At 45.9% G+C, this 113,140-nt stretch overlaps 2 protein-coding genes across 2 annotated transcripts; one reads left to right on the top strand and one right to left on the bottom strand.

Annotated features, from left to right (window-relative positions):
- The first annotated feature begins 9,792 nt into the window (after positions 1–9,792).
- Positions 9,793–87,245, top strand: LOC136009073 (collagen alpha-1(XXII) chain-like). The gene is made up of 7 exons (XM_065669162.1): positions 9,793–10,286; positions 37,430–37,594; positions 42,256–42,822; positions 82,331–82,405; positions 86,782–86,910; positions 86,992–87,135; positions 87,235–87,245. The coding sequence occupies exons 2-7, from the start codon at positions 37,498–37,500 to the stop codon at positions 87,243–87,245; spliced, it is 1,023 nt and encodes a 340-aa protein (XP_065525234.1). The 5' UTR covers positions 9,793–10,286; positions 37,430–37,497.
- A 138-nt stretch (positions 87,246–87,383) lies between these two features.
- Positions 87,384–89,697, bottom strand: LOC136009072 (PHD finger protein 7-like). The gene is made up of 8 exons (XM_065669161.1): positions 89,688–89,697; positions 89,267–89,358; positions 89,076–89,177; positions 88,671–88,795; positions 88,430–88,442; positions 88,239–88,345; positions 87,930–88,043; positions 87,384–87,474 (listed from the first exon to the last, which is right to left on the bottom strand). Exons 1-8 carry the CDS (start codon positions 89,695–89,697, stop codon positions 87,384–87,386), a joined length of 654 nt encoding a protein of 217 aa, XP_065525233.1.
- Positions 89,698–113,140: the final 23,443 nt, after the last annotated feature.

The raw sequence follows: 113,140 nt of genomic DNA, 5'->3' as shown, positions 1-113,140 counted from the left end.
AGTCAAGAGCACAAGCCTCACGAAAAACACTTAGGGAACAGGGGTGGCTTAGCCTGGAGAAAAGGAAGCTCAGGGGAGACCATATTGCTTTCTACAACTACCTGAAAGAAGGTTGCAGTGAGGTGAAGGTTGGTCTCTTCTACCAAGTAACAAATGACAGAACAGGAAAAAATGGCCTCAAGTTGCCCCAGGAGAGGTTTAGATTAGGTATTAGGAAAAATGTATTCCCCAAATGGGTTGTCCAGCATTGGAACAGGCTGCCCAGGGCATTTAAAAGATGTGTAGACGTGGTGCTTAGGTACATGGTTTAGTTGTGGAGTTGACAGTGCTATGCTCATGATTGGACTCAGTGGTCTTAAAGGTGTTTTCCAACCTAAATGATTCTATGATTCTATGATGCTTCCCCATTGCTGATGAAGTACATTTCACATAGTACAGCTTATCAGACCACCAAAGGAGCAAGACTTCATAGTTCACTTACTAAACCAGCATTTTGCTTTGGACAACAGCTTTACTTTTTCCATCCCTATTTCAGGGAAAAGATCTCTAGTGATCTGGGGAGATTCAAACCTTTCTCTAAACAGCAAATGACATCAGGAATTTGACAAGCAGATTCAGTTTTACATGGATGCCACTTTCCCAGAAAGCAATTACACTTGATCAGTAAAAGCTGGAAACTGCTGCCAGTCTTTCACTCTCTCTTCACATTACAAGTGGCAAACTTCTACCTTACTTACAGCTTCCTACAGTGTGTAGCACAGTGCCCAGCTTCACAGTGGTCAGAGGTTACACATGGAATCTCACTGGCATTGGTGAGAGATCTTGTCCTAGAAAGAGAGCTGAATAACAAAGATACAAAACTCTCTAATAGTATGATATCATTAATGTTAGAAGAGAGATAAACCAACTGCAGAGAGTTACAGAAAGGCTTCACGACACTGAAGGACTGGGAAGTAAAACGTATGGAATTCCTTATAGATAAATATGAAAGTGTGCACATAGGAAACCAACCCCAAATGTATACACGGAGTGATACACTCCGACCCAGTTGCTAGAAAAAGGTTTTGGGATTATATTAGCTATGTCTATGAAACGCTCAATAGCAGTCAATGAAAAGAGCGTGTTGTAATTATGAGGAAAAGAATAGAGAGGAAAGCAATAAACCTTAAGTCACCAAATAAACCTTAGCATGCGAAAATCATGATCAGTGACCCTTGTTGCTGCCCAAACTATTTCCTATCTTAATATAGATAAACTGTAATTTGAAAAGGTACAGAGAAGACTGGCAGTGATAGATATTTGAGAAGGCATTTATATGATGAACAAGCAAATCAGCTACAGTTTTTTATCCTGCAAGAAAAGAAGACTGAAGAGGACTATGAAAAAGCTTATTAAATCATGTATAATATGGAGGTGTCAAACAAGAAAGGATTGCACTCTAGTCTAAGTAAGGTACTAAGGATCATCAAATAAAATTAGCAGATGTCAAATATGTAGAAGGGGTTTTTCTTTGCACAATGTGGTAAAGTTTTGAAGATAACTTTATATGGGTTCAAAAAGGAGTTGTTTATTTCATGAGGGAGAAACCCACTGAAAGTTGTTAGATACCACCCTCTCATCTAAAACTACAAATTACTGGAGAAAGGGGGATTATTCTGGGAAAGCTTCACTGTAGGTTTGCCCTCTTTTATTTCTAGGCATGTCTCATTGGCTATTAGTGGATCCAAGATTAGGGGCTAAGTGCAACTTTGGTCAGACTTGGTACAGCTCTTCTTATGTTCTTGTAATTTCTAAAACACATTCATTATCCTACAGGCTACAAAACACAACCAGTCAAATCATTCTTCTGTCTTGCCACTCTCCTAAGTCCCCCTGTCATCCTGCCCTAAGTTGCCTGATTGGCACCCTGAGAAATTCAAGCTTCTCTGGTGTTCCTTCAGAAACCTCACAGCTTTTTCTCCTCCGAAATCTTCCATCTGTTCATATTGCACAGTATGTCTGAAGACTAAACGTGCAGCCCTCTGCATGCAGCAATACAGCCTATATCATCAAGCTGTGTACTGTATTATATGCACAGAATAATCTTCAAAGTCACTCTCCTCCTCACTTTTACCTCAACTCATCTCCCTGTCTGATAGGACAAACCTTGTGTTCAGTACTCTCCTCTCTCAAAATATCTCTTCTTCTAATGCCTTTTCTCAAATGTTATGTCAGGAAGTTAATAATTATTAATATTGATGGGACCCAAAAGAAACCCAATCAACTCTTCAATTTGAAAATGTATTTTATATTCATAGGGGTTTTTTCACCACCTTGCTCAGCCCTAAGTGTATAGTAACTGGGTGCATCTGCTGTCAACGTTGCTGACACTGATTTTTCTCTGTATTTGGAAGTCTAATGGAAAGGGAAAGAAAAGGCTCTTTCTAGTAAATACGCTGTACATGAGTTATGGATATCCATGTAATAAATTCATATAGTATTTCTCTTTGACCAGTTCACCAGCTCAATACCCTCTAACCTTTCTCCCCAGACTAATTGCAATATTTCAAACCTAGAAAAAAACATTAGGCAGTTGCCATTTACAATAAGCTACCCTATATGAGAATATAATCTTCATATCTCAAACTTACTCCTTAGAAATGCATTTCTATGTTTGTCTTGGCTTGAGGCCATGAATAAGCCATATTCAATCTGGGTCATTATTTTTGTCTTCTGTATATAAAAATCTATGGGACTTTGTTTTCTGGAAGTCATGGGAGAAGAAATTTTACTTTATCTTCAGTTAAAATGACATTTTTGCCTCCCAGTGGGATACAAAATATGATTTATAGGCCCAGAAGGTACCAAGATAAGAAATTATTCACATTGGAAAGTTATTTCTGCATTGAGAATGTTATTTTGCATTGAAAATATATGGAGAAAAACGTTATAGAAATATTTATGAGCTTTTAAAATGGCTTTACCGAGAAGGACACTTGGGCGGTGTAAGCATGGGGATCTATGGTAGATAGGATAAAAAACATCAACCTCCAACCATTTTACATGTGAGAACAGAGGCTGGTATAGTGCAAAGGAAATGTAAGATTAGCACTTGCTTAGGATGCTCATCTGCTTTGTATAAATATAATAGCCTCATCTCAAATGTGCATTGTGAAAGGTTTTACATCCACATTACTGTTCAGCCGTGTGTATTTCCTTTGTTTATGACATACGCAGTCTCTTACATCTAATTTACTGCTTCCACACTGCTGGTAAGCTCAGTTATAAATTCTCCAGTGTAGTTCTAGAATTAAGCAGGGGTGTTCAGCACATGAATGAGTTTTACTGACATGAAGCTGTTGCAGGATATACCAACCACAACAAAAAAGCTATTCAGATCAACTGTTTATAAAGGATATTTCAGTACATATTAGGGTCATTATGCTGATTATGATATCAGAATAAATTTCTTTTCTGATAGGTATTGTTACAAGGCCAAGAGTGGTCACAAGGATGTGAAGCTGGTTAGCTGTCTTGTTCAAAACATATGTTACAGTATTTTATATCTACATTGGTGCCCTTAACTTTAGAGTCATAATTGTGTCTTTTCTTCTTCTGGATATCTTTTCCCAAGTAGCAAGCAGCAGGAGAAGGAGAAATGGCCTCAAGTTGCCCCAGGGGAGGTTTAGATTGGGTATTAGGAAAAATATCTTCCCCAAAAGGGTTGTCAAGCATTGGAACAGGCTGCCCTGTGAAGTGGTTGAGTTGCTATCCCTGAAGGAATTTAAAAGAAGTGTGGATGTGGTGCTTAAGGACATAGTTTAGTGGTGGACTTGGCAGTGTTAGATTTATGGTTGGACTTGATCTTAAATGTCTTTTCTAACCTAAATGATTCTTTGATTCTTTAATTGCTTCTCTTGTTATACTTGTCTCTATTCAAAGAATAACTGATTTCAACACATTATTAGTTTTAAAGAAAGAGAGAATATATGCAAGTTTACATAGAAAGACAGTATATAGCACGTACTTTTTCTCTCAGTCTGCATTACATTCTTAAGGAGAGACTGAAAAAAACCCCTCTGCTTGCGTTTAAAGATGAACTGCACACAGTAATGGACAGGTGCTCTTCAACGGAGGGGTCTAATATGGCAGATATAATCATAGAATCATAGAATCACAGAATAGTTAGGGTTGGAAAGGACCTTAAGGTCATCTAGTTCTAACCCCCTGCCATGGGCAGGGGTGCCTCACACTAAACCATGTCACCCAAGGCTCTGTCCAGCTGGGCCTTGAACACCATCAGGAGCATTCACAACTTCCTTGGGCAGCCCATTCCAGTGCCTCACCACCCTCACAGTAAAGAACTTCTTCCTTATATCCAATCTAAACTTTCCCTGTTTAAGTTTTAACCGGTTACCCCTTGTCCTATCACTACAGTCCCTAATGCCTTTGAGCTCAGCGTTTGTAAAGTAACTAGGAATGGGGAATTCCAGATTCTTTGCCGATTGTAATGATGCAGAGACATAAAGAGAGAAAGAGAGATGTCTCACTGTCCTAACAGACATGGAGATCTTGAATTTAGGGTTTACTTTCAGCGGCAAAGCTGCGTCCACTTTGCCCGGCTCCACTGAAATGCCAATAAGGAGGTATTGGTGTGATTTACCGCATTACAAGGAAACATGAAGTTGAAGTGTGCTCCAGGCGAATCACAGAATCACAGAATCACAGAATCCCAAGGGTTGGAAGGGACCTAAAAAGATCATCTAGTCCAACCCCCCTGCAAGAGCAGGGTAACCTACAGTACATCACACAGGAACTTGTCCAGGCGGGCCTTGAATATCTCCAGTGTAGGAGACTCCACAACCCCCCTGGGCAGCCTGTTCCAGTGCTCTGTCACTCTTACAGTAAAGAAGTTCTTCCTGATGTTAACGTGGAACTTCCTATGTTCCAGTTTACACCCATTGCCCCTTGTCCTATCACTGGATATCACTGAAAAAAGCCTAGCTCCATCATCCATAGTTCAATAAAGAGGAAGAAAACTGTTCAGTGCTAGGCCACCAGGCAAGTTCAATTTTGCAGTTCATTGATGAGTCATAGACATATTCAGAAGAATTTCTTTCACTGTATCAATATCATTAGAAGTGTCCTGATTTCAAATGTGATGTGATTATCTTGCTCCAGAACATAACATAGAAGTTTATCACCTGTAGGTGGATAGAAGAAACAGCATTTAATTGTAGAACTTTACTGTCACCTATGATGAGCTATCTGATTCGCAGAAGCAAGTAAATCTACCAGTAGTCTTAATCTGCAGTATTAAATCAGACTTATTTAAATTCGATACTTATATAGCTATGACATTTATATAACTAACTAGAACTAAATTATATGGTTTGTTCTTGCATTGCTTTTGCAGAGTATTGTGGAGGGAGCCAGGTGATCAATCACTGTAGGATTACTAGGAAGTCTATTTCTTCTATGAAGTTCATAAACCTTTTCACTAAACTGCGAGGATTTCATAATTCATGACTTTGTAACTTTCAGTACTGGACAAAGTGCTGCACGTAACGTTCATCAGAAAGGAATTATTTATGAGTCAGGATTTGGGAATTACAAATCCTGTAATTCACCAACGACAACGAAGTAAGATAATAACAAGAGTGACACAGCATAGTGTCATGACACATACAGCATATAAACCCTATAAACTATAACAAGCTAAACCGCTACATAGAGCACAATAACATGATAGAGCATGTGATGCATAATACAACATGAGAGAGCTCATATTGTACTGCTGAATTTAGTATTTTTCCTTCATTGCTTTTAATAGGCTTTGGAATAGAAAATTATATACTGCAAGAAAACAATATATTTCTATGCTAGATAGAAATATCTCTCTCTTTTTTTAAGAGAGACCATTTGAATCTGCTTCATGCCTTGAAATGTAAGCCATTTGGGACTATAATGTGTAAATTTCACAAAATGATATATATAAAGTATAAAAGGCGCAGGAGTATTCTCCAGTGATGTAATTTCTTAAGAATTTATGAGTTGCCAACACACAGCTACTGATCTTTCCAGCACCAGAATTTTTAGGAAACTTGGAAAAGAAACCTGTCAGAGCCCTGAGACACCTTTAACCAGTCAGATTAAACAGCACTGCACTACTGCAGCGAAGTTACTGAAGAAAGAACTGGCTGATGGTTATGTGATATGGTTATGTCTTGTCTATAAACAAGCTGTTTCAGGCAGCAAAGGCACTGTGATTTGCAGACTGGGATTGAACTATTGAGGAACGTGTTGCCACAAAACGATTGCAAGTAATATTGATTTGGATTCCAATGTGGCTGAAATTTACTGACGAAGAAAGGGCTGTGAGATGTTCAAGCCACACACTATGTCTTTGTGAGGAAATCCGACAACTGCAGACTGAGGAGCTACTCTTGGGGAGCATTGTGGAGTGATTATTGTTTTCTTACACACCTGCTGAGGCATCCATTCCTGAGGATAAGTTATCAGGCTACACAGAAGTTCTTCCTGTCGTATCTTGCACTCCTAACCCAGGCTGAAACTGGAAATCAAAGGCTCACAATCAGAACACAAAAAAACCTGCAAAATGTGGGTAAACATTTATATATGTTAAATATACATATACATTTATATGTTATATACATGGAGTTATATATCCATGCATCAATGGTTGTCATAGCTCCCTGAGCTGCTGGTTCAGTGCTGTTTCCAGTAGAAATCCTAATAAGACAGCATCATCACTTACCATCTACACATTGATAAATAAATCTACATCTACATACAACTTAAAACAGTTTTTCTCCACAGATCACTGAAGACAAAATATCTATGAATAGGATTTATTTCCTTTCTGCTCATCACTTCTGTACAATGTAAAGAGAAGCAACAGCTTTAACAACTGAGCCTGCCTGAAGTATGTTGACAGATACTTATTAAACCCAGTGGCTGAAATAGTAACTGCTGCAGAATATAGATACGTACTACTAGGCTACTGGTAAAGACAGAGTAAGTGTATTAGGGTTTTTTCACTGTATGCAACACTCATCCTCAATACACCACTTGGTTTAATCTCTTACAGCTGATCAAGCTGATGTGCTGGTATAAAGATCCCTTTCCTGTTAGTGTCACCAAATTCTTGGCAAGGTGAAGCTTTAGGGAGAAAAATGCCACATCCCATAGGCTTAACATTTTGACACAAGGTGAAGATGACTATTAATCAAATATTGGGTTGAAAATGAAAGCAGACTGAAGAAAAATGTGTGCAGAAATTCAGCATGGATACTGCAGCACCCTATGATGGGAAAAATCTAGGTTCAATGCTTTGCTTTAGAGATGAGCAATCCCCTATCCTCCTGTTTCTTTTGATGCAGTCTGTGAATGCTGGAATGGGAGCAGTCTGAGATAGATGATCCCGTTTCAGGTTTATAGCTGCATATGCAGAATTAGGTACTGCATCTGGTTTTTGTGCACTGATTCTGGTATTAGAGCTGTGAATAAACCATGCCACCACTGCAAAAGCTGGGCAGAGGTCAAACAGGCTGTAGAAATCTTTCACCTTCCTGCACTCACAGCCTTTTTTTTCATTCCTTTGAACAGATTTTCTACTAACCTGTGCCTAAAATGCAAACACGCAAAGAAATTTTAAACAGCCACACTATGAACACTAACGTCAAGTCCCAGTTCAGTAAATTCACCAAAGTGCTTTGCTGAAGGGCTCTCATTTGTATTGAGGTAATGTTTCCTGCAGGAAACCTGAAAGTGAACAGCAATGGTGATGATCCTTCTTCATTATCAAAGTCTTTCTATACACACAGAGAAGATAAGGAATGGTTCTGCCCAAGGAAGAAGGGAACTGATAAATGAAACAGGTCTCTTACAAATGGGCAGGATGGCCATGAATTGGTCTTAATAACATGCGAAGGAGAACCTCATTACACCTTGTCTTGTTGGCAGCAGTAGGGAGGAGACTGGGGTGAGTGGAAATAATATGTCACTGGCAAGAGAGTTTACAGAAAGCACTAGAGAGCTGTCACCGCTGTCTCGTGGGACAGAAATCCTCATTTAAACACGCTTCAGCTGCATGCACCATAGGCTTTGGTACCTGAAATAAACTCAAGTGACTCCACTTAATCTCTGTGTCTGTCAAAAGATTTTTAGTTGTATGAATAAACTGGAGAAGGGGCAGCATGCAAAGGATAAGGTTTATTTTGCTGTAGGTATTATGCAGGGAGAAACCCCTTAAAGGTGGACTGTGACCCACTGAAGTTCACTGAGCACTGCAGGTGCAGTTTGGGAGCATCATGTAATCTGCCCTGTGTAACTCCACTTCGTTCCCACAGCAACCAGAGGCAAAGCTCCAGAGCTCATAGAATGATTTGGGTTGGAAGGGACCTTAAGATCACCCAGTTTTAACCACCTGCCATGGGCAGGGACACCTCACACTAGACCAAGTTGCTCCAAGCCCTGTTCAGCCTTGGTCTGAACACTGCCAGGTATGGGGCAGCCACAGCTTCTCTGGGCACCCTGTGCCAGCGCCTCAGGACCCTCACATGGAAGAGCTTCTTTCTTAGCTCTAACCTAAACTTATCCTGTTTTAAGTTTAAACCCATCACCCCTTGTCCTGTTGCTACAGTTGCTGATGGTCCTGATCACAGAAGCAGTGGGACCTTCCTCCTGTGAGTTAGTTTAGAGCCAGCACTTGCCAGACATATATGGACATGTGGTGGGAGAGGCCAAATTGAAAAAGAGCATGTAGTTCAGGTACAAGAACATAAGTAACTGCTATGGGATGCTAAAGTAATTTATCTTAAAAAATAATTTATTTATGTAAAAAATCTTGTAAAAATCATGTTCAATATTTTCTCTATCCCCAATCCTTTGGAATTATGTGTACATGCCTTAAAAATTGAACTTATACACATACATATATATGCATAAAGTGAAAGTATGTTCCCAAAAAAATTATGGAATACAGCAGATTGATTTTTGTCAATGATTTTCCTTTGGAAAGCTGAAAGCTGTGTGGGGAGGTATCCACAGTGCTCCTTCAGCTGAGGGTGAGCTATAACCCAACAGAAACCAGTTTCCGCATCTGCTGATACCATATAGCAGACAGACCAGATACAATAAAACCATAACCTGCCACCAAAGCTGTGCTTGATCTCCATAGAGCTGACATTTAAGGCCCCAACACTGCACTTGAAAAATCTTAGCAGGAACATCTCCATAACATGGTCTAGATCCTGGCTCCCATACATCAAACCATGCCGATGGACATCCATCCTGGATGAAACAGCAGGGACAGCTATGGGAATGCTTCCTAAGGCGGAGAAGGGACGGTATGTGCACAGCAGAGACGGAGGGCTGTGTCTGGAGGAGGGTGAGGACTAGTGGCTCCAGCACACAAGTCAGGGCTGAAATACAAGCAAAAATATCCCAGCGGAGGGCTTTTTATTTAGACACTGAGGTCAGGGTGGAGGTAAAAGCAGAGGCCACCTGTTTGCTGCACCAGAAAGGGCATTTCCTCCCCGTACCGCTTTGGGGACTCTCTATGCCGTTCTCCATCCGCTCGGGGGGCCATGCCTCTGCCCCTCCCTATGGAGGGCAGGGGCTCAGGATGTCCCATATACCCCTCGTGTCCGCACCCCCACATGTCTCACCCCGGGGTCCAGCCCCCTCCGCACCCGGGCCCCGCAGCGCTCCCGCCCAGCCCCTTCCCCTCCCCTCGCTCCTTAAACCCAGCGGCCGCCGCAATCCGGCCCCTCTCCCGGCCCGGCTCCCGCTGCCGCCGGGTCCCGCTGCTGCCCCGCGTCCTGCTCGGGCCCCGTCCTTCCCTCTCCTCTTCCCCCTTTCCTCCCGGCTTTTCTCTCTTTTCCTTTCTTTCTTTCCTCCTTTCTTTCTTTTCTCCTTTGTTTCCTTCTTTCTTTTCTCCTTTCTTTCCTCTTTTCTTTCTTCTCTCTCTCCCCCCTTCTCCCCCTCTCCTCCTCGTCTCCCCTCTTTTCCTCTTTCTCCCCCCTTTCTCCCCCACCAGGACGGGAATGAGTGAACAGAAGATGCCGCGTTTTGCCCATTCCCTCCCTGTCCCTATCAAGTCGCCTTGAGAACCTGTGCGAGCAGGGGGTGTCTGCGTGTGTCTGTGCTCTTGTCCCTGCACGCCCAGCGTCGCAGCTCGTCCCGCCTGGCCTGACAACTCCGCGTTGACACCTCGGCTGCGCGCTGAGCGCGGCTCAGGACCCGGGCGCCACGTACCATTTGGGTAGTGCTGTGTTCGTAAGGTAAGGGGACGTTCTGGGGGCACTGTGACCCTGGACACCACCTTTGTTTTGTCCTTTCCATGTCTCACTTGTGCAGGGAGGCAGCTCAAGTTCAGAAGAAGAGTGTTTTCTTTTTAAGTATGCAGACATGCAGGAACAGGATCTGCCCTACAAAGACAGCCCAGCAGGAACTGTATTACATTATTCTTAATACGCGTTTGCATGTTTTTTCCCTTAGCCAACAAGTTTTCAGACCACATAGTTGGCTAGGTGTCATCTGAATCAGGTCTGGTTCAGCCCTTGAGTTGTGATTAGCAGATGCAAAGTGCCTTCACTACAGATGATGAAGCAGCGACTTAGGAATGCATAATGCCTTCACTGAGGAAAGCTCTTGTAAAAGTTCAGAGGTGACAGGAGGTTTACAGATATCTACATTATAATTACTGTTTTCAGGGCTGGTTCTGATTGGGATTTTGATGACCTAACACCTTCTTGTATTCTGTGTGACACTCTATCAGGATGCAGGACCACCATGGGTGTTAGCAGGATGTTTCCTTCGTTTCATATGTATCATGAATGTACTGTGCACTGCTTTGTAGCTATAGCCTGTAGCTTCCTCTAAGCTGCCCAATTCAGCAGTTCCTTCACTTCTGTGTTTTTTACATAGCTGGTGTTCTTAAAGCAAGTGTACTGACTGCTTCCCAGCTGACGTTCCATGGGCATTAGCATGCATGCAGTGCTCTGCCTGTTTGCACTGATTTTGATTAAGACCTTAAAATAACAACAGCCCATCTGTGCAGTGTGGACACTGATGGAGCCATTCTCAGGAAGATGCACCTGCAAAATCTATCGGTATAGCTGTGTGCTTAATTTGCACCTAGGATCACTCTAGATGCGTGCCTGAATCTCTCCCCTTTTTCTTTGATGGATGCCTGTTCAGACATCTGATTCGGGGGAGTTTGTGTAAATACTGAAGAATAAATACCCACTGATAAAATAGTAGGAGCAGTTTCTCAAATAGGTTGGGCAGGTGATTGTAAGGTCTATTTTGCTTCAAAAGCTCCTTTTTTTTTTTTTTTTTTAATAGTAAGCATGTAGTAGTTTTTACTGAAGTTTCAATCCTACCATCATGCATATTTTCCAGTGTGATACTTCTGGCGATGTTCAAGGCCAGGTTGGACAAAGCCTTGGGTGTCATTGTTTAGTGGGAGGTGTCCCTGCCCATGGTGAGAGGGTTGGAACTGGATGATCTTAAGGTCCTTTCCAACCCTAACTATTCTATGATTCTGTTCTATGATTCTATACAAAGACTATGCTCTTTGCCCACAGATGGGACAGTGCTCTGAAGTAACTTCTAGTAAGACATATCAAGTACATATATTAGAATTTGCATCAGAGAAGTGTTTGTGGAATATTACTACAAAGAAAGTTCTGAGTGTGTTTTGCAGATTTGCTGTTATTTTCAGTACGTGTGTTGTGTTGCTGTTGCTTCTAATAAGAGGCAAAGAGCTGTTTGGGGGTCCTTTCTGGTGAAACTGAGGCTTGGAGAAGTTAAAAGTCCCATTCTGAACTTAGAAACAGGCAGTCTACCTAGTGATGAATGTCTGGTTTTGTGTAAAATCATTCCAGGGCAGTCCTCAACACATTGGAAAGCAAAGGGAAGAAACCAGGTCTTCTGACTTCAGAAAGAGCAGATAATGGTACCACTCTCTTCTGGAATCAGCCTAGGGCCAAATCTTGCTTGTTTTACTGATGTAAATACTATTATTTCAAATATGAGTAAGACCAATGCCATGAATGAGAAGAGGGTATAGGCTGGAATAGTATATCTGATGAAGGACTTGCTGTGTGGGAAGCATCAGTGTGACTCATGAATATGACTCATGTTAGTATGGTGGAAGAACAAGGTCCCCAGTGGGGACCCAACGGAGGAGGAATTAGGTGGAAGAATTAGTTTGTTCCTGTGGTCTGTGGGAATCTTTTCCTGAGCTCAGAGACCCCGACAACGTGTGGGTGAAGCACCTATACATACATGTAAGTCTTTTTTTAATTCTGCTGACATTTCATGCAGTTTTAGGGCAAACATCATTGCTACATGCCAGAGCTAGCTTTTGATTCTGGAGATTATGATACTGAAAATAGCAGGAATAAAAGAACGCTTTTGTTTCCAGCACGTGATAATTTTCTTGCGAAAATACATTTCTGAGATTCACTCAGTAATTATGTTGGATTGAAAGGATATTTCAATTTGTCATTCCCAGCCCTTCCTTCTAAAACCTGTTTTGATTAATCACTGCTGGGTGATGGCAATACCTCCCTTTTAAAAACTGTTCTTAAACTCTCTCCCTTTCTCATAGTGAGAAGTGAAACCTTTAACAAAACCCTTGCATTGTATCAATGATTTGGATGTACCACCATGTGTGAATAATATACAGGTGATATTGGGCTATTTCAGTAGTTCAGACAACACCAAATTCCCCAGTCTTTCTTAGCTAAACTTTATGTCTTGTCTCCCATGACACTGAAATATCCCCTCCCAGCCTTTCCAGCTGTTCTACCTAGTGAGGAAGATGTGGCAGTGCATTTCTGCCTTTACAGCCAGCTCTTTAGAGAGGAGCCATTCCTGCAGGTCTTTCTGTAGCCAAATGAGTATAAAGTCAGTAATGCTGGGTCCTTATTGAATACTGCTCACTTTGGATTGAGCACTACCAACTGTTACAAAGAAGTTTTGGATCATGAGAGCTCAAGTTTTGGCAATGAGGAAAGGGGGAGAAAGCATCTACAGAAATCACTGAACTGTAACAGGAATTCGGGACGTAATTTGAAATCCTTGTAGCACATGTAGGTAGAACAGGAAAATGAACATATTGGAAACTATCAGGTCATACTTGGACACAAACTCACTCTGTTATTTTACTCCATCATACTCTTTATTTTTTATTTTTTACTGGTGTTTTCCTAATAGCTTGTTCGAGTTGCTGCTGAAGGTTTTGTCATCCCCTTCAGTGGAAGTCCCATTACCAAGGGTCAGTAAATTACACGTGAAGTTAAGGATACTTTCTTAACATTACAGCTAAAAAGCTCACTGGGCTGTTGTCAGAGGCCATGGACAGAGGATGTTCTCTGTCAGATGTGCTGCACGGCCTTTAGCAAGTCACTGAACCTGTGCACAGTCAGTTCTTCCACTTGTGAATGAGAGATAATATTAGAAGGAGAATTTACATCAGTTGTGACCTTGAGATCTTAAAAGAAAAAAAGAAATTTTTTATTAGTTGAAAACATTCTGATTTCTTCTTAATTGAGTAATATATGCTATAATGATAGGTAACATTTCCAGAGTTTTGAGTTGCAAGGAGAGACTGGGTGGATCCAATTATTGGAAAGTATAGAATCAGAGAACCATTTAGGTTTAAAAAGAGTTTTAAGATCATAGAGTCCAACTGTTTGTCTAACACTGCCGACCACTAAACCGTGTCCTTAAGCACCACATCCACATGTTTTTCAAATACCTGCAGGGATGGTGACTCCACCACTGCCCTGGGCAGCCTGTTCCAGTGCCTGACCACCCTCTGGGGAAGAAATTTACCTAATACCCAATCTAAACCTTCCCCAGGTACAACTTGAGGCCGTTTCCTCTTGTCCTATCACTTGCTACTTGGGAGAAAAGACCGACCCCATCTCACTACAACCTCCTTTCAGGCAGCTGCAGAGAGCAGTAAGGTGCCCCTGAGCATTCTCCTCTCCAGGCTAAACACCCTTAGTTGCTCATTCATTCCTAGTCTGAGCATGAGGGTGGGAGGGACGTGATAGCTGATAATTTTTATTTTTGAGCCTTACCAAAGGGTCTATGAAGATTAAATATCTGATACTCCATCCAGCAAGGAAGGAGTATAGACACAATATTATTGCCTTGAGGAAAATGGGTTCAAGATTGGCAGTAGCAGGAAAGATGGTGGGTACATCATCTGCCAGGAACTGTGGTATAGATTAGAGATTTAATTTGGAGTGGGGAAAAAAGAACCCCCCCCCAATCAAACATTATTGATATGCAACAGATATGTTACTTCCTCCTGATAGTGGAAAATTCATTTCATGTCACAGGTGATGCAAGTAGTGAGGTAGCTTTTGTTTCCTTTTGCTGCTAGAAACAAGATAAACCCAAAGATTTTCTGTGCTTTGGAAGAATGAAAGCAGTCTGAGTTGCTATTCTTCATTACGCTGGGGTTCTCATAGCAAATACCAGGTATCTTTGTGTAGTGACAAACAGGAGCCTGAGATTTCTAGGAGTATTTTGACTTTAAAAGGCTTCTTCCTATAAAACCATATAAAAATTCTTCAAAGGCTTCAACAGTGTTTCTTCCCCAGCATGGAGACAATTTAGCACTAAAGAGAGGACACTGTGAGCCCTGGCACTTGCTCACAAGCTCTTGCGCTATAGAAATAAGCAGCAGCCCATCCTGAGAGCCTATTGAGGAGTCACAAATCCCACACCAGGGTATACATGGCTGTGGAGCTGGCCAAAATGTTGAAAAGCTGGGTCCGATCTGGTTGCACATCAGAAACCTTCTCCAAGCTGTGTTAGCCTTGCAATTCATTAGGCATGAATGAAATTGAGTTATGGGTCATATTTTGCAAGTAATGTCAGTCCTGATTATGCAGTTGTCTGGATTTCTTTTGCTCAGGGAATACTGCTATCACAGAGCTTATCTGCTATGCAGTAGATGTAAGCTATCCTTCCTCAGCTTATCAGAATCTATTTACTTTGCACTGATTCAGTTCCTCAGAAATTAATCTTTGATTCTTTGTAAAATAGGAGGATCCCTCGAGTTCAATTTAAACAGTCAATTTGATTATTGTTACTTCCTAAATGTTGATTCTTCAGTGTTTTTAATAAAAGATGGCAAAAATGACATATTTCACGTGGCATTTGAGGAGATGTTTAAACCATTGGTAGCTTTCAACTGGTTTGGACTCATGCTCTTTGCTCCAAGCTTAGCCAGCACTCACTTGTGGCTTGATTGCTTATTATCTAAGTGCTATTTCTGCAGTGCTGTTTGCTGAGCCATGTTGAATTATGTGCCTATTGGCAGCATCCAGGTATTTCTTTCCAGAGAAACCAGGTTTATATTGATTGTCGTAAGAAGAATTGTTCTGCATATCAATTGCAAAGATTTTCTTGAGCTGGAAAGTTTATTGCTGAGGGCACCAGGAGGGGTTTCTGTTGGGTCCACATTTAGTTTAAAACTAACTCAACTTGTACAACAGAACTTCAGTAATTCCAATTCCATCAGCAGATAAAGGTTACAGATAATCTGCATGGGCTGTCTTGATTACCACTGCAGTTCTTAGAAATAAAGCAACAGCTGGTACCCGTGTGAAAGCACTTGCACTCAGCATCCCTGCAACCGGTTATCCAATACAGTGGTAGAACCATTTTTCTCCACAGTAAAGTGAGATACCCTGATGAACCACTTTGTATTCAGCACTACTACAAAGAAGTTTTGGAACATGAGAGCTCAAGTTTTGGGAATGAGGAAAGAGGGAGAAAACATCTATAAACATCTATAAAAATCACTGAAACTGAGGAACTGGGGACATATTTTGAAATCCCTGTAGCAAATGTAGGTAGAATAGGAAAAGAGCAGGAAAATGAACATATTAAGAAACTATCAAGCTATATTTGGACAGAAACTCACCCTGTTATTTTCTTCCATCATGCACTTCATTTTACTGGTGTTTTCCTTATGGCTTATTCCAACTGCTGCAGAAGGTTTTGTGATTCCCTTTCAGTGGAAGCCCCATCAGGCTTCATTGGGGTCAGTAAATTACAGGTGAAGTCAAGGATTTTGCCTTAACATTGCAGTTAAGAAGCCCACTGGACTGTAGTCAGGGGCTATGGACAGAGGATGTTCTCTGGCAGATGTGCTGCACAGCCATCAGCAAGTCACTGAACCTGTGCACAGTCAGTTCTTCCACCTATGAATGAGAGTTTGGAATGCAAAGGAATAGGTGGTTTTCACTCCATTATAGTACTTGTTAAGAGAAGAGTGCAAAATATACCTGAACATATTCAGCAAATCCCATTCACTTGATCTAAGCAGGGTGGTCAGGCCCAGTGGTTTTAACTCCTCGCTGGTAAATTAATTCATTACCTGCTAGGAGGCAGCAAGGCACAGCCCTTCTGTAGCACCTGAAATTCATCTGCTCCTGTGTGAGCACTGGTGAAGCTCAAATCTGCTTCATTTCAATGATCTGTTGCATCACAGCTCAGGATGCTCTCAGTCTGAACATGGGACCTCATGATGTAGTTCTGCATGACCAGAGACTTCATATTCCTGCAGCAGGAACTAAGCAAACAATCATTTGTGTTGTAAAGGACAATACTTTAGCATAGGTAATAAAACTGCCTGACTACTCTGGGGGGCCTAAGGCAGGAGAGAATTACTCACTCCTAACAGATGGGTTGACAACCTTTGTTCAAGTCTGACATTTCATAAGCCGTCTTGTGCTTGAGTTGTTTCAAGGCAATTTCCCCCATCCTGTTTTGCTGTTTAATTATGGTACCACCTCTAGAGTATTTCTAAGAGTGGTTTTTATGTTTTTGTGGAGGCTTTTCTCAGTTATATACAGGTAACTGCTTTAATGATTGATTTCTGGAATTAAAACAGTTTACACCTGGGTTTATTTTTGCTTCTTTCTTTGCCGTCCCCTGGGTTTATTGCTGAGTGCATTTTCTGTTCTGGGTTTTTTCAGTCAAGTTATTCGTGTATTTCTGAGTAGTTTCTTTTTCTCCTTTTTAATTCACTGTTCAGCCTTTTTTATTGCTGCCTTCGACTTTTTGTTTCCTTTTCAGCAGGTATCTCTATTGTCATGTTTTCTTCCCTTAACATCCTTTTCACTTCCTTTAGTACCTGTTCCCAGATTATGGGCCATGACCCCAGGAGGGCTGTAGCACCTATGAGTGGGCTATAACATTAAGTACTAATTTTAGATGTTTTGACACTGGGAAGAAGTTGAAGAAATGTTGCTTTCCAGGGCATTATCTGATCACGCTGTATATAAAGAGAAATTGTCTTCCCTTCAGCAGTTTCTGAGCTAAGACTGATAAGACACAGTGAAACAGATAAAGCATAAAGTACCCTTATGCCAGATTCCACTGCTATGATATACAGCTTAAAACTATTTACCCTTACTTCCATTTCTTGTCAGTTCCACACCTATGATTTTGCTCCTTGTCTCTCTCAAAAAGAGATGAGTTTTGAAGGTAATAACCCATAAGGCAGGTCCTAGCCAGACAAGGAAGCCACAGAGGGAGCTTGTAGGTACAATGAGTTTTGGGAAGTCTGTATCCCAAGTTGGAGGAGTTCCTGGCAGCTTTGTAGGTCTTCAGGATTCATAAGAAATAAAACCCCAACCAAACCACCAGAAATAAGGAGGAACAATTCTATGTTAACCACTGTTGTTTATCCCCTTAGCTGTATGCCTTTGTCCTTCTCTTCGTTAATGACTTGAAGATTCGTCATATCATAGAATCAACTAGGTTGGAAAAGACCGTTAAGATCATCATGTCCAATTGTTAACCCATCACTGCCAAGTCCCCCACCTGAATTCTGTCAAATAATGCTGTGGCATTGTAGTGGCATGGATGGGCATAGCCCTGTGGCAACGACTGTGCCACTGGTTTGTGTGGTGTTTAACCTCTCTTGGCTCTGTCTGCCTCGAGCAGTGAGGATGATTATGTCTAGAGACGGGCCTTTTCCACTCAAGATGTCATGATGGGTCACCTCACCTAGTTCTAGATACCTGCTGGAGACTCTCCTGCTCAGCCAGACACCCGTATCACTGCACTTAGAGGCAGTGAAGACAAACAGGAGGCCTTGCAGGGTGATCTGTCTGACCGGTTTGAAATGTATTACTCCCAAGAAATGTCTGTTCATCTCTATGGATTATAAAGGGCTGGCAGGTGGTTTATTCAGATACAAACACACTGTAAATCTCTGCATTTGGTCAGATGAATCACCATAATATCAATAAGTCCTCAGAGCATCGCTCAGTAGAGTTAACTGTGAGGACTGCATTCCCCACAGGCTTGCTGGGGAGGATCATGGCTGTTGACCAAGAGTCAGTGGCATATCTCTCTCAACAAATTAGCACTGCAGAAAAGTTCTGTATTGATTAAAACTAGTGATTAAAGTGAATGGGAGGGTTTGGAATAGTTGCAGCAGGCCAATGTGCCAATTTTATCCCAGGTATCAGATCTAGGATCTTTCAGGACATATGCAGTGAGACAGTGATGTCATGTAGCTAAGTGCTCCATCATGTATGGATGATATAGGAAGTATCAGGCTGTTGGACTGTACAGTATCTTAAGAAAGCTCTCCTCCAGGGCTCATGCAGGAGGACGGATTACACTGGCTTTGGGGAATACTATCCTTTGGGTTGATTTAGTTGCCCCTTGTAGCCAATTTAAGACAATACTGACATGAAGACAGTGTTTCTCTTGCATTGAAACAGTTCAGCAAAAATAATTCCTAGAAGATGATTACAACTTCCTGTGAAACAGACACTTAAACGATAATTTCACTTATGTCTGTTATAAATGGGATAATGTTTATTAATTCTGGTTTGTCTTTATGAGGCTCTGCAGAGCATGGATAATCTATGTAGTCTCTCAATTAAATTATATTATTACGCATACTCCTGATCCACGCCTGGGTGGGAGGATCCATGCCATTGTGCATACAACTTTTCTGCCTCATTACCAGCTCTTCTTGTTTAGCTGACATGTTTGCCTGATCAGATGATAAGTGTTAATCCCTTTTCTATTCTGTGACATGATGCTGTATTGGATGGCTGTGAAGCTGATAGGAGAGTTTTTCTCCTTCACTACTCTCCATAAGAATGGGAAGTGTGAGGAGGCTATTAACCCCTTTAGAATCTTCTATGTCTGTGTACTCGGGGGATTTGTGAAATCCTTTCTGTTAGATTGTAAACCCTTTCAGCACAAGGATCATGCCTGGTAAACAGGACACCCTTTGCTCCTGTCACAGCACAGATAATGTGGGAGAGGAAAGTTTTCCTTCTGGTACACCACCACTTGGACTGCTGGACTGACAGTAATCGCCACTCTATTGCAGTAAACTTACGCAAAACCTTCCGTGTCCAAGCCCCTGACTTAAAAACTGGCATCTAAAACACCAGGTGACGGGTGAAGAGCCTGGTTATAACCCTTTTCTAATCCTTCCAGGACCAGTTTCTAACTTAGCTCATAAACAGAGTATTGCTGGGAGACGTATCTCGATGAAAGACTTGAGGGGATGGTGGCACCCTAAAGATCAGATGAGGGGTCATTTTATTTTAGGGCTTTCAAAGGCTCACTCAGGATGGAGAACCTTGGAGGCACTACTGCAGGTAAACCATGGGTAACTCTATAGGGCAGAGCCTGACTTTAAACTGCTCCTTGCAAATAATCCCCCAGGTGCTGTAACAGGGACCATGACTGAAATAAGATGAGAGGCGAGGGTATACACAGTTACAATTCAGGAGACTAAAGCAAGCTAATAGAACATTTGGGAAATGGATTTGTCCAACCTACCCCTATTTGTCTCGCCATCTGCCTGGGTTTATTCACTGACTAATTCACCTTTCTTCCCGAAAACCGAAAACCTCTGCTCCATAGGTTTTTACATTGCTTGGGAATGTGACAATGCCAAGAGCAGCACCCAGACTCCTGAGCAGTAAAGGAGTGACCAGGAGGGTCTCACAGGTTTTACACTAGATCCATATTGTCTTACTGGTTTTTAAAGAGTCATTTCTCAGGAGTTAATGCTTCTCTCAAAGTTTCAAGTGTGTTGCCTGCTGCCAAGAGCAGAGCTTTCTTTCTACATGTATAGGTCATTATTGGGCTCTTTGTCCTTTTAAAAACCACTTGATTCACTGGAATGGGTTGCCCAGGGAGGTTGTGAGTGCTCCATCCCTGGCGGTGTTCAAGGCCAGGTTGGATGAAGCCTTGTGTTGGATGGTTTAGTGAGAGGTGTCCCTGCCCATGGCAGGGGGGTTGGAACTGGATGATCTTGAGGTCCTTTCCAACCCTAACTATTCTATGATTCTATGAAACAGCACAGTCCTTAAGCCATAGGAGTTGTGCAATCTTGTATTTTACTGGAGATGGTCCTTCTTAGCTCATGGTTTATCACAAAAAGACAAGCTTGTGGCCTTGTGGACATCAAACTGAATTACAAAAGAGTGGATTTCATCTCCTGGGGTACAAAATCACTCTGTTATGTACCACAAAAAAAGTGGTAAGAATGGGAATTAAAAGCTATTATTTGCAAAAGGAGGTTGTCAAGTATTAGATACTGGGGGCAGATTTTGAATAGGTTGTGCTATCATTTTCTAGGAGAAAGAAGAAATAGGGTACCCATATGTTATTACATAAAAAAAGTAGTCTGACATTTGAAGCATGGTAAACACTTAAATCTTCCATCAATGGTGCCACTGAAGTGAATATTTTAAGTTGCATTTGAAAATGCATCTTAATGAATCCTGCTTCCTTTGATGCCATGTATAAAACCAGCAGCTTGCTTCTCTCAGTGCCCATTTCTATGTCACAGACTGTGAGATCCCAGATCCCAAACTTTTAACGAGGAAAGTTAGTAGAATGAAAATAAGTAGATTTTCTGAATGAATGAGAACTCAGGGATTACTTTATATCCAACTCTATACTTCAGGTATAGATGCCTTTTCCAGGATCCGTCATTGTCTGTCTTTGGGAAAAGCCTCTGACCTTTTCCACACTGATGCCTTCTTGAACTAAAAATCAATTCTTTAGGATATGGTTTAGACAATGTCTGAACAGAGTGCGAAATAGACATAGGAAAATTCATGCAATCCTTCCTACAAGTTTAGTGTTTTCTGGGAACAAATCCATGAGGTCTAAGAAGGACTTTGTCACTAGCAATGTTTATCAGGGAAGCTGTGAATGCTCCATCCCTGGCAGTGTTCAAGGCCAGGTTGGACAGAGCCTTGGGTGACGTGATTTAATGATCTTAAGGTCCTTTACAACCCTAACTATTCTATGATTCTGTGATTTAAGGCTTCAGCACCATGTTTGTTGTTATACAGACTTAAGTGGGAAATGACCCCCAATTTATTGAGGTTCCTACCATGATGTCTTTATTTAGGGGCAGATTCTGTCATCCCAATAAAAAAATACAGAGTGCTTTAATCCACAAAGAGGTATGCTGAGATACCAGTGGGATTGTCTGAACATTGATCTTTCTGCAGGTTGTGTTACTAAATCAGCAGAGATAGCAAAGGCTGTGGTCACTTCTGGTTCACATCATTCAGGGTGTGATATTTTAAACCCAAAATCTCTGCGTTGGCTTCCAATGATGTGATGAGTTCAGTAGGAACACTTGAAGTACTAAAAATGCAGAACTTGTAAACTGCTTTCAATAATTGTCAAAATACTTATGTTTAAAATGGTGAAAAATCTGTTTTTAAAACATGTACATGACAAGTTACGGAAAACTAATGCACTCAGGCTGCTCTCTATAGTAAAAGCAGGTGGCAATATCCTTTCTAGCAATGGCACCAGGAAATAATTCAAATCACAGCATAAAAGCCACTGACCTGATTGCCAGACAGCAAATTGCATTAAATGGGTATCTGTAAATACTGGTGTATTCCCAATACTGGGACCAGCACAGAGAGTAGTGTATCTGTCTGCAGATAAAAGGGATGTTAAGAAGTGCCTGTGTGCTATCCCAGGCCAGGAGGGAGGTGAAGGCAGATGCTGCCCAAGCAGTAATCATGGGAGGCACCGCAGCAGGGATAACCCTTCGTTACCATCCTTCTCTTCTGCATTTGTGGTGGCTGTGAGGCTACTTTGGTCCCTAGGAGGGGTAGAGTAGATCCCAAGTTCTGCCCACATCCTGCCCGTCCCTGCCTGTTTACTTGCAGGGCTGTAGCCTGCAGAAATGCATTCCTCTGCATGGGACAGAGCTCAGAAATAAGGTAGGTCTTAATGTGTCCGAGAGCCATGTGATGGGAAAAACACTTTTGCCTCCTCTCATTCTTTTCCTAAGACGAGAAATGGGATAACAAAATCCAATCCTAGAATAAATCTTTGCATTTCCACTAGGAATGCTCCCTTCACTGTGAGATTCACACTATGCAAAGGCAATGCTCCTATTTATAACCTGTGGTTGAAGGGAAGTCTCTCATTAAGAGTCGTCTTATACTAACTGTTGAATAGATTTAAATGCTTTGGTAACATTTATTTCAAGAGCTTGTCCTCTGCAGAATGGTGGGTGAGCATCAGCATCAGGGTCTGTGCAGCTTTATTCATGCTTTGCACTTGTGTATTTCCACTGGGGCTTGGGTTTGTTTTGGTGTTGGTTTTGATTTGTCTTTTTGAGTAACATAAGTACATAGAGCTGCAGCTGCACATAAGGATGGAGTCAGGCTCTGAGATACCAGACATTTTCTGCTACAGAAAAATAATTGATTCCTGCTATTTGGAATGTGATGAAACTGAAATGTGTTAAGGTTGAACACTTAGCCTGCACTTGCATGATCTTTCCAATAACTCATGTTCCTTTGAAGCCGTTTCACCGTCCTGACTTTCCTGTTCTTGAATTGTTGCCAATGAAACTGAGTCCTCCTGATGTAATTCATAAGCAGGATTCATAAAGCTGACACTCTTTACATTGGTATGTGGGGAAGAGAAATCTTTTTGCCTCTAGGATGTTATTAGGAACAAGATGACAACTTGTGAATGTTTTCCAGGTATCATAATTCTTTAATATATTGGAATGTTGAATAATATTAGTGATAACATCACAGCAATGTGTGACGGAAGAATTAGCATTTCTGTTACATTGAATTGCAGATACCTTTGTTCTAGCTTCAGGGAGACATCAAAAGTCCCAATGCTGAAACCTTTGTTATAGGTTTTTACATTTTTTTTTGTCTTCTAATGCATTCAACCTTACAGGGACTTCACCTGTGAGGTATGCAAAACCAGGTAAAACAGTGGTCTCATGGTCCAGTGTCATTTCTGTGAATGTAACTGAATGGTTTATAAAAGTAATGGACCACCTTTTATAAGAACTCTTCCAAAGCAGAGCTTTTAGAAGAAGGATTTTTGTGGGGGTTTTGGTGAACTCTTGATAGTTAGTGAAGTCATTGTCAAGTTAGACAAGCTGCTACATGTGAATAAATGAATCACTACATCACACTAATGCAGTGGTGTGGAAAAGCAAGAAGTGGTCTATTGTCAGTGAGAAGGGGTGCAAGAGCAGATATGCTTTGCCATTTGCTCTGACAAACGCTCTTCCACAGACTTCGGAAGTGGAAGGTCTGTATCGAGACTAAAGACCTATATTATGCTTCCAATCTTTTATCTGTTCCATGCAGCTCGTAAGAGCTAGAACACTTATCTCTTGGACTTGAGAGTCAAAGCTGGTGTTCAGTGCAGATGGGAACACCAGAGAGGAGTTAAACCCACAGCAGTCATCTGCTCAGGTGATTGATGTGAATACAGGAAAGCAGCAGCTCCTATCATCTGGACTCACATAGCTATTTCCACAGGGGATTGGAACATCCCTTTCAACAGGTAAATGTCAAACATGACTATTGTACTGTATGATGCTAAATCTATACAGAAAGCTGTGCCATGGAAAGGTGTAATTTACGAGCTAAGTACAGTGGCTCCCTAAGCTTTCATATCCCAAGCACTGTTGAAATGTTGTTGTTTTACAGCTCTTGCTAGTAAGTAAATGCAGCAAGACCAGATTTCTCACACAGCAAATATTTCTCCAGATCTAACAGTTTAGGGTTCTTAAAGATTATTTCTTTTCCCATAAATCTGAGTGGTTTGGGATTTACACCAGTTATTGCTTTTAAGTGTACTTCTCCTCAGATGCCCGATTTGCCTGAGAGATGTAAGTGTTTGTGCCGGCATGGTGAAATGAAAGCCACAGTTCAGCAGCGTAGATTGAAGTCGGCTGGATTTTGGAGTGAAAATTCCTTCCCTGAATTTGGGAGTCACCCCAGCAACTCGCATGCCATGCATGCCAAGTGGCAGCAGAAGGGTGGAAGCTGAATGGAGAGCAGGATTGCATCAAAAGGCCTGGAAGTTAGATAGGGAAATAATGGTTGAAAAATGTACTTTCTTCAGTAGCTTTAAAAAATGCTTTCTGGTAAAAATACAGTGAACTCGGTTGCTATAGCTACCAGCAGGGTTTTGTAGAGAACTTCTTGAGGTACTTACTGTTTAGTGGTACACAAAAGCATAGTTTTTCTTAGTCTGAGGCTTCAGCATCACCTTGTGTTTGGATTCTCTCCTAAAGCATTTCAGCTGCCGCAGTGTTTAGAGTTTGTGGAAAAAGCAGAAAAAGGTGAGGTTCTATGTTGATCTTGAGAATTCTTTCTTTCCCCCTCTATTACACAAGTGTAACATTGCTGATGTAGCTGAGCTAGCATGTTATTTCATTTCTTATTTGGTTGTCTGTTTGGGTTCTTTTTAGGCTAAGGAATAGCTAATAGCATTGTGGGGCTTCATTTTTACCTTAGTAGGGAAAAAAACATTCAAATCATTTATTATCCACCAGCTTTGCCACTTGTTCTGGGCTCTAGAAGCCAGGGAAAGGTTTCATATTAAAACATGACACTGCAAACAGAAGATAAATGCATTCATTCTAGAGATCAAGTACATTGGGTGATGGTAACTGAGCACTTGAGCAACTTCCTGGTTCTGGTGTGGGAATATTGTGTCTCATAAATCAAGACTGATGGCTCTCTAGAGCAGGAAAAATGCTGCAACTTTTGTACAAGATATAGATGAGATACTGGTATTATCAAGAACAATTTTGTACTTACGTTGGCCAGGAGGTCAGACTGCACATGATTGTCCCTTTCATCTGTAATAATCTATAAATTAGAGATGTTCCCTGAATATATAAAGATGAATATGAAACACTTTTGCAAGTTAAATGAGGTCTTTTATGTATCCGTGGAATACAAGAGTTATATCACCTGGTTTTATCTAACAAAAAATGGACTGTCAGTCTTGCTAACAGAGGCAAAACAAGCACAATCCCATCTCTTAACTGGAAACATTAACATTGCATACATTAATATGTAGATTAAAGCATGCAGATTAAACATACAAACATGGACATGCAGAGTGAACATAAAACATGTAGATTAAAGCATACATTAACATGTAGATGAAAATAGTTACTCTTCAGAGAACAACTGTGTCTGAAATATTTGCTTATCTGTATATGGGGTAAATTCATGTGCAGCTCTGCTTATCATGGTGATCAGTATTATGGCATTTTACTTGGCACTGAAAGTAAAGCAAAGAAAGCTACCTGCTTAGGGCTCAATGGGGCAGGAAATCAAAAAAGATACAGAAAGGGCTAAGGCACTCACTGTCTTTTTGTAAGCTTTATTTTACTGATGAGGATGTCTTCAGGCTTCCAGGTTCCTGACTTTACCTGCAGAGTCAGTGAGAGCAAAGCATTACCCACTAGTATTTAGGATAGATAAACATCAGGGTTGACTTTATCCAATACAGCTTATGGATTCTGAAGAATCAGACTGAAGTTTAACCCTTTAGGCAATCCAGGACTCCATGAAGGCCCTATAGTATTAGTCCCATATCCATCATAATTCACAGAGAAACTGGACTAAATCCTGCACAAGGTGTTCTTTGTGTAAGCTAGTGTAACAGTTCAAAAAGACATTGCTTTTCCTAGCTCCTCTTTGGTCCTTCTAACCAAACCGGCTTTCCTAGGACAATTTTGTCATTCAGGAGTGTGTATCTGTTTAGAAACCTAAATGTGCTGCTTCTGTTCCTCATTAGACTTTATACTCAAGTACTTACACCCTTTTGCCTCTGAACTTGCCAAAGTTTCCTATTATTATCTTTACTATCTGTTAGCTGTTGCTGCTTTTGGCTGACTTTCTTGATCACCTTGATCAGATAGACATCTGTTGAAGTATTAGTGTCTCTTAAATTCCAACATCTAAATCTTAGCTGTTTGTTTAGGCTCCTTTTGTTGCATCTAGGGAAAAGAAGTACTTCTTGTGAGTAGTTCACTTATTTTACTCATCTGCTTTAGAAAGAGGTAAAATCAATCTGGCTATGGATTTATTTAGAGTATAATGAGGTAAATCCCAGCCAAAAACTCTTATCTTCAGAAATAGCCCAGTGTGAGACAGTATCTTAAATTCACCTTTAAAGTCCAGAAAGGCACAGATGTGATTTCATTGAAGTTCTAGCACTGCTGTCTACATGGATATCTCTTTCTGCTATTCTTCATGTCCCTTCCTCTCCACCAAACTGCCCAGTGTTGTGTTTGCTCTTATTTTCCTTGTAGCTACAGTATGTCCTGCCATCTGATCCTGTCTCTCTCATTTCTAGTTGTTTCTGTTACGAAGAAAATACTGCTTTCTTGGTGTTGTCACACAGCCCTTGGCCATCTACCTGAACAGAGCACATAGATATATTGTATCATAAAAGACCTATACCTAAAAATCAATACCCTGTTCCTGAGATAGCGATTCAGTACGCAAGCGTGTCACCAGTTTTGGAAATAATATGAACTTCGGAAATTTTTGAGTCCTTATCCATTTGAAAATATCCTTCCCCCCTCCATCAAATAATAAATGCTTTGCTACCTATTATTGTTTAACCAATAGCTATCTCTTCTTTTAAGGAACAAATTCAGAATATTGCATACAAATAGGTAAGGAAAGGGAATCAAGCTAGTTTTTGTTTCAAGTCTATATGGGGCAGCTTGGTATCACACTTCTTCCTACCACTTATTCGTGAAAATTAAAAGTAGGGAAGCAGAACAGAGGAGATGTGTCAGGGTGTGAGTTGAGATGGTTCAAAACCCTTCCAGCCATTCAAGATTATTCACTTAACACTGTCCCACCTGTTGCTTTGAGCACAGGCTGTTGTGCTGGGGTAGCTGGCAGTGACATTTCTTATCAGCTATTAAGCGATGGGCCTTCTGTGTCTGTCAGTTCCTGGTGTGAAAGCAGTGTATGGGCTGTAGAGCACAACTTGCGGTTTTGTATCCTTTCTGTGTGAGTGACAGTGGTGATGAGACCCCTTTCTAGTAGAAAATATGGGTAGTTTGCATGCTTTCTTCTGGCTACAGGCTTTTTCCTGTTTAATTTGAAGCTTTCAGACCCTTATTTGCTGTACTTCTTTTAAGTGTTGTCTTCATCATCACTATTGCTCACAGCCATGTAAGCAGCAATGCCAAGAAAAGTGACAAGGCAGAACTTTCCTGTAGGTCTCCCACTGCCAGGATTGTGGCAAGATCACAGAAGGATTCACAGGATTCCCTGTGTGTTGCATTTGGAAACTGGGAGGAGTAAAGTTTGTTTTATCTCAGGCTCAGATTTAGGATCTCTGACACTGGATAATCTCTGCTTCTGCTTGACTCCTGTGTGTTCCCCTTGCCTGCTAGTACCATGTAGATGATGCCCATGGTGCTGGGCAGAGACGGCTGAGACATCAAGGATATTCTATCCAACTTGTTTTCACTCAAAGCTGGTGCTGCATTGAGGCGTGCTTCTTAATTCTCTTATTTTAAAGGAGTTTGTGTTGATGCTGAAGACATCCGCCGTGCAGACATGTATGGTCAGAGGAGATTCATCTCCCTCTCTCCTCCTAGCCCCAGCTCCTTTTGTGGGAGAGAGAAGCATTTGAGATTAGAGCCAAAACAGGCTTGAGGCACTCACTTCCAGGATTTTCAGTCTCAAATCCTCCATACAACCTCCCCACTCTGCAGACACCTAAATAGGTTAAGGTGTCTAACCTTAGAGTTCTGTTAGGTCTTCTCAGAATTGTCTCTGCCTTAAATGATTAGAGTTATACAATTATAAGAAATAAAATCTGCAATCCTATGTGTGTTCCAGCCTCACTTTGTTGTTTCAGGTCAGTTCTCAAAGTGCTTTCCTGCCACAGTGTGATGTCAGCTAACCATGAATTGCTTTCTACCCTGGGGCTCTGCTGCAGCAAGGAAGCACAGAATGGCCTTTTCCTAGAATACCCAGTGGGAAAAGGTTGCTTGCAAGCTACTTATATCCATTCATATGTCTTTTTCTTTCTTGTGTGTTAGAAGCAGCATTGCTTGTTCTCAGTAGACATGAGCATGGAGAGACTTCACTTGGGTGGATTTCAGGCAGTGGATACCGCACAGGGGACGATACCTCCTGCAACTGGGTAAAGAGGGGAAGATTCAGAAAGGTGCAAGGCTGAGGCTGTAGCCCTGCTATCTGCATTTCCCCAGGTAACAACAGGTCTCTCTTGTTTCCATGGCTTTTCGTCACAGATCCTTCACTTTTGCTTGTGTGTTGGTGTCCACAGTAGAGCTCTGGGTTTCATTACAAAGGCCAACACCATGGAAACTGGACCACGGAAATCCTTCGGTATACTAAATCTCTTCATCAAATGTCATTGGTTTTGAACAAACTTTTATGACATTAGATGGCCATCAACTTGTTGGAACATACAGAGCAGCAATTCAGCCCCATAGTGCAAGTAGAAGGCATTAACGTGCCTGTATTAGGGAAGCTCAGAAGTGTTGGAAGTGGTGGGTGGGTGTGTGGTACCTTTCACATTAGCATAGCCCTGTTAATAATCCAGAGAGTGACAGGCAATTGGTATGAGCTCACTTCTGGAGCTTGCAGGGATTCTGGTAATCCTTATCCAGGCTATTATCATAATGCATAAGGCAAGGAATCTGAAGCAATTCTTCCTTGCATTGGCATCAGTAGGAGTTCTGGGAAATGCATTTACTGGGCTTCTCTTTGTTAGAAAGGACGTTGCCTATTTTCCAAACAGATTTAGGCTGTTACCCCATTCCAGTTCCTGCTCCAGCTCTGCTAGCTGACTATATAAAGCCATGACATATGGATCTTTTTACTGACATAATCCTCTACTGTACTAAAAAAGAAAATATTAGGTTTCATTCCAAGAGCTAGAAGAACTTCCATAAGGATATAAAAAGCAGGAAATGGACGCTGTAAGAGTAGAGCACTCTCATATTGAATAGCCTCAAGGGACTCAATGTAAAAGGCTCCTTCCTAATAGTTAATATGAACTGGAAAAGCTCTGCCTCTGTTGAGAGGAAATGGGATTTGTGGGACTATCCCTACAGGTTACAGGGCTTAAGCCAAAAGACGGCGCTTTTGTGACTGTAATAAATCAATATACTTTGCACGTACAGCAGTAAAGACAGTATGAGCATGTAGATCTGGGGACGAATCTCAGATTTTCCATTCCATAGAGAAGTATTTCAATAGCTTGACCTGTTTGCTTCCTCTGTGGACATCATTTTGATCCTTGTCTTGCTTACATCTCTCCTCATTAATCTGGACTTCCTGCAGCCAGCAGTGGCTGTTAATTTATATGTTCGAATTGGACTCTCTTCTCATGAAGGCTAGTGAATGATGTTATCCATTACCCTAAATAGACAGTGTGCCTTGTATTACATGCAGGTGGTCGACTTTTCCATTCTAGCACATGTATATGCTACAAACCTTGCTTCAGTGACATCATGAGAGATGTTTCAGAGTTTTGTTAAGTTTAAAAGAAGTGGGGACAAAAGACAATGGACAAAGTTTTCTATCTTAGCCTGGGTGTGATAGCGGCATTATTGGGGTGCAGCTGCAATTGAGTGGTATATCTTGGAGTGTGTTTTCTGTCCTAGGAAGTACATCACCATTCATAAATTATTATGTATCTAAGTCATTGTATTAATATCTGCAGGAGTCAAACATATTTACACCTCAATGGATGAGCCGCTGCAGGGGCACAATGTGTACTAACAGCTGTGTAAATGGCTTGCAATCTACGAGACTCAAAGTACATATTTGGGGCTATTTCAGGGGTAGGAGAGGATGGCTCCCATATAAATAATGACAAGTTAACTGACTTTGAATTTCCTGTTCTGTTCCTGGTTCCCTGGTTCCCTGGTCCATGCTGAAAAGGTTTAGACTAGTGCTTTCCAAAGGAAAGTAAGTAAAAATGAAGCAGAAAAAGTTGATTTAAACAAAATGCAGCACTGTAAAGCTACTTTGCCATAAGGAAAAATGCATCTAAAAGTATCAAATTGATGCTGAGTCTCAAGTTCAATATTTTCTTCTTGGTTTTGCCAGCTAGTAAATAAACGAGAAAGAAACTGCCAGTGTGAGCACTACAAGTGCTGGTGCCAGGTTCTTGGGCAAGCCCTGTTTTCCAGACATTGTTTTCCCAAATCAGATGGGCAAAGCTTCCCCTTGTCAGCTCTCCTAATTCCTTGGACCCCACTCTGTGACACTTCCTGAGAGTCTTTTCCATGAAAAAGGTTAACTAAGATGCTTATGGAATAGTGTTTTATACAGACCAGCATCTGAGATGCAGAAATTCATTTGAAATTCAAGCTCTTTAGTAGCTGAAGTGAGATGGGGTTACCACTTGACTGGTCAATAAATACATGTGTTCATATGGTGCAGTATGGGTTTTCTTTTACAAACTGGTTGATGATGCCAAAGAACTGCTGGGTGTTTCTCAAACATTGCATGGTGTAGCTTGTTTCTAGCTCCTGGTAAGTTATGTTGGGAGACCAAGAGACAGCTGCACTCTGTGGCATTCCCTTAAGACTTGATTGAGCCATTTGGCCAAGTCTAAAAGGCTTGGAGAAGCTGTTAAGAGGGGATACTTAGATTAGACATTAGGGAGAAATTTCTTCACTATGAGGGTGACAAGGTGCTGGCACAGGGTGCCCAGAGAAGCTGTGGCTTCACCATCCCTGGCAGTGTTCAAGGCCAGGTTGGAGGGGGCTTGGAGCAATCTGCTCTAGTGGAAGGTGTCCCTGCCTGTGGCAGGGGGTTGGAACTGGGTGAGCTTTAGGGTCCCTTCCAGCACAAAGCGTTCCATGAAATCTATGATCACTTTGTGGAATCCGTTCTCCTGGGCACAGCAGCCAGAGCACAGCAGAACAGAGATCCATGTCTTGTCCCAGCAGGGAGCTGGCAGGTACACATAGCACACAACTGGTCCCACCATGTGAGTGCAGCCTACATGTAGAAGCAGCGAACTTAATTTGGGAATGGTGGTATGGATTTGGTAGTGCCTTAACCACAAGATTTGGGAGGTTCTATCATAAAGACTTGTTATCTCAGGTTAACTTTGGGCTTCTCTTACTTAGCCAGTCAGTAGAAAGATTTCTAAGCCTGAAACATAAGAGTACAATTTAAATCTGGAGTTACCTCCTCTGGACAAATCACTGAAAAGTTATACTTGGGGGTATTGCATCAAGGTTTCAGCCTGCAGACACTGCATGGCTGCAGCAGGCAAAAATACATTGCAAAGTCCTCGTCTAGCACTTCGGGTATTTTAGAACTGCAGTGATTTGGCAGGCAATCAGTAAGAGCTTGTTTTAAAGCATCTCTGGTAGATGTATTTGTAAAAGGGTCATTTTGAGGAATGCATGATCCAAGCATAGGTTAGTGAGTTAGGAGTGACTGAATTCTAATTCTGACCTTCTTCTCAGGTTTCCTTGCGTGTGCATGTGTAGCATCACAGAGGTTAAAAAAACACTTCTAAGCTGTAAAATGGAGCACAGCGAAATTAGGAAATGCCTGCACTGTGTTAATCCAATCCCTCTGTGAGGATTTATTCTGCTTTATTGTTTCGCTTCTCTGTACGATATCTTTTTCCACATTCAGTTCTTGTCTTCGTCTGTCTCCTGGACAGGTACCTGTCGCTTAGGAAACAACTACTTATTATATTTCCCCTCCTAATTGTTCAGTAAGAACTTTATTTCTTACACAATCAAACTTATTTCCAATTGCAGCAATAGTAATCATTCCTGGGCCCTGGTAGTTCCAGCACCAAGTACTTCGGGGGGGGGGGGGGGGGGATAGAGTTCAGCTAAGGCAAGCAAATTAATGGGTTTGAATGGTCTGCTGAGCTTTCCCACCACCCTATTTCATCTCCCATAAAAATGACAGATCGCTTTGTCTGGCATTCATGATAACCATCTCTCTGCTCTGATTGGTTTTTTTATGGATTGGGGTAGAAGTTGGGATGCAATATTGCAAAAGAGAAGAAATTCCCAGCTACTGCAGCCTCACCAGCACTTTGGAGCAGATGTTGGTGAGCTGCTCTCTAACAAGGTGCATGAATATCTCCATCCAATGTCCTGTGGAGCTGCTGATAGTCTCCTCCTTGATTTAAGCACACTTTGGATCAGTTCTAGTTGAACGAAATGCCTCAGGAACAACTCTGGTGTTAACAGCGAATTTTCTGCTTCGTCATTCACATAGGTTTTGAAATAAGGCCCATTAAAATCAATGACCCTCTTTTCATTAACTACAGTTGGCTTTGGATCAGGCCTGAGAAGATTCATGTCTTCCAGATATGCCATTGGATGATTTCTTTAAAAAGCACTGAATAAAGATATACAACCTCATGAGCTGATCAGGGTGGGGAGAAAGTCCCATCTCTCTTTTATATGTTTGGCTTCCTGCTCGTATCAGCATTAATTTAGATAATTAAATTGCTTAGTTCAGTAGTTGGAAGAGGCACGATCAAGCTACTCTATGTATACTCTATGTCAGATGTATTAGTGTCCAGGGTTTTGGTTTTCTTCTCTTTATGTGTGTGAAAAGCTGTATTATTGGACACTGTCTTTCCCCCCCCAGGCTAAGCTGTTCTTCAGAGGAGCATACCAAAACCATTTAATATCACATTACGAATGCCACCATAGTTTCAGCTTTTATATGGCATACGGTGATGTTCAGTGGCAGCAGACGAATGGATGAAATTAAGCACAATAATAGCATCAGTCCCTCTTGAATTTAACAGCAAGATGAACAATTCAGTGTATTATTTAACAATACGTAAGTAAAAGCTCAGATATGTTAAAGAGCAAACTGAAGTCCATAACTGGACATGCTTTTTGCATTCAGTCTTGAATCACTTTGTACTGTCCCTGTAGGGTCTTTGAACTTCTGCTTGCATGAGGTACAAGCAGTTTTATTAAATCACGCTCCAGAAATGCCCATCTTACCCTTGACTTCAGTTGTGTTTTGTTTGGTTTTATTAATATTTGTGGCTGAATCCCTACTCTGAAGGATGAGAGATCACAGAAAGCATTCTGTATTTTTCCACCTCTGACTCACGTGGCTTTTGCCGTTGGTGACATTTCTCAAACCAGGACAGAAGAGCAATCTCTGGAGAGGATGAAATAGGGACTATTCAGTGCTTGTGCTTAAATGCCTTGTCCTGTAAATGCCATGAAGTTTTCTTCTCTGCCACATTCTTTGTACCTGCCCCTTCTTTTTCGTTTATATTTCAAGATGCCATTTCAGGTTTGCTTCTGTTCTTTCACAGAAGTTTTTCTTCCTTGTCCCCTGAATTATGGTGATGTGACAGCTAATAGAGAGTCTGAATTTCACCTTATCTGAGAAGCAAGGTTAGAACAAAGTCACTGTATGTCCCTTCAGGATCAGGCTCTGGCAGGACAAAGAGGATAGAAAACACCAGCATCTTATTCGCAAAATACAGGGGTTTAGTTTCCTAAATAGATTGATGTCAGGATATTCTTTGACTTTGTTTCTAACAGGAATAAACCCCATGATGAAATACAGCCCAGCTTTATGGTTCCTTTCTGGATATGTATGTGATACCTTGGAAGGCCTATTGTAAGCTCTATTCCCAGCCTCAAGAGATAAAGCTCAAGAAGACAAAGCATCATCCCTTAAAAGTGCAAGGGAAGCCCAACAGTGAGCAAAATATTGAAGTACTTTTGAGATGAGAAGACCCAGTTCTCCTTCAACTCTTTTTAATGCTGCTTTTTATAAGCATTCATTTCCCAAAGCTTTTACTTACCATTCTAAAGAGGCTTTACCACGGATGCTCACTGATCTAAAACTCTATACCAGCCCCCCTGAAAAAGCTATCCTGAAGCTGAAGGTTATGTAGAGCTTGTGTCTATCTTCTGCATATTGTTTGCTCAGCTGTGAGTCGGTATGAATAGCTTAGTACTATGCCTGTATTTTAAATGTAGAGAGCTCACTTCAACATTTACCAGCATGCTTCTCAGTCTGCATGCCATTCCCACATCATGTTTGCATGTAGCCAGAATTATGCACCTCTTTTTTTCCCATTAAGCTATTAAAAACAGGGCCTCAGACACAGAGTCCACTGTTTGGTAATAAACTCAGACGTGATAGAATTTGTCAGTTCTTTTTGCAGTATCACTTAACAGGTCTGAATGTGCCACAAGGGAAACCCAAAGTGATGTTTGTGAGATAAAAGGGAAAAAGGAGGTATTTTTGAAGGATGTACATTCACTTAGGCCACTTCGAAGAAAATTATTCCTACATGAGTGGCTGAACTAAAAATAATGGTAATAAAAAATTCACGTTGGCCATTTGGAAATAGGGTCATCTAAACTGAAGTTCTTATTCTTGGATTGCTCTGAAGCCTACACCGTCCCGCTTTTGGCTCCTTTTCGACCTTTTCTTCTGGAAGGGGAAGTGTTGATCAGCTGCTGTAATCTCAAACTGGGCTCAGTCTCAGTGACAGGCTGAGGTGGGAAAGAAAGGAGTGTGGAAAACTCATCACTAAAAAGGCTTTATCTCCAACCATTCTTCTAATACCCCTGAAGACTGCCTTGCCATGACTTGAATCCTCTTGATGTGAATGGGGCAATTTTCTCTCACTGATATATCCGTACATAAAGTAGCTGCACGTTTAGAGACTTGTTTCAACTCTTCATGCTATAAAAATAGATAAAATAATGTATTTTGGCCTGAATGCAAGAGTAATATTGAATCACGGATGTGTATGAAAGCCACCACAGGTTATAAATATAGATTTTAAGCAGATGTTATAATTTGATTTGGGTTTTTTCCCACTGTTTTTAGCCTAAATGAGTGTTCTGAGACACCTTTCAGCATTCATAGTGCAGAATTGAGCTCTTGAAGTGTTTTGGCGTGGAGTAGAGAGGAATGACTCCTTAGGGACACAGCTCTCAGACCTGGCCAAGTAGGCAGATCCCAATGCTGGGGCAGAAGTCACACATGTACCGAGTGATCCACATCCATTGAGCTCCCTGTCAAGCTGCATCCCCTGCCTGTTGATCCAGCATCTGTCTGTCCATCCACCGTCCTTCTGACTGACACTGGCTGGTGCTCTGCCTCTTTTATCCCGGCCTCATGTGGGTTAGCAGCTGGCAGAGACTGTTTTAATACTGTATTTATAAAGCTTCACAGTGATGCAAGCCCAGACACAGAGAAAAGCTGTTTTGAGCACCCAGCTATGAAGTGCCGCATGGCAGATCTGGTTTCCCATCTCTCACTGCTGCTACTAACCTGCACCAGAAAACAACGTTTCCTAAAAGATACACGGGAGGAAAAACTTCAGGCTGAAGCTCCCATAGTTATTTTAAGTAATGCTCATCCTGATCCCGCTGCAGGCGGGTGCCTGGTCGGTATTTCAGTAATGTACTTGTGTAAAAGGAAATCTTCATTACTGCAGGGCACGGTGATATTTTCATGCCCTGTAACCTTTTCCAGCTCGCTCAAACCTCAGCACCTCATTGTCTCATAGGGACACCCTCTGGCTGAGGTGTAAACTGCAGCACCTTTGGAGTTGGGGGTGATGATACCTGAGTGAGCATGATTTTTCTTCTTTAAAGTATTCCTTCTTGCATTTATGTTCTGCTGCTGGCAGATCATTTCAAATCTCATTTGAAGGCTGCAGGGTTTATTAGATATATTCCTTTTCTCTTTGCCTGCATACAATATGGACTTGTGAAAAATAGGAGCCTGTATTTTGTTCTGGGAATAAGGATTTACAGCTCATCTCAACAACTGCATAATATTTCCCCCTTTTTATTTCCTAACCCAGCATGACACACACTTTATTTCTGATACATGGTAGAGATAGGCCCAGCATTTGACTGATCAAGGCTGGTTTTGAACAAATGCTGACACCACCGTTCTTTCTGTCTGTGATTCCCACAGAACCCTATTGCTTTGAACAGAAATATCCTAGAATGTGTAATCAGCAATGATCTACAACATACAGTTTCCCTTCATGGCTCTTTTACCCAGCTGCCAACAGTGAGAAGCTGATGTGCATGTTAACAGACAGAGGAAACAGAAATTCCTTTAAAAATGGATGAAGAAATCTGTGTTTGAGGGGAAAAGGCAGATTCAGGAGCAGGGAGAAAGTTTTCCAAAACGATTCCTTGGAAAGCTACAGAGTGGAAACTGTTTTCCCCGTGTGTGTACACAGTAGATAGAACTGCAGTGATTATGTGACAGGGGTTGGAAATAGATGATCTTAAGGTCCTTTCCAACCCAAACCGTACCTTGATTCTATGATTTGATAAAAAATAGTAAAACAACAGCAATAAGTAAATAATAAAATTAATGTTATAAATGTCGATCTAGTGTTAGAAAACACAGTTAAACTTTTAACAGCACAGCCACTTTGCCTGCCTTGTTACACCACCACTGGTTTCAGTCAAGGTAAAGTCAAACCAATGACCTTAAACTGAAGATCATCCACCCGAGCTTTTGCACTTCTTTAAACTGAAGAGTTGAAAGGTGTGTTTTGAAGCTGCTGAGTTTACTCCTATAAAGAAGGATTGAGGGCAACAAATATGCATATGAAAGCAGTCATGTATTTTTAGCAGTTGTCATTTCTCAGGCTGTGGGACTGAAAGTAGCAATGGGTGAAGCAGCAACCGGTTGTGTGTGATTTGCAGTGGTTTGTATCTCTGCTCTGTGTTGTGTATCCCCTAATGATGAATGTGTGGGAGGGCCAGGTCAAGAATAGTTTCCACTCCAGTGCATTGATTGTGTACTTGGCAGTGGGCTCAATTAAAGTATAATAATCTGGTAATCTCCCTCCTGTTTCCATTCAGGCTGCTGCACGCTGAATAGAGCCAGTGAAAGAGTATAGCTTTTGGAAAGTAGGTGAAATCCCGCCTCTTTGTCTGAGCAGTTTGTGTCTAGTTAAGTAAAATGAAGGCAGAAGAGACAGCTCTCCAAAATGTTGCTCCATGACTTGCACTGTGACTGCTGTTTATTTCTATGAGGTAACGTTTGCTGTTTATTTCCCTTTCTAGGCTACGGATTGGATGTCTATCGAGCTTCTCACCACAGAGAAAAGGCAAGCTAATGTGAGAAAGGAGATATGGAGATGTCCATGATGGGAAGATGCTGTGTGCCCCATCTCCTGGTTCTTCTCACATTTATGTTCAGCGGGGAGCAAATTGAGGCACAAAGAGCAGGTATGTGCTGTTTGGCTTACTGCTCATGCTAAGTAGCTGCTGGGCCTTTTACATGGTTGAGGAGCTATTATTGCTACGAGGAAAACAAACAAAAAAAAAAAAAACCCAAGCAAGACATTTACTGCTGAAAAGACATAAAATAAACCTTAGGAATGGAGACAGCTCTGGGATCAAGGTTATGATTTACGTAGGGTCTCTTTTCTACCACAGGCTTAGTGGTTAGCTCAGCTACCCACAGCACAGAGAGCAGCGCGCGGTTTACTATGGATATGCTTCATGTACCTCACACTGGTATGGAGACCACTTCATCCATTGCCTTCAGTGGATGTCACATTAGAGTTGGTGAATCTTCTATCTGGCTCGGACTTTCCTAGTTTGCTAAACAGGGCCAGGACACTGTTCACACCCTCCCTTGGTTCATATGTTCATACATAGTGATAGGATAAGGCGAAATGGCTTAAACTGAAAGAGGGGAGATTTAGATCACGCATTAGGGAAAAATTCTTCCCTGTGAGGGTGCTGAGGCACTGGTACAGGGTGCCCAGAGAAGCTGTGGCTGCCCATCCCTGGCAATGTTCAAGGCCAGGTGGGACAGGGCTTGGAGCAACCTGCTCTAGTGGAAGGTGTCCCTGCCTGTGGCAGGGGGTTGGAACTGGAGGAGCTTTAAGGTCCTTTCCAACCCAACCCATTCTATGATTATATGATACTGTATAGTTGCTAGCACAGTCCCTGGCATGGCTTTTGTCCTGTGCTGGTGAGCACTGTCCCCAAAAAGCCACTAAACGGTTCGCATTAGAGGATGATACAGCTAAAGGACTGTTCCTATCAGCAGTCTTGACAAGGACATGTTGGCTTTTCTTGAGTAGTAAGAAGAGTTGTCCGGCTGTGAATGATGCTGCATCTCAGAGACAGAAAATGGTTGTAGACCCACAATTTACTGGTGTAAAAAGCCCAAAGTTACTTTGAGGTCGAGGTTTTCAGTCCCTTTTTCTAGGAATAAAGCTATTTTGTACGCTTGGGTAATTTATAAGAAAGGAAAGGCTTTTTTAGAACTTTTCTCACTCTAAGGAACAGCTACTTTATGATCTGTATAAGGCTTTTTGGGTGAAGTTTAGTAGGGGTAAGTACTTAGTAATAAACCAAAGTGAAATCTCATCTTTTTTCCTACCTGTGGATCAGTCATATGAAATGATGGTAGTACCATTTGCATGTTCATTCTGTGATTACTTTAAATAATTTTGGTATTTGGCTTGTTTGTGAAGTATTTTTAATAGCAATATTGCAAAGCAGTCGACTCAGTGTCTGAGTGGATGAACACAGCTCCTGGAATTACGCTTCCAGAGAGTATTCCTGTAATTACAAAAATGAAAGTTCACTTTCTATGAATTATCTCCCATGTTCCCTTAGCAGGAACTGATTCTGCCAGTAAACAATATCATTATAGCATTCTTGGAAAACAATCAATTTTGTCCAGCAGTGGACATTACCGTGCTGAAAATGCAGATTAGTATTTACTAAAAGCTTTTCTGCAGCATTTCATCTCACTGCCATCAGGTCTGCGAGCAAAGAGGCTCTGACTCTAAGAAAATGATCCTGAAAGACCATCTTTTTCTTCCCTGCAATACTGCCTGAAATAGGCATAATTTTTAAACCTTCACCCCCTCCTTGTTCTAAGGCTCATCACCCTTGAACTCAGGATTCATTCTGCCTGTTCTGTTCCTTTCTAAATTGCAGTCATCTCACCTGCTGAGAGTCGTTAAAATGAAGGAAGGTCTGTGCCTTGTGGGTTTTATACTCAACCCTTTATGTTCTTTAGTTAGCCTCACCTAATATTTTTGCAGACAGAATAGTTTAATGTAATCGTGATTTTTTTTTTTGGGGGGGGGGAAGTGGATATTTCTTGCTTATCTTTTACTGTTCTCTGTTCTATGTAGATCCTGTTTTATATTCTGACAAAATCAAACAAAACTACACTTCTTTTTTCCTTCTTCTTTCCTCTTTCTTCTTTCTTCTTCCTTCCTTTCTTCTTTTATTTTTTCCTTTTTTATTCTTTTTCATCTTTATTCTTCTTTCTTTATTATAACTACTATTGTCATTATTATAATAATATTTTGATTCTTAATCTTTTCTTATCTCAACCCATGAGTTTTCTCACTTTTACCTTTACAGTTCTCTTCCCCAGATTGTTATCAATGGGATCCCAATCCCATATGGTTAGGCTTTTCCCATAGGCACCTATGCAGCACCTGGGATGTACTCTGCTACAGAAGTTAACACAACAACAGTGATGCTCATTTTTCACCATCACCTGCAATACACAGGGTGCATATTCCACCACTCTCACAGCCACCGTGCATACCATGAGCACTGACCTACAGTGTTATGCTGACCTATAATGCTTATACTCTTATCTGAAGGCAAATAATCTTCATGTAGCTGAGATACCCACACTCTTTCCCAGTGCAGGGGGATGTTCAGGATTCCTGTCCTCTTCAGGGTGAGTGCACAGCCCCAGCAGGATCAAAACCACCAGTGCTGATGCATGAACCCTTAGGTCAGATTTGGTCAGGGTCTCAACAGTCACAGCCTGTCCCACTACTTCCAGCCAGGGAGCAGGGAAGGCTGGGGAATGGCAGCCAGGCTCAACTGGCAATCCAAATACCAGGCAAGTTCATAGTGGTGAAGCAGGTCCAAGACCAAGCCAGGAGCATGAGTCAGGGTCCAGATCAGGTCCAAGGACAACATCCAGAGTCAGCCTTGCTCCAGGTAAACCCATAAAGGTGAGGCAGGTCTGAGGTTAAGCCAGGTGGTCAGTCCATGCTTCAGGACTTAAAAGCAGCTTCCAGAGGAAGAAGAGACAGGTCTTTCCTGAATACTTCCACCAGAGCTTTCTGAGGAGCCCACCCGAAGTCAGGGAGCCATGGGCTGGAGAAGGGGTTTACTCTCAGGGCCATCAGGAAAGGATTTCAAGCTTTCACAGTGAAACTTTCAAGCATCTCCACTTTGTTCATAGCATGGAGCAGTACTGACTTGATTTCTGATGAAACTGCAGTGGAAGGTGCACTTCATTATTAATGGGTCTTAGTCATTGATGGGCATTTAGTTACTGGGACCTGGATGGAACTAGTCTGATGTGAGTGAAAACATGCAAACTCTACAATGGGAATGCCACTTTTTAATGTATGGAGAGCTAAACTGCCCTTGGTGGGTATATGCTGAAGTTATGTATCCTCACAAATGGTCTGACCAAGAAAGGGAGCTTGGTCAGAGCCCAGAGGAGGTTAACATGGTTGTAGTGGGAATAGTTGGGAGAATCAGGATTTTGTAATGAAATAGGAATGAACATAAAGATCTACTCTCAGTGGGTGTGGGTAGATGTGGATTACCAGCTAAGGTCCTGCTAAAGCAGTAGGATTTAAAAGTAATTGCCAACATCTTAAGGGCCAGATAGAACACCTCCAGTTCAGTTGATCATAGGAAAGCCTGTTACTCTGTTAGAAACTAAGTGGCACAGGCACTGGTATGGACTAGCTGTCTGTCTTGTACCCTGTTATATGTGCTTTGGCTTACATATAATTGGTCAAATTATCAAACTGCTTTTCAAAGAAGTGGTTAAACTGCAAGACAAGCACTACTGGAGAATCAAATGTTGGTGCTTGTGACCACAGAGAAATTGATTTTGTAGAGCAACTTTTTTCAAGCTTGAAACTCATAATTTGTTAGGCACTATGGTCTATAATAGTGAATTAAAGAAACTAATACATATATATGTATTTTGTCCAGTTGGGGCATTATGTTGATAAATCTTTGACATCTATGGGACATTTATAAATCTACAGCCTCCTAGCTTCAGAAACAGCTAGAAAACATCTCCTGGGAGATGTACTTTCTTGGCAAGAAGCTGACAAATATATGACCAGTCTGACTTCATAGGGTAAGCAAGCTGCAATTAGAATAGATTTGCCTTTTGGATTACACAGGCCTCAGATTACAAATATATCATGGCTGGAGGCAAAAAAGTGGTTGTGGGGATAAGTGAACTTTTTCCTTACGAAGCAGCTGTCCTTTGTTGTCAAGGAAGCCATCCCAGTATTCAGTGAATCATCCTTTAGTCAACCATCAATGGCAGAGAGCCTCAAAATCAAGATAATCTTGTTATAAACTTGCTTCACCAACATATCATGCTGAGCAAAAGAACTGCTTCTACCTAAGCATAAATAAATCATCATGTTAATGGAAGAGGGAGCATGAGAGCTTTGCTACTCAAGGTCATGATTGACATAGGCTAGGTCAGGGCAGGTCTCTTGATCTGCCAGCAGAGCATGGCCTGAGCAAAGGCACTGCAATGAAGTTTGAGAAAAATAACTTCATATGCATGCAGATGGTGTAGGAGAAAGACTGAGCAGAGGCAGTTAGTAGCACAGGAGGAGAATGGGTTTGCATTTCAAAGCAAAGTGTGTGCTCATCTGTAGATGTCCTGAAACAGATGAGGTGAATCACAAGGAAGAAAGGCTGAGAATCTGCGCTTTCTCTGCAGGATAAGGAGAATGTTTGCTGCCTCCTCTAAATTGCTCGCAAGGGAGCCATGCCTAGGGGATATTTGGTATGCCTGGTACTCTTCTTTCATCTTCCCTTAGCTATGTTTTCTGTTGCTCCTACAGGTTGCAAGAACGTTCACTATGACCTTGTCTTCCTCTTGGATGCCTCCTCCAGTGTTGGAAAAGAGAATTTTGAGAAAGTTCGGCAGTGGGTGTCTAATTTGGTGGAAACTTTTGAGATTGGCCCAGACAAAACCCGTGTCGGTGTGGTACGATACAGCGATCGTCCGACCACAGAGTTTGACCTGGGGAAGTACAGAACCTGTGAAGAAATCAAAGCGGCTGCGCGAAACATTAAGTATTATGGGGGTAACACCAATACTGGAGATGCTCTCAGGTACATCAACACCTACAGCTTTTCCAAAGAAGCTGGTGGGAGGCTTAGCGATCGAACTGTTAAAAAAGTGGCCATCCTTTTGACTGATGGAAGGAGCCAGGATCATGTCTTGGATCCCGCCAGTGCAGCCCATCAGGCTGGGATTAGGGTCTTTGTTGTGGGTGTCGGTGAAGCCCTAGAAGAGGAACTCGATGAGATTGCTTCAGAACCTAAGTCTGCTCACGTGTTTCATGTCTCTGATTACAACGCCATTGATAAAATCCGGGGAAAGCTGAGAAGACGTCTCTGTGAAAGTAAGTAGAGCTCTCGGTTCTTCTACACAGTTAGAACTGTAATAGGTTCAGTTAGCATATAGGTATGAAAAGCTGTGATCGTTTCATTTCATGGGTTTGAACTAAAACAGGGGAAGTTCAGGTTAGTTATATGGAAGAAGTTCTTTACCGTGAGTGTGGTGAGGAACTGGAACAGGTTGCCCAAAGAAGTAATGAATGCTCCATCCCTGGCAGTGTTCAAGGCCGGGTTGGACAGAGCCTTGGGCAACATGGTCTAGTGTGAGGTGTGCCTGCCCATGGCAGGGGAGTTGGAACTGGATGATCTTAAGGTTCTTTCCAACCCTAGCTATTCTATGATTCTATGATTCATGCTTATAATTCTATGCTGATAAATCTTTATTTTAGTGTCTTCCACTCTGTTCTACTCTGTAAGGAGTCATTTTATTACCTTGAGTGTGATGAAGTGATCACTTCTAGGGTTCTTCTTCCCAAGTCAGTATTAACTATAGATTAACTGTAGCCCATATTATGTATTAACTATAGGTCAGCTTCTAAGCTTCTAGTAGTGAACTGGAGAGAAAAAAGTGAATTCCCTTTTGGTTCTGATGTAGTTCAACCACTTTGTAATATTTATGACTCTTGAATATGAAAGGTGAAATCTTATTTGTACCCAGATTTCAGTTTGTTTTGTATAGGAACTCCTTTTTTTCCCCCCTTATGTTCTGGCAGTGTACTGTGGAAAGAATGTTCTGAATGCTTCTGAGGATCACAGAATCACAGAATCCCAAGGGTTGGAAGGGACCTAAAAAGATCATCTAGTCCAACCCCCCTGCAAGAGCAGGGTAACCTACAGTACATCACACAGGAACTTGTCCAGGCGGGCCTTGAATATCTCCAGTGTAGGAGACTCCACAACCCCCCTGGGCAGCCTGTTCCAGTGCTCTGTCACTCTTACAGTAAAGAAGTTCTTCCTGATGTTAACGTGGAACTTCCTATGCTCCAGTTTACACCCATTGCCCCTTGTCCTATCACTGGATATCACTGAAAAAAGCCTAGCTCCATCATCCTGACACCTACCCTTCACATATTTGTAAACATTGATGAGGTCACCCCTCAGTCTCCTCTTCTCCAAGCTAAAGAGACCCAGCTCCCTCAGCCTCTCCTCATAAGGGAGATGTTCCACTCCCTTAATCATCTTTGTGGCTCTGCGCTGGACTCCTTCAAGCAATTCCCTGTCCTTCTTGAACAGAGGGGCCCAGAACTGGACGCAATATTCCAGATGCGGCCTCACCAAGGCTGAGTAGAGGGGGAGGAGAACCTCTCTTGACCTACTAACCACTCCCTTTCTAATGCACCCTAAGATGCCATTTGCCTTCTTGGCCACAAGAGCACATTGCTGGCTCATGGTCATCCTCCTATCCACCAGGACCCCCAGGTCCCTTTCCCCTTCACTACTTTCCAGCAGGTCACCCCCCAACCTGTACTGGTACATGGGGTTGTTCTTCCCCAGATGCAAGACTCTACACTTGCCCTTGTTAAATTTCATCCAGTTTCTCCCCGCCCAACTCTCCAGCCTGTCCAGGTCTCGCTGAATGGCAGCACAGTCCTCTGGTGTGTCAGCCACTCCTCCCAGTTTTGTGTCATCAGCAAACTTGCTGAGGGTGCACTCAGTTCCCTCATCCAGGTCATTGATGAAAATATTAAACAGCAATGATCCTTTAGGAAGCAGAGGGCTACTTGTGCCTTTCTTTCATCATCCCAACTCTACTGACACCTGGTGTTCTTTAGCACTCTATCATCCATATAAATCTTGGTGATGTTTTGAATGACTTTTAATGGAGAATACTGTGTGAAAGCCAAACTGAAGAAACAAACTTTGACTTTCCAGTCACTTGGTGAAGAGGACTGTGATGGCGTTATGGCTGGTATCTCCCAGCACTTTGATGGGAGCAGCAGTCACATAGCCATTTCTCCTTCAATCACTGATAAACCACTCTCTTGTTAGTGACTACATAAGAGCTACCTGGTTTTCCTGCCTTTAGCAGCATGTGTTGTGCTTACTGTGAGTTCTTTGGGTGAACATCATGAGACACCCCTCTGGTTCCTAGGTCTGAACTTGAAAAACAATGGCTGCTCCCTTTGTGATGCTGTAACACATGGCCGTGCCACAATGACCAGATCTGTAGGCTGGCAAGATGTGTTACTGTGAGGTGACAATAAGCTGCCTTGTAGCAGCTTATTGGAGAAGCTGGAAAAATCCAGGCCTTGTAGGTGGTGTTGTGAAGCTCTTTTACTGCTCTCTGCAACCTTCATGTGCAAGAAAATAAGTGTTAACATAATGTTCTGGGCTTATGTATGCTTCTTAAAGAGTGACTAAACCAAGTAGGCATAAACATAAGATACTGCAGCTGGGGAGGAAGAACCCCATGTATCACTACAGGTTGGCAGCTGACCTACTGGAGAGCAGTTTAGCTGGGAAGGACCTGGGAGTATTGGTAGATGACAAGTTGACCATGAGCCGTCTATGTGCCCTTGTGGCCAAGAGGGACAAGAGTATCCTGGGGTGCATTGGGAAGAGTGTGGCCAGCAGCTCCAGTGTGGGTCCCTCACGGGGTCACAAGTCCTGCAGCAAACCTGCTCCACTGTGGGCTGCTCTCTCCATGGAGGCACAGGTCCTGCCAGGAGCCTGCTTCAGTGTGGGCTTCCTATAGGGTCACAGGCTCCTTTGGGCATCCCTTGCTCCAGTGCGGGCTTCCCACGGAGTCACATACCTTCACTCATCTCTCTGGCTGCTGTTGTGCAGCAGGCTTTTATCCCCGTCTTACATCTGCTATCTCAGAAGCACTACCACCGTCACTGGTGGGCTTGGCATTGGCCAGTGGTGAGTCCATCTTGGAGCTGGCTGGAATTGGCTCTGTCAGACATGGGGCTTCTGGCATCTTCTCACAGAAGCCACTTCTGTATCCTTCCTGCTACTAAAACCTTGCCTAATATGAGACTGCTAAATGGATTGGTTTCAGTGTAAGGACAAAGGGAATCAGACAGCCATCAAGGAACATTAGTAACAAATGAAGAAGAGTGGAGAAGAGAGAAGGGAATTAGCTGAACAAATAGCAAGCAGACAAACACGCACATATAGAGATCACTTAGGCAGAGATGTAAGGACATTAACAGTGACAAGGGGAATTGAGTATTCAGGTATATGGAGCACAGTGCATGCAGGTGGATTTTATAAATGGATGCAGGGCAGAAAGAGGAATTATCAACTAAGGCAGCAAACACAGGTTCAATGGACTGGATTCCTCAGCAAAAGCAGTTATAGAAGGTTTGCTGTAGCTATTCCTGGGGGGTGTTCTTCTGATCCAAGGGCTCTGATGGTATGGTCCAACATCCCTAGTTACTTCATTCCCGCCTGTATGGGAGTCTTCTTCTTCTCAGCATCTGGCCTCAATCACTCTTGCTGCAATTAGAGCCCAGTTTTGTTCTGGTTTCACTGGATATCAAAAATAGTTTATTCCTCTGTACCTCATTTTTTTCGCTTGGAAAATAATTATGCATCTTTTCTTCCTAGATTTAAAGCAAGGAAATGGCTCTTTGGCAGAATCATTCTCAACATACTTAATTTATTTGACATACTTAATATAATTAATTTATTATTAATTTTATTATTTACTTTTTTAATCCACTGTTTTGCATGCAAAATGTTTTTAATAGGCATGATGTTTAGTTCAGGTGTAAACAAACAAGAAATTCTTGCTGTCACTGAAGCTGGCTACTGAAATAGAGGATGGGATCAGCAGAAGTATTAATTTAGAGGTCAGATAACTTCTTTGTTATCTGAATATGTGAGGTGGAACTGTTCTGGGAGGTGAGAGAGAGCTGGTGCAGAACAGCACCAAGTGCATGTGCCTCTTCATGTTAACACAGTAGGAATAGGAAAGGAGTTTACTGTAAGGGCTATGCTGTATGCGTATTTAGAAGGTAAAGCCTTTTATAGCTGTTGTAGTTAACTCTGTGGTTTTAATGACAGCTGTGCATAAACCAGGACCATGCAAACCACCAGGTGGGTGGAGGACGTGACAAGGGCACAAGCCAAGCTGCTGTTCAGTTCATGCACATCCTAAGACAAAAGCACACGTTGTCACAGCCAAGCTAGGGTTTTAATAGACATAATCCTTGGAGAGCTCCTGGGAGACACATGAATCAAGGAGAGGAAATGGTAGGAAGTATTTGGTTGTGCTGAGCAGTGATGAGTCTTCCAGTCCTTATAGTGCTGAGATGTGGAGCCCTGAACTGTTGTAAATGCTGCATTTCATGCCAACAGCTGTTCAGAATCACTCATCTTGGGGCTCACTGGACGTCTGTCCTAGACTAAGTCATTCCATCTCGCTATATTTGGCTGAATTTATTGCTAGGACAGTGTCATTAAGTGCATTAATAGCATTTTAGCTCTCATTTGATCTTGTGGAAGCAAGCATAGCAGAATTGGAAAATACCATGTCTGCTCAGTGGGACATTGTGACAGTGGGAGATATTTTTGCCAAACATCTCCATTACAGTCTGAACTATAGTTAGCAGGCAAAAAATAGGTGATGCTTTCACAGGGAAGCAACAGAGATACATTCTGATAAAAATTCCAGAGATGCTACATGCTTCCTAAATAAGATCTCTGCTTATGTATTGTAGAGATAACAACAGGCAGCTATGTTGGTAGATTTAAAAATGCACCAACATCTGCTCCTTGCAGGTAAACAGTAGTTTTATGCTTGTCAAAGAGAGCTATTTTTTTTTTTTTTTGGCTTTATTTCAACTCAGATTTAATTTAAAGCTGGATTTTATGTTACTGCATGTACAGAGTTTTCAACCTGGTTTGAAACTGGTAGCACTGTTTAACACTGACATTTAAGCCTCAATGCAGAAGATGTTACAATGGTGACCTAAAACACCCATACCTGCCTAGAGATAATTGTTTCTAAACAGCAACGATGGCAGTGCTTTGGATGCTGTGATATTTGGGTTTATTCTGTTATCCATAAGTGAGGCAGGTGGTAAGATACAGTTTGCAAAGCTGAGGAAAAACATTCCCCCCAAACATTCTCAGTCTTTCTGGCTCCATAGAGCAGAAGCCTGTGACTTGGGACCCTCAGAGTACTTAGGTATGTGCATGTGCATATGTATGTGAAATTACTGAGCCTCTGCTCTACTGGAAACATCAGATTTCACAACTTGAAAATAAATTTGGCTTTAAAGGTAGAGCCTCTTCTAAGATTTGGGTGGATTTTTTTTAATACAGCTAGTAATAGGAGAAACACAAGCAGATGTTTTCTAAGGAAGTACTACAGAAGCGTTACACTCAGCATTGGTCTATGTCCAGTAGTGACTTTCATGTATAACACAGCCCTTTCTACAATCAGTTTTTAGCTATCTGTGAGCTTGGTTAGCTCCCTGACATAACGAGTTCCTCTGCAAGTGCAATATGTTGCCCAGAGAAGCTGTGGCTGCCCCATCCATGGCAGTGTTCAAGGACAGGTTGGAGGGGGCTTGGAGCACCTTCCTCTAGTGGACAGTGTCCCTGCCTGTGGCAGGGGGTTGGAACTGGGTGAGCTTTAAGGTCCCTTCCAACACAAAGCATTCTATGATTCTGTGATTCTGAGTGTGCGAAGACCAAAGGATTCTCTCATCATATAAATCTCAAATGCTCTGCAAACACAAAGGCATGAAGACAAAATGTTTCATTGACTGGCTGGTACCAATGGTATAGTGAGGCCTGTGATAGTGAGATGATCCTGCCCCTCTACTGAGGCGATCCTGCCCCTCTATTCTTCTCTTGTGAGACCTCACTTGGAGTATTGTGCACAGTTCTGGTGTCCTCAACATAAAAAGGACATGGAACTGCTGGAACAAGTCCAGAGGAGGGCCACAAGGATGATCAGGGGACTGGAGCACCTCCCGTATGAAGACAGGCTGAGAAAGTTGGGGCTGTTCAACCTGGAGAAGAAAAGCTGCGTTGAGACCTCAGAGCAGTGTTCCAGTATCTGAAGAGGGGCTATAAGTATGCTGGGGACTGTAGTGACAGGACAAGGGGGAATGGGTTCAAACTTAAACAAGGGAAGCTTAGATTGGATATAAGGAAGAAGTTCTTTACTGTAAGGATGGTGAGGCACTGAGATGGGGTGCCCAAGCTGTGAATGCTCCATCCCTGGCAGTGTTCAAGGCCAGGTTGGACAGAGCCTTGGGTGACATGGTTTAGTGTGAGGCGTCTCTGCCCATGGCAGGGGGGCTGGAACTAGATGATCTTAAGGTCCTTTCCAACCCTAACTATTCTATGATATAATAGCAAAAGGAGTCACAAGATTCATAACATTTATTTTTGTTTGTACATGTCTTTGTAGACTTTGTGTTTTATATGCAGTGCATAAAATACAAGTCTTATGCTACCACTGTTCTGTTTCTGATGCAAAAGGGCTTCCAGCAACACCTTGAAAACCATTTTAGGTAGGAATCTGAAAGCTTTTTGAAGTCAGCTTTGGTCAGGGTCATGGTATGTTCACAGAAGAACAGCAAGCTGTTTTTATCTTGCCTTCAATGTTAAAAATATCTCGTGCACAGAGACCATAACAAAGGGTAGGCATCTGAATTGGCATATCTTGACTGGTAGTTCCTAAAAGACTTATCATTATAGTCAAATCTCACATGAGTACTGAAACATTGGAATGCATCAGCACCTAACAGTTGACCTCTGTTTTATACTTCCTCTTGAGCCCTAACGTTTCACTGTGAAAGCATTAATTTCTAGGTAGCTTTGCACTAGACATCATGCGGTAAGAAAGGAGATAGAACTCAACAAGCTGGCAGGACTGAGAATCCTAATGGATTTTAATGAACACAGTTGTAGTGGTAGTTTTAATTCTTTTAGTTTGTTGAGTGGAACTCGTGGACTTGGGGAACTGTAGGCTGGTTTTGCTTTCATAGTTGGATTATGACTTTATCTGGTCTCTTCAAAAGCAGCTCAACAGTAGTACCGAGTCTTGCTTTGTATTACTACAGGAGTTCTTTTTCATTGTTGCAATGGTTTGTAGAGACCTCTTACAAATGTGCACATAGCTTCTTGTCTGTGGCAGGACTTCGTACATGCCATAAGTGCATTTAGTTGGAAAACTCTGTTGTTTGGTGTCAACCTCCATGCTGAATGCGGAGAAAGTTAAAAGTGTTCATCATCATAGAATTATCATAGAAGGGCTAGGTTTGGAAAGGACCTAGTTCCAGCTGCCCTGCCATGGGTTTGAGTAATAACTTGTAGCTCATGTTTACATCACATTTGCATCACAAAGGCAGCATTCTTAGTAGGATGTTCCACATTTGGCTGCTTAAGCCTATGTCCAGACTAAGTGCAGCTACTACATTTTGATCCTCACTTGAAAATCTAGTCGCTTCCAGATATTTTGGGAAGTCTGTTCAAAGCTTACCAGACAACTGCTGCTGTTTTAAAAGCTGCTGCTAAGCAGTGACCCAGCTTATTGCCTCTGATATCCCCTCTTGTTTCTTGATGCTCTTCTCCCGCAGCTGCAGTGGTGGCTTTCTCTGTAGCATCTCCAACACTAGCAATCTCTCATGTCACAGATGACAGGATTACACACCCTTTCATCACCACATTTTCTGGCTAACTGCGGTTTCCTGCAAAGGTACTAGAGGCATGTGATGGGATTTTACACCCATTTTTCTTTTCAAAGAGATGAAAAAGAAAGATCTACTTTTCATGGATGATATGCTAGGAGGAGATAAAAGTGTTTGATGAGCATAGTGATAATGACATTACACAGCTTTCTTCTGCCACTGGCTTGTTGAAGAATAACCTGGTACCTTGGACTATGGCTCCAGGAAGCACAGCAAAGATACTCGTTTTCTCTTGCAACACTTTATGTTTTAAAATCTAATGCTTGACTCTCTCAGACCTGATTTTCTACTTGGTCGGGTCACCACCAGCTTAGAGCAAGCTGGCTCCGTGGTGTCTGGCAGAGAGAGAACTTTTTGCTTAGGGAGTGTGCAGTGGCTGCTGGTTGGTCCTATGTTCCTCCAGAGATGATGTAGATGTGACTGTTTTCCTGGATTATGGATACAGTTCTGTCCTGCCACTGTGTAACCTCCATATAATTTAAATTCTGTGTGTCCAAAGGAGGGCAATGGAGCTGGTGCAGGGCCTGGAGCACACGTGTGATGGGGAGCGGCTCAGGTAACCGGGGGGGTTTAGTCTGGAGAAGAGAAGTCTCGGGGGGACCTTATCACTCTCTAAAACTGCCTGAAAGGAGGTTGTGGTGAGGTGGGGTTGGTCTCTTCTCCCAAGTAACAAGTGACAGGACAAGAGGAAACGGCCTCAAGCTGAGCTAGGGGAGGTTTAGATTGGACATTAAAAACAATATCTTTCCTGAAAGGATTGGAGCAGGCTGCCTAGGGAAGTGGTCACTATCCTTGGAGGCATTTCAAATATGTGTAGACATGATGCTCATAGACATGGTTTAGTGGTGGACATGGCAGCACCAGGTTAATAGTTGGATGTGATGATTTTAAACGTCTTCTCCAAGCTTAACAGTTCTATGATTCTAAATAACTTCCTATTTTGCTTGGACTTTGAAATGAATAGGTTTATTCTGAGCTTAGCAACAGTGCTGGTTTATGCCCAGTTAAAGCCAGCCCCACTGCTAAAAAAGAAAGTCTTATTCTTCCTAAATTCCTTCTCCCATCTGCCAGCACAAGCATTTATGTGGCCCCTCCATGAACTACAGCAGGGAGCCACTGAATATTCTTGTTTTCTTTCCCAGACAAGTTTTTTTTCAGATTTAGTTCATCATGCAGCCACATGGCCATTTGCTGTCCCAGGGGAGGAACTGGCACAAGGTGAGAACACACATAAGAAGTGTGAGGAAGATCTGGATTGCATCCTTTGATACAGTGCCAGTTCATATCAGCTTGATTAACATTAGCTAAGCAGTTCAGAAAGCTGAGGAGAATCCTCCATGTGTTCCCACTGTAAATGTGTGCTTGTGCTGTGGTATCCTCTGGTTTAAGTGTGTACAAAGTAGGTGGCTGGTCAGGTTCTTCCCATTCAAACCCTACTTCTAGGCTTCAGCACAGCTTGCTTGCCTCAAATAAATGGCCTGTTCAACAAAAATACCCCGCTGCAGATGGATTCCTTCATGGTTCTGTTCCATGTTCCTTAAATAGGCTCCTCAGTATGCATAATTATTGCTGCTTTACTACTGACTTAGCTTCTGGCTGTTTGAGGTGTAGCTGTAATGACAGAGCTATCCTTCCTTGAATACACACACTGTCTGGCATATAGCATCTTTGTTGATGTTGTTAGGTGGGATGACCAAGCTGACCATCACCTTCACTTAGACACAGACTGTCAGTGTCTCCAGGCAGCACTTTGGTATTTGTGTGACCCGTAACCAAGCAGCTTCTCTTCCTTGGAATGGATGTTAGCTCTGTTATAACTTTGGAAAGTGATTTATCAATGTATTTTTCTTCCCTTGTACATTGGAAAAAGCGATGTCTTACGTGTTGCCTTTGGGTGAGGAAGAAATTCAGCCTTTCAGCAGCTGTGGCACAATTTCTCCTTTTTGCTGAGGGAGTAAGGATATGAATCCAAGTCGTCCAAACAAATCTGTGGCAGAAAACAGTGTTACTTCCACTCTTCTTTGATACAGCTGAGCAAAGAAGTTTGTTCCAAACCTGCGGCTTCATACAGACTGCTGGGAACCTTAGTAAGGGGCTCTGAAGGTAGATATATGATAAAATGAGAGTAATTAACCCTTCTGCACTTGCCTTTCTTATCTCTAATTTTACTTTAGCAGTTACACACAAACAGTAACATCACAAAACATTGACAATCACTTTACATATAGCAATGAATCTCAACTGTCAACAATGTCTTGTCCAAAATCACAGAATCTAACTGAATCATAACATCATCCTAGCTTGTTATAGTTTTTCTTGCATTTCAGAGAAGGAATCTCTAAGAACAGTGTTTGATATACAGCAAAGCTAATTCTAAAGGCAGGAAGAAGATTAGACTCATGGCAACTAAAAGGAAGATTCAGACATTAGAAAGAAACATTGAGAAAGGCAGGAAAAGTATGGGTCTCAGTGGCAGGAGAAATTACATCTTACAAAAAAGTAATGTGCCATTTAGAGAACAAAAAGAGGAAAAATATGGTGACTATGGGAGCAATTTCTAAATAACTTAGGGATGAGAGAGAAATACAGAAATAGGAACAGGCAGAAAGCTGGAACACATTGTCATGTGCTGAAAATTGTTAGTAGGTTGTTTTTCAACACCGCCTGCAGCCCTCATTGATTTTGCACGAGCTGTGGGTGCTCAGCACATTCAAAATTAGGCTGTGGAGCCCAACATGTATCCAGCTGCAATCAGGCAGAGGCTTTCTGTCTGCTCTGGTGGGGTCCAAGTGATGGGATAACAGAAAGGACTCATCCTTGGGGCAGCACTGTCTTGGTGTTTGCTTTCTGATAGGCTGATAGAGAGTGCTCAGTAGAAAGAATAACTTCTGAGGCTGGGTAGATGCTTAATAAGAGACTAGGGCAAAGCACCAAAAACCCTTGGCAGTATCGGGCTTAGTTACAGGCTTGTGTATCCAAGAATAATAGAGATAAGGAAAAAACCCTTGCCATGTGTGCTTCAGAAAGCTAAACTGTTTCAAACCTCAGCAGCTCTTGTGCAGTCAGGGCTTTCTGCCTCTGTCATTAACAGCCTCCAAACTGACTTTACATTGGAATGACACCACTTACAGAGTGATTTAGGCCTGCCTTTCCCACCTCCCTGTGCTTTATGTGACTTGCGTTGAAAATCAATGGTATCTTTCAGCACAGGCTATAAATGGAGCTAGACCATCACCTGGTCTGGTTAGGCTCCCCTGTAAACTAGATTTCCTGTGCGGTCCCATGATTTGGGGATGTACTTCTATTTTGGATAGGGAAAACCAAGTCTGGAAAGGTGCTGTGGAGATCTAGTCTCAGTTCTGCTGGTGGAGCTGGTAGAATTTACTGCAAATAATAGAGGAGTATGAATGTTTGTCATGTTTGAACATGAAAAACCCCATGCAATGCCTTAAAGGTTCCATCATGGCATATTATAGTTTTCCTGAAGCCCAGTGGTTTTCCTGAACCCTGTAGCTCCCAGTATTTCTGCTGGTGACAGGCGGGATACACCAGTCCCAGAGAAAAAAAAGGGTTTTGGGGCAGGAGTTAGCAGGGCTTATTGACAGGGCTTTAAACTAGTTAGGAAGGGGGGAGGGGATTTAACTGGGCCTGTTGGGGACAAGCCCAAGAGGAACATGCTAGGGATTGAAGGATGGCGGGCTAAGGAGGACTATCAATCTCTTGTTTCACTTGTGGGAAAGGATAGCTCTTTAGACCCTGTCCCGCAGGGGAAAAAGAGTACTAGGACTGGCTCCCTGAAATGCCTGTACACCAATGCACGCAGCATGGGGAATAAACAGGAGGAGTTAGAAGTCTGTGTGCGGGCTAAAGGTTATGATCTAGTGGCGATTACAGAGACATGGTGGGACAGTTCACATGACTGGAATGTGGTCATGGATGGCTATGTCCTTTTTAGGAAAGATAGGTCAGCGAAGCGAGGTGGTGGAGTTGCTCTTTACGTGAGAGAGCAACTAGAATGTATTGAGTTCTGTCCGGGGTCGGATGAGGAGCAAGTGGAATGTCTGTGGGTACGAATCAAGGGGCTGACTGGCACGGGTGATACAGTTGTGGGGGTCTATTACAGACCTCCTGATCAGCACGAAGGAGTTGATGAGGCTTTCTACAGGCAACTGGAAGTAGCCTCGCGACTACATGCCTTAGTCGTCGTGGGGGACTTTAATTACCCCGATATTTGCTGGAAGACTCACACAGCCAGTCATTCACAGTCTAGGAGGTTCCTCGAGTGCATTGATGATAATTTCTTAATGCAAATGGTGGACGTACCAACTAGGGGAGCAGCGCTGCTAGATTTAGTACTCGCCAACAAGGAGGGTTTGGTCGAAGTGGTGACGGTCAATGGCAGCCTTGGCTGCAGTGACCATGAGATGGTGGAGTTTAGGATCCTGTGTGGGAGGAATAGAATACCTAGCAAAGCCACAGTTCTGGATTTCCGAAGGGCCAACTTTGGCCTCTTCAGTCAACTGCTAAGGGAAGTCTCATGGGAAAGTGTACTAGGCGGTAAAGGGGCTCAAGATAGTTGGTTAGCATTCAAGGACCGCTTCTTCCAAGCTCAGGATCGGAGCGTCCCAATGAGTAGGAAGTCAAGTAAGGGATCTAGGAGACCGGCATGGTTAAACAAGGAGCTGCTGGGCAAACTCAAGTGGAAAAGGAGAATCTATGGATTATGGAAGGAGGGGCTGGCCGCTTGGGAGGAATATAGGACAGTTGTTAGAGGATGTAGGGAGGCAATTAGGACAGCTAAGGCCTCCTTGGAACTCAATCTTGCTAGTCGGGTTAAAGACAATAGAAAGGGCTTCTTCAAATACATAGCAAATAAAACTAAAACAAGAGGCAATATAGGCCCACTGCTGAACGAAGTGGGTACCCTGGAGACAGAGGATATAAAGAAGGCAGAGGTGCTGAATGCCTTCTTTGCCTCTGTCTTTACTCCTGCAGACTCTCCCCGAGGGCCTCGGATTTCTATAGCCCCAGAAGGAGTCAGGACAAAGGAGGAGTTTGCTTTGGTAGATGAGGATTGGGTTAGGGATCAGCTATGCAAACTGGACATCTGTAAATCGATGGGTCCGGATGGAATGCACCCACGGGTGCTGAGGGAGCTGGCGGAGGTCATTGCTAGGCCACTTTCCATCATCTTTGGTAAGTCGTGGGAAATGGGCGAGGTGCCTGAGGATTGGCGGATGGCAAAGGTCACACCAATCTATAAGAAGGGCAAGAAGGAGGACCCGGGTAATTATAGACCGGTCAGCCTTACCTCCATCCCTGGAAAGATGATGGAACAACTTATTCTTGACTCCATCACTAGGCATATCAAGGATGAGGGGGTCATTAAGAACAGCCAACATGGTTTTATGAGGGGGAAGTCATGTATGACCAACCTTATAGCCTTCTATGAGGAAGTGACTAGGTGGAGGGATGATGGTAGAGCGGTAGATGTGGTTTTTCTTGATTTCAGTAAGGCATTTGATACTGTCTCCCACAGCATCCTCATAGATAAGCTGAGGAAGTGTGGGCTTGACGATCAAGTAGTGAGGTGGATCGAGAACTGGTTGAAAGGAAGAAGGCAGAGAGTTGTGGTCAATGGCGCAGAATCTAGCTGGAGGTCTGTGACTAGTGGAGTTCCTCAGGGGTCGGTGCTGGGACCGGTGCTGTTTAATATTTTCATCAATGACCTGGATGAGGGAACTGAGTGCACCCTCAGCAAGTTTGCTGATGACACAAAACTGGGAGGAGTGGCTGACACACCAGAGGACTGTGCTGCCGTTCAGCGAGACCTGGACAGGCTGGAGAGTTGGGCGGGGAGAAACTTGATGAAATTTAACAAGGGCAAGTGTAGAGTCTTGCATCTGGGGAAGAACAACCCCATGTACCAGTACAGGTTGGGGGTTGACCTGCTGGAAAGTAGTGAAGGGGAAAGGGACCTGGGGGTCCTGGTGGATAGGAGGATGACCATGAGCCAGCAATGTGCTCTTGTGGCCAAGAAGGCAAATGGCATCTTAGGGTGCATTAGAAAGGGAGTGGTTAGTAGGTCAAGAGAGGTTCTCCTCCCCCTCTACTCAGCCTTGGTGAGGCCGCATCTGGAATATTGCGTCCAGTTCTGGGCCCCTCTGTTCAAGAAGGACAGGGAATTGCTTGAAGGAGTCCAGCGCAGAGCCACAAAGATGATTAAGGGAGTGGAACATCTCCCTTATGAGGAGAGGCTGAGGGAGCTGGGTCTCTTTAGCTTGGAGAAGAGGAGACTGAGGGGTGACCTCATCAATGTTTACAAATATGTGAAGGGTAGGTGTCAGGATGATGGAGCTAGGCTTTTTTCAGTGATATCCAGTGATAGGACAAGGGGCAATGGGTGTAAACTGGAGCATAGGAAGTTCCACGTTAACATCAGGAAGAACTTCTTTACTGTAAGAGTGACAGAGCACTGGAACAGGCTGCCCAGGGGGGTTGTGGAGTCTCCTACACTGGAGATATTCAAGGCCCGCCTGGACAAGTTCCTGTGTGATGTACTGTAGGTTACCCTGCTCTTGCAGGGGGGTTGGACTAGATGATCTTTTTAGGTCCCTTCCAACCCTTGGGATTCTGTGATTCTGTGATTCTGTGAAACCCCCCATGACAATGGTGAGCTTAGTCTTTCAGCACTGTTGTTGTCTTCTGGCTCCATATATTCAAGTCTCAAAGTCTTGTGATGAATAAAGTCAATGAGAGATGGAAATCCTTATATTCAAAATAATGAGGGAGCTTGGAGGTACCATGGGGGTGCTGGCTCTTGCAGGAAGAACACAGCCGTTGTTGGTCATAGACTGCTTGTGACAGTTAGGTAGAAGTTTGGCACAAACCCTATGGCCTGGCTAAATGGCTGCTTTCTTCAGCTTCACTGGAAAATCTGTGACCTTTTGCAGTAATGAATCAAGGTCTTTGCATCACCTGAAAGTTTATCTGATTTCGGAATGTTAAACGTTAAAATGATTTTGGAAGCAATTCACAGCAGAAGTGAACTGTGAGAACAAAACTAAGCTCAGATCTAGGTAAGCTGCCACATTAACACCTGCAACAGTGAGCAGGAACACCTATTTTTAAGATCTGTGATGAAACCATTGCAAGTTCTGGGTCTTGCTGAGCCACCTTTGGAAGCCTATGTTGTTTATCCCTGTGCTCAGGACCAAAGCAAAGCTTGTAATTTAAGTGTCTAAGGAGTTATTTTTAGGCTGTAGATGGAGCTTTGATACAAGTAAACCTGGTGTGGATTCTGCAAAAGACACCTTCATGCTACTACTGGAGTTCAAACTCAGATGATATAACCATATCCCTTTTCATCCTTTGGTCATATGATGTGGTGCATCCTTTCTTCTGTGGAAGTTTGTGAGGGTTATCAGCTCTTCCTGCCATTGAATTTCAGCTTCTCTTTTTGTTTTCAAATGAGATAAGCCAACAGGCAGAATTGAATGCAATGTACTGGTCTGCTGAGAATATTTCTTTCCCAGTGCTAGAGCTGCAGCATGGTTTGTCTAGCGGGTTATTTTTGTTAGTAAATTGTAGGGTTAGTGTTTCGATCCCATCATTCTCCCTACAAGTTATACCCAAATACCAAATTCCTTTTCAAATCAGTAATCTCATTTGTAATGTGAAACAAAAGCAGTGGGAGCATTTTGAACACCTAGAACTGCTTTTTGATAAAGTACTCATTAGGTTCTTTTAAATGCAAATAAGAGATTGTAACAAGCTCTGCTGTATTAATGTAGTTGCAAATGATGGAGAATTGTTCAGATTTCTGCATAAAATGCCTCTTGGCATGCTCTCCATTTTGGTAAGTGTGAGTAGTACTGCTAATGCTGACCAGAAGGAGGGTAGGTATCTTTCAGGGAAGGTAGCTCAATAGGATGATATGGGTTTTGATGCTTGCTGTCCTAAATTGTTGAATAGCCTTGTGTGATGTCAGGTTTCAAAACTGTTTTTTTCCTTACAGTTTAATAGTTAACTTTTAGCGTCAGGTTGGCTATAACTTTATATATATTTATATATGTTTTATATATATATCTATCTATAATATACATAGATATGTGTGTATGACTGTCCATGTATAGCACATTTATTTCTCTATTTATAGATATATAAACTCCGGAAAATGAAGCTGCATCCTTCCAGCCTGAAGCATCAGTCTTTTTTTTTTTACAGTGAGGTAGATAAAAAGCCATCACATGTTAAAACCCGAGTGAAGATGAAATACAGGACATTTTTACTGCAGTGTAACTACACACAATCAACCCAACCTACCACCTCTGGGCAAGGCTTCATTTAGCTACACTGCAGTGGAAATCACTGTGCTTTGTTCCTCCAGGGTTTTATAGCAAGATGGATAGCATATATTAGTTAACTACTATAAAAACCTCTCAGTTTTGGCAGTGAAGTCATAACATTTCTGTGAGAGGCTGCAGTACTAATATGACTCAAGTAGGATGGTGCAGCAGAATTGTAGTTGCTAGTGCTAACGCTTTCTGGCAAATGACTCAAATAACTTAAAGAGTGTTTCTGAATTTAAAACAGATGTTGGATCAAAACTGAGATCCATGAATTGAATTAAACATTATTGTGTCTTTATATTCAAGTATCTTCAGTGGTATTCGTATCATCTAACTGCAGTGGCCTGAAAGATATTTGTCTAGACTCTTGATAGTGGAAAGGAATAGATACCTCCAGAGAGTGATTCATCCTTTTCAAAGAAAAGTGTTTAAGACAAGGTGGCATGATTCAACCTCTGGGTGCCCATCTCTTTTCATTAACTTCTGAGAGAGCTTAGATAAGTTGCTCTCACCATATTCCAAACTTAAACAGGGGAAGTTTAGATTGGATATAAGGAAGAAGTTCTTTACTGTAAGGGTGGTGAGGCACTGGAATGGGTTGCCCAGGGAAGTTGTGAATGTTCCATCCCCGGTGGTGTTCAAGGTGAGGCTGGACAGAGCCTTGGGTGGCATGGTTTAGTGTGAGGTGTCCCTGCCTATGGCAAGGGGTTGGAACTGGGTGATCTTGAGGTCCTTTCCAACTCTAACTATTCTATGATTCTATTCTATTCTATGATTCTATGATTCCTCACTTTGGCTACCAAAAGCCACCCAGATCCAGAGTTAGATCTTTCCCTGCCATATTCTGGGAATACAGTATTTCTTTATTCCAGTAAACCAGTCTCTTGGGATTTAAATTGTGAATGCAAATATAGACCAGTGAGGTTGTAAGCTTAGGTGTGTGATGCATTTCTCATCTAGCTATCTGATACTGCAGTATTTGTGCAGTCACAGGGGTTAGTGCCAGTTTAGAGGACTGTTGTCAAGTACTGCCATGTGTTTTGGGTCAAACGTACTGCTAAATTTACTTCACCCCTAAGGGACTAAGAATGGTTTGTTCTCCCTTATCTTGGGCTTCTTCCTAAACAGTGTTAAATCGACTCTTGAAGTGAAGTATATCATGATACTACCTGCTGCAGACAGTTGCCTCATTATAGAAAGGAGATAATGGTTTAAGAAACAAGTAATGGCTGAAATACAATTAAGAGTAACAGAGAAGGCGACAGCGTTTAAATTTAATGTTGGTGGAAATAGTCTTTTTTTTCTTGGTTAATTGAAGGATGAAGGTTGCACCCTGAGACAGGCCTGCAAATCCACTCTCGTTTAATGATCTTTCCAGTTTTCTCTGTACAAAGTCAGACCCTAAAATAAACTGTACTATATGGAATTCAGTTGTAGGACCTGATCAAAAAACCCACTGCAGCTGCTGATGCATTCTGTGGGCTTGGGGCTAGGAACAGGACTGGAAAGCTGGCAAATGACTTTCAAGCTAAGTAGGGATTTAGGTAATTAAAACATACTTGTTTAAGTTTATGATGAATTCACAGTGGCTGCCACTTGCAGAAGTGTTGCTGTGAATGGTGGCTCTGTAGTAGTCCCTGCTGGAAGGCAGCATGACTTGTTTTGAATATCCTGACTCTTGTCTATAAGCATGATGCACATAGTAAGGATCATGACAGAGGGGGGATGTGCTCAGGGATAACAATCCCAGGGAACTGAAGTGATCCAGACCAGCCTTTGAGTCTCAGATTCCTGAAACCAAATCTCAGCGCTCTGTGGTGCAACTCTAGCAGAGGTAAAAGAGGTCTGCTAGCACCTTGGGAAGGTCACTGTGGTATCTGGACTAAGAACCTTAGATAGCTATTTTTCCAGTTCCCGACGCTATATTTCCCTATGTATTTTGGCAGTGCTTAGCCCCATGAGTCTTGTTAGAGCACAAACACTGGGCATAATGCTCCTGCTTTAGTACAGCTTATTGACAACCTGCAATCACAACTTCCCTTAAAGAGAAACAACCCCCCTTCAACACTTATGGCTCAATTAGTTCAGAGCTTGCTGCTTTAATGAAAAGCGTACAGAGTACAGAAACAGAAAGAAGTCATCATTATCTTAGCTGTAACACGTAGGCCATGAGTCTTACTTGAGCTGTGAGTATATAGTATCCTATGAAAGAAGGCAGACTGTCTTAGAAAATTTACTGTGTTGGTTACAAATCAATATATTTAGGGAGGTATCCGCACTATTCCTCCAAGCTATCGGAGCTCTGTGCTAGAGTAGAGATTCATGAATGTTGATTTTTAACAGAGCTGCTTCAGGACTAATGTAAAATTTGCAGAGCTGCAAATCCTTCTGAGATTCAGCATCATTTTCACTGATTGTTCTTATTCCTGTGAGCAAACACAGGAGCTGATGCTTGTCTTGTTTACCTGACAAGCTGTCCTGTGACTGTGTGGTGGCCTTAATAATATCCCAAAGAACTGATTTCCTTGGAGCTAATATTATATTTATAATGTATTTGTCACCAGCTGAATATTTTCATGCTCACAGTTCTTTATATGCTGTGAGATGCTGGGGTTTCACACAATGGATGATGGTGCGCAGGAATCTCTTTAATTTATGGCTGGTTCAGAATGAAGGGTTTTCATCATCTATAATTACCATTTTATCCCAGTGGGTGATTGTGGTTTTTCACTGTAAAGCTTTTTGCATATTATTCAGTTAAAAATACTGTCCTGGGTACTTGCTGACAGCGCAGGAATACAGCATAGGACCACTAAGCAAATGGAATTAGTGGATGGGTTGTTACACCCTGCCACCACATTGAGCTCTACAAATTATTCCTGAGTTGATTACATCTCTTCAGTACTTTGGATTTGGATGTGGATATATTTATCTGTTCTAGAGCAGGGGGCCTGTAATAAAGAAAAGTCTCAGTTTTTGTCTTTGATTTTTATAGGTGCATTCCTAGATCATAAAACATTTTGTCTTGCTGAAATTTCCAACCCCATCTCTTGGTCTCACAGGGGCAAGAAGGTTTTTCCTTGTTCAGATCCTACCGCAGGTTTTTTCCTTTTTTCAGTTTTTTTAACACTGATCATCTTAGCTTAGATTATAACTAGAGTAGTAAATTTTATTTTGAAGCTCTCATGTGGAGCATGGAGTAGTTTCACTCATCTGTGTTTATGCTCAGTAATATCTCACTGCTGATTATTTTCCATGCACTAGTAATGTAGCAAGATAATAATTGTTTACTTAGGCAAACATCTGAAAAAGTATGAGACTGTTTTGCCACAACTTCATGAAACTATTCTCATCAAGGCTGAGTTATTTCAAGTGAATCCAGTGGTTTTCTTAAGCTCACACAGCAGGGCAGTAAAAGATCTCTGTAAAAACCCTTGGTACACCTGATTTACACATGGTGCAGTTCCCTTCCTTATGGGAAAATGAAGATTTTCCAGGGAAAGTTTGGTGTACCAAAGCATAAAGAGGATGCTTCTTGGGGTTTAGAGATCCTGTGTTGTATCCAACCTCTTCAGTGCTTAAATAATTCTTGTTCTACTAGTAGGGGAGAGACAGAAAACTAATCTAGAAATTCCTAGGAGACTGTTCCTCAATCCTGGATACACATGGAAGTATTATGTGTGTGTGTGTATGTCCCTACATCTTCCTAGTGTGCTCAGCACAGTCCATTTAAGATAGGCCTGACCTGCCTCTGTAGGTCTCTGGGTGGTGTTTCTGCTCATGCCTCTTCTACTGCTGATTGACAAGGGTGATGTTATGTTGGTGCAGTCCAGGAGTGGTGCAGGAGACCTTGGGGCTGTAATTGTGTGGTGCTAGCCCTTTAATCTTCTGTTCTTTTCTTTCTTCTTCTCAATAATTGTCTTCCCTTCACCATAAAAAATACAGGAGAAAACCAGCTTTTCAGGAAAAGTGTTTTCTACCAGTAACCCTGTGCTGTGGTGGAGCAAGAGGGAGAAATGCCAAGAAGAGCAGATGAATTTATGCCATCAAGTTCATAGTCACAGAAGTTGGTTTGCCTGTGGTTTTTCTCCGCCACCCACACTTCATTATAGCATAAGCTTCCAAGTAACCTGCAGTCATCAGAAACAAATAGGACTGAGGGCACCAAGGGCATTCCCCCTTTCATCTGCTTTGCCCAGGGAGGCACTGCCTGTGATTGTACAGTTTCAAGCTGAGCAGGAGATGAAGTATTGGTCCACTAAGTGGAAGTGCTGACTGGTCATCTGATTGTGGTCACTGATAAAGGACTGCATCTCTCATGGACTCAAGCATCTTCCATAATCCTACCTTGAAATTATCCTGTTTGGGAATACAAGTTCTATCCAGCATTCTTTAATTTCTCCTTTTTTTGCACTCAGTTCTTTTTATAGCATCCACTATTTTTTTGATGTATACATATGCCTACATATATATATATATATATATATACACACACATACATATATATATATAACTGGAAGTGAATCACGTGGTTATCTTTCAGTAAATGCGAATAAAATGTGGGGAATGAAAACCACAGGAATGTCTAAACATGCTTTTCATACTGGGTGGATCTGTGCTCCCATGGGGGGAGTGGAGTATCCTAATTTCAGAATAGTACAGACTGAGTTTTCTTTAAATCAGTAGATGTTTAATTATAAAATTTTGGAAAGGAATGTGGAAAACATAGACATGTATCTGCAATGTGCCTATAATTGTGCAGTCATTTCTGGGGTTTTGTTTGGTTTTTGTTGGCTGTGGGTTTTTTTGACACGTTAAGGATGATTTTCCCAGGGTTGGTGGGACCTATGAAAAAGCAGCTGAAGTCAGTAAAAAGAAACCAACACCTGTGTGCTTTTCTGCTCTTAGGCTGTGATTCACAGAATCACAGAATAGTTTGGGTTGGAAAGGACCTTATGATCATCCAGTTCCAACCCCCTGCCATGGGCAGGGATACCTCACACTAAATCATGTAACCCAAGGCTCTGTCCAACCTGTACTTTAACACTGCCAGGGATGGAGAATTCACAGCTTCCTTGGGCAACCCATTCCAGTGCCTCACCACCCTTACAGTAGAGAAATTCTTCCTTATATCCGATCTAAACTTCCCCTGTTTAAGTTTTAACCAGTTACCCCTTGTCCTGTCACTACAGTCCCTGATGAAGAGTCCCTCCCCAGCATCCTGAATCCAGCATTCATGCCACTTTCTGTCTAAGATGTCAGGCTGGATGCTAAGTTTGATTCTCCCTACACTTTGTAGCTGAGGATGAACTGTTTTGGAGTGATAGTGTGAAGAAGTGCTTAATGTTAATTTTCATGAAGGAAAATGTAACACAGTGCTTGCTCCTCTACAATTCTGCTAGCAGCACTTAACCTTCCCTGCTAGGTATGCTCGTTCTGCTTTGGCAGCTCTTTTCAATGAAGGTGAAGCACAAGGAGATGAAATCCAACTGTGGGAGGCAAATATTTAGTTAAAATGCTCCACCTTAGAAAGTGATTCTAGTAAGAGACACCCACTGCAATATTAATTCAAAAGCAATTATATATAGCAGTTTACCTACGTGTATAAAGTGGTTAATGCACACAATATTAGATCTAGATGTGCAGCTTTATGTTTGTCTGGACAGATATGTGTGATGAAAACGGGCTTGCTCACTAGTTGTACAAGATATCAAGAGAATCCTGGCTCTGTGGACATGGTACTGACACTGCCTCCAATATAGACCCATTGAAACGTTGTCTTGTCTTTAGCTGTTGCTTGCCCAGCCCTCCTTTCAAATCAGGTGAGGAGAGGTGCCTACAGTCTAGTCCTGTGCCTCTGTTTTCTATGTATAGGTCCAAATTTTTCCTGGTCACTAGTTACAGCAATTGTGAATCTGCCTTATGATTCAGTAGTTTTTTCTAACCAGGGATAAATCTGGTCTTTCATTAGAAGCACTTCACTGTCCAGAGGTAACATTGCCATTCTCTCTCTATGCTCCCAACATTTACTAAAATGACTGGTCAAAGGCCAGGTTGGATGGAGCCTTGGGTGACACGGCTTAGTGTGAGGTGTCCCTGCCCATGGCACGGGGGTTGGAACTGGATGATCTTAAGGTCCTTTCCAACCCTAACTATTCTATGATACTATGATTCTCTCTGGAGCTTCTCACATTTATGATGTTTGAAGAAACATGATCTCAGTAACATATTCTGATTAAAAGAATGGACATTGTGGGATTTCTAGTTATTGTAGTCTAAGGCAACAGTTTAAAACATACCTCCCTTAGAAAAAGACTGCCAGTCTGTTTCATGTTTCACTCTTGGCTTTGGGCTGAATATCAATCTTATTTTTAAATTATTTTTTTATATGGAATTGTAAGTGACCTTGCACTGACATAGACAATTCATGCCACATTGAACACCAGTGTTTCTAAATTCCCAAACCACCTGTGGAATAATATATTAGGAGATATGACCATTAGTGCCCATCATGCCTTTGGAGAAGCATGGAAACAAGAGAACAGTGGGCCCAGGCCCATCAGTTATGTTAAAACTTGTTGCAGGTATTAATATGGACTTGTTTCCTTTGTGCTCCACTATAATCACTGCTGGAGTAACTCAGCCACAACTCTGCTTGTATTAGATAGCTCAGAGTGAGCTCCAAGATGGAGGCAATCAATCAGTTTAAATTAGGCATCCTTCTCTGTGGATGACTGTGCTGAGAGTAGTGATGGAGAGCCTGACTCTATACATGCACACACATAGGGTAGCAAGGGGGAATGCAGCACAGAGGGTTGCTGTGTTAACAAAGGCTTTTGGAAGATAGACAACTGCCAATACAAGACCTGGGCTCTGGCAGTGGCCCACCATAGTGCATGGGACACCCAGTGGGATGGGTTCTCTCTGTGCTAATGAGCTCTTTCCAGACAGTGACCAGACATGGTTCAAGGAATATTACAGGCTCAGGCTAGGAACCTTTTCCTAACATGCAGTGGGAATGTGGCATCCTAGGTTTGGGTGGATGGGAGTGGGAAGAGTATTTTGGCTCTGCCTTCTTGCCCTCCTGGCCAAAGTTTGGTTCGTATAGAGATATAGAGGTGTTGAGCACTGTAAAGCAGATGGGATGTTTGAGTGTGTGTCGTGGTTTAAATCGATCCACACAGCTCGTCCGCTCACTCCCCCCCTTCTTGCCCTCCCCCTGCTCCTGGAGGGACAGAGAGGAGAATCGAAAAGAATGCAACTCCCATGGGCTGAGATAAGAACAGTTTAGTAACTAAGGTATAACACAAACCACTGCTGCTACCACCAATAATAATAATGCCAAAGGAAATAACAAGGGAAGAGAATACAACACCTCAACACCAGCCGAGTTTGCTGATGACACAAAACTGGGAGGAGTGGCTGACACACCAGAGGACTGTGCTGCCATTCAGCGAGACCTGGACAGGCTGGAGAGTTGGGCGGGGAGAAACTTGATGAAATTTAACAAGGGCAAGTGTAGAGTCTTGCATCTGGGGAAGAACAACCCCATGTACCAGTACAGGTTGGGGGTTGACCTGCTGGAAAGTAGCGAAGGGGAAAGGGACCTGGGGGTCCTGGTGGATAGGAGGATGACCATGAGCCAGCAATGTGCTCTTGTGGCCAAGAAGGCAAATGGCATCTTAGGGTGCATTAGAAAGGGAGTGGTTAGTAGGTCAAGAGAGGTTCTCCTCCCCCTCTACTCAGCCTTGGTGAGGCCGCATCTGGAATATTGCGTCCAGTTCTGGGCCCCTCTGTTCAAGAAGGACAGGGAATTGCTTGAAGGAGTCCAGCGCAGAGCCACAAAGATGATTAAGGGAGTGGAACATCTCCCTTATGAGGAGAGGCTGAGGGAGCTGGGTCTCTTTAGCTTGGAGAAGAGGAGACTGAGGGGTGACCTCATCAATGTTTACAAATATGTGAAGGGTAGGTGTCAGGATGATGGAGCTAGGCTTTTTTCAGTGATATCCAGTGATAGGACAAGGGGCAATGGGTGTAAACTGGAGCATAGGAAGTTCCACGTTAACATCAGGAAGAACTTCTTTACTGTAAGAGTGACAGAGCACTGGAACAGGCTGCCCAGGGGGGTTGTGGAGTCTCCTACACTGGAGATATTCAAGGCCCGCCTGGACAAGTTCCTGTGTGATGTACTGTAGGTTACCCTGCTCTTGCAGGGGGGTTGGACTAGATGATCTTTTTAGGTCCCTTCCAACCCTTGGGATTCTGTGATTCTGTGATTCTGTGACCAATAACTCGCCCCACTCCCCCCAGCCAATCACCGACCGATACCTCCTCCAACCCTGTAGTCCCTAGCCCTTTCGGGTAACTCCCCGTTACATCCTGGGCATGACGTGCTGTGGTATGGAATACCTCTTTGGCTAGTTTAGGTCAGGTGTCCTGTCTCTGCTTTCTCCCGGCCTCCCCTCCTCCCTGGCAGAGCATGAGACTCACAAAGTCCTTGGCCAGACCAAACATTCGAGCAGCAACTGAAAACATCAGCGTTATCAGCTCTCTTCCCAGGCCAAAAAATTAAAACATAGCACTGCACTAGCTATTAAGGAGAAAAATGACTGCTACTGTTGAACCCAGGACATTGTGGAAGCATTGGGCCATACTACACTATTTTGTGGTGTGGATGGATCCCTCAGCTAGTCCTAAATGCTGTCATAGTGGTGGCACAGCTATCACTTATGCACATCACATCTGTGGTGTCTTCTTCTACGTTGATTTGGGTTTTCATACAATGAACTATGAAGTCTAATCTGAGATGCTGCTATGTTAAGGAGCTCAATGAAATACAGAAGCTCTGGAACCTCATGGCCAAAGCCAAGAACGTGATGTATTATATATAAGTGTTTCTCAGTGTTTACCAAGCCAAGGCTATCTTTGACCTCTCCACATAGGGAACTTGAGGCATTCCACCTTTCCTGCTTCTTCCTTTGCTCCCCAGCAAAGCTTTATTTAGATTAACCTCCTGATTCACACAAATGGCTCCACATCCTCAGGCTAGGTTTTGGGGACTAGCAGCTGTAACAAGACGTATCACTGTCTCGTAGCAAATCATTAGGGATAGCTCTTAGGTTGTAGCGTCTTGTGTTGCACTTTTAGCTTTGCTTCTCTGCTCTCACCAGCAGCAGCAGATGGGTGTTCACAAAACAAAACACTCAGTTACATTCTGTGCGCATTTACATTGATCTAAGTCCAGATTAATTTCACTTTAACAAATGAGTAACTAAGCAAGAGAGGTGGCCAATCACCACACTTAGCCCTAATGAGTGTTTTTCTTACCAGTGCTTGCAAAAAGCTGATCTGTTTTGTATTCTGAGCTAAAAAACACCCTCTGGTTTGCAGTAATTGTTGTCACCAGCGTGTGTGACATTCCTTTGGGCTTCCACAGCTGCTTAGAAAATCCTGGTGCAGCACAAAATAACTTAGCCAAGCCTCTGGCACTGAGCAAGTGTGGGCACGGGATGCTAGGCATGCTCTGCTATGGGTACTTCCCTGGAATTCATGCTGGCCTCTGTGTGCTCAGAGCTGTTTCTTGTGATAGCCTCTTTCCATGCAAATAGACCAGCTTTTGTGGAACACCAGCACAGACCTCTGTGAGTGGCAGCTGTGGCTGCAGTGAGGGTGGCTCTGCTTTGTTGTAGGGGTTGATGCTCACTCTGGGCTATTCAGAACCACAATTAAAGGAGGCAAGCAGCGGTTATTAGTTATGCTCACTGGGAGCACAATGAGGCTGGGTCGGTGTGCGAGGGAACCCCCTGGATGGTTCAGAGATCTCAGGCCTCCGAGAAACCCAGAGAGGGGAAGAGGACAAAGCTCCCGGTGCCAGGCAGGGACACTTGGACTCAACATGCCATACACAGAGTCCTGCTCTCTGGAGGGGACATTGGGCGATGCGTGGGAATGGTGCCGGTGCCAACAAATCCTGGCACTGGGGCCTTTGTTCACCAGTGGTATTTGCTGAGCTGATGGATCCTATTTCCATTGCCCTGAAGCAGGAGGTGGCAAAGAGCCAACTGGTCCATATTGTGGGGTGTGTTTTGGAGTTACTAAAAAGGGTTTTTAAATAAATGGATCAGCTTCCTTAGCTGTATTTTCCATCCTCTGCATTCCCCTCTCATGTGTATTCTGCTTAATTTTAACAGCGAATTTTTTGCCACTTCATGCTTTTGGCCACTCTAACTAGTGGTAATTGTACAGAATTGTTCTAATCTTATTAGAAAGCTCTAATGAAAAGCTTTAATGTTTCTAACTGTAATCTTGTAACAGACTTCATCACTCACTGTTCTTTCCTTCACATACAAAGTCCCACCCCAGTATGTGCCCTCATACACCTCTGCAAGCACAAACTCATTCTCATGCCATCCACTTCCAGAAACAATTTCTTTGTCAGGTCAACACAAAAAATATCCACTCCCCATGTCTATACTTCTGCAAACTAGCTCAGGTAAACATGCACAAACCTTCCTCACATTCAGTTAAGGCTCAAGTCTGTCTTTAAGAGGGTAAGAATCCAGCCTGAAAAAGGTAGCTGTTAGCATTGCAGTCCCTATGATAACATTACCAGTTCTCCCTCTGCATTGGCAATGTATAACTGCAAGCCAAACCTCACTGAATAGGCAAGTTCCCAGTAAGTAAAGCTGTGATGTTATTTTCCCGTAGCTCTCAAGGGACAGATGCTACAGATGATGTGATTCAGGCCAAGTAACAGCTCTGCATTGATCCCATTGGTATGCACAGTGGTCTATCTCCTCTGTAGCATGCACCCACACACCTTCCCCATTGTTTCTGGACCTTACAGGCAGCTGGTAATGACCCGCAGGGAGCTTTCTGTAGGGTTTCTCTTCTCCCTCATAAAACACAATGCTGCTTGCCCTGAACTTTGTCAGGTGTTTGTGAGCACTTCTATCTGTGCCTCCTTCGTGTATAGAGACACATGAGCATCCCAGCCAAGCTCTTTCCCCGCTCTTCCCTGCTTTTATTTTACCTTATGCCCAACACACTCTGTATGAAGTATGGGAAATAACTGCTGCAGATCTCCAAGGATTGCTTTTCTGGGTGTGGACTTTGGTAGTAATAATCTGCCTCTCTGCTGACACAGAAAAGGGGAGCAATATCTGAGGTAACAGATGGGGTAGGAAAAAGAACTAAAGCCGTAGAGTCTGCCCAATTCTCAGTGCCTGTGTGCCTCTTTGGTGGAAGAAGAGCATCTTTGTTTTAGTGCTATACAAAGGCAATGACTAACAGGGGTCCTGATGCTGCACAACTGTGTCCACCCACTGCTGTGCACAGTGGATTGTGCTGAGCAGGATCACAGTGTATCCCCATACCAGGTGATGCAGACTGAAGATGAGGAGCTGAGCATGAAACCCCTCTTCAAGGATGCACAGCAGAAGCATCTGCTTCTGCAGAAGCATCACTTAGACAAATAAGAAAGTCCAAAAGGAAGAAAAGGAATTGTTACTTAGCCTAAATTTGAAATGCAGGTCCAGGGGTCCTGAAAAACAAATTAGGGGTGTGCAAAATAAACTAAAATAAAACAACACCAAAACAAACACAACAAAACTGCCACAACACCAAACCAGAGAGAATTGGTGCTTTAAAATGTGCTGTGACTCTGCAAGGACACCTTCTGGAGATGGGTTTCACTACAGACCACTTCTATTGAGCTGCTACCGAGGCATTTGATAGCAGCAAATGTCTCCTTCCCTGAATCCACAATATCTTTTCCCTCTGAGACTAGAGAGCAATTGCTGCAGGTTGTCCTTCAGGGCTCAACAGAGGTCGAGCTGAAATACTGTACTTCTGCCTGCAAGTTTCATTTTATTTATGATTTAAACATCAGTTTCAACTCTCTCTTTCCTAACTGGCAGCAGATAAAATCATCCGCTCCCACATCATATACCCCTAGGTACATGGGCTTGTAGGGAAAGAAACCTCTCAAAATTGGCTTGGGACCTCTTAATTAAATGCCTGTCATAGGGAAAATGCTAATTCATCAAGCATGAAACTTCCTGGGAAAAGCCAATTTAGATGAGTTTTTGGTGATGGAGAGGGATTGGAAAAAAGTTTTAAAGTTATTAAAACGTCTCATTTTGATCTTTTTTTTTTTTTTCAAAGTGAAGAAGTTCTGTTTTCAAGTCAAAATGTCAATTATTTAATATACTTTTAAAAAATCAGTGCAAACCATGTTGTTCTTCAGTGAGTCAACGCGCTTGGTTCCATAGAGAGGAACCATGGCGATGGCTATGTTTGCACCAAGATCCAACCTTTCGTGGCTGTGGGGCTGGAACTCTTAGAGCATTAACTCCTCCTGGCGTATTTGTGTGGAGTCTTCTTGTGTTGTATTGCTATAACACAAGCAGAAGAATAGCACTATTTCATTCCAAATACATGACTAAAACGGCACAGGTGTATTGCACAGTTTGGCAGTCCTGTATTATGGCACAGGGAATGACAAATGGGAGCTTTTCTGGCACAGGTAGGTTCTTTGTGAGCAATGAAGACCTCAGTGTTCAGAAGTGGCAGGGCTGTAGCTGCTGATTGATACTCACGTGCTTTCTGTCTCTTGTATTGTTTCCTTTTTGTACTCCAGGTTGATCCTCTCCCCTCTCTCCCTCTGTGCTTCCCCTGAAGCATCATTTCAGACCTCTTTTATATTCCTTAAAAGCAATTTATTGTCATTTCTGAGTAGGGAAAACATGGAACGGGAGGGCAGGAAGAAGAGGAATCTGAAACATGTACTTGGGTAGAGGAACAGAGCTCAGGTTGTGCCTACTTTGATTGATAGCACCCCAGTGCTTGCTTTCCTTTGTATAGTGAAGAGGGGGCAGATGCCTTCAAAAGCACTTCCTACTTTGTTGCTTTTCTTTCAGCTACTTTCAGGCTTCAGAGGAGAGATTCCTGCAAGTGCCCATGACAGTAAAGATCCCAGGCCTTACGCAAACCTCCTTAGAGAGTGTGGGCCTGGTGGCACATATGGGAACTGGAGGGTAGATGAAGCTATTTGGATAAAATTAACACTGGACTGAAACTGTATTTCAAACCATAAGTCAGAAGTAAACCCAGTGCTTTCAGCCTGGCTTTTTGTGTTTGAAAGCTGTAAAATCTAGGTAGTCTCTTAAAGGTCTTTAAATCTGCAAAGATGCCAAGTGCCAATGCCAATGACCCTTTTAAACTCTTTGCATTTAAGGAAGTAGGCACTGGGCTCGATTCTGCATTCTGGTACTTGGTCTGGGACAAATCCTTGTTCTCACATGATCAATGTCTTCATCCCTATACTGTTTCATAGAATCATAGAATCATAGTTTCCATTGTTATTCTCTAGGTTTATCCCTATGAAGATTATCAGAGGGAGGCTTTGTTCTTAAAGGATCTCTTCTGAAGAGCTGTGCCACCAAAGTGTCACACTGGTTTCTCTAGTAGGTGATATGGGCCTTGTACATGCCTGCAATTACCTTCTGCCTGTACATGGCCAGTTCATGTCTTAGCCATGAAAAGTCAAATTCATGTAATGGAAGGATGTAGACTGCAACCAGCCAAACTCCTGAGTCTGCTGAGGTGCATCCAGGCCCTTCTGCCTGGAGGTAAATTTATCCTGGCTTCTTCTAAGAGGAAACTAAAGTCTTTAAACCAGCTGGATTTTGCAAAGGTGATTTCTTTACAAAACAAAACCAAATCAAATCCAGAGTCTAGTTTTGAATTTATATGGGAATTTCATTGCTTTGCTCTTGTGATATGATTATACCACTCCTGGTTAAAGTCCCAAAGCCACCACTGCAGAGCCCCCCAAAATACCCATGTGGAAGATGATACTGTTCAATTTGCAGTTGTATAATTATACCAGAGGAGTAATGCCAGTCAGAGTCCCTCTTAGAGCATGCCCTTGAGCTATATTTCTCTCTTGAAAGTTATTTGGGAACAACTAGTGTATATTTATTGATCAGCTGAAAAGATGTCAGCTTGAACCAAGTTGCTTCTAATTAATTCACTTTTAGAAGAACTGTGAACTAATGGAGTGCTGTAGGTGGAATTCTTGTTATTATTCTGGACAAGTCATTGTTCTTATTACAATTTAATAAATAAAATTATGTTTTCAGTCTTTGTAGGATTTTCTTTTTTAAAAGTAAGTTATAAACCCTAACTTGGCATCTCTCCGTTTTGACAGTGCTTGGATCAGGAAACTCTACACTCTTGACTTTTCATCAGGGACTGTAGTGACAGAACAAGGGGTGATGGGTTCAAACTTTAACAGGGGAAATTCAGGTTAGATATAAGGCAGAAGTTCTTTATTGTGAGGGTGGTGAGGCACTAGGACTGGTTGCCCAAAGAAGTTGTGAATGCTTCATCCCCGGCAGTGTTCAAGGGTGGGTTGGACAGAGCCTTGGGCAGCATGGTCTAGTGTGAGGTGTCCCTGTCCATGGCAGGGGTGCTGGAACTGGATGATCTTAAGATCCTTTCCAATCCAAACCATTCTATGATTCTATTATTTATCTGCTAATTCAATGATGGGCTACTCAGTAGAAACCCTTCAGTTCACTGGGATCAGGCACACTGCAGGGTGAAGCTTCGTATCTTTTCCAAGATGGGAGAACCAGAGGGAGGGGTAGACTCATGCCCTGGAGTAGCAATCAGTTCACAGCCTGGGTGGAAAGCGCTGCAGCTGCTAATCGCTTTCTTCAAAACCTTGTGCTGTTTGCCGACAAGCTCCTTGGCACACAGTCTGTGTATTTGTTTAGGGGCAGACACAAGCAAATCAGCTGGGAAGTGCTGAGGCCTGATGCTATATTCATAGTTCCCATAGTGCCATTTATTCCTTGTGGGAGCATGTGCAAATTAATTCTGTATGCTGCTCACTTAAATAATGCTAATTACGTCGGTCCTCTTGACAATATATGTCTGCTGTCAGCCATCCAACGAGTTTCTTGTGTTTGGTGTGGGTGTGTTAGATGGGGAGAGGCTATCAGTGAATCCTGAAGAGTAGGTACCTCTTGGAAAGACGAATCCTCACCAAGATTCAGGAGCTTCTATAAGAAGTTTTAAAGAGCATCCGAAGATAGGCTGAGGGTTAGACGATGGGATCTACCTGGAGATAGGGCTGTTGCGCTCTTCGGTGGTCCCTGTGTTGGTGTGATTGTGTAGTTTTCACTTAATATATGCTGTTGGGGTATGAGTACTTGTAGCAGGATGGACCCTTTTAGAATCAAGATCCAGAATATGGGACAGACATAAAAGAGAAATAAAAAGGCAGGTGGTGGTAGCAAAAGGAAATGACACAGAAGCTTGTATCCAGGGTGAGAATAAATACATAGCACAGCCTGCTCCTTTGAGGGGAAAATGGTGTTTTTCACATTTATGTGAACAGATCCAGTGTAAGTGAAGCAGGACAGGAGCTAAATGTAGGAGAATGTACCTTTTGTTTTCTTTTTTCACTTTCAAAAGGACTTCACGTGTTTTCCAAATGCCAGAGCTCCCTGCATTTCCCCTGTCCCTACTTAAACAGCATACAGCATTTCTTTGCTGTGCACTCAGTCCCTTTCCCACTTTCTTGTTTAAACTGAATACATTTAAAGATTGGTGACCTGTGACCATAAAATGAATTTAGCATTTGTGCCCAAGAGGCTCCTTTTGATCTTCATCACCAAGCTCTTTGCAAAGGGTGATATTTATGGGCTGTACCTAAACTGGTGACCATAAATGTGGCCAGAAGCATTTCTGCGCAGCGTAATATACTCATCTGCACTGGTGTCCGGCACATTTTGGCCCAAGCAAGCTAAAACTCTGTTGGAACATTTCTAGGGCCCAGATGGGTCCTAGTAATGTGCCAGGCAGTGTTCATGGTCAGCAGCTGCCTTGTTTTGAAGGCTGACTGTTTGCTAGCACAGACGTGGGCTAGAACATGTCTTGGCCTCAGTATCCAGACATGCACCCAACCATGCTTGTTTTAATTGGATAGATGTAACTGTGGAGCCTTTGATAGATGTCTAACTCAGAAACCATGTGTCCTTAGCTCCCCCCTGTAACCAGTAGGATGAGAGTAGCTTTTTCGGAGGTGAATCACGGCACATAAATAGTGTTTCTGCTCTGAATTGCCTTCTAAAGGAGCCTTGCTTCTCCTTTCATGTAGACAGAGACGAAGAAGAGCATCCTTTTTCCTGGGACCTTACATGTGTGCTGCATGAATGCTTTCTGGGTATAAAACCTAGTAGTAATTTCTCTTGCCCTTTGTGTGGAATATAACATGTACTGAACAGTGCCAGGCACTGAGTATGTGGTTAGAGAACCACATCTTCTGGCTGCTGTGCCAATAAAGGGGGAAGGAGCCCTGCAAATGCTGATATCTTCATTCCTAGTGCAGTTACTTGGGACCTACTCAGAAGCCAGGCAAGTCTGGAGAGCAATTCAGCTGGGTTTTGATGCATTTTTACAATAATGTTTTAGTGGAAAAATATAACAGTCTTGGGATATTATGAGAAGTAGGGTGGGCTGTAGCTGTGTTTGCTCAGTCTGCAGGCTGTGTTGTGGGGAGGGTTTGTTCTTCCCTTTTCATTGTGGGCATTTATGATGCCCATCACTGTGATGACAGAAGTGCAAATACAGAAACTTCAGCCAGAACCAACGCTGGCCTTATTTAAAGGGAAAAGGGACAGAATCCACCTTGGCTCCTGTAGCAATGAAGGAGTGATTTTCCTGGCACTGATGGCCTTTAAACTTCACAGTTTTGTCATACAGTGTGATTTCAGAATGGGAGTGAGAATTTCATAAGGCATTAAACCGCAAGGTGGAATCGTGTAATTGCTGCGATGCTCTGTTTTACCTACACCTTACTCCAAATTATAATGTTAGTATAGAAGCAATTGCAGTATCATTACACTGTCAGTTCCACCACTGCAGCTGAAAAAAAATGCCAGTTTTTTTTTTATTTATTCCTTATGGATTTATTTCCAATTGTGGATGGCACTTAAGGGTTGGTTCATGTGCTGGTAAAGAATATCTCATAATGAACGTTTGCCAAAAGCATTCAGTGGATATGGACAGAGTGTGGAGGTGTTTTAAAAGAAGAAGTATTTTTAAGAGTGAGGAAAAAAAACCCCACTTCTTTAAATGCTGAGGCTTCATAATGGTCCATATACAGTGTTTTACAAAAGAACAAATAATGCCTATATATAGGCATCACTTTCATCATCAAGTGACTGCAGGGAGTTAAGTGTGCTAGAGGAACTGTTGCACAGTGAACTGTCTAAATAACTGAGGAGCAGAACTAATGGGGTCTGAGAAAGCTCCTCTGAGAAACTGCTTTCATGAAATCTTCTTAAGGAAAAATCTTATCACCAGGCACTTCCACTTTAAGTGTAGGCTTCAGTGGGGAAACTGTCAATATTAACTACATCAAAAATGAAATTTGCTCTATGTGGGTGCCTTCCCACTCCTATATCCCCCAAATCTCTCTTTCTTGCAAGGTTGTTATGGTTCAGCTCTGAAAAGCATACAAGATTCAGAGTTCATCTTTGGACAGTGGCTAAAGAAGAGCTATTCCTTGCAAATATTTTGAAGCCTGATCTAAGGTTTTGGGAGACCTGCATTTACAGTTCTGGTGTCCTCAACATAAGAAGGACATGGAGCTGTTGAAGTAAGTCCAGAGGAGGCCACGAGGATGATCAGGGGACTGGAGCACCTCCCGTATGAAGACAGGCTGAGGAAGTTGGGGCTGTTCAGCCTGGAGAAGAGAAGGCTGCGTGGGGACCTAATAGCAGCCTTCCAGTACCTGAAGGGGACCTGCAAGGATGCTGGAGAGGGACTCTTCGTCAGCGACTGTAGTGACAGGACAGGGGGTGGGTTGAAACAGAGGAAGTACAGGCAAGATATAAGGAAGAAGTTCTTTACTGTGAAGGTGTTGAGGCACTGGAGCAGGCTGCCCAAAGAACTGATAGATGCTTCATCCTTGGTAGTGTTCAAGGCCAGGTTGGATGGAGCCTTGGGCAACATGGTCTACTGTAAGGCATCCCTTTCCATGGCAGGGGGGTTGAAACTGGATGGTCTTCAGGTCCTTTCCAACCCAAACCATTCTATGATTCTATGATTTAATGAGACCTGCATTTGCCAGCCTATTTCCTTAACTTTGGATAGAATTTATGGTGGGCTAACGATAGCTGTCAGAGGAAGTAGAGATCTGGGAATGAAGTAATGGTGGAAATGCAGAAAGTAGCTGGGTGCTGCTGAGACTCTGGAATCCTAAGACATGGTAATAAATAATGTTTGCTTTAACCTTCTTGTGCTCCTATTTTCACCTCTCTGCTTTATCCTTGTAACTTGACAGCTACACTTGTTCAGCATTCATTATACACAGGTCCCTGGAGGAACCCTTGGCAACTCAGGGCTTTCTTATTCTTGAAAGAATAAAAATGAAAATGAAAAAAATGCTTCAGCAGAGTCCTCAGGGCAAAAGGATGGAGCGGTGGCAGCTGGGGGTAGCACTTTACTGGGAAGGTTTCTCAGTAGAAAGCCCTAAGGAACAGCAGGATCACGCTGTTCCTGCCAGGGGTTGCTATAATGAACATAATGCTGTGACTTTAACCAAGCTTTCCAAGTGAGGGAGTTGCTTTCAAAACTGTGTTTTGGGAAACAGCTACTCAGCTTGGACTCATGCAGAAGGCCGGTCTTGCAATAGTTACGCTCTTCCTATAGTACAAATAGAAATGAAGCTTCGTAAACCTGTGGGGAGAGGTGGCACTCAATGGTCAGTCAGTGTGAGCTTCCTTTCCCTTTCCATTTCCCTTTCCTTTTCCCTTTCCCTTTCCCTACGCCTTTCCCTTTCCATTTTCCTTTTTTTTTTCCTTTTTCCTTTTCCTTTTTCTTCCCCTTCCCCTTTTGCTTCTCCTTCCCCTTCCCTTCTCCTTCCCCTTCCCCTTCCCTTCTTCCACACCTATTTCTCTCTGCTCTTTTCTCATTTTATGTTTCCATTTTTATTATCCCTTTCCTTTGCCTTTCTTTTGGAATGGCTTGGAGGCAAATAAACTCTCAGATCATTCTCATTGTTCTTTTTCGAACTCGCAGCCCTGTTAGTACAGTTTCACTACAATTAATGTTAATTTAACGCTAGTGAGAATTCCTGAGGTGACATGCTCCTCTGACGTGTCTCTTTCAGTGCATATACTCTGTAAAATGTATTGTCTCTTTTAATTCTAAAGTATTTGACAGCTTAGGGATTTTTTCATAGGGAATATTCTGAAGGATGATACGTAAAAGTGAGGCTTAAATCACTTGTTCTTATCAAACAGGCCTCAGTACATTTTGCTTACAGAAAAATTATCTGCAGTTACATCAGTTTCAGAAACCTACATTGTTCTTCCTTGAACAAGAAGCTCATACAAACCAAGTCAGCTTGTTCAGTACTGGGCAGGATTCAGAAGAGGATTTCATGGTCATATGAAGGACAGGAAGGCCCACGTCCTTCAGACGCTTAGGTGTATCTCTTACGGGAATTGCCTCACTCAACTTTACCTGCTTTAAAGTGAAGCATCTGTTGCCAAAGAGATAGTCAAGTTCTGTCAATATTCAGTGCAGAGAGAGAGTGATGAACTCCATCCTAAACCTGGCATTCAAGAGGGCTGTGGGAGCTGTAGATAGCTCATATTAGATTAGAGTTTCTCAGGACCCAATGTATCATATCAGTTCTTGGTGCATTCCCACTGAAATGGAGGTTTGCCTTGCTGAACCTCATGGGGTTAACATGGGCCCACTTCTCAAGCTTGGTCAGGTCCCTCTGGATGGCATCCTGTCAGTCAGGGGTGTCAGCTACACTTCTTAGCTTGGTGTCAGCTGAAAACTTGTATAGATATAACTTGCTAGTACAAGACTAATTATGCAGCTTTGAAATTATGATAATGTAACACTCTTAAAAAAGGGAAAATGATTCATATGTATAGCTATAGACCAGTTTGCCTGATCTCACTCACAACAAAATAATAACTGATGGCAAAAACAGTGAATACAGTATTACAGAATGAGAGTTATTATGTATCCCTATTCAAGGATTATAATTTTAGGAGAAAGAGGTCATCTCTAACAAAGCTGATTTCTTTCTGTGGAGAGTTACAGTTTGGTTGATATGGTAACTACCTGGATATAATGCTTTTGTTCTTATGCATTGTTATTGCATATTCAATGACATTTGCATTAAAAAGTGACACTGTACAATGGATTAAGAGCTGACTGATCTCATGTAGCAAGTGCCAGTGGAAAGTCATCATTTCTAGTGCAACTGTAAAAGGGATACATAGCAGTTCTGGTGTTATTAAAATTTTCCATGAACCACATGGACATAAATGCAAAATCTTTGCTGATGAAATCTGTGGATGGAGCAAAAACTGCCTAAAGCTGATGACAAGGAAGTAGTTTTAAACAATATATATTTAAAGGAACTGCAAGCTTGAACAGTATTGGATGGGAGAGGATGTAGCAAGGGCCAGTGCCTGAAAGCTCAGCTCAGTCAGTTGTATCTTCTCTCTTGCAAATATGAGTTTACAAATTAGAGGAGACGTAGCTGCAGTGCAGATTTTAATACTCTTTCTGCCATTAGCAGTGAGTGCTCATTGTTGCAAGTCCTCCAGGCACTGTGAGTCTTCACACAAAGTTTGGCCTGGTAGCAGCAGAAAGAATAGGCATAAACACTCTTTAATGTTAAAATGTTCACCTATATGAGGGCTCTCATAGAAAGGCTTCATAGGAGAAGAACAGCTTTAGTCTTGCCTTTAATATCAATGCACCCTTGGGTGTATCAATGAGACCTATTCACTGATTGGGATTGATTGATGTGCTGTCAGTCTGGCACCCCTGCTCCTTTGGACACAATTATAGATGCTGCTAACTTAGATGGGAAAGCACTAACCTCTTTTGTGCCCCTGTGAGTTATTCTGTAACTGGAAGTGAGCATTGCAATCACAGAATCACAGAATCACAGAATCCCAAGGGTTGGAAGGGACCTAAAAGTGGACTATTTATGCTTGTGCCTTAGATGCAGTCTGGAAGGGAGAAGCCAAAAGGAGCACAGGGCATTTTACAAATGAAGGCCAAAGTCAGGCCACAGTTATTTAAGAGATAATAAAGAGATTTAAAGCACAGAGCTGGAGGAAGTGAATAATATTAAGACTGGAATTCCTGTTTCTTGTGGCAAGAGAGGTATGAACCAAGGCCAAGCACATAAGTTTGCTTTATCGTCCAAATTCCAAAACAGGAGCTAAAACCACAAGGATTTCAGTAGCTTGTATTTCCCTGCTAGAAAGCCATGGCTTATTCTAAGTGGACCTGGTGGAGAGTGTTTGATGTCGTTAGAGATTGGAGTGATAATTTATGTATCTATACATCAGACATTACCTCCTTATTGCATGAAGACGTACACTGCTGTGTCTGAGATGTTTTATTCTTTCCTGTGTATCTGTCAGGAGTCCTGGGAAGCAGAGATGAATGATATATTTTTGTGATTTTATTCATACCTTCTGTTGGTTTATTCTTTACTGAAGAAATTTTGCTTGTTTTGGTTTCTGATATTCCTTATTTTGTCACACTGTACTTACTTTACTTATTTAGCCACACATCTTCTAGTTCCAAGACTGGGGCTCAAAAGTGCTGTTTACTGCACTGACTCAGTGCCTGTAACCAAAAGGGCATTCACTGTTAACAAAGCCAACATTTAAAGGATCAGTGTAACATCTGCACAGGGCTTCTGACACTTCTAAGCAAATATTTTGTCAGTACAGCTTAGTCTGGAATGGGAATAGAGGGGGCCTAAACTTGGCTTTTGCAAGCCTTAATGGCTTAAAAGATTTTCAGCTTTTAAAGTTCACCCTGCAAGGGAGAGCTTACGTATTGCACTGGGAAGTTGTGCAGACCTCTGATGGAGGTGAAAGTACCACATGGTTTCACATGTCGGATGTTAAGATATAAGCATGTTTGAGTGATGTATCAGTCAGTATTGGCCCCTGGTGTGGTGAATAGAAGAAAAAAGTGACTATTCTGAGTTTTATCTATGGAAGCAGCAGCCCTAAAGGTATCCAAAGAAAATCTGAAATGCCTTGGAAAACAATTACTTGGATGAGTAACCAGTCTCTGGCCTCACTCACTGCTGCAGCAAAGGAGTGGTTGAATGCATTTGCTTCCGATTGCTGCATTGGCTCTTGGGGCTTCTGGCAATATCTACTAAAGTCCCTGTTTCTTCCACTGAACTGAGTGCTTCACCTGCAGTTGATAATCTAGACTGTATATTTATTAGCACAATAAAGCAGGAAAAATACCTGGTTTCATTGCTAGGCTTAAGCAAACACTATGGAATATTGGATTGTTTTTTACTGAGAGCCATGAGCAGAAGAGATTCAGGTCCTACTGGTAATGTCCTCAGAAAACTCATTTTTTCCTCGTGATTGTGGACATAGCTTCACAAACAAGTTAGACCTTCTGTAGCAATTATTCAGAGACCCCTGTGCGATTGTGCCCCACTGGTGAGGGCATTGCCTTCAGTTCCTGGCTCCTCATCCCTTAGGGAGCAGTTGGTCCTTTGTGCACAACAATTAATGATACTGAAGGAATAATGTGCTAAACACCAGCTGGAGATGATGCTAGGTACATTATGCATCAAGTTGAGTACTGCAGCTGCAGAGAATATGTATATTAGCATGTCTCCAACTGGGCAAATGAAGGAGTGGGACTTGGCTGTCCCCATCTGGTTGTTCTTTAAGTTAGAGGAAAGACATAAACGTGGGACTGTGCAGGTGGTGAAAAGTCAAGGGTTAAGCTTTATATTCTCATTACACTGATTCCTTGGGCTACCTTCCTCCATTCTTTACAAGTGTGCAATTACCCATTGAACTGGGAAAACAAAGCGTAAATATATGTTACTACAAAAATATGGCAAGAAGGAGGTGGATGGGTAGATAGTTCTCTGCAGAAAAGCGTTTACCTGCAATTGTGTTGGCACTAATTGGGAGCATAAGAAATGGCTGACAAAGGCTGGATATTTTCATTACTCTTTTGAAACCTGTGTGTAAGGGTGAATATTCGAAGTTTTAGTCATGTTTAACTCTCCTTTCTGCTTGAACAAATTCAAGTTGCAGACACATAAATAGGCACAATCCTGAAGGAACGTTAACAGGTGAATCACACATAAGACAGTAAGATACAGGAAGGTGGGCTAGATTAATCTATTCTGTTTGGCTTCTTGGCTGGTCAGTCACCAAAAGTGCCTTAAAACCAGACATAGTGTATTGTGTCTCTTGCCCAGCATGTGGTTAGGGGCTAGGATATAAGAAAGGTATTTAGAGCATGCAGAGACTGGGAACAGAATTACTGCTCCGGGACCATGTGCAAGTATTAGACAAAGCCCAGGAGATTAGTCTTTGTTAGTTCTATAGCTTCCAAAATGATGTGTTTACTTGTGATAATTTTGTACTGGTTCTTTTGCTTTTCAGATGTCCTTTGTCCAAATGTCCATGTGGAAGGAGACCGATTCAAACACACCAGTGGGGGGACTGATGAGATTCCAGGTAAAAAGACTCACTTTCCTACTTGAAATAATATAACTGTGCATTTCTAGAGTGATGCTCTGATTCATTTCACCTTTCCTAGTTGACATTTTCTTATACCAACATGTATTCAGTGGTGAGAAAGTATATTAGAAACTGCAGGGCTGGAAAAAAGTTACCTGTTGACAGTCAACAGAAAAATAATCATGAGCTTTCTTTTGATGTGACATCGAATTAAAACAATGACCGAGCTTAGTGTAGTAGATAAAGAAAATGCAATAAGTTTTGGAAATTACTTTCTTTTTTTACCACTCCACATTTGGTGCACTTTAATGTCCATTTATTCGATCTTCGATTGTTGTGGGATATCCAAGCACAATGGTAATCACCACTGAAGAAATCCGTATGTACGTGTATAGAAGGGGAAAAAAAATGGAAAAGGGAAAAGGTCCTGAGAAGAGCCAACATTTCTGAGATGCTGGTGAAAGATCAAGAGGAAAACCAGTCTGGTGATACCTCTGCTTTTCTGTGAGTTCTGATATATCTTGCCAGCCAGCTGAAGGACTTAATCTGTCAGATATATACATGGCTGTGCCTCTTTTCTAGCCCCACAAGACTGTCTGAGCTGTTGGCATAGAAAACCTGCCCATCAAGGATGTACTGGGAATATCCGTGGCTGACCCAAGAACATAAGCCACTGCAATGGGAAGCCAGAGGCCCTTCTGCAACTTGATTATGAGTAGAAATGGTCAAGGTTTGACAGCTCTGCCACTCAGAGTTTTTCAGTGGAGGATTTTTCACTGCCTGCACAAAATATCAGTTCCAACTGTGCAGTCTGTAGGCAGCTTATTTTGCCTTCAGTCTGATTACATCTAAGCCTGTGAGAATGCTAGGTGGTAACATATTTTCTGGTTATTAAATCCAAACTCATAATCCCAAACCACCCGTTTTCATCTGCTGTCTATTCCTAGGTCTTGCATTAACCTGCTCTGACAGTCCTGTGGTCACTGGGCTGTGCAAACACAGTAAAGCTGCACAGCAAATAGCCCTACTGATTCTGAATGAACTTATTTGCAGTGGAAACTGGATCTGAATCCATCAAAACTGATTTTGTCCCTCCTGACATAGAAGTCTCTCTTCCATAGAAGATGATCATCTTCTATGTGCGCCTTTCCAGAAGAATGGAATTGTAACTGACTGCTATGGCTAGTTCATGTTTATATAAATTTTAATTCAAGTGCTAATTAATAGACTATGCTTTTATCTGGCTTCAAAAATCTATCTTCTGTTGAAGACTCCCGCTTCAGGTCTGGCACAAAACTTCTGAGTAGAGTGAGGCGTAGATACACATATGCATGTATAATTATATATCTATATGCGTATACTTATGCTCTTCTGTAAAGTATTTGACTTATTTTTTCTTTAACCTTCAAATCCCACTTACCTACTAGCAAGCAAGTCAATATTCAGCATTTTGACTTAAAAGATGACTTTGCTCTCTTAGACCTTGTAAACTAGTTCAGATTGGAAGGGTCCTAAGGAAATCATCTGGTCCAGCCTCCCACTCAGAGCAGGGTTTACTTGGAAGTTAGGTTAGATCTGAAGTTAGAACAGGCTGTTCAGGACCTCATACGGGGGACTTTTGAGCATCTCCAAAGATGGACATTCCACAGGTTCTTTGGGCAACTGTTCCAGTTTCACCACTATTCCACTGAATAGTTTTTTTCCCTAATATCTAAACAGAGTTTTCTGTATTGCAACATGTCTGTTCCCCTGGTTAGACTGATAGCATAAGGATGTCATTTATTTGACCTAGGGGATCTCTGTTCATTGTAAAATATAAACATACACAGTGCCATGCAGTGTCTTAATAACAGGATTGTTACACTATTTGATTAAAGTGAAACTCTGGTCCCTCTCCACCAATACAAGAGGATTTGTAGAAGCTTCTGATTACTCCTACATGGTGAAACAACAACAGCTTTTTTTGCTTCCTCTTCTTGGTGACTTAGAAGATGTAAGCCTCTTCGTTGGAGAAAACAGACTTGATATTCTGGGTCTGCTTAGGGTCCTTGTACTGCTGGAGATTGATCAGTATAAGACCAAAATGCTGTTCCACTCCTCATTTACTCCTTACATACTTTACAGCATTTTCTAAAGACTCTGAGCCCCTGGTTCCAATTACAACAGAAAATCATTGCCTTTTCCCAGCTAAAGTCACTGGAAAAATTCTGTTGGCTCAGTGTGCTGTGTTTTGTCTTCCAAATGCATGTGTTGTGCTGTTAGCTGTTGTTGAAAGGCTTTTGTATTCTTCCCCAAAGAGGACTGCACTTCAATCTTGAGAAGCAGCCTCACATGCTCAAGGATTTGAAGTTAACGCCTGCGTCTTGTGCTCCACTTGGAAACTTCATGACAACCAAAGCCGATGATTGCCCAGAAGGCTCCTAACTCATAACTTCATAGCTACAACTTGCACAAGCTTGTGTCTAGATGGGTGCAAAGTGCAGCCCCATCAAGTGAAAGCTGATATGAATCTCATTGTGGGGACAGGGAAGACTGTATGAAAATGCTTCTCAGATTAAATACCTCTTCAGGACTAAAACCTAACTATGAGGGCGTTGAGACACTGGAATAGGTGCCCAGAGAACCTGTGACTGCCCCATCCCTGGCAGTGTTCAAGGCCAGGTTGGATGGGGCCTTGCGGAAGGTGTCCCTGCTCATGGCAAGGGTTGGATCTGGATGAGCTTTAAGGTCCTTTCCAGTCCAAACCAGTCTGTGATTCTATGATTCCCTGTCGCAGAGAAGGACAAGACATCACAATTAAAGGTAAGAGGGACGAAAGTCATTATGGAAATTATTTTTCTTATATTTTTGTTGGGTGAAAGGCACCAGCAGATGGCACAGCCAATTGTTTCACACAGAGCATCACCAATGCCAGCAGGGGTGAAGGTAGGGAGGAAGGCTCCATGCATAACCAAATTAATAACTGCATCAGAAAATACATTATGAGCTGGAGGAGAGCCAGCAGACTGAACCAATATTTTCCTTTCAAAAGACAGGTGATTTTGTTTCTTTAGACAAACAGAACTAAGTAAACCTTGTCTAGCTGGACTTCGGCAAGCGTTTGTTGGATTACTGCATTGAAAGTCACTGCTAAAGTGAAAAAGGGTAGAGATTAATAAACATAGTAAGATGAGCCAGAAACTGGCCAGCAGGAAGGTGATAATGAAAGGGAATAACAAGCCAGAGGGCAGACAGGGGTGGACTTCCTCAGGGTCTAATCTTCTCTGTGAGTTTACTGTGTAGATTAGAATCAGAATATCCTTGAAGGAGGAACTGGTGGGCCTCAAAAACCCAGGATGATTTTCGAGCTGGTTTAGGACAATTAGTTTAAAAGGTCTGTTATGGTACCAATGGATCAGTAGCAGGACTTTGTGTTATATACTCAATAGTCTGGAAACTGATGGTGTCTTAGCAGATGATTGTAAGTTAAACTGTACATCTGGGGGAAAAGGCAAAGGTCATTATTGCACAAGGTAAAGTAGGTCTTGTAGAGATAAGGAAGAGTTCATGAGTGTGGACAGGGCTTTGGTTACAGCTTATTTGGAGAACTGTGCTCAGGCCATCTCTCAGACAGGAAAGATGGATTCAGCCTAGAGAAGCTATTACTGTGTTCAGGAGCCAGAGAGACTATTTTAAAACAGGAGATTAAAGAACTGGGTTTGGTTAATCTTGCAGTATGCAGGTGAAATGGGGAGATACTACTGCTTTCTGCTAATAGATCAGCAGGAGGGAGATAGATGAATCACTCAAGCTACAGGACAAAGAATATAACAAGAAATGGGTATCAACTATTTAAGATATATTCAAGACATTAGAAGAAGGTTTCAAGCTCTCAGAGATATGAAATACTGGAACAAAAAGTGAAGTAGCAGTAATGGAGATAGATAAACAGTGATAGATAGGCATGAGTACTCTCATAGCAGATGATTGTGTTCTATGACCCTCTGGTATCACAGTATTTAAATAAGAAATCATGAGCTGTAATATTCAGTAAGGACTGCTACACTGAAATAGGATTGAATGAGTTGAGAATATATAGGCAGCTTTACTACTGATACAAATTTTGGCAGTGAAGTGAGGCAGCATCTGCTTAACAGTTCATAACACATAAATTCAGAATATAAATGTTGCTGCATGCATTAGAAATTACACAGGGAGTTTTGAAAGAAAGCAAGAAATCAGGTTAGAATATCAGGGTAAACACTCTTTCTTTTCCAGGAAGTCTGATCATAGAATCATAGAATCATAGAATCATAGAATGGTTTTATAGGCCTGCCCCCGCCACCGGTCACAGTGAGGTCAGCACCGCTCATGTTCATTTTCTCATCGACCAGCACCCCCAAGTCCTTCTCGCACGCACACGGGCCTAGCGGGGATGGAGCCGCTGCCGCTTTCCAGTGCTGCGGAGTCAGAGGATGCTGCCGATGGGCGATTCTTGCTGGTTCTGGGGCTGCTGGTCTCAGGTATTGGCGAGCACTGGGACAGCCCCTCGCTGCCTGGCGTGTGGGTGCTCTGACGGCGTCTTCTGCGCCTCGTGCTGGGAGTTTGGACCCGGCGTTGCGAGCGGGAGCGGTCTTGCACCCGCACGGGCCTGGTGGATCTTGAGGCGCTGCCTCTTTGTCGTGCTCTGGAGCCACGGGATGATGCTGATGGCCGCTGCCTGGTGGTGCTGCAGCTGCGGGTCTCAGGTGATGTGGAGCACTGGGAGAGCCTTGGCACCGCCTGGCTGCGGGTATTGCTCGCAGTGCGTGTTGCTGGCGGTCGGCTTCTCTCCTGCAATCTTCTAGGCCGCGTGTAGGGTGTCTGGGTGTGACGGGCGCACCGGGTTTGGTGTCGCTGTCGGTCAGGCCCAGGGGGGCTGGAGCGGCCGCTGCCCTCACACACTGGGAAACTGTGGCATGGTGCTGATGGCATGGGGCTGCTGCTGCTGGGGCTGCTAGACTCCTGTGCCTGAGCTTCCAGAGACTGCCGCGATGATGCTGGGCCGGCAGTGCTTGGACCAGCAAGCTCTGACCTGGCACTGGAGGCTACAAGGGAAAGCAGGAAGGATAAGGGCTTGGCTCCCAGGCCTGGGGCAGGGTAGGCCAGAGCGGTGCCCCATCCCTCCTGGAGCAGACTGGCTCAGCTAAGCCCACACCAGGCACCCGCTGCCCGGCCTTGCCTGGCCCCTGGCCCCAGCCCCGGAACACCCGGGGGCTTTGACACTTACAGGTGACCGAGCCAGCACAGCTGTCACACTCCCATCTGGCCTCATGGCTGCTCCCCAGGTTGGAGCAGAGTCTGTGAGTGCCCACAGCAGCGCAGGAGCAGCACAGGAACAGCTGCCAGAGCCTGGGGAAAGAAATGGGCTCATGTCTCTAAGGATAAAGTGCCCACAGCACGGGACTGTCCAGCAGAGCTCTTGTTCTCAGCCCTTCTGCTTCGAGCCCTTGCTGAGACAGAGATCCCAGCCGAGCCCCAGGGTGCCTCTTTGGCAACTTACCCGTCTGGCTCTGCCACCCCTCTGCCTCCTGGACAAAGGCACTCCGTGGCATCGCACCTCGTGTGCCTCTGGTACAGTTCTGCGTATGCGTTGTTGTCTTCCCATGACGCTTGTCTGAGGGAGAGAGGAAACTTGATGAGCCCCTGCTGCCACAGCATAAGTTGTATGCAGGGCCTCCCCGCTCTTCTTTCCCCACGCCCTATTTCCAACTCCTGCATGGAGCTAAGCCTAGGCCTGGGGCTCAGCGGAGAGCCATAACTGCGGGGGTAGGTCTAGATGTGGCACAGTGCTGGCCAGGAGGACACCAACCTGACGGGGATTCGGATCCCCATGAAGAGCATTTCTGTTAGAAACGATTTTGTATTTTGACAGAGATGGCACTGCAAGGAAAACATGCCGGCATGCATAGCCTGTCCCTGCAGGAGAAACAGAGAGAGCGTGAGTGAGGCTCTGGCGCTGCTGAGAGCCTGCCGCTCCCGGAGCAAGGGAACAGCTCCTACCTGGATGCAGGCCCTGTGGAACCAAGCATGTGTGCATGCTGGGCACACCATGGTCCCATAGGTGGTTCTGCCTTCAACAGGGTCCATGCAGATGAGGCAGTTGGTGTCCTCTGGAGCCACCAGCTCTTGCTGCTGTGGACGGTGCTCCCAGCAGAAGGAACTGGGGGAAGAGGGAAGGGATGGGTGAGATGAGAAGCGCTGGGTCCTTCCCTGGTGATGGGGAGAAGGGTAGAGGGGGTACCTGTACGGCTGGAGGTAACGGGTGACGCATCCACCCTCCACGGCACAGGGGAGATGGAACCTGCGGTCACAGCCCATCCCCTGGCAGGCGATGGTGGCCCCCCTCTCGCCACACACAAAGCAGACCTGGAAAGAGCAGAGCAGCCCCCATCAGCGGCAGCCTCAGGGTCTCCACAGCCAGACCCACACCTCGGGGCAGGGCGCAGGATGTGGCCCCAGCTGGATCACAGGCCACAGATCCACCTGGCAGAGCAGGCTCCTGTGCTGGAGCCTGTGTGGAGCTGCTGGGAGCAAGACTTCTGTCCCAGAGCTGGGCGGAAAGGCTGGGATTCCGTTCTTGGCATCTGCGCTAAGCTCCCGCAAACCTCTCCTCCCACCAATCACCATGATCATCTCAGGTCCTCACCATCTGGGCTGCCTGGTCGACTGCACGTTGAAAATCCATAGAATGAAAGAACGTCTGATCTTCCTGTTGGGTCCCTCGTGGACGAAGGTCACTGGCAAAAAGCTGCAGAAGAGCAGAGACAAGGAGCAGATGAGGGGCATGTGGCAGGGCAGGTGCGTTGCAAAGATGAAACCAGCCCCAGAGGACCTCACCAGGCAAAAGCGATGGGCACAGACCCATTGACAATTCACTTTTGGCCCGCAGATGTCCGGGTCTGCCTCTGCGCGGCGACACAGCATGCATGCTGGAGGGGAGAGAGCAAATGCCACTGAGAATGAGCACCTCTGTGGGGCCAGGGATGCGTCCCTGAGGGATTGCCCCCAAGGGCTGCTCTGTCCCTGCCTAGCCGGCTGCTGAGCAGGCCTGGAAGCCTTGGAGAGGAAAGGGCACTGCAGGCATGGGTGTCCCGGAGGCTGCGCACTGCCCAGCCCTGGACCCGCTTGCCAAGCAGAGGAGCGGCCCTCCCCCACGGTGGCTTTGGAGCTCCTGCCTCCCCCTGCCAACGCTCCCGGTCCACGCCGACAGCCTCAGGAGTCCCTCTGCCAGGCTGTAGGAGGGGGACTTTGCTCTTACTCTGCTCCATGGAGTCGGGTGTCCTACACCTCCTTGCGGACGTGTCAGACATCAAAGGTGGGCGTTTGGAGAGTCCCTGTCCCAGCAGCGCTGGGCCTTCTTCTCCAAATGCTCCTCTGCTACCTCTGAGGGAGAAGAGAGACGCGGGTGGGCTTGCAGCACAGGCCCAGAGCCCTGCGGTGTGGAGCCCCCTCTCCTCCCTCGGCAGCCCCCCGAGAGCCCTGTCCCTGCCCTCTACTCCCCGCACCTCACCAGGTCGCAGCGATGCACTGTGCCCTGCGTTCCCCTTTTTATAGGCCTGCCCCCGCCCCCGGTCACAGTGGCCTCTGTGACGTCAGCACCGCTGGCCCGCGTGCGCCCCAAGTACGGGCAGGGGCACCCTCGGCCACACAGCACCCGCTGTGACACGGCCACTACCTCACAGGGCTGGCTGTGGAGCGCACAGGCAGGGACCCGAGCCCTTGGCACCCACGTCACCGGGGCGGCTGCTCCACCTGCAAGTGCAGACTCAAGGGCCAGCTTAGGGGCACAGTTTCCTGGTGAACTTGGCAGCGTTAGCTTAACGGTTGGACGCGATGCCCTTCACGGCCTTCTCCAACCTAGATGATTCCTGTGGCTCTCATTACCATTCCACTATTACTTTATCACCATTTGCTTACGCTATGATTTTCCTTCAGTCGTCGGTTCCTTACCATATGATCACCGTTTCAACACCATTTGATCATCGCTTCATCATGAAGAAAGCCCTTTTAATTAACCCACCAAGGATGACTTCCCTGAATAATTCGCCCGCAACACCAGGACAAACACCGGACCGTGTCTGGAGCACAAGTGGAGTAGAAGAAAAGGAATGATGGAATAGTTTGGGTGGGATGGACCTTCAAAGGTCCACTTAACGGCTGGAGTACTGTTTGTCCCTAAAACTAGAGAAGCCGCTGTTGGTTGTGGCAGTCATCAAGACTGCATTAAACTCATGCGGTGAGCGCAGATAAAAGAGGCAGCCAACAGATGAGTAGTTTCTCTGCTTTCCTTTGAGATCTCCTGGAAACTTCTAGGGCTGCTGGAGAACGGGGAACTCTTCAAGGGTTCTCAGGGTGCTGGCTGCAGCTGGGAAGGGATAAGTACAGGAGGCCTGTGTTCCAGCAGGCTCTAGCAACTTGCAATGAGCTCTGCCAGCTATGCCTGATCAGAAGGTACTTTGAGCTTTTTTCCTTCTCCAGCTGACTCCTAGTTTGGGAAGATCATCGCCCTTTCAGCAGGTGCTGTGGAGAAGCCTATACAGCTGCTGGCCTTAAAATGCAGCTCCCAGAGGTAGCAGTTGATGCAGTAGTCGAGGAAGAGATTAGTTCATAGAATCATAGAATCATAGAATAGTTAGGGTTGGAAAGGACTTCAAGATCATCTAATTCCAACCCCCCTGACATGGGCAGGGACAGCTCACACTAAACCATCCCACACAAGGCTTCATCCAACCTGGCCTTGAACACCGCCAAGGATGGAGCACTCACAACCTCCCTGGGCAACCCGTTCCAGTGCCTCACCACCCTAACAGGGAAGAATTTCCTCCTTATATCCAATCTAAACTTCCCCTGTTTAAGTTTTAACCCGTTACCCCTTGTCCTGTCACTACAGTCCCTGACGAAGAGTCCCTCCCCAGCATCCCTGTAGGCCCCCTTCAGATACTGGAAGGCTGCTATTAGGTCCCCACGCAGCCTTCTCTTCTCCAGGCTGAACAGCCCCAACTTCCTCAGCCTGTCTTCATACGGGAGGTGCTCCAGTCCCCTGATCATCCTCGTGGCCCTCCTCTGGACTTGTTCCAGCAGTTCCATGTCCTTTTTATGTTGAGGACACCAGAACTGCAGACAGTACTCCAGGTGAGGTCTCACAAGAGCAGAGTAGAGGGGCAGGATCACCTCCTTCGACCTGCTGGTCACGCTCCTTTTGATGCAGCCCAGGATACGGTTGGCTTTCTGGGCTGCGAGCGCACGCTGCTGGCTCATGTTCGTTTTCTCATCGACCAGCACCCCCAAGTCCTTCTCTGCAGGGCCGCTCTGAATTTCTTCTTTGCCCAATCTGTAGCTGTGTCTGGGATTGCTCTGACCCAGGTGTAGGACCTTGCACTTGGCGTGGTTGAACTTCATAAGGTTGGCATCAGCCCACCTTACAAGCGTGTCAAGGTCCCTCTGGATGGCATCCCTTCCCTCCAGCGTATCAACCGGACCACACAGCTTGGTGTCATCGGCAAACTTGCTGAGGGCGCACTCAATCCCACTGTCCATGTCAGCGACAAAGATGTTAAACAAGACCGGTCCCAACACCAATCCCTGAGGGACACCACTCGTTACCGGTCTCCAGCCGGACATTGAGCCATTGACCACAACTCTTTGTGTGAGACCATCCAGCCAGTTCTTTATCCACCGCGTGGTCCATCCATCAAATTGATATCTCTCCAATTTAGAGAGAAGGATGTCGTGTGGGGCAGTGTCAAACGCTTTGCACAAGTCCAGGTAGATGACATCAACTGCTTTACCCTTATCCATCAATTCTGTAGCCCCATCATAGAAGGCCACCAAATTGGTCAGGTAGGATTTCCCCCTAGTGAAGCCATGCTGGCTGTCACCAAGCACCTTGTTGTTCTTCATGTGCCTTAGCGTCCCATCCAGGAGAATGTGCTCCAAGATTTTACCAGGCACAGAGGTGAGACTGACTGGTCTGTAATTCCCCGGGTCTTCCATTTTCCCCTTCTTGAAAATGGGGGTTATATTTCCCTTTTTCCAGTCGTTGGGAACTTCACCTGACTGCCATGATTTTTCAAATATGATGGCCAGTGGCTTAGCAACTTCATTCGCCAGCTCCTTCAGGACCCGCGGATGGATTCCATCAGGTCCCACGGACTTGTGTGCGTTCAGATTTTGAAGATGGTCTCGAACCAGATCCTCTCCTACAGTGGGCCCAAGGGCTTCATTCTCACAGCCCCTGCATCTACTTTCTAAGAACTGGGTGGTGCAGTCAGAGCCTTTGGCAGTGAAGACCGAGGCGAAGAAGTCATTCAGAACCTCAGCCTTCTCCAAATCCTGCGTAGCCAGTTCTCCTGAAAGCTTCCTCAGGGGGCCTATTTTGCCCCTAGTCTGTTTTTTGTTTGCTACGTACCTGTAGAATCCCTTCCTATTATCCTTAACGTCCCTGGCTATGTTTAATTCTAACTGGGCCTTAGCCTTCCTAACCTGGTCCCTAGCTTCCCGGACAACATCCCTGTACTCTACCCAGGCTGCCTGTCCTTGCTTCCATTTTATAGAAGCCTCTTTTTTCCTTTGAATTTTCCTCAGGAGCTCCTTATCCATCCAAGGAGGTCTCCTGGCCCTCCTGCTGCACTTCCTTCTAGCTGGGATGCAGCACTCCTGAGCTTGCAGCAGGTGATCCTTGAGTATAAACCAACAGTCTTGGGCCCCCCTGCCCTCCAGAGCTATATCCCATGGAACCTTACTAAGCAGGCTCCTGAAGAGGCCAAAGTCTGCTCTTTTGAAGTCCAGGGCAGTGAGCTTGCTACACGCTCTTCTCACTCTCCTGGGGATCTCAAATTCGACCATCTCATGATCGCTGCATCCAAGGCTTCCCTGTAGTACCACATTCTCAACAAGCCCTTCCCTGTTGGTGAGCACAAGGTCAGGCATGGCACCTCTCCTTGTCGGCTCCTCTATTACTTGCAGAAGGAAGTTGTCTTCCACACAATCGAGGAACCTCCTGGATCCTCCTTATCCAGAGGTGAAACAGAGCTGAAGCATGTCAGAAGTCACTGGCACCGCGGTTCATGATTTTGGGGGTTGTGCCGTGAGGGCCAGGCCGGCTGTGTTGGTGTGTGCAGGAGGTCGATCTGCAGGAGGTGCTGCTGAACTCTAGGGGAAGTAAAATGCTCTGGGCCCAGTCCCTGAAGCTGCATGTTGAGAAAGGCAGAGGAGGAGAAGGAAGCGAACCGAGGAGCCTGGAATCTCCCAGTCCAGAGATGAAGGGCCACCTTTATTATGCCAATAGAGGGGGATCACGGTGGTCGCTCAGAGACGAAACACGGTTGCCCCACCGAGGTGTCCAGGCCGTGCGTTGGGAGTTTGGGCTCGATGTTGCAAGTGGGAGTTGTCTCGCACGCACGCGGGCCTAGCGGGGATGGAGCCGCTGCCGCTTTCCAGTGCTGCGGAGTCAGAGGATGCTGCCGATGGGCGATTCTTGCTGGTTCTGGGGCTGCTGGTCTCAGGTATTGGCGAGCACTGGGATAGCCCCTCGCTGCCTGGCGTGTGGGTGCTCTGACGGCGTCTTCTGCGCCTCGTGCTGGGAGTTTGGACCCGGCGTTGCGAGCGGGAGCGGTCTTGCACCCGCACGGGCCTGGTGGATCTTGAGGCGCTGCCTCTTTGTCGTGCTCTGGAGCCACGGGATGATGCTGATGGCCGCTGCCTGGTGGTGCTGCAGCTGCGGGTCTCAGGTGATGTGGAGCACTGGGAGAGCCTTGGCACCGCCTGGCTGCGGGTATTGCTCGCAGTGCGTGTTGCTGGCGGTCGGCTTCTCTCCTGCAATCTTCTAGGCCGCGTGTAGGGTGTCTGGGTGTGACGGGCGCACCGGGTTTGGTGTCGCTGTCGGTCAGGCCCAGGGGGGCTGGAGCGGCCGCTGCCCTCACACACTGGGAAACTGTGGCATGGTGCTGATGGCATGGGGCTGCTGCTGCTGGGGCTGCTGGACTCCTGTGCCTGAGCTTCTAGAGACTGCCGCGATGATGCTGGGCTGGCAGTGCTGGGGCTGCTGGTCTCCTGTGCTGCATGTCCAAGAGTCTGCCCCGATGCTACCTGGCTGGTGCTGCCGGGGCTGCTGGTCTTGGGTGCCTGAGGTTCCAGAGTCTGCCCCGATGCTGCTGGGCCGGCAGTGCTTGGACCAGCAAGCTCTGACCTGGCACTGGAGGCTACAAGGGAAAGCAGGAAGGATAAGGGCTTGGCTCCCAGGCCTGGGGCAGGGTAGGCCAGAGCGGTGCCCCATCCCTCCTGGAGCAGACTGGCTCAGCTAAGCCCACACCAGGCACCCGCTGCCCGGCCTTGCCTGGCCCCTGGCCCCAGCCCCGGAACACCCGGGGGCTTTGACACTTACAGGTGACCGAGCCAGCACAGCTGTCACACTCCCATCTGGCCTCATGGCTGCTCCCCAGGTTGGAGCAGAGTCTGTGAGTGCCCACAGCAGCGCAGGAGCAGCACAGGAACAGCTGCCAGAGCCTGGGGAAAGAAATGGGCTCATGTCTCTAAGGATAAAGTGCCCACAGCACGGGACTGTCCAGCAGAGCTCTTGTTCTCAGCCCTTCTGCTTCGAGCCCTTGCTGAGACAGAGATCCCAGCCGAGCCCCAGGGTGCCTCTTTGGCAACTTACCCGTCTGGCTCTGCCACCCCTCTGCCTCCTGGACAAAGGCACTCCGTGGCATCGCACCTCGTGTGCCTCTGGTACAGTTCTGCGTATGCGTTGTTGTCTTCCCATGACGCTTGTCTGAGGGAGAGAGGAAACTTGATGAGCCCCTGCTGCCACAGCATAAGTTGTATGCAGGGCCTCCCCGCTCTTCTTTCCCCACGCCCTATTTCCAACTCCTGCATGGAGCTAAGCCTAGGCCTGGGGCTCAGCGGAGAGCCATAACTGCGGGGGTAGGTCTAGATGTGGCACAGTGCTGGCCAGGAGGACACCAACCTGACGGGGATTCGGATCCCCATGAAGAGCATTTCTGTTAGAAACGATTTTGTATTTTGACAGAGAGGGCACTGCAAGGAAAACATGCCGGCATGCATAGCCTGTCCCTGCAGGAGAAACAGAGAGAGCGTGAGTGAGGCTCTGGCGCTGCTGAGAGCCTGCCGCTCCCGGAGCAAGGGAACAGCTCCTACCTGGATGCAGGCCCTGTGGAACCAAGCATGTGTGCATGCTGGGCACACCATGGTCCCATAGGTGGTTCTGCCTTCAACAGGGTCCATGCAGATGAGGCAGTTGGTGTCCTCTGGAGCCACCAGCTCTTGCTGCTGTGGACGGTGCTCCCAGCAGAAGGAACTGGGGGAAGAGGGAAGGGATGGGTGAGATGAGAAGCGCTGGGTCCTTCCCTGGTGATGGGGAGAAGGGTAGAGGGGGTACCTGTACGGCTGGAGGTAACGGGTGACGCATCCACCCTCCACGGCACAGGGGAGATGGAACCTGCGGTCACAGCCCATCCCCTGGCAGGCGATGGTGGCCCCCCTCTCGCCACACACAAAGCAGACCTGGAAAGAGCAGAGCAGCCCCCATCAGCGGCAGCCTCAGGGTCTCCACAGCCAGACCCACACCTCGGGGCAGGGCGCAGGATGTGGCCCCAGCTGGATCACAGGCCACAGATCCACCTGGCAGAGCAGGCTCCTGTGCTGGAGCCTGTGTGGAGCTGCTGGGAGCAAGACTTCTGTCCCAGAGCTGGGCGGAAAGGCTGGGATTCCGTTCTTGGCATCTGCGCTAAGCTCCCGCAAACCTCTCCTCCCACCAATCACCCTGATCATCTCAGGTCCTCACCATCTGGGCTGCCTGGTCGACTGCACGTTGAAAATCCATAGAATGAAAGAACGTCTGATCTTCCTGTTGGGTCCCTCGTGGACGAAGGTCACTGGCAAAAAGCTGCAGAAGAGCAGAGACAAGGAGCAGATGAGGGGCATGTGGCAGGGCAGGTGCGTTGCAGAGATGAAACCAGCCCCAGAGGAACTCACCAGGCAAAAGCGATGGGCACAGACCCATTGACAATTCACTTTTGGCCCGCAGATGTCCGGGTCTGCCTCTGCGCGGCGACACAGCATGCATGCTGGAGGGGAGAGAGCAAATGCCACTGAGAATGAGCACCTCTGTGGGGCCAGGGATGCGTCCCTGAGGGATTGCCCCCAAGGGCTGCTCTGTCCCTGCCTAGCCGGCTGCTGAGCAGGCCTGGAAGCCTTGGAGAGGAAAGGGCACTGCAGGCATGGGTGTCCCGAAGGCTGCGCACTGCCCAGCCCTGGACCCGCTTGCCAAGCAGAGGAGCGGCCCTCCCCCACGGTGGCTTTGGAGCTCCTGCCTCCCCCTGCCAACGCTCCCGGTCCACGCCGACAGCCTCAGGAGTCCCTCTGCCAGGCTGTAGGAGGGGGACTTTGCTCTTACTCTGCTCCATGGAGTCGGGTGTCCTACACCTCCTTGCGGACGTGTCAGACATCAAAGGTGGGCGTTTGGAGAGTCCCTGTCCCAGCAGCGCTGGGCCTTCTTCTCCAAATGCTCCTCTGCTACCTCTGAGGGAGAAGAGAGACGCGGGTGGGCTTGCAGCACAGGCCCAGAGCCCTGCGGTGTGGAGCCCCCTCTCCTCCCTCGGCAGCCCCCCGAGAGCCCTGTCCCTGCCCTCTACTCCCCGCACCTCACCAGGTCGCAGCGATGCACTGTGCCCTGCGTTCCCCTTTTTATAGGCCTGCCCCCGCCCCCGGTCACAGTGGCCTCTGTGACGTCAGCACCGCTGGCCCGCGTGCGCCCCAAGTATGGGCAGGGGCACCCTCGGCCACACAGCACCCGCTGTGACACGGCCACTACCTCACAGGGCTGGCTGTGGAGCGCACAGGCAGGGACCCGAGCCCTTGGCACCCACGTCACCGGGGCGGCTGCTCCACCTGCAAGTGCAGACTCAAGGGCCAGCTTAGGGGCACAGTTTCCTGGTGAACTTGGCAGCGTTAGCTTAACGGTTGGACGCGATGCCCTTCACGGCCTTCTCCAACCTAGATGATTCCTGTGGCTCTCATTACCATTCCACTATTACTTTATCACCATTTGCTTACGCTATGATTTTCCTTCAGTCGTCGGTTCCTTACCATATGATCACCGTTTCAACACCATTTGATCATCGCTTCATCATGAAGAAAGCCCTTTTAATTAACCCACCAAGGATGACTTCCCTGAATAATTCGCCCGCAACACCAGGACAAACACCGGACCGTGTCTGGAGCACAAGTGGAGTAGAAGAAAAGGAATGATGGAATAGTTTGGGTGGGATGGACCTTCAAAGGTCCACTTAACGGCTGGAGTACTGTTTGTCCCTAAAACTAGAGAAGCCGCTGTTGGTTGTGGCAGTCATCAAGACTGCATTAAACTCATGCGGTGAGCGCAGATAAAAGAGGCAGCCAACAGATGAGTAGTTTCTCTGCTTTCCTTTGAGATCTCCTGGAAACTTCTAGGGCTGCTGGAGAACGGGGAACTCTTCAAGGGTTCTCAGGGTGCTGGCTGCAGCTGGGAAGGGATAAGTACAGGAGGCCTGTGTTCCAGCAGGCTCTAGCAACTTGCAATGAGCTCTGCCAGCTATGCCTGATCAGAAGGTGCTTTGAGCTTTTTTCCTTCTCCAGCTGACTCCTAGTTTGGGAAGATCATCGCCCTTTCAGCAGGTGCTGTGGAGAAGCCTATACAGCTGCTGGCCTTAAAATGCAGCTCCCAGAGGTAGCAGTTGATGCAGTAGTCGAGGAAGAGATTAGTTCATAGAATCATAGAATCATAGAATAGTTAGGGTTGGAAAGGACTTCAAGATCATCTAATTCCAACCCCCCTGACATGGGCAGGGACAGCTCACACTAAACCATCCCACACAAGGCTTCATCCAACCTGGCCTTGAACACCGCCAAGGATGGAGCACTCACAACCTCCCTGGGCAACCCGTTCCAGTGCCTCACCACCCTAACAGGGAAGAATTTCCTCCTTATATCCAATCTAAACTTCCCCTGTTTAAGTTTTAACCCGTTACCCCTTGTCCTGTCACTACAGTCCCTGACGAAGAGTCCCTCCCCAGCATCCCTGTAGGCCCCCTTCAGATACTGGAAGGCTGCTATTAGGTCCCCACGCAGCCTTCTCTTCTCCAGGCTGAACAGCCCCAACTTCCTCAGCCTGTCTTCATACGGGAGGTGCTCCAGTCCCCTGATCATCCTCGTGGCCCTCCTCTGGACTTGTTCCAGCAGTTCCATGTCCTTTTTATGTTGAGGACACCAGAACTGCACACAGTACTCCAGGTGAGGTCTCACAAGAGCAGAGTAGAGGGGCAGGATCACCTCCTTCGACCTGCTGGTCACGCTCCTTTTGATGCAGCCCAGGATACGGTTGGCTTTCTGGGCTGCGAGCGCACGCTGCTGGCTCATGTTCGTTTTCTCATCGACCAGCACCCCCAAGTCCTTCTCTGCAGGGCCGCTCTGAATTTCTTCTTTGCCCAATCTGTAGCTGTGTCTGGGATTGCTCTGACCCAGGTGTAGGACCTTGCATTTGGCGTGGTTGAACTTCATAAGGTTGGCATCAGCCCACCTTACAAGCGTGTCAAGGTCCCTCTGGATGGCATCCCTTCCCTCCAGCGTATCAACCGGACCACACAGCTTGGTGTCATCGGCAAACTTGCTGAGGGCGCACTCAATCCCACTGTCCATGTCAGCGACAAAGATGTTAAACAAGACCGGTCCCAACACCAATCCCTGAGGGACACCACTCGTTACCGGTCTCCAGCCGGACATTGAGCCATTGACCACAACTCTTTGTGTGCGGCCGTCCAGCCAGTTCTTTATCCACCGCGTGGTCCATCCATCAAATTGATATCTCTCCAATTTAGAGAGAAGGATGTCGTGTGGGGCAGTGTCAAACGCTTTGCACAAGTCCAGGTAGATGACATCAACTGCTTTACCCTTATCCATCAATTCTGTAGCCCCATCATAGAAGGCCACCAAATTGGTCAGGTAGGATTTCCCCCTAGTGAAGCCATGCTGGCTGTCACCAAGCACCTTGTTGTTCTTCATGTGCCTTAGCATGTTGTCCAGGAGAATGTGCTCCAAGATTTTACCAGGCACAGAGGTGAGACTGACTGGTCTGTAATTCCCCGGGTCTTCCATTTTCCCCTTCTTGAAAATGGGGGTTATATTTCCCTTTTTCCAGTCGTCGGGAACTTCACCTGACTGCCATGATTTTTCAAATATGATGGCCAGTGGCTTAGCAACTTCATTCGCCAGCTCCTTCAGGACCCGCGGATGGATTCCATCAGGTCCCACGGACTTGTGTGCGTTCAGATTTTGAAGATGGTCTCGAACCAGATCCTCTCCTACAGTGGGCCCAAGGGCTTCATTCTCACAGCCCCTGCATCTACTTTCTAAGAACTGGGTGGTGCAGTCAGAGCCTTTGGCAGTGAAGACCGAGGCGAAGAAGTCATTCAGAACCTCAGCCTTCTCCAAATCCTGCGTAGCCAGTTCTCCTGAAAGCTTCCTCAGGGGGCCTATTTTGCCCCTAGTCTGTTTTTTGTTTGCTACGTACCTGTAGAATCCCTTCCTATTATCCTTAACGTCCCTGGCTATGTTTAATTCTAACTGGGCCTTAGCCTTCCTAACCTGGTCCCTAGCTTCCCGGACAACATCCCTGTACTCTACCCAGGCTGCCTGTCCTTGCTTCCATTTTATAGAAGCCTCTTTTTTCCTTTGAATTTTCCTCAGCAGCTCCTTATCCATCCAAGGAGGTCTCCTGGCCCTCCTGCTGCACTTCCTTCTAGCTGGGATGCAGCACTCCTGAGCTTGCAGCAGGTGATCCTTGAGTATAAACCAACAGTCTTGGGCCCCCCTGCCCTCCAGAGCTATATCCCATGGAACCTTACTAAGCAGGCTCCTGAAGAGGCCAAAGTCTGCTCTTTTGAAGTCCAGGGCAGTGAGCTTGCTACACGCTCTTCTCACTCTCCTGGGGATCTCAAATTCGACCATCTCATGATCGCTGCATCCAAGGCTTCCCTGTAGTACCACATTCTCAACAAGCCCTTCCCTGTTGGTGAGCACAAGGTCAGGCATGGCACCTCTCCTTGTCGGCTCCTCTATTACTTGCAGAAGGAAGTTGTCTTCCACACAATCGAGGAACCTCCTGGATCCTCCTTATCCAGAGGTGAAACAGAGCTGAAGCATGTCAGAAGTCACTGGCACCGCGGTTCATGATTTTGGGGGTTGTGCCGTGAGGGCCAGGCCGGCTGTGTTGGTGTGTGCAGGAGGTCGATCTGCAGGAGGTGCTGCTGAACTCTAGGGGAAGTAAAATGCTCTGGGCCCAGTCCCTGAAGCTGCATGTTGAGAAAGGCAGAGGAGGAGAAGGAAGCGAACCAAGGAGCCTGGAATCTCCCAGTCCAGAGATGAAGGGCCACCTTTATTATGCCAATAGAGGGGGATCACGGTGGTCGCTCAGAGACGAAACACGGTTGCCCCACCGAGGTGTCCAGGCCGTGCGTTGGGAGTTTGGGCTCGATGTTGCAAGTGGGAGTTGTCTCGCACGCACGCGGGCCTAGCGGGGATGGAGCCGCTGCCGCTTTCCAGTGCTGCGGAGTCAGAGGATGCTGCCGATGGGCGATTCTTGCTGGTTCTGGGGCTGCTGGTCTCAGGTATTGGCGAGCACTGGGATAGCCCCTCGCTGCCTGGCGTGTGGGTGCTCTGACGGCGTCTTCTGCGCCTCGTGCTGGGAGTTTGGACCCGGCGTTGCGAGCGGGAGCGGTCTTGCACCCGCACGGGCCTGGTGGATCTTGAGGCGCTGCCTCTTTGTCGTGCTCTGGAGCCACGGGATGATGCTGATGGCCGCTGCCTGGTGGTGCTGCAGCTGCGGGTCTCAGGTGATGTGGAGCACTGGGAGAGCCTTGGCACCGCCTGGCTGCGGGTATTGCTCGCAGTGCGTGTTGCTGGCGGTCGGCTTCTCTCCTGCAATCTTCTAGGCCGCGTGTAGGGTGTCTGGGTGTGACGGGCGCACCGGGTTTGGTGTCGCTGTCGGTCAGGCCCAGGGGGGCTGGAGCGGCCGCTGCCCTCACACACTGGGAAACTGTGGCATGGTGCTGATGGCATGGGGCTGCTGCTGCTGGGGCTGCTGGACTCCTGTGCCTGAGCTTCTAGAGACTGCCGCGATGATGCTGGGCTGGCAGTGCTGGGGCTGCTGGTCTCCTGTGCTGCATGTCCAAGAGTCTGCCCCGATGCTACCTGGCTGGTGCTGCCGGGGCTGCTGGTCTTGGGTGCCTGAGGTTCCAGAGTCTGCCCCGATGCTGCTGGGCCGGCAGTGCTTGGACCAGCAAGCTCTGACCTGGCACTGGAGGCTACAAGGGAAAGCAGGAAGGATAAGGGCTTGGCTCCCAGGCCTGGGGCAGGGTAGGCCAGAGCGGTGCCCCATCCCTCCTGGAGCAGACTGGCTCAGCTAAGCCCACACCAGGCACCCGCTGCCCGGCCTTGCCTGGCCCCTGGCCCCAGCCCCGGAACACCCGGGGGCTTTGACACTTACAGGTGACCGAGCCAGCACAGCTGTCACACTCCCATCTGGCCTCATGGCTGCTCCCCAGGTTGGAGCAGAGTCTGTGAGTGCCCACAGCAGCGCAGGAGCAGCACAGGAACAGCTGCCAGAGCCTGGGGAAAGAAATGGGCTCATGTCTCTAAGGATAAAGTGCCCACAGCACGGGACTGTCCAGCAGAGCTCTTGTTCTCAGCCCTTCTGCTTCGAGCCCTTGCTGAGACAGAGATCCCAGCCGAGCCCCAGGGTGCCTCTTTGGCAACTTACCCGTCTGGCTCTGCCACCCCTCTGCCTCCTGGACAAAGGCACTCCGTGGCATCGCACCTCGTGTGCCTCTGGTACAGTTCTGCGTATGCGTTGTTGTCTTCCCATGACGCTTGTCTGAGGGAGAGAGGAAACTTGATGAGCCCCTGCTGCCACAGCATAAGTTGTATGCAGGGCCTCCCCGCTCTTCTTTCCCCACGCCCTATTTCCAACTCCTGCATGGAGCTAAGCCTAGGCCTGGGGCTCAGCGGAGAGCCATAACTGCGGGGGTAGGTCTAGATGTGGCACAGTGCTGGCCAGGAGGACACCAACCTGACGGGGATTCGGATCCCCATGAAGAGCATTTCTGTTAGAAACGATTTTGTATTTTGACAGAGAGGGCACTGCAAGGAAAACATGCCGGCATGCATAGCCTGTCCCTGCAGGAGAAACAGAGAGAGCGTGAGTGAGGCTCTGGCGCTGCTGAGAGCCTGCCGCTCCCGGAGCAAGGGAACAGCTCCTACCTGGATGCAGGCCCTGTGGAACCAAGCATGTGTGCATGCTGGGCACACCATGGTCCCATAGGTGGTTCTGCCTTCAACAGGGTCCATGCAGATGAGGCAGTTGGTGTCCTCTGGAGCCACCAGCTCTTGCTGCTGTGGACGGTGCTCCCAGCAGAAGGAACTGGGGGAAGAGGGAAGGGATGGGTGAGATGAGAAGCGCTGGGTCCTTCCCTGGTGATGGGGAGAAGGGTAGAGGGGGTACCTGTACGGCTGGAGGTAACGGGTGACGCATCCACCCTCCACGGCACAGGGGAGATGGAACCTGCGGTCACAGCCCATCCCCTGGCAGGCGATGGTGGCCCCCCTCTCGCCACACACAAAGCAGACCTGGAAAGAGCAGAGCAGCCCCCATCAGCGGCAGCCTCAGGGTCTCCACAGCCAGACCCACACCTCGGGGCAGGGCGCAGGATGTGGCCCCAGCTGGATCACAGGCCACAGATCCACCTGGCAGAGCAGGCTCCTGTGCTGGAGCCTGTGTGGAGCTGCTGGGAGCAAGACTTCTGTCCCAGAGCTGGGCGGAAAGGCTGGGATTCCGTTCTTGGCATCTGCGCTAAGCTCCCGCAAACCTCTCCTCCCACCAATCACCCTGATCATCTCAGGTCCTCACCATCTGGGCTGCCTGGTCGACTGCACGTTGAAAATCCATAGAATGAAAGAATGTCTGATCTTCCTGTTGGGTCCCTCGTGGACGAAGGTCACTGGCAAAAAGCTGCAGAAGAGCAGAGACAAGGAGCAGATGAGGGGCATGTGGCAGGGCAGGTGCGTTGCAGAGATGAAACCAGCCCCAGAGGAACTCACCAGGCAAAAGCGATGGGCACAGACCCATTGACAATTCACTTTTGGCCCGCAGATGTCCGGGTCTGCCTCTGCGCGGCGACACAGCATGCATGCTGGAGGGGAGAGAGCAAATGCCACTGAGAATGAGCACCTCTGTGGGGCCAGGGATGCGTCCCTGAGGGATTGCCCCCAAGGGCTGCTCTGTCCCTGCCTAGCCGGCTGCTGAGCAGGCCTGGAAGCCTTGGAGAGGAAAGGGCACTGCAGGCATGGGTGTCCCGGAGGCTGCGCACTGCCCAGCCCTGGACCCGCTTGCCAAGCAGAGGAGCGGCCCTCCCCCACGGTGGCTTTGGAGCTCCTGCCTCCCCCTGCCAACGCTCCCGGTCCACGCCGACAGCCTCAGGAGTCCCTCTGCCAGGCTGTAGGAGGGGGACTTTGCTCTTACTCTGCTCCATGGAGTCGGGTGTCCTACACCTCCTTGCGGACGTGTCAGACATCAAAGGTGGGCGTTTGGAGAGTCCCTGTCCCAGCAGCGCTGGGCCTTCTTCTCCAAATGCTCCTCTGCTACCTCTGAGGGAGAAGAGAGACGCGGGTGGGCTTGCAGCACAGGCCCAGAGCCCTGCGGTGTGGAGCCCCCTCTCCTCCCTCGGCAGCCCCCCGAGAGCCCTGTCCCTGCCCTCTACTCCCCGCACCTCACCAGGTCGCAGCGATGCACTGTGCCCTGCGTTCCCCTTTTTATAGGCCTGCCCCCGCCCCCGGTCACAGTGGCCTCTGTGACGTCAGCACCGCTGGCCCGCGTGCGCCCCAAGTATGGGCAGGGGCACCCTCGGCCACACAGCACCCGCTGTGACACGGCCACTACCTCACAGGGCTGGCTGTGGAGCGCACAGGCAGGGACCCGAGCCCTTGGCACCCACGTCACCGGGGCGGCTGCTCCACCTGCAAGTGCAGACTCAAGGGCCAGCTTAGGGGCACAGTTTCCTGGTGAACTTGGCAGCGTTAGCTTAACGGTTGGACGCGATGCCCTTCACGGCCTTCTCCAACCTAGATGATTCCTGTGGCTCTCATTACCATTCCACTATTACTTTATCACCATTTGCTTACGCTATGATTTTCCTTCAGTCGTCGGTTCCTTACCATATGATCACCGTTTCAACACCATTTGATCATCGCTTCATCATGAAGAAAGCCCTTTTAATTAACCCACCAAGGATGACTTCCCTGAATAATTCGCCCGCAACACCAGGACAAACACCGGACCGTGTCTGGAGCACAAGTGGAGTAGAAGAAAAGGAATGATGGAATAGTTTGGGTGGGATGGACCTTCAAAGGTCCACTTAACGGCTGGAGTACTGTTTGTCCCTAAAACTAGAGAAGCCGCTGTTGGTTGTGGCAGTCATCAAGACTGCATTAAACTCATGCGGTGAGCGCAGATAAAAGAGGCAGCCAACAGATGAGTAGTTTCTCTGCTTTCCTTTGAGATCTCCTGGAAACTTCTAGGGCTGCTGGAGAACGGGGAACTCTTCAAGGGTTCTCAGGGGGCTGGCTGCAGCTGGGAAGGGATAAGTACAGGAGGCCTGTGTTCCAGCAGGCTCTAGCAACTTGCAATGAGCTCTGCCAGCTATGCCTGATCAGAAGGTGCTTTGAGCTTTTTTCCTTCTCCAGCTGACTCCTAGTTTGGGAAGATCATCGCCCTTTCAGCAGGTGCTGTGGAGAAGCCTATACAGCTGCTGGCCTTAAAATGCAGCTCCCAGAGGTAGCAGTTGATGCAGTAGTCGAGGAAGAGATTAGTTCATAGAATCATAGAATCATAGAATAGTTAGGGTTGGAAAGGACTTCAAGATCATCTAATTCCAACCCCCCTGACATGGGCAGGGACAGCTCACACTAAACCATCCCACACAAGGCTTCATCCAACCTGGCCTTGAACACCGCCAAGGATGGAGCACTCACAACCTCCCTGGGCAACCGATTCCAGTGCCTCACCACCCTAACAGGAAAGAATTTCCTCCTTATATCCAATCTAAACTTCCCCTGTTTAAGTTTTAACCCGTTACCCCTTGTCCTGTCACTACAGTCCCTGACGAAGAGTCCCTCCCCAGCATCCCTGTAGGCCCCCTTCAGATACTGGAAGGCTGCTATTAGGTCCCCACGCAGCCTTCTCTTCTCCAGGCTGAACAGCCCCAACTTCCTCAGCCTGTCTTCATACGGGAGGTGCTCCAGTCCCCTGATCATCCTCGTGGCCCTCCTCTGGACTTGTTCCAGCAGTTCCATGTCCTTTTTATGTTGAGGACACCAGAACTGCACACAGTACTCCAGGTGAGGTCTCACAAGAGCAGAGTAGAGGGGCAGGATCACCTCCTTCGACCTGCTGGTCACGCTCCTTTTGATGCAGCCCAGGATACGGTTGGCTTTCTGGGCTGCGAGCGCACGCTGCTGGCTCATGTTCGTTTTCTCATCGACCAGCACCCCCAAGTCCTTCTCTGCAGGGCCGCTCTGAATTTCTTCTTTGCCCAATCTGTAGCTGTGTCTGGGATTGCTCTGACCCAGGTGTAGGACCTTGCACTTGGCGTGGTTGAACTTCATAAGGTTGGCATCAGCCCACCTTACAAGCGTGTCAAGGTCCCTCTGGATGGCATCCCTTCCCTCCAGCGTATCAACCGGACCACACAGCTTGGTGTCATCGGCAAACTTGCTGAGGGCGCACTCAATCCCACTGTCCATGTCAGCGACAAAGATGTTAAACAAGACCGGTCCCAACACCAATCCCTGAGGGACACCACTCGTTACCGGTCTCCAGCCGGACATTGAGCCATTGACCACAACTCTTTGTGTGCGGCCGTCCAGCCAGTTCTTTATCCACCGCGTGGTCCATCCATCAAATTGATATCTCTCCAATTTAGAGAGAAGGATGTCGTGTGGGGCAGTGTCAAACGCTTTGCACAAGTCCAGGTAGATGACATCAACTGCTTTACCCTTATCCATCAATTCTGTAGCCCCATCATAGAAGGCCACCAAATTGGTCAGGTAGGATTTCCCCCTAGTGAAGCCATGCTGGCTGTCACCAAGCACCTTGTTGTTCTTCATGTGCCTTAGCATGTTGTCCAGGAGAATGTGCTCCAAGATTTTACCAGGCACAGAGGTGAGACTGACTGGTCTGTAATTCCCCGGGTCTTCCATTTTCCCCTTCTTGAAAATGGGGGTTATATTTCCCTTTTTCCAGTCGTCGGGAACTTCACCTGACTGCCATGATTTTTCAAATATGATGGCCAGTGGCTTAGCAACTTCATTCGCCAGCTCCTTCAGGACCCGCGGATGGATTCCATCAGGTCCCACGGACTTGTGTGCGTTCAGATTTTGAAGATGGTCTCGAACCAGATCCTCTCCTACAGTGGGCCCAAGGGCTTCATTCTCACAGCCCCTGCATCTACTTTCTAAGAACTGGGTGGTGCAGTCAGAGCCTTTGGCAGTGAAGACCGAGGCGAAGAAGTCATTCAGAACCTCAGCCTTCTCCAAATCCTGCGTAGCCAGTTCTCCTGAAAGCTTCCTCAGGGGGCCTATTTTGCCCCTAGTCTGTTTTTTGTTTGCTACGTACCTGTAGAATCCCTTCCTATTATCCTTAACGTCCCTGGCTATGTTTAATTCTAACTGGGCCTTAGCCTTCCTAACCTGGTCCCTAGCTTCCCGGACAACATCCCTGTACTCTACCCAGGCTGCCTGTCCTTGCTTCCATTTTATAGAAGCCTCTTTTTTCCTTTGAATTTTCCTCAGGAGCTCCTTATCCATCCAAGGAGGTCTCCTGGCCCTCCTGCTGCACTTCCTTCTAGCTGGGATGCAGCACTCCTGAGCTTGCAGCAGGTGATCCTTGAGTATAAACCAACAGTCTTGGGCCCCCCTGCCCTCCAGAGCTATATCCCATGGAACCTTACTAAGCAGGCTCCTGAAGAGGCCAAAGTCTGCTCTTTTGAAGTCCAGGGCAGTGAGCTTGCTACACGCTCTTCTCACTCTCCTGGGGATCTCAAATTCGACCATCTCATGATCGCTGCATCCAAGGCTTCCCTGTAGTACCACATTCTCAACAAGCCCTTCCCTGTTGGTGAGCACAAGGTCAGGCATGGCACCTCTCCTTGTCGGCTCCTCTATTACTTGCAGAAGGAAGTTGTCTTCCACACAATCGAGGAACCTCCTGGATCCTCCTTATCCAGAGGTGAAACAGAGCTGAAGCATGTCAGAAGTCACTGGCACCGCGGTTCATGATTTTGGGGGTTGTGCCGTGAGGGCCAGGCCGGCTGTGTTGGTGTGTGCAGGAGGTCGATCTGCAGGAGGTGCTGCTGAACTCTAGGGGAAGTAAAATGCTCTGGGCCCAGTCCCTGAAGCTGCATGTTGAGAAAGGCAGAGGAGGAGAAGGAAGCGAACCAAGGAGCCTGGAATCTCCCAGTCCAGAGATGAAGGGCCACCTTTATTATGCCAATAGAGGGGGATCACGGTGGTCGCTCAGAGACGAAACACGGTTGCCCCACCGAGGTGTCCAGGCCGTGCGTTGGGAGTTTGGGCTCGATGTTGCAAGTGGGAGTTGTCTCGCACGCACGCGGGCCTAGCGGGGATGGAGCCGCTGCCGCTTTCCAGTGCTGCGGAGTCAGAGGATGCTGCCGATGGGCGATTCTTGCTGGTTCTGGGGCTGCTGGTCTCAGGTATTGGCGAGCACTGGGACAGCCCCTCACTGCCTGGCGTGTGGGTGCTCTGACGGCGTCTTCTGCGCCTCGTGCTGGGAGTTTGGACCCGGCGTTGCGAGCGGGAGCGGTCTTGCACCCGCACGGGCCTGGTGGATCTTGAGGCGCTGCCTCTTTGTCGTGCTCTGGAGCCACGGGATGATGCTGATGGCCGCTGCCTGGTGGTGCTGCAGCTGCGGGTCTCAGGTGATGTGGAGCACTGGGAGAGCCTTGGCACCGCCTGGCTGCGGGTATTGCTCGCAGTGCGTGTTGCTGGCGGTCGGCTTCTCTCCTGCAATCTTCTAGGCCGCGTGTAGGGTGTCTGGGTGTGACGGGCGCACCGGGTTTGGTGTCGCTGTCGGTCAGGCCCAGGGGGGCTGGAGCGGCCGCTGCCCTCACACACTGGGAAACTGTGGCATGGTGCTGATGGCATGGGGCTGCTGCTGCTGGGGCTGCTGGACTCCTGTGCCTGAGCTTCTAGAGACTGCCGCGATGATGCTGGGCTGGCAGTGCTGGGGCTGCTGGTCTCCTGTGCTGCATGTCCAAGAGTCTGCCCCGATGCTACCTGGCTGGTGCTGCCGGGGCTGCTGGTCTTGGGTGCCTGAGGTTCCAGAGTCTGCCCCGATGCTGCTGGGCCGGCAGTGCTTGGACCAGCAAGCTCTGACCTGGCACTGGAGGCTACAAGGGAAAGCAGGAAGGATAAGGGCTTGGCTCCCAGGCCTGGGGCAGGGTAGGCCAGAGCGGTGCCCCATCCCTCCTGGAGCAGACTGGCTCAGCTAAGCCCACACCAGGCACCCGCTGCCCGGCCTTGCCTGGCCCCTGGCCCCAGCCCCGGAACACCCGGGGGCTTTGACACTTACAGGTGACCGAGCCAGCACAGCTGTCACACTCCCATCTGGCCTCATGGCTGCTCCCCAGGTTGGAGCAGAGTCTGTGAGTGCCCACAGCAGCGCAGGAGCAGCACAGGAACAGCTGCCAGAGCCTGGGGAAAGAAATGGGCTCATGTCTCTAAGGATAAAGTGCCCACAGCACGGGACTGTCCAGCAGAGCTCTTGTTCTCAGCCCTTCTGCTTCGAGCCCTTGCTGAGACAGAGATCCCAGCCGAGCCCCAGGGTGCCTCTTTGGCAACTTACCCGTCTGGCTCTGCCACCCCTCTGCCTCCTGGACAAAGGCACTCCGTGGCATCGCACCTCGTGTGCCTCTGGTACAGTTCTGCGTATGCGTTGTTGTCTTCCCATGACGCTTGTCTGAGGGAGAGAGGAAACTTGATGAGCCCCTGCTGCCACAGCATAAGTTGTATGCAGGGCCTCCCCGCTCTTCTTTCCCCACGCCCTATTTCCAACTCCTGCATGGAGCTAAGCCTAGGCCTGGGGCTCAGCGGAGAGCCATAACTGCGGGGGTAGGTCTAGATGTGGCACAGTGCTGGCCAGGAGGACACCAACCTGACGGGGATTCGGATCCCCATGAAGAGCATTTCTGTTAGAAACGATTTTGTATTTTGACAGAGAGGGCACTGCAAGGAAAACATGCCGGCATGCATAGCCTGTCCCTGCAGGAGAAACAGAGAGAGCGTGAGTGAGGCTCTGGCGCTGCTGAGAGCCTGCCGCTCCCGGAGCAAGGGAACAGCTCCTACCTGGATGCAGGCCCTGTGGAACCAAGCATGTGTGCATGCTGGGCACACCATGGTCCCATAGGTGGTTCTGCCTTCAACAGGGTCCATGCAGATGAGGCAGTTGGTGTCCTCTGGAGCCACCAGCTCTTGCTGCTGTGGACGGTGCTCCCAGCAGAAGGAACTGGGGGAAGAGGGAAGGGATGGGTGAGATGAGAAGCGCTGGGTCCTTCCCTGGTGATGGGGAGAAGGGTAGAGGGGGTACCTGTACGGCTGGAGGTAACGGGTGACGCATCCACCCTCCACGGCACAGGGGAGATGGAACCTGCGGTCACAGCCCATCCCCTGGCAGGCGATGGTGGCCCCCCTCTCGCCACACACAAAGCAGACCTGGAAAGAGCAGAGCAGCCCCCATCAGCGGCAGCCTCAGGGTCTCCACAGCCAGAGCCACACCTCGGGGCAGGGCGCAGGATGTGGCCCCAGCTGGATCACAGGCCACAGATCCACCTGGCAGAGCAGGCTCCTGTGCTGGAGACTGTGTGGAGCTGCTGGGAGCAAGACTTCTGTCCCAGAGCTGGGCGGAAAGGCTGGGATTCCGTTCTTGGCATCTGCGCTAAGCTCCCGCAAACCTCTCCTCCCACCAATCACCCTGATCATCTCAGGTCCTCACCATCTGGGCTGCCTGGTCGACTGCACGTTGAAAATCCATAGAATGAAAGAACGTCTGATCTTCCTGTTGGGTCCCTCGTGGACGAAGGTCACTGGCAAAAAACTGCAGAAGAGCAGAGACAAGGAGCAGATGAGGGGCATGTGGCAGGGCAGGTGCGTTGCAAAGATGAAACCAGCCCCAGAGGAACTCACCAGGCAAAAGCGATGGGCACAGACCCATTGACAATTCACTTTTGGCCCGCAGATGTCCGGGTCTGCCTCTGCGCGGCGACACAGCATGCATGCTGGAGGGGAGAGAGCAAATGCCACTGAGAATGAGCACCTCTGTGGGGCCAGGGATGCGTCCCTGAGGGATTGCCCCCAAGGGCTGCTCTGTCCCTGCCTAGCCGGCTGCTGAGCAGGCCTGGAAGCCTTGGAGAGGAAAGGGCACTGCAGGCATGGGTGTCCCGGAGGCTGCGCACTGCCCAGCCCTGGACCCGCTTGCCAAGCAGAGGAGCGGCCCTCCCCCACGGTGGCTTTGGAGCTCCTGCCTCCCCCTGCCAACGCTCCCGGTCCACGCCGACAGCCTCAGGAGTCCCTCTGCCAGGCTGTAGGAGGGGGACTTTGCTCTTACTCTGCTCCATGGAGTCGGGTGTCCTACACCTCCTTGCGGACGTGTCAGACATCAAAGGTGGGCGTTTGGAGAGTCCCTGTCCCAGCAGCGCTGGGCCTTCTTCTCCAAATGCTCCTCTGCTACCTCTGAGGGAGAAGAGAGACGCGGGTGGGCTTGCAGCACAGGCCCAGAGCCCTGCGGTGTGGAGCCCCCTCTCCTCCCTCGGCAGCCCCCCGAGAGCCCTGTCCCTGCCCTCTACTCCCCGCACCTCACCAGGTCGCAGCGATGCACTGTGCCCTGCGTTCCCCTTTTTATAGGCCTGCCCCCGCCCCCGGTCACAGTGGCCTCTGTGACGTCAGCACCGCTGGCCCGCGTGCGCCCCAAGTACGGGCAGGGGCACCCTCGGCCACACAGCACCCGCTGTGACACGGCCACTACCTCACAGGGCTGGCTGTGGAGCGCACAGGCAGGGACCCGAGCCCTTGGCACCCACGTCACTGGGGCGGCTGCTCCACCTGCAAGTGCAGACTCAAGGGCCAGCTTAGGGGCACAGTTTCCTGGTGAACTTGGCAGCGTTAGCTTAACGGTTGGACGCGATGCCCTTCACGGCCTTCTCCAACCTAGATGATTCCTGTGGCTCTCATTACCATTCCACTATTACTTTATCACCATTTGCTTACGCTATGATTTTCCTTCAGTCGTCGGTTCCTTACCATATGATCACCGTTTCAACACCATTTGATCATCGCTTCATCATGAAGAAAGCCCTTTTAATTAACCCACCAAGGATGACTTCCCTGAATAATTCGCCCGCAACACCAGGACAAACACCGGACCGTGTCTGGAGCACAAGTGGAGTAGAAGAAAAGGAATGATGGAATAGTTTGGGTTGGATGGACCTTCAAAGGTCCACTTAACGGCTGGAGTACTGTTTGTCCCTAAAACTAGAGAAGCCGCTGTTGGTTGTGGCAGTCATCAAGACTGCATTAAACTCATGCGGTGAGCGCAGATAAAAGAGGCAGCCAACAGATGAGTAGTTTCTCTGCTTTCCTTTGAGATCTCCTGGAAACTTCTAGGGCTGCTGGAGAACGGGGAACTCTTCAAGGGTTCTCAGGGTGCTGGCTGCAGCTGGGAAGGGATAAGTACAGGAGGCCTGTGTTCCAGCAGGCTCTAGCAACTTGCAATGAGCTCTGCCAGCTATGCCTGATCAGAAGGTGCTTTGAGCTTTTTTCCTTCTCCAGCTGACTCCTAGTTTGGGAAGATCATCGCCCTTTCAGCAGGTGCTGTGGAGAAGCCTATACAGCTGCTGGCCTTAAAATGCAGCTCCCAGAGGTAGCAGTTGATGCAGTAGTCGAGGAAGAGATTAGTTCATAGAATCATAGAATCATAGAATAGTTAGGGTTGGAAAGGACTTCAAGATCATCTAATTCCAACCCCCCTGACATGGGCAGGGACAGCTCACACTAAACCATCCCACACAAGGCTTCATCCAACCTGGCCTTGAACACCGCCAAGGATGGAGCACTCACAACCTCCCTGGGCAACCCGTTCCAGTGCCTCACCACCCTAACAGGGAAGAATTTCCTCCTTATATCCAATCTAAACTTCCCCTGTTTAAGTTTTAACCCGTTACCCCTTGTCCTGTCACTACAGTCCCTGACGAAGAGTCCCTCCCCAGCATCCCTGTAGGCCCCCTTCAGATACTGGAAGGCTGCTATTAGGTCCCCACGCAGCCTTCTCTTCTCCAGGCTGAACAGCCCCAACTTCCTCAGCCTGTCTTCATACGGGAGGTGCTCCAGTCCCCTGATCATCCTCGTGGCCCTCCTCTGGACTTGTTCCAGCAGTTCCATGTCCTTTTTATGTTGAGGACACCAGAACTGCAGACAGTACTCCAGGTGAGGTCTCACAAGAGCAGAGTAGAGGGGCAGGATCACCTCCTTCGACCTGCTGGTCACGCTCCTTTTGATGCAGCCCAGGATACGGTTGGCTTTCTGGGCTGCGAGCGCACG

Source organism: Lathamus discolor, chromosome 2, assembly GCF_037157495.1.
Source record: "Lathamus discolor isolate bLatDis1 chromosome 2, bLatDis1.hap1, whole genome shotgun sequence".
In the NCBI taxonomy this organism is placed as follows: domain Eukaryota; kingdom Metazoa; phylum Chordata; class Aves; order Psittaciformes; family Psittacidae; genus Lathamus; species Lathamus discolor.
This window is presented reverse-complemented; position numbering and strand designations above follow the sequence as displayed.

What these genes read in the sequence shown, in the direction of transcription:
- LOC136009073 (XM_065669162.1), top strand. Translation starts at nt 37,498, where the DNA reads ATGGAGATGTCCATGATGGGAAGATGCTGTGTGCCCCATCTCCTGGTT. An exon ending in AATTGAGGCACAAAGAGCAG is followed by an intron (nt 37,595 to 42,255) that starts GTATGTGCTGTT and finishes TTGCTCCTACAG; the next exon opens with GTTGCAAGAACGTTCACTAT. An exon ending in GGGGACTGATGAGATTCCAG is followed by an intron (nt 82,406 to 86,781) that starts GTAAAAAGACTC and finishes CTCATCGACCAG; the next exon opens with CACCCCCAAGTCCTTCTCGC.
- LOC136009072 (XM_065669161.1), bottom strand. An exon ending in GTGCCCATCGCTTTTGCCTG is followed by an intron (nt 89,178 to 89,266) that starts GTGAGGTCCTCT and finishes GCTCTTCTGCAG; the next exon opens with CTTTTTGCCAGTGACCTTCG. An exon ending in TCGACCAGGCAGCCCAGATG is followed by an intron (nt 88,796 to 89,075) that starts GTGAGGACCTGA and finishes TGCTCTTTCCAG; the next exon opens with GTCTGCTTTGTGTGTGGCGA.